The sequence below is a fragment of the Anomaloglossus baeobatrachus genome, chromosome 12, assembly GCF_048569485.1.
Source record: "Anomaloglossus baeobatrachus isolate aAnoBae1 chromosome 12, aAnoBae1.hap1, whole genome shotgun sequence".
NCBI classification, from domain to species: Eukaryota; Metazoa; Chordata; class Amphibia; order Anura; family Aromobatidae; genus Anomaloglossus; species Anomaloglossus baeobatrachus.
The window spans coordinates 90656949-90801127 of NC_134364.1; the positions used below are offsets into that span (position 1 = coordinate 90656949).

At 46.1% G+C, this 144179-nt stretch overlaps 1 protein-coding gene across 1 annotated transcript; it reads left to right on the forward strand.

The window, feature by feature from the left end:
* The first annotated feature begins 14967 nt into the window (after positions 1 to 14967).
* LOC142257568 (uncharacterized) lies at positions 14968 to 108873 on the forward strand. The gene is given in 18 exon segments (XM_075329711.1): positions 14968 to 15023; positions 19015 to 19178; positions 23125 to 23296; positions 24132 to 24197; positions 26134 to 26919; positions 42611 to 43514; positions 48571 to 48741; positions 51591 to 51761; positions 52499 to 52628; positions 68510 to 68561; positions 68886 to 69049; positions 72167 to 72332; positions 89450 to 89509; positions 96814 to 98578; positions 100038 to 100124; positions 102043 to 102213; positions 105443 to 105613; positions 108681 to 108873. Coding segments are annotated over 18 exon segments (5340 nt in total). The 5' UTR covers positions 14968 to 14974; the 3' UTR covers positions 108772 to 108873.
* The last annotated feature ends 35306 nt before the right edge of the window (positions 108874 to 144179 follow it).

The following is a 144179-nucleotide window of genomic DNA, read 5'->3' on the forward strand; positions in this document are numbered from 1 at the left end:
TGGAGAAAGGTATGGGACACACATCTTAATCTTTAAATTTCAGTTTCTCATTCAGTCCCATTGCCCCCGGTATATAACATGCAGCTCCTTGTTATGCCACCTGTCTTTACTAATGTGACAGAGTGGCCGGTAATGCAGAGCTCACTGATACCAGTACTGTCGTATAATAGGAGCTACCAGTGTAACAAGTCAGTTCGTGATACTATTGAAAAGTGGAGTTCGTCTACAAAGTGGTGACCACGTAACGTGACAGAGTGGGGGCTTAGCGCTGAGGAGCAGAGGGCATAAGAGTCATGAACGTTCTGCTGCCTCCATAACTGCAGAGTCCATACCTATGGTACTAACATCAGCACAAACACGCCCCTGCCGGAACCTTCATGGTTGAGCAGCTGCATAAACCCATACAGCACCAAGCACAATGCTGAGCGTTGGATGTAATAGCGTAAAGCCACCAGCACTAGACTCTGGACGAGACGTATTCTGTGTAGTGATGGATCACAGTACTCTGAAGGAGAAGCAAGGGCTGACATATCATTGGTGCAACCTGTGCAGCTGCACAGGGGTCCAGTAGTTAAGGGGGCTCATTTCCAGCTTCAAAACAGGTGGAATTGTGCATTATGATGAGCTTTTGGACTAGAAAGGGGCCCTGTATACAGTTCTTGCACAGGGGTCCTTTTCTGTTTGTGTCCGCCAGTGAGGACGAGTCTGGGTTTGGTGAATGCCAGTAGAAGGTTATCAGTCTACATTGTGCCTGCTGTACACTTTGGTGAAGGAGGGATAATACTATAGTCATGTTTATTAGGGTTTGATTTTAGCTCCTTAGTTCCTTTGAAGGGAATATTAATTTTTCAGTACAAGCCATGTTGGAAAATTGTGGGTTCCAGCTTTGTGGGAATAATGTGGAGAAGACTTTTCTGTTCTACATTACTGTACTGAGTGCACAAAGTCCATAAATACATAGAGGGGAGAACATGACTGGCCGTACAAGAGCCAGACTTCAGCTTCATCCAGCACTTTTGGGATGAACCAGAACAAGCATTGATAACCCAGCCTCTCCTCAACATAAAGGCCACTTCACACATAATGAGATCGCTAACGACATCGTTGCTACGTCACAGTTTCTTTGATGAAACAACGACTTCACCAGCGATCTCGCTATGTTTGACACGTACCAACGATCCGCCCCCTGCTGTGAGATCGTTGGTCGTTGCTGAATGTCCTGGGCCATTTTTGGCTCGTTGGAGTCCTGCTGGGCAGGATGGATCTGTATGTTTGACACCTACCAACGATCTCGTTAACAACGTAGATGAGAACTAATTATTAAAGTGTGACACGTAGGCGTGTAGTTGCGTCACCTTTTCCGCACCCCCCCCCGCTGCATCGTTACTAAAGTCGTTGGGAAAATGACTGTGTGACATCTCACCAACGATCTCACCAACGACTTAACAATGATCCGGAAACTGTGACGTAGTAACGATCTCGTTAACGATCTCGTTATGTGTGACTGGACCTTAAGGGTATGACCTCATGAATGGGCACAAAGTCCCACAGACCCCTCCAAAATCTTAGAGAAATCCTTCCCACAAGAGCGAGAGATGTTTTATCTGCAGAGAGATAGACCAGATTATTGTATATGGATGTAGGTTCGGAGGTTACCAAATCTCCTGGAGATGGTATTTGGAGGGCACACATACCGGTACTTTTTTCCATATAGTGTTAAACTAGATATACAAAGGGAGAATTTTTCACATGCTGTCAACGTCTCCTAATCTTCCTTATCTTTGTCCATGCATGCCCAAGAGTGGCATTTTCAGAATTTCTTCTAAAGATGGATATCTCTGTACCAGTACGAGTTCGATCTTGCACGGCTCTATAATGTATAATCATACTGTGAATTCAGTGCCATGAAAACAGTTTTAGTAAATCAGTGACATCTCCTCTAATTGGCGTTGCTTGTCTTTTCCTTCACCTACAACTCACTTTGCCTAGGTGTCTCCGGCTCTTTGTTTTCTAGTATTTTCATCAGTCTCTTCAAGAAGCTTCTCCTGCTTCTCCAAATATGTTTATTTTTACATATATCTTTATTTTTGGGGTCAATATGTGGTTTGAACCTGCTGCTCCAAAAATGTCAGACACTTTAGCATGCCACCATTGACTTAAAATAAAGGATCAAGCAGGTTGGAATCCTTCTCGAAAAGATGAAAACTTGCCACACGGGGTCTGATGCAGTTTTATCTCGTCCAAACCAGGGCTGTGGAGTCGGTAAGCCAAACCTTCGACTCCGACTCCTCAATTTCCCTTGCTCCGACTCCACGACTCCGACTCCTACATATATTGCTTATAGTTAAGTGAAAAATGTATTGTAGTACATGAACATGTGTATGTGAACATCAGAGATTTAATAATCAAGATATTTGGATAGAACATAAAATATATTTATTGGAATTCAACTTTAGAACACAAAAAACTGTAATAAATTGTAAATATGTAATACACTATGTAATATACAGTAGATTACATATATATCTTGTGTGTGTATGTATATATATATATATATATATATATATATTACATATTGTATTACATATTTACAATTTATTAGTTTTTTGTGTTCTAAAGTTGTATTCCAATAAATATATTTTATGTTCTATCTAAATATCTTGATTATTGTATCATAAAAATGATTAAATGTCTAATGTTCAGATTGTACTACAATACATTTTTCACTTAAATATAAGCAATATACTAAATGTTATTATTTAGTATGTTTTTGTTGAAAAATGTTTTTTGCCAATTACCGTATTTTTCGGACCATAAGACGCACTTTTTTCCTCCAAATTTGGGAGGAAAGTGTGGGGTGCGTCTTATGGTCTGAAGCTGCGGGGTAGGGAGCTGTGGGGAGTCAGCGCTATGCAGTGGGATCACAGGAGGCAGGGAGGGTCGCAGCTACAGGAAGCCGGCACTGGAGAAACCACGTGTGCCCGCTGCTTAAAGTAAGTAAATATTCATTAGCTGCTCCCCGCCCACCTCTCTCTGCAGACTGTGGGGGTGAGCAGCAGCAAATCAATAGTTTAATGTAAACAGCGGTCACACGTGGGAGCTCCAGACGCCGGCTTCCTGCAGTGGCTGGGGAGACTGTGTGTCCGCTGTTTAGGAGGCAGGAGCAGGGGGCCGCTGCAGTCATGTCTGGCCCGGAGGAACTGCACATCACTGCAGTGTCCGGGCCAGAGCACGGCATACCTTCACAGCACAGCCGCAGTCTCTGTGCTGAGGGCTCAAATTACTTTCACTTTGCTCCTGCTGCCTCTGCACTAGAAACGAAGTCTCCCGTAGCTGACAAGGACCTACAGTGATGTAATGAAGAGAGGTGGGCCAGAGCAGCACAGTGCCCTGCTTCTTCTTACATCACTGCAGGTCCTTGAGATATGGCAGACTTTGTTTGTAATGCCAGGATCAAACTGAAGCATGGTGAGCATCACATCAGTAAAAGTAAGGCAATAAATAATATAATATAGGCATTACTGTACACCTGGATGGGGTTGGACCATATATATATATTTACACACACACACTATATAACTATACACACACACACACACACACACACACACACACACACACGATGCTGAAGTTGGTTTCTTATTCGTCCAGTTTCTTATTCGGGGCTGAAGTTGGTTTCTTATTCGTCAGTTTCTTATTCGGCAATTTAGTTTTTTCAGTTTTTTATGCATTTATCAACAAAAATGACACATGACAATAATAAAATACAATGCACTGATGAGCCCTAATATACATACACTCAAAACCAGCTGCGAAAATGATAAAACTGGCAAAAAAATGGGCATCAAAGTGGGCACCAAAGTATGTTAGTGAAAGGGTTAAATGGCTTTGGGCCACTGATCTAACACCACAATTACCTATCTAGTGATGCCCCTAATCAAACTCAAGTGTCTCCAGCCTGGCCCAAAGGGGTTCTGGGCATCAAAACTGGCATCAAAGTGGGCACACAGCCAATTTTCACAGATTTGAATAAGTAACCAGTGTTTTTGAGGGGTTAAATGGCTTTGGGCCACTGATCTCACACCACATTTACATACCTAGGGATGCCCCACATCAAACTCAGATCACTCCAGCCTGGCCCAAACAGGTTCTGGGCATCAGAACTGGCATCAAAGTGGGCAAAACCCCAGTTTTCACAGATTTGAATAAGTAACCAGTGTTTTTGAGGGGTTAAATGGCTTTGGGCCACTGATCTGACACCACATTTACATACCTAGTGATGCCACACATCAAATTCAGATCACTCCAGCCTGGCCCAAACAGGTTCTGGGCATCAGAACTGGCATCAAAGTGGGCAAAACCCACTTTTCACAGATTTGAATAAGTAACCAGTGTTTTTGAGGCGTTAAATGGCTTTGGGCCACTGATCTGACACCACATTTACATACCTAGTGATGCCACACATCAAATTCAGATCACTTTAGCCTGGCCCAAACAGGTTCTGGGCATCAGAACTGGCATCAAAGTGGGCAAAACCCACTTTTCACAGATTTCAATAAGTAACCAGTGTTTTTGAGGGGTTAAATGGCTTTGGGCCACTGACCTCACACCACATTTACATACCTAGTGATGCCACACATCAAATTCAGATCACTCCAGCCTGGCCCAAACAGGTTCTGGGCATCAAAACTGGCATCAAAGTGGGCACACAGCCAATTTTCACAGATTTGAATAAGTAACCAGTGTTTTTGAGGGGTTAAATGGCTTTGGGCCACTGATCTCACACCACATTTACATACCTAGGGATGCCCCACATAAACTCAGATCACTCCAGCCTGGCCCAAACAGGTTCTGGGTATCAGAACTGGCATCAAAGTGGGCAAATGGCCAGTTTTCACAGATTTGAATAAGTAACCAGTGTTTTTGAGGGGTTAAATGGCTTTGGGCCACTGATCTCACACCACATTTACATACCTAGTGATGCCACACATCAAATTCAGATCACTCCAGCCTGGCCCAAACAGGTTCTGGGCATCAGAACTGGCATCAAAGTGGGCAAAACCCACTTTTCACAGATTTGAATAAGTAACCAGTGTTTTTGAGGGGTTAAATGGCTTTGGGCCACTGATCTGACACCACATTTACATACCTAGTGATGCCACACATCAAATTCAGATCACTCCAGCCTGGCCCAAACAGGTTCTGGGCATCAGAACTGGCATCAAAGTGGGCAAAACCCCAGTTTTCACAGATTTGAATAAGTAACCAGTGTTTTTGAGGGGTTAAATGGCTTTGGGCCACTGATTTCGCACCACATTTACATACCTAGGGATGTCCCACATCAAAATCAGATCACTCCAGCCTGGCCCAAACAGGTTCTGGGCATCAGAACTGGCATCAAAGTGGGCAAAACCCCAGTTTTCACAGATTTGAAAAAGTAACCAGTGTTTTTGAGGGGTTAAATGGCTTTGGGCCACTGATCTCACACCACATTTACATACCTAGTGATGCCACACATCAAATTCAGATCACTCCAGCCTGGCCCAAACAGGTTCTGGGCATCAGAACTGGCATCAACGTGGTAAAAATCCCAGTTTTCACAGATTTGAATAAGTAACTGGTGTTTTTGAAGGGTTAAATGGCTTTGGGCCACTGATCTGACACCACATTTACATACCTAGTAATGCCACACATCAAATTCAGATCACTTTAGCCTGGCCCAAACAGGTTCTGGGCATCAGAACTGGCATCAAAGTGGGCAAAACCCACTTTTCACAGATTTGAATAAGTAACCAGTGTTTTTGAGGGGTTAAATGGCTTTGGGCCACTGATTTGACACCACAATTACATACCTAGTGATGCCACACATCAAATTCAGATCACTCCAGCCTGGCTCAAACAGGTTCTGGGCATCAGAACTGGCATCAAAGTGGGCAAAACCCCAGTTTTCACAGATTTGAAAAAGTAACCAGTGTTTTTGAGGGGTTAAATGGCTTTGGGCCACTGATCTCACACCACATTTACATACCTAGTGATGCCACACATCAAATTCAGATCACTCCAGCCTGGCCCAAACAGGTTCTGGGCATCAGAACTGGCATCAAAGTGGGCAAAACCCACTTTTCACAGATTTGAATAAGTAACTGGTGTTTTTGAAAGGTTAAATGGCTTTGGGCCACTGATCTCACACAACATTTACATACCTAGTGATGCCACACATCAAATTCAGATCACTCCAGCCTGGCCCAAACAGGTTCTGGGCATCAGAACTGGCATCAAAGTGGGCAAAACCCACTTTTCACAGATTTGAATAAGTAACCAGTGTTATTAAGGGGTTAAATGGCTTTGGGCCACTGATCTGACACCACATTTACATACCTAGTGATGCCACACATCAAATTCAGATCACTCCAGCCTGGCCCAAACAGGTTCTGGGCATCAGAACTGGCATCAAAGTGGGCAAAACCCCAGTTTTCACAGATTTGAAAAAGTAACCAGTGTTTTTGAGGGGTTAAATGGCTTTGGGCCACTGATTTCACACCACATTTACATACCTAGTGATGACACACATCAAATTCAGATCACTCCAGCCTGTTTGGGCCAGGCTGGAGTGATCTGAATTTTATGTGTGTCATCACTAGGTATGTAAATGTGGTGTGAGATCAGTGGCCCAAAGCCATTTAACCCCTCAAAAACACTGGTTACTTATTCAAATCTGTGAAAACTGGGATTTTTACCACTTTGATGCCAGTTCTGATACCCAGAACCTGTTTGGGCCAGGCTAAAGTGATCTGAATTTGATGTGTGGCATCACTAAGTATGTAAATGTGGTGTGAGATCAGTGGCCCAAAGCCATTTAACCCCTCAAAAACACCAGTTACTTATTCAAATCTGTGAAAAGTGGGTTTTGCCCACTTTGATGCCAGTTCTGATGCCCAGAACCTGTTTGGGCCAGGCTAAAGTGATCTGAATTTGATGTGTGGCATCACTAGGTATGTAAATGTGGTGTGAGGTCAGTGGCCCAAAGCCATTTAACCCCTCAAAAACACTGGTTACTTATTCAAATCTGTGAAAAGTGGGTTTTGCCCACTTTGATGCCAGTTCTGATGCCCAGAACCTGTTTGGGCAAGGCTGGAGTGATCTGAATTTGATGTGTGGCATCACTAGGTATGTAAATGTGGTGTGAGGTCAGTGGCCCAAAGCCATTTAACCCCTCAAAAACACTGGTTACTTATTCAAATCTGTGAAAAGTGGGTTTTGCCCACTTTGATGCCAGTTCTGATGCCCAGAACCTGTTTGGGCAAGGCTGGAGTGATCTGAATTTGATGTGTGTCATCACTAGGTATGTAAATGTGGTGTGAGGTCAGTGGCCCAAAGCCATTTAACCCCTCAAAAACACTGGTTACTTATTCAAATCTGTGAAAACTGGGGTTTTGCCCATTTTGATGCCAGTTCTGATGCCCAGAACCTGTTTGGGCCAGGCTGGAGTGATCTGAATTTGATGTGTGGCATCACTAGGTATGTAAATGTGGTGTCAGATCAGTGGCCCAAAACCATTTAACCCCTCAAAAACACTGGTTACTTATTCAAATCTGTGAAAAGTGGGTTTTGCCCACTTTGATGCCAGTTCTGATGCCCAGAACCTGTTTGGGCCAGGCTGGAGTGATCTGAATTTGATGTGTGGCATCACTAGGTATGTAAATGTGGTGTGAGGTCAGTGGCCCAAAGCCATTTAACCCCTCAAAAACACTGGTTACTTATTCAAATCTGTGAAAAGTGGGTTTTGCCCACTTTGATGCCAGTTCTGATGCCCAGAACCTGTTTGGGCCAGGCTGGAGTGATCTGAATTTGATGTGTGGCATCACTAGGTATGTAAATGTGGTGTGAGATCAGTGGCCCAAAGCCATTTAACTCCTCAAAAACACTGGTTACTTATTCAAATCTGTGAAAACTGGGGTTTTGCCCACTTTGATGCCAGTTCTGATGCCCAGAACCTGTTTGGGCCAGGCTAAAGTGATCTGAATTTGATGTGTGGCATCACTAGGTATGTAAATGTGGTGTGAGATCAGTGGCCCAAAGCCATTTAACCCCTCAAAAACACTGGTTACTTATTCAAATCTGTGAAAACTGGGTTTTTGCCCACTTTGATGCCAGTTCTGTTGCCCAGAACCTGTTTGGGCCAGGCTGAAGTGATCTGAATTTGATGTGTGTCATCACTAGGTATGTAAATGTGGTGTGAGATCAGTGGCCCAAAGCCATTTAACCCCTCAAAAACACTGGTTACTTATTCAAATCTGTGAAAATTGGGGTTTTGCCCACTTTGATGCCAGTTCTGATGCCCAGAACCTGTTTGGGCCAGGCTAAAGTGATCTAAATTTTATGTGTGTCATCACTAGGTATGTAAATGTGGTGTGAGATCAGTGGTGCAAAGCCATTTAACCCCTCAAAAACACCAGTTACTTATTCAAATCTGTGAAAACTGGGGTTTTGCCCACTTTGATGCCAGTTCTGATGCCCAGAACCTGTTTGGGCCAGGCTAAAGTGATCTGAATTTGATGTGTGGCATCACTAGGTATGTAAATGTGGTGTGAGATCAGTGGCCCAAAGCCATTTAACCCCTCAAAAACACTGGTTACTTATTCAAATCTGTGAAAACTGGGTTTTTGCCCACTTTGATGCCAGTTCTGATGCCCAGAACCTGTTTGGGCCAGGCTGAAGTTATCTGAATTTGATGTGTGGCATCACTAGGTATGTAAATGTGGTGTGAGATCAGTGGCCCAAAGCCATTTAACCCTTCAAAAACACCAGTTACTTATTCAAATCTGTGAAAACTGGGATTTTTACCACTTTGATGCCAGTTCTGATGCCCAGATCCTGTTTGGGCCAGGCTGGAGTGATCTGAATTTTATGTGTGGCATCACTAGGTATGTAAATGTGGTGTGAGGTCAGTGGCCCAAAGCCATTTAACCCCTCAAAAACACTGGTTACTTATTCAAATCTGTGAAAACTGGGGTTTTGCCCATTTTGATGCCAGTTCTGATGCCCAGAACCTGTTTGGGCCAGGCTGGAGTGATCTGAATTTGATGTGTGGCATCACTAGGTATGTAAATGTGGTGTCAGATCAGTGGCCCAAAGCCATTTAACCCCTCAAAAACACTGGTTACTTATTCAAATCTGTGAAAAGTGGGTTTTGCCCACTTTGATGCCAGTTCTGATGCCCAGAACCTGTTTGGGCCAGGCTGGAGTGATCTGAATTTGATGTGTGGCATCACTAGGTATGTAAATGTGGTGTGAGGTCAGTGGCCCAAAGCCATTTAACCCCTCAAAAACACTGGTTACTTATTCAAATCTGTGAAAAGTGGGTTTTGCCCACTTTGATGCCAGTTCTGATGCCCAGAACCTGTTTGGGCCAGGCTGGAGTGATCTGAATTTGATGTGTGGCATCACTAGGTATGTAAATGTGGTGTGAGGTCAGTGGCCCAAAGCCATTTAACTCCTCAAAAACACTGGTTACTTATTCAAATCTGTGAAAACTGGGGTTTTGCCCACTTTGATGCCAGTTCTGATGCCCAGAACCTGTTTGGGCCAGGCTAAAGTGATCTGAATTTGATGTGTGGCATCACTACGTATGTAAATGTGGTGTGAGATTAGTGGCCCAAAGCCATTTAACCCCTCAAAAACACTGGTTACTTATTCAAATCTGTGAAAACTGGGTTTTTGCCCACTTTGATGCCAGTTCTGTTGCCCAGAACCTGTTTGGGCCAGGCTGAAGTGATCTGAATTTGATGTGTGTCATCACTAGGTATGTAAATGTGGTGTGAGATCAGTGGTGCAAAGCCATTTAACCCCTCAAAAACACCAGTTACTTATTCAAATCTGTTAAAACTGGGTTTTTGCCCACTTTGATGCCAGTTCTGATGTTCAGAACCTGTTTGGGCCAGGCTAAAGTGATCTGAATTTTATGTGTGTCATCACTAGGTATGTAAATGTGGTGTGAGATCAGTGGTGCAAAGCCATTTAACCCCTCAAAAATACCAGTTACTTATTCAAATCTGTGAAAACTGGGGTTTTGCCCACTTTGATGCCAGTTCTGATGCCCAGAACCTGTTTGGGCCAGGCTAAAGTGATCTGAATTTGATGTGTGGCATCACTAGGTATGTAAATGTGGTGTGAGATCAGTGGCCCAAAGCCATTTAACCCCTCAAAAACACTGGTTACTTATTCAAATCTGTGAAAACTGGGTTTTTGCCCACTTTGATGCCAGTTCTGATGCCCAGAACCTGTTTGGGCCAGGCTGAAGTGATCTGAATTTGATGTGTGGCATCACTAGGTATGTAAATGTGGTGTGAGATCAGTGGCCCAAAGCCATTTAACCCTTCAAAAACACCAGTTACTTATTCAAATCTGTGAAAACTGGGATTTTTACCACTTTGATGCCAGTTCTGATGCCCAGATCCTGTTTGGGCCAGGCTGGAGTGATCTGAATTTTATGTGTGGCATCACTAGGTATGTAAATGTGGTGTGAGGTCAGTGGCCCAAAGCCATTTAACCCCTCAAAAACACTGGTTACTTATTCAAATCTGTGAAAACTGGGGTTTTGCCCATTTTGATGCCAGTTCTGATGCCCAGAACCTGTTTGGGCCAGGCTGGAGTGATCTGAATTTGATGTGTGGCATCACTAGGTATGTAAATGTGGTGTCAGATCAGTGGCCCAAAGCCATTTAACCCCTCAAAAACACTGGTTACTTATTCAAATCTGTGAAAAGTGGGTTTTGCCCACTTTGATGCCAGTTCTGATGCCCAGAACCTGTTTGGGCCAGGCTGGAGTGATCTGAATTTGATGTGTGGCATCACTAGGTATGTAAATGTGGTGTGAGGTCAGTGGCCCAAAGCCATTTAACCCCTCAAAAACACTGGTTACTTATTCAAATCTGTGAAAAGTGGGTTTTGCCCACTTTGATGCCAGTTCTGATGCCCAGAACCTGTTTGGGCCAGGCTGGAGTGATCTGAATTTGATGTGTGGCATCACTAGGTATGTAAATGTGGTGTGAGGTCAGTGGCCCAAAGCCATTTAACCCCTCAAAAACACTGGTTACTTATTCAAATCTGTGAAAACTGGGATTTTTACCACTTTGATGCCAGTTCTGATGCCCAGAACCTGTTTGGGCCAGACTGGAGAGATCTGAATTTGATGTGTGGCATCACTAGGTATGTAAATGTGGTGTGAGGTCAGTGGTTTAAAGCCATTTAACCCCTCAAAAACACTGGTTACTTATTCAAATCTGTGAAAACTGGGATTTTTACCACTTTGATGCCAGTTCTGATGCCCAGAACCTGTTTGGGCCAGGCTGGAGTGATCTGAATTTGATGTGTGGCATCACTAGGTATGTAAATGTGGTGTGAGATCAGTGGCCCAAAGCCATTTAACCCTTCAAAAACACCAGTTACTTATTCAAATCTGTGAAAACTGGGATTTTTACCACTTTGATGCCAGTTCTGATGCCCAGAACCTGTTTGGGCCAGGCTGAAGTGATCTGAATTTGATGTGTGGCATCACTAGGTATGTAAATGTGGTGTGAGATCAGTGGCCCAAAGCCATTTAACCCCTCAAAAACACTGGTTACTTATACAAATCTGTGAAAACTGGGGTTTTGCCCACTTTGATGCCAGTTCTGATGCCCAGAACCTGTTTGGGCCAGGCTGTAGTGATCTGAATTTGATGTGTGGCATCACTAGATATGTAAATGCGGTGTGAGATCAGTGGCCCAAAGCCATTTAACCCCTCAAAAACACCAGTTACTTATTCAAATCTGTGAAAATTGGCTGTGTGCCCACTTTGATGCCAGTTTTGATGCCCAGAACCCCTTTGGGTCAGGCTGGAGACACTTGAGTTTGATTAGAGGCATCACTAGATATGCAATTTTGGTGTTAGATCAGTGGCCCAAAGCCATTTAACCCTTTCACTAACATACTTCGGTGCCCACTTTGATGCCCATTTTTTTGCCAGTTTTTTAATTTTCTCAGCTGGTTTTGAGTGTATGTATATTAGGGCTCATCAGTGCATTGTATTTTATTATTGTCATGTGTCATTTTTGTTGATAAATGCATAAAAAACTGAAAAAACTAAATTGCCGAATAAGAAACTGACGAATAAGAAACCAACTTCAGCCCCGAATAAGAAACTGGACGAATAAGAAACCAACTTCAGCATCGTCACACACACACACTATATAACTATACACACACACACACAGTATATAACTATATATACACACACAGTATATAACTATACACACACACACACACACATACACACACACAATATAACTATATACACACACTATATAACTCTATATATACACACACAGTATATAGCTCTATATACACACACACTATAACTATACACACACACACACACACACCAGATTGGAGGATCACACATATAATGATGGGGAACATACATATTTCACGATGGGGGCCATATATACCTGGAAGGTACCCAGAATGGGGGATATTATTACCTCAGTAACACTGTCAGCAGTAAAATAACAGTGTGTCATGACCACATTCTTTTACTTTAATTTTATTTTTTTTCTATTTTTTCCTCCTCTAAAACAAGGGTGCGTCTTATAGTCCGAAAAATACGGTACATAGTGTTATATATAACATTATGTAATGCACTATGTAATACACTATGTAAGTGGCAAAAAAAACAGTTTTCAACATAAACATACTAAATAACATTTGTGCAGTCCATGAATTTGTTTTACGAAATAGAATTGCTTCCATCAGATCCTCCTTCACAGATGACCTCAAATCTGACCAAATAATTTTAAGGCTACAGAACAACCTCTCTACAGTAACTTGGGTTGGAGGCAAAGCCGTAACCACATGGACAACATCTCTAACAATTTCCGGGTATAAAGGAATTTCCTTATGCACAGTCAGTTTTGATGAACGGTTGAATTTTTCAATTTCTTTCAGAGCAAGTGAAAAATTTTACTGAAATCTAGTCAATTTGCTTGCTATAGGAGACGGAGTGAAATCTTTTTCCTTGCGGCAACGCTTTGCCTGCTCCATGTTATCCAAATACTTGTCAAAGTTAAACTCCTCATCTGATGAGGATGAAGATATGGCAGCAGTAGCACTGTCAGGCCCCAAGTCCTCTTGCGCCTGGCAGTCCTGTAGCCGCTCATCCTAACTGCTCCCTCACTCAAGGCTTCTTTTCCTTTAATAAGCTGTTGATCATCAAGCAGTATGTGATGACTTGGGTCCACATAAACAGCTGCCAGAAGAATTTTATTTTCCAATAGCTGTGTCTCCATTTCATTGAAGCAGAAATGCCATCTGCGATTAAACTTCCTCTTTGAGACAGGCAAAATAGCAAGTTCTTCCACTCCCTTATGAAAATGCTAGGAGTTAAATCCTCAGCTTGTAATTTTTTAGTCACGGTAAATGGGTGATTAAGCAATTCCTTCAATTCAGCCACCTGTGTCCATTGACCTTCATTTAATGTTACTTGAGGGTTCACCATATCCATAAGAAACGATTTTAGTTCAAGCAATCGCTCAATCATTAAATAAGTGCTGCCTCACCGAGTGGCTTGATCAACAATTGCCCCTTTCCCAGCACGTCTCTTCAAGATGGAATCAATTTTAGGGGTTCTGGCGGCAATAACCAACTTCATCACTTTTCCAATTAGATTTCCAGCATGTCCACCCAGTTTCACACATCCGGCTTTTCGCCGGTTTGGCGGATGCAGCGCATGCCAGTACATTACGAGGCAGTACAGTGGCAGCGCCGCAACTTCCGGGTCACATGACAGCATGTGACTGGCGTTTGTCGCGCTGCCACTGTACTGTATACACTGTACTGGAGTGCGCCGCATCCGCCAAACCGGCGAAAAGCCGGATTTGTGAAACCAGGGTCCCTCATGCAGACTCTCTCTTATTGCCAGCTGCAGCGTGTGCACAACACAGCGCATGTGATTAATATGAAAGTGTTTTGAAGCAGCTTCAACAAGATCATCTAATTCTAAAGTATCATTTTGCTGTTCTTCTGTTGTAATATCTGTTTCTTCCTCAGTTACATGAGCAGCACTGTGGCTCCATCTCACACATACTAAATGTTAAATTTTCTCCTAACTGTTGTTCATTACTCTCATTCATCAGTGTAATTGTACTTATGTTTGAAGCATTGTCCGTTACAATAGCAAGAACCTGTTCTTTTTTGAGTTCGTACTCTTGCAGAACTTTTTCCCACTAAGGCCTGGAGAAACTGGATGATGAGCTTTACTATCTTTTACTGCCAGTGTCTTGCTAACAATTTCTTTCTTGTTACAAACATATCGAACATTGATGGCAAAATAATTCAGTGAAATGCATTGACTCCGGGCATCCCAGCAAAGGCAATGGGTGAAAAGATAGGACATTCAGTCACAGCGTTTTGTGAGGATCCTCACAAAGAATGAGCAGTCAGTTTGTGTGGCCTTTTTCTAATCTGCTTTTGCTATTGAAAGCATTATTTATGAGCTCAAAAACCTTTCAGGTGATGCGATTTTTTAAAAAGCTGATCTGCTTTTGCAGCTAACAAACGTATCCTCAAAAAACGCGACAAAAACGCTGTGTGTGAATGTAGCCTTAGATCAGAAATACAACAGCCATTAATAGGACATTTCATAACTTTTCCAAATTTCTATGAAAAAATATTCAGCACATTCTGCATTGCACTACTGTCCCCAATTTATTATATATTTTAGGAGTCGGAGTCGGTGCATTTTATACCGACTCCACCAAAATGAGCTCCGACTCCACAGCCCTGGTCCAAACTATTTGAGGACACATGCTCAGCCGAGCAAAGCGCTGTGTGTATGAGGGAGGGCACAACGGACAGCTAACATGTGGCAACCTATACTAAAAATTCTGTGTTTAGTCTGTGAATCAAACTAAAGTCTTTATTTTCCAGGAACGTTATCATGGACCACAGTATGTACCAGGAGCCAATGCAGGTTTCCCGTTTTGATGGTAAGGATATTATATTATTTTTTTGCAACATTTTGATCAACAAGCTTATAAAGCTTAAAGGGGTTGTCCACTACAATGAGATTGATGACCAATCCATTGGAGGATAGGTCATCAATATCACAAACATGGGGTCCGGTGCTCCCACTGAGTATCTGGAGGCGGCCAGATGTTCACAAAGTACAGAGCAGAACAGCACCTATCTATCACGCTGTTTATTGGTCGTTCATAGTGCCTATTCGAATCCAAGCTGGATATGGAGTGTGGTCTATGTCAAAGAAAAATGGAAAGGGTTCTCTCGTGATAGACATTGGATATGCCATAAATGCGTCATAGATGCTAGTTCACCTATGGAACTCACACCTATTTCCAGCAAGGAGTCCTCTGATCCTTCTGTTCTGGAAAGTAGTGATGAGCAAGCACTACCATGTTCGGGTGCTCGGTACTTCTTAAGAGCAGTTGGGCGTTTAGATGGGCACGACTCGAGCACCTTAGTTTAATGCAAGTCACAGGAGGACTCAAGCATTTTTCTGTAAGATTTCTCAGAAAAATGCTCAAGTCCCCCATTGACTTCCATTATACTCAGTACTCGAGTCGCGCCCATCCGAGCGTCCAACTGCTCTTTACAAGTATAGTAGTGCTTACTCATCAATACTGGAAAGCATTGAACATAGAGGGAGTGAAGCTGGTGGTGCATTGGATTTACCTGTAGAATCATGTTGCCAGGTCATTTTTACCGAACCCCCTTAAACAAATACAGTATAGTAATTGTTTTCTTTTTCCAGCATGGCACAGCACTTGCAATTTTCTTTTTACACCATTTTTCAGTACATAATATGATAAAGCGTCATTCAAACCTATAACTTATACAGCAAAATCCAAGCCCTTATACATCGTATGTTAACAAAAAAATAAAAAAGTTGCGACTGGTAATGTTTTAAAAAAAAGCTCAAACACTAAAATTGGCACAATCGAATGTGAAGACAGAAAATAATCCAGGTTAAAAAAAAGCTTTCTTGCAAACTTAAAAGAAATGTAGATAATCTGTCACTGTTGAAGGGTTAAGTTTTCAGGAAAAGCCTGTTGGATTAGCGATGCAAAATACATGTTGGTTTTTATTCAAACCTTTTGGTACACGTGTCCCTAAAAGAAAAATCCAATAAGCTTCTCTGGTGAAATATTGGCAACGGTGATCACTAGCTCCGAGTGGAGGGTTTTCGGTCTCGATACCCTGCCCGCTCAGATGAGAAACTATCAGATGGAAAATTATCAAGTTACGAACTTAATGCATTCCAGTAAGACAGGTGGAGTCGTGATCTGGTTTTCAAATTACCCGTGGTCCACCCCATGTACTTTAACAAGACAAATCTATGACTGACTAATGTTGGCTACATTTATATATTGCTTAATTTTAAAAAAATTCCTCTTCTTGGATGTGGGAAAAATAACTTGAGAGACATGACGTGATGTGACAGGCAAAGTGGTTGTGTCAAATGTTTGAGAAAAATGCAGCTGACAATGTTCCTGGTTGATACAGTATATTTCCTATCTCTGTGTAAGCAACAAGCGTTGCACCTGTGACTGGGTAGGAACTGCTAAGCGTTGTGTGGGAAGTTCATTGGGGAAAAAGTGATACTTCTAATACTCCCAGGAAAGTGTCACGGTGTGACTACAGGTATCAAGCCAGGAGCAAGGGGACTACAAGAGAGTGGAGTAACACAGCGGGAACATAATGGTAATGTCACACCGGGGAGGGAAGGACCCTTGGCGAGCAACGCAACAATACAACAGAAGGTCCTGGCGCTAGGGAAATGGGTGCAGGGTCACCTCGTAACACTCACCTGAGGCTGATCCCTGTACTCCCTAACATCTCTAGAGAGGTCATTTCCCTTATAAGATCATGTGCCTAGACCCTCACTGGTCCTGACTTCACCCTAATTAGTGAAGGCCAGCGAGATGCTATTCTCAGTATTCTACAACAAGACAAAACAAGGAAGGTAAGGCAAACGGGTGGGGAAAATCACCACAACATGCACTCCTTGGACTCTTCCGTAGGAACTTCGCGGCTGAAATGGCAACGACACCACTGCTAACTAGCAACAAACTCCTTCACGATGATCAGCATAGGAATGAGCTATAGCCGGCATAGGGAGGAGTGAGGAGCGGATATTTATAGCAAGAGGCATTGGCTGCAGCTGACGATACAACTACCTGTTAGATCACTGCAGGATAGAAATGCACCTTAAAGTGAACATGTCATAGGCAATATGCACCCAAAATCATGGGCAGTTCTGGGTGCATATTGCTAATCCCTGCCTAACTGTCCCTGCTCTTTCGATCTTCTATGATATGCTAATGAGTGCGGGGACTAGTCCCTAGGGCGTTGCTTCCCTTGCTAGTCTTCCCCATTAGCATGTAAGCACGCCCCTGTTGGCCCTTGTGGGTGTGCTAACATGCTAATGAATGTGCAGCGTCAGATGATGACCTCACTCACATCTCCGCTGCCATTGCTGCCCGACACTGGATTTCGACTCAGTGCGCACCCCTGAGTTTCGGTCATGTGCACTATTAAGCCAGGTGTATGCGTCCCAGGTTCAAACTGAAGTAATGCGAATGACCGGAAGTTCGAGCCGAAATCCAGCGTCAGGCGGCGATGGCAGCAGAGAGGTGAGTGAAATCATCCTCTGACACTGCACATTCATTAGCATGTTATCACGCCCACAGGGTGTACTAACATGCTAATGGGGCTGACTAGCAAGGGAAACAACGCCCTTGGGACTAGTCCCCGCTCTCATTAGCATACGATAAAAGATCTTTAGGAATACTTTTTCTAAATATCTCTATCTATACTATCAGATGCAGGGATGGTTAGGCAGGGATTAGCACTATGTACGCAGAACTGCTTGTGGTTCTGGGTGCACATTGGACCTGACAGGTTCCCTTTAACCCCTTTAGTATTGAGTGGAATTAAATACGCTCCAACTCAGGGTAAATTACGAGAAAGTACTAAAGCGGATCGGTGATCCACAATGTGCTGTGACCTTCAGATCCCAGATCGCCCCAAGATCACATCAGTCCTTGACACACTCGAGACAGAAAGTTAGCAACTCTCCAGGATGCACACAGAAGCCTCACAAAACATTCCTCAGAGTTTCTTGGGTATAATGCCGGGATGCTATTTTTTTTAGATGACATCTAATAGATTGTTCATTAAGTAGGAAATTGGGTGAAAAATCTTGCAAATTTTCACACTGGCCACCTGGGTTGTTCTAATCTAGACTCTAGCGTTCTATCCTTTCAGGAAGAGATTTCAGCTGGTTCCTTATGAGAAGTGTGATTGCACAAAAGGATTGACCATTCACAATAGGCTGATCCTACTACCCCTAACTTCACAACAACTTTTCCACAAGTTCATCAGATGACTCAATACAGATAGTATCAGACTCTGTTTATTGAGGCTAATGTACATGGGAATAGCCTAAAACAAAAGGTTAGAGTCTAAAAAAGCCCCATTGGCCGGTGTCAAAATTGCTAAATTTCTAATTGTTATTTTCAATAAATATTGTGATTTGTAAAAGAAAAAAAAAGTACACAAAAATTTGATTTAACCAATATGTAATAAGGGCCATGCAATAGGGGAGCTGGCTGGAAAGGACTGTTCAAGAAGCTGTGTCAGAACCAGGAAATCCAGAACAGAAACAGAATGGTAAGAGGGGTGGAAGGTCAGAAAACAGACCTAGGTCAACAGTAGACTACTGGGCAACCAGAAGCGGATATATACATGTGAACGAGATCTAGCAAAACAATAACCGGCAATAGGAACAGGCCTTCAGGATCCTAAAATGGCATCAGCTTATACCTTGAAGAAAAAAGGTTGCAGGCCACAGCCACAAGTCCCAGAATAACACAGAACCATCTCATATCACTTCATGTTGCCTGTGACAATGAAGATGGTCGCCATTACTATAGTAACTTGAGTTGTGTTTCTATCTAGATGATGAGGGCCGGCAGTTTCACCGGCAGCTTTGTCAGTATAAAGATCACGCAGTGAGGATGATTCATGAATATTTCCAGGACGATCTTCTGCACACTTTGGAGAATGTGAATATTCAATTGCTTCTGGATGAGCTGCATTACCAAAACGTCCCTGATGTTGAGGTGAGAGGCCATTATAGTATGGCAACCCTTCTCTGGTGCATGGGATTCAATTCAGTGACTATTTGGCCTGGAGACTTTAAACTTCTAAGACAGATTGGTTGCTATGGATTTTCTCCTTAGTAACACATTATAGAAGACTGGTTGTTAGGTAGGTATGTTCAGCGAGTGAATTAAGTATTGAACGCATCACTAATTTTCTAGGTAAATATAAATCTAAAGGTGCTACTGACATGAATTTCTCACCAGATTTCTTTAATAGCCCATCCACTCAACACAGGCAAAGAAATCAAACCATAGCTATAAAGAAATAATGAGAAATGAAAGAGGAAAAAGTATTGAAGACGCTTACTGACGTTTATTAAATACTTCATAAAAAAGACTTTTTGATGATGAGGCTGCAAGACGCATCCTGTAAGAAAACACTAGTCGACTGCATCACTCAGGTGTGATTTTGGCCCATTCTTCCAGACAAACACTCTTCACATCCTGCAGGACCCAGGCTCCATCTACGAACTCTGAGCTTAAGTTTCTTTTATACATTTTCTGCTGATTTCAGGTCCGGTGATCGGCTCGGCCATTCTAGCAGATTTATTTTCTTCTCTGAAAGCAGTTGAGAATTTCCTTAGCTGTGTGTTTAGGATCATTGTCTTGCTGAAATGTCCACCCTCGTTTCATCTTTATCATCCTGGCAGATGACAGCGGTTTTATCAAGAATGTCTCGGTACATTTGTTCATTCATCCTTCCTTCCATGATATGAGGTTTGCCAGTGCTGTATGCTGAAAAAGAGCCCCATACCATGATGATACCACCTCCACACGTCACTGTTGGTGTTTTTAGGATGATGCTTTTTGACCTCCAAACATGGTGTGTATTATGGCATCCAAAGAGTTCAATTTTAGTCTCCTTTGACAAGACTATATTATCCCAGGATTTCACAGGCTTCTCTAAATGTTGCTGAGCAAATTTAAATGCTTTTGAACCTGCTTTTTGTTCAGCAATGGAGTCTTGTGTGATTAGCGTGCATACAGGCCATTGAGGGTGAGTGCATTACTTATTGTTGTCTTTGAAACAATTGTACCGTACATGCTGATTGCGGGTCTTTCTGTAGCTCTCCACAGGTGTGTCTTGGCTCTTGGACAACTCTTCTGATAATTCTTTTCACACCTCTGTCTGAAATCTTGCAGGGATCACCTGATCAGGACCAGCTTATGGTGAAATTATGTTCTTTCCACTTCTGGCTTATGGCCATACTATGTAGACCCCTTTTCACATGTAAAGCGCCATGGAATAAATAATAATAATAATAATAATGGCCCCAACAGTGCTCATTGGAACTTTCATTAGTTTGGAAATTCTTCTGCAACTAATAAAATCAGTATGTTTTGCAAAAATAAGGTTGCAAAGGTCTTGAGACAGCTCACTGGTTTTACCTATTATGAGATGATTCTTGTGTGACACCTTGGTAATAAGACACCTTTTTATAGATTATCAGTTGAACCAGTTGATATTATTTTTCACTAAGTGGCAGAATAACTTTCTAAATACTGATATATTTCAGCTGGTGTCATGACTTCCATGGCTTTTTGAATCACTATTTCTGCATGCGTTCAATACTTTTCTCTGTGTCAGTTCTCATTATTATACATAACTTAATTTATGAATATCTATGGTTTGATTTTTTTGCCTGGGTAGATTGAATGGGTTGTTACCAACATCTTGTGAGAACTTTATGTCAATAGCACCTTAAGAAATACTGTATATCTACTTAGAAAATTGGACACATGTTCAATATTTATTTCATCTGCTGTACTGTATGTTTAGCAACGAGGTCTATGACTGTCCTTAGTTCAGTGACCATTCGGCCTCAAGCGTTGAAACTTCTAAGAAAGATTAGTTGCTATGCATGTGCTCCTTAGTCATACTATACTGAAGATTAGTTGTTAGGTAGTGTATGTCTAGCCACGAGGCCTGTGAATGTCCTCAGTTCATTGACCCTTTGGCTGTCACAGGGTGTGACAAGGTAACTTGGAATAGGTGCACCTACACTGACTTTAGAGCTATGGGGGCCATCCCTGTTCCCAAAGATAGGTCTCATGGTGCCGATGTTTAAGCCGCCTTCCTAATCATAGCTCCCGAATAGCCCTGGTCTATACCTGACTCGCCCCAGGGCTATGGGGTACTCGGTCCCAGGAGGTGTATCTCTGTGATGTCATTGGGTGTCCGTTGCCCGGTTCCGTGACCCTGGGGGTTGCTTGAAAGGGGTTATGTACAAGGAAATAATAATAAAGATTTTGTCATGATGCCACTTGCGGGTTGCGGCTATTTGGATGGAGCCACCACTGCACAGTCTCTCGCTGCTGGGGCTGGTGTTAATCGCAGCCTGGATGTTGGGCCCTCCGCAAGTATGGCCAGGCCCCAGGGAATAGATGATGGTGTTGAGCGCGGAAAGAAGGTGGACCACACAAGGGACTGCAGTGTAATTTACTCACAGTGTTGCCATGGCTTGGAACCCAAAGAAGGCTGGTCCTCACCACTGGTCCCCTTAGTCCCAGTGCCGGTTTGGCTTCTTTCCCCTGCACCTGTCTCTGGTTGGTTGGTCCCCGTGGCTTGGAGCGTCTGGGGGTCCCCTCCTGGTAGTCTTTTGGTTTTAGTCCGTACAGCGGGCATTTTGAACTCTGAAGTTCCAGTCCTTAGTTTTCCCGTCACTATTGGAGCCCCGGACTTTACGGTCGGTGAAGTCCTGGATGGTCCCCTCACTGTGCAGATTTTATCAGGTCTGCCTGGAGCGTTTGCCTGACCTAGGGCCCTGTACCCCGTTGATGCTATGGTTCCAAAAGTACTCTACTGTACTCCTTCGGCAACCACACGCCTGCGCCTGATAGGCCACTGTTGCACACTCTCGTCAGTACGGTTATGTCCGTCTCCTTTCACTTCCTCAGACTGACTGTCTGACCCCTCATCCCTGGTTGTCGTCTGGTGGACTGTATCGGCGCCACCCCTAGGTGGCCATCCATTGGGTCCAACCCTAGCCTGTCACCAGTCCTTGGAGAAGGGAAAAACAGGGATTATATATGTGTTTTGGTGTTACCGACACTGGTCTTCTGGGTCCCTGGGAGTAGGCCCTGCATCTTTGACAGGATGCAGTTCCTTGTAGCTCCTGAAGGCTTCAGGGGCGCTACATACCGCCTCTCCCCCACCCCCGGGGAGGGCCAGGACTAGAGTGGTTTATCCCACACAAATAGACAGTTTGAGAGAAACCAAAACTCAAACTCACTACACACACACACACACGACAATACGTGTTGAAGAAGAAATAAAGAATCAGGGAGGAAATAAACAGACGAGATTATTTCCACAACACTCAAAATAACGCACAGGAGATCACCAGAACTAGATCACCACAACACAAAGGCCAGTATTCGCAAATGAAGCTATAATTGGTGTGGAGGAACAGGCTCCACCATCTTTTAAATGGCGGAGGCAGCCATGATAGTCCTCCAGTCACCTGTGACCCTAGCAGCAATCCACAGGCCAGCAGAAATTAACTCCTGCTAGACTGATCACTAGTAAGCACACAACTGTCAACGCCCGAGTCTGACTGAGCAACTCAAAAGCAACAGGTTGTGTGTCAGACTCTGCCGTGTGAACAGGGTCAGAAGTCACCATGACACCTGATGAGTTTAGAGCTGAACACCGCGTGACAGTTGCCTCCAGGCTTGAAACATCTAAGAAAGATTGCTTGCTAGGTATTTGCTCGTTTCTAAATGGGCTTTATGGTACAGTAATATTAGGATAATCATACAGGTTTGACAGATTTTTGGGGGAACATCGACCCCAAATTTTTAATTTTTGAGTGAAATTATTTACGTTCAGTGTCCATGAATTAAAAAAATAACAAAATAAATAAAAATCTGCTGGATTCAGCCTCTTTCTTTTGTGTTCTAGAAATACGTATGTCTACAAAATGACAGAAAACAATTTTCCCAGACTTTGCTCCGCGATATTCATAACCTCGGGAAGAACTCTGTCATAGGACTGTGGGTCAGCCTTTTTACCTTACAGAAGAATCATCTACTTCCTACATTTCAGGCTGTACTGGATGAACTGTGTACAGAAGGTAACTGTGTAGGATATTAATTATTTGGCCATGGATTATGATAGGTACTCTTTAAACGGAACCAATCACCAGGATTTTCGTATATAACCAAAAGCCAGTGCTATACGGGCACTATCAGGATGGTTCAATACATACCTTTAGTGGTCAGCTCGGATGTTTAGGTTTTGAAATCCAAGAAAGTAAAGTTTATAAAATCAGCAGCTTCTTCAGTGACAGCAGCTGAGGATCAGATAATATCTGGGGGGGGGGTATTCATAATTATCCTCTCCCCCTGTTAGAATTATCATAAGTATTATACAATCAATTTTACTTTTCACTAGGCAGGACCTGTGTAAGGTCATACCCATGTGACCAAAATAGGCAAGGCCTCAACAAACAAAAAAATGTTGCTTCCTGGTATCAGCCTTGTTGGCTGATGCACCGCCCCTTCTGGTCACATGGGTATGACCTCACACAGGTCCTGCTAGTGAAAAGTTAAATCGATTGTATAATACTTATGCTAATTCTAACAGTGGAAGGGGATAAGTATGAATATTCCCCCCAAGATATTATCTGATTCTCAGCTGCTGTCACTCAAGAAGCTGCTGATTTTATAAACTTTACTTTCTTGGATTTCAAAATGTATACATCCGAGCTCACCACTAAAGGTATGTATAGAATCAGCCTGATAGTGCCAGTATAGCACTGGCTTTAGGTTATGTACGAAAATCCTGGTGATTGGTTCCTTTTAAATGCTCCCATTGTCCCAATGTTGTTCTTTTCAATATCGATTTTAGTGAAACGTGTCAAAAATTTACTGAATAATTTTGTGATTTATCTTTTAATATCTTTTTAGGAACAACTCTTGTGGAGAAGATTTTACTGGATGAAAATGGGCACATACTTCTGCAAGAACTGAAAGGTACAAATTTTATTCTTCAGATAAAATAGGTCAGAACAGTATAGTATAGCCAACCAAATCATATTTTCTGCTACAATTTCACCAAAAACAACCTGCCAGAATAGAGGCCGACTGTAAAGGCTGCTTTACACGGTACGACCGATTGTGCAATTTCACAATCGATCGTACCCGCCCCCGTCCTTTTTGCGTCACGGGCAAATCGCTGCCCGTGTCGCACAAAGTCAGTAACCCCCGTCACACATACTTACCTCTCGTGCGACCTCGCTGTGGGCGGCGAACGTCCACTTCCTGGAGTGGGAGGGACGTTCGGCGTCACATGGCCGCCGGCCAAAGGAAGCGGAGGGGCGGAGATGAGCGGGACGTAAACATCCCGCCCACATCTTTCCTTCACATAGCCGGTGGCGGCCGCGTGACGCAGGTGAGCTGCTGTTCATCGTTCTCGGGGTGTCACACGGAGCGACGTGTGCTACCCCGGAAACGATGAACAACTAAATTAAACGATATTATGGAACCTAGCGAGCAGTACACGACTCACGATTTGTGAGCGATACTGCATCGCTAGAAGGTGTCACAAAGGCCGGCATCGCCAGCGATGCCGGATGTGCGTCACAAAAACCGTGACCCCGACAATCTATCGCACGATAGATTGTCTGGTGTAAAGCAGCCTTAAGAGTATTTTCCATAAGGGCTTGTTACTTCCCTTTCTTTCTCCTTTTAAGTGTTTCCTTATGGTCTCTGGAAAGTATGATATGAGCAAAGGTTCTTCTGTAGCCCATCATTTCGGCAAACAATGTACATTCTAGAGGAAGAAGGAACATCCAGCTCTTCAGGCGAGGAAAGCCATGGTCTTTATTTTGGCATGCAGACAACGGATGACATGACTAGCACAGCGTGCTGTGCTGGTCATGTCATCCGTTGTCTGCATGCTAAAATAAAGACCATGGCTTTCCTCGCCTGAAGAGCTGGATGTTCCTTCTTTCTTCTATTTGCAATATCGGGCTGTGGCAGAGCCTGTCCGTGCTCCAGGGAGAGGCCAGGAGTGAGCTTGTACACGGTGAGCTGATATACATAAATTGGACATTTTAGAGAAATGACAGTTCAATATCCACATTGCTTTAGGGGTTCCACCACTTCACATTTCTTCTCTAAACTTGGCTCAAAGCTTCTTGACTGGAGAAAGGTATCAGCTTTATATCTCCACCAGTCCAAATCCGTTTCTCAGAATCGGCCTTCTTGACACTTATGCTCTGTGATCCTACACTCTAGTTCCTCCAAGATCCACCACCAGAGCTTTCTCTGATCATGTTCATTCTAAATTATCACACCAGTGTTGTCCAGTAGGTACCAAAGTGGAGAGAGGTACATGGACCAAAGTCTACCGGGAAATCTTAGAGATTGACCTGCTGATGACATCAAAGCTAAAGTATAAAGCCTTATAGGCCGTGTTCCTGAGGAAATCATGCAAGTCAACTCTTCTGACAAAAGAAGAAAATTATATCGTTAGTATCATCTGTAGGTAGCTACCCTGTTTGTCAACCTTAAAAAAACCTTAAAGATTTAATCCCAATTTAGCTTCTCATGGATTAGAAAGAAATAACAATGTCCCGGTACTGACCACTGATGATGTGGCTATGGAAACAGAAGTTGAGTTATTATCCTCCATGGCACCCACAGAAATTAAGCAGAAACAGAGTAATGAAAACAAGCCTTTAAAGCCAACTTTTCCAATCAATTAGTAGACTAACTTGTACAAATGAGGGGCGAGATTTAAAAAAAAAAAAAAAAAAAAAGCGGTCCAGAGATGGTTGTTCCTACTTTGGCTAATATCTGTCATGTTTCAGGGTCGTTAAAATGTCTTAGTGAGCATATAAAACAAATTGTGGGTATTGGTTTGTTGACAGATTCTACACTTACATTTGCTAATTTATTTCTTTAGATGTCCAGAACTGTCACAAGCAACATTTGCTGAAGAGAACGGAGAAACTTGTAGACAACAAACCTCCCGGATGTAACCAACAAAACAAAAGTTTTTCTTTCTGTACACGTTTTGTGAGCCTCATGATTGTCTCCACTGAGAACTTTAGGAAACGCTCTGAGAATGAGCTCATACAGACTGGGGTAAAACATGAAAAATATGTAAAGAGAAGACAAAATGAATTACAACGGATTTTCCCCAACAAGTTATTCCGCTGGTGTCACCGATCCAGACTTGTTCCCCAGATGGTAATGGTGAGCGGGGTGCCCGGTATAGGGAAGACCACCCTGATGCAGAAGTTTGTCTATGACTGGGCGAGGGGCGATCTCTATCAAAGATTCTCCTTTGTCTTTTTCTTTAAATTCCGGGAACTGAATAGACTGGATAATGTTAGTTTGGAGACCCTCATCCTTTATCAGTACCCATATCTGGATGAGCAGCTTGAAGACATCTTACAGGATCCAGAGAAACTTCTCTTTATATTTGATGGCTTAGATGAAAGTTTTCACACACTGGATTTCACATCCTGTCACTTGTGCTCTAATCCTAAACAACCCGAATCTTGTGGTCAGATTGTGGTCAGTTTGGTGGGAAAGTCTCTTCTCAAAGGTTGTTCTGTACTGATGACCAGTCGACAAAACAGTCTGACATCAATTGATTGTAATATTTTCCAGCGAATAGTGGAAATCATTGGATTTTTTGCAGAGGAACGACAGATGTACTTTGAAAATTTTTTTCCTGACTAGAGTTGAGCGCGGTTCGTGGTTCGTGGTTCTCCAGTTCGCGGCTCGAGTGATTTTGGGGCATGTTCTAGATCGAACTAGAACTCGAGCTTTTTGCAAAAGCTTGGTAGTTCTAGAAACGTTCGAGAACGGTTCTAGCAGCCAAAAAACAGCTAAATCATAGCTTGGTTTCTGCTGTAATAGTGTAAGTCACTCTGTGAATCAAACTATTATGACATTTCAGTGTATAGTGTGCGTGAACAGCGCCTTCAGATCACTGCTGTTTCTATAATGGCGATCGCCATTTTTTTTTTTTTTTTTCTTGTCTTCCTTCCCTAAGTGCGCGCGTCTTGTGGGGCGGGCCAGCATGTCAGCCAATCCCAGACACACACACAGCTAAGTGGACTTTGAGCCAGAGAAGCAACGGCATGTGTGATAGGATCTGCATGTCACATGTCCCTGCATTATAAAACCGGACATTTTCTTCACGGACGCCATTATCTGCCTTCTGCGTCTTTGGTGTCAGACATCACTGTCGCAGCTCCGTCTTCCTGAGTCCTATAGCCGATACAGCTGTATGCGCTGCATACACAGCGTTAGACAGCTTAGGGAGAGCACTTTATAGCAGTCCTTTTAAGGGCTCCAACCGGCAGGGTCAGAGAGCCATAGGTGACAGGTCCTGCAAACAGCAACAGCGTCTGTGTAGCCCAGGTCAGGGATTTCCTACCTGCATTTCACCATTAGGAGGGAATAGAAAGGCAGGCTTCCATTCCTCTACCCAGAGCACCACAATCCTGCCACTGTACCCTCTTGTCCTCTGCACACTCCAACTGATAACTAAGCCATTATACTAGCAAACACTCAGTGTACCTAGTGGCATCCTATACGTGGCTATTGGACTTTGCTATAGTCCCACTAGTGCAAAGACATTTGCAGAGCGCGTCTGCCTGCATTGCACACTACAACTCATTCTAAACAAGCCATTATACTAGCAAACACTCAGTGTACCTAGTGGCATCCTATACGTGGCTATTGGACTTTGCTATAGTCCCACTAGTGCAAAGACATTTGCAGAGCGCGTCTGCCTGCGTTGCACACTACAACTCATTCTAACCAAGCCATTATACTAGCAAACACTCAGTGTACCTAGTGGCATCCTATACGTGGCTATTGGACTTTGCTATAGTCCCACTAGTGCAAAGACATTTGCAGAGCGCGTCTGCCTGCATTGCACACTCCAACTCATTAAAACCAAGCCATTATACTAGCAAACACTCAGTGTACCTAGTGGCATCCTATACGTGGCTATTGGACTTTGCTATAGTCCCACTAGTGCAAAGACATTTGCATAGCGCGTCTGCCGGCATTGCACACTCAAACTCATTTTAACTAAGCCATTATACTAGCAAACACTCAGTGTACCTAGTGGCATCCTATACGTGGCTATTGGACTTTGCTATAGTCCCACTAGTGCAAAGACATTAGCAGAGCACATCTGCCTGCATTGCACACTACAACTCATTCTAACCAAGCCATTAGACTAGCAAACACTCAGTGTACCTAGTGGCATCCTATACGTGGCTATTGGACTTTGCTATAGTCCCACTAGTGCAAAGACATTTGCATAGCGCGTCTGCCTGCATTGCACACTCAAACTCATTTTAACTAAGCCATTATACTAGCAAACACTCAGTGTACCTAGTGGCATCCTATACGTGGCTATTGGACTTTGCTATAGTCCCACTAGTGCAAAGACATTAGCAGAGCACATCTGCCTGCATTGCACACTACAACTCATTCTAACCAAGCCATTAGACTAGCAAACACTCAGTGTACCTAGTGGCATCCTATACGTGGCTATTGGACTTTGCTATAGTCCCACTAGTGCAAAGACATTTGCATAGCGCGTCTGCCTGCATTGCACACTCAAACTCATTTTAACTAAGCCATTATACTAGCAAACACTCAGTGTACCTAGTGGCATCCTATACGTGGCTATTGGACTTTGCTATAGTCCCACTAGTGCAAAGACATTAGCAGAGCACATCTGCCTGCATTGCACACTACAACTCATTCTAACCAAGCCATTATACTAGCAAACACTCAGTGTACCTAGTGGCATCCTATACGTGGCTATTGGACTTTGCTATAGTCCCACTAGTGCAAAGACATTTGCAGAGCGCGTCTGCCTGCATTGCACACTCCAACTCATTAAAACCAAGCCATTATACTAGCAAACACTCAGTGTACCTAGTGGCATCCTATACGTGGCTATTGGACTTTGCTATAGTCCCACTAGTGCAAAGACATTTGCATAGCGCGTCTGCCTGCATTGCACACTCAAACTCATTTTAACTAAGCCATTATACTAGCAAACACTCACTGTACCTAGTTGTATCCTAAACGTGGCTATTGTACTTTTGTCAATTCACAGTATTGGAACGTTATTTGCAGCACGTCTGCCTGCATTGCACACTCAAACTTTTTTAAACTCAGCCATTTATAGTAGCAAACACTCAGTGTACCTAGTTGTATCCTAAACGTGGCTATTGTACTTTTGTCTATTCACAGTATTGGAACGATATTTGCAGCACGTCTGCCTGCATTGCACACTCAAACTTTTTTAAACTCAGCCATTTATAGTAGCAAACACTCAGTGTACCTAGTTGTATCCTAAACGTGGCTATTGTACTTTTGTCAATTCACAGTATTGGAACGTTATTTGCAGCACGTCTGCCTGCATTGCACACTCAAACTTTTTTAAACTCAGCCATTTATAGTAGCAAACACTCAGTGTACCTAGTTGTATCCTAAACGTGGCTATTGTACTTTTGTCTATTCACAGTATTGGAACGATATTTGCAGCACGTCTGCCTGCATTGCACACTCAAACTTTTTTAAACTCAGCCATTTATAGTAGCAAACACTCAGTGTACCTAGTTGTATCCTAAACGTGGCTATTGTACTTTTGTCAATTCACAGTATTGGAACGTTATTTGCAGCACGTCTGCCTGCATTGCACACTCAAACTTTTTTAAACTCAGCCATTTATAGTAGCAAACACTCAGTGTACCTAGTTGTATCCTAAACGTGGCTATTGTACTTTTGTCAATTCACAGTATTGGAACGTTATTTGCAGCACGTCTGCCTGCATTGCACACTCAAACTTTTTTAAACTCAGCCATTTATAGTAGCAAACACTCAGTGTACCTAGTTGTATCCTAAACGTGGCTATTGTACTTTTGTCAATTCACAGTATTGGAACGTTATTTGCAGCACGTCTGCCTGCATTGCACACTCAAACTTTTTTAAACTCAGCCATTTATAGTAGCAAACACTCAGTGTACCTAGTTGTATCCTAAACGTGGCTATTGTACTTTTGTCTATTCACAGTATTGGAACGATATTTGCAGCACGTCTGCCTGCATTGCACACTCTAACTTTTTTAAACTCAGCCATTTATAGTAGCAAACACTCAGTGTACCTAGTTGTATCCTAAACGTGGCTATTGTACTTTTGTCAATTCACAGTATTGGAACGTTATTTGCAGCACGTCTGCCTGCATTGCACACTCAAACTTTTTTAAACTCAGCCATTTATAGTAGCAAACACTCAGTGTACCTAGTTGTATCCTAAACGTGGCTATTGTACTTTTGTCAATTCACAGTATTGGAACGTTATTTGCAGCACGTCTGCCTGCATTGCACACTCAAACTTTTTTAAACTCAGCCATTTATAGTAGCAAACACTCAGTGTACCTAGTTGTATCCTAAACGTGGCTATTGTACTTTTGTCAATTCACAGTATTGGAACGTTATTTGCAGCACGTCTGCCTGCATTGCACACTCAAACTTTTTTAAACTCAGCCATTTATAGTAGCAAACACTCAGTGTACCTAGTTGTATCCTAAACGTGGCTATTGTACTTTTGTCTATTCACAGTATTGGAACGATATTTGCAGCACGTCTGCCTGCATTGCACACTCTAACTTTTTTAAACTCAGCCATTTATAGTAGCAAACACTCAGTGTACCTAGTTGTATCCTAAACGTGGCTATTGTACTTTTGTCAATTCACAGTATTGGAACGTTATTTGCAGCACGTCTGCCTGCATTGCACACTCAAACTTTTTTAAACTCAGCCATTTATAGTAGCAAACACTCAGTGTACCTAGTTGTATCCTAAACGTGGCTATTGTACTTTTGTCTATTCACAGTATTGGAACGATATTTGCAGCACGTCTGCCTGCATTGCACACTCAAACTTTTTTAAACTCAGCCATTATACTAGCAAACACTCACTGTACCTAGTTGTATCCTAAACGTGGCTATTGTACTTTTGTCAATTCACAGTATTGGAACGTTATTTGCAGCACGTCTGCCTGCATTGCACACTCAAACTTTTTTAAACTCAGCCATTTATAGTAGCAAACACTCAGTGTACCTAGTTGTATCCTAAACGTGGCTATTGTACTTTTGTCTATTCACAGTATTGGAACGATATTTGCAGCACGTCTGCCTGCATTGCACACTCTAACTTTTTTAAACTCAGCCATTTATAGTAGCAAACACTCAGTGTACCTAGTTGTATCCTAAACGTGGCTATTGTACTTTTGTCAATTCACAGTATTGGAACGTTATTTGCAGCACGTCTGCCTGCATTGCACACTCAAACTTTTTTAAACTCAGCCATTTATAGTAGCAAACACTCAGTGTACCTAGTTGTATCCTAAACGTGGCTATTGTACTTTTGTCTATTCACAGTATTGGAACGATATTTGCAGCACGTCTGCCTGCATTGCACACTCAAACTTTTTTAAACTCAGCCATTATACTAGCAAACACTCACTGTACCTAGTTGTATCCTAAACGTGGCTATTGTACTTTTGTCAATTCACAGTATTGGAACGTTATTTGCAGCACGTCTGCCTGCATTGCACACTCAAACTTTTTTAAACTCAGCCATTTATAGTAGCAAACACTCAGTGTACCTAGTTGTATCCTAAACGTGGCTATTGTACTTTTGTCTATTCACACTACTGCAAATCTATGTGCAGCACCTCTGCATGACAACCTCGTGCTCTGTTTTTAATAAGCTATAATGATAGCACAAAATACTGCCATTTTGTGGCATCATAGAACTGGCTGTTGTATTCCATTAGTGCCCCACTGGTGACAAGCTATTTCTAGCACCTCTACATCACACCCTCATGCACATTTAGCTACGCTAATGTTATAGCAAACTCATGGAATTCATTGCTGCATTTCATAATTCGGAGGGATAGAAAGTCAGGCTTCCTTTAGCTTTTCCTTCTGTTCATAGACAGCATCTCCAAGACAAATTTCCCCTCCACGTCTAAGTGTGGAGAGGCAGCTAGTGCGCATGCGTGTGCCGATGTACCCCAGCTGCAGCATAATTACAGTGTTTCGCCTAGTGAGTATGCTCAGCCTGACTGTGCCATTCCTGACGCTAAGTCTTCATTTCGGGATACAGCGCATGCTCCCACACTAAGTGTGAAAAGCCTCTTTGCACAGGTGCTTGCATTCTGTGCCGGGTCTAAGTCCTGTTTTGTGCCTAGACACCATGCTAAAGCTGATAGTCTTTTTTCAGAGACTGTATTTCATGCTACTGAGCATGCTCAGGCACTTCCTGCATCAGAGACTAGGTCCGGTAATGAACTCTTTGGCCCTGGCCCTGATGTGGGGGTCCCATATAGACCACAGGGCATCAGGTGTCCTCCCAAATGGCTTGCAGAGGCCCACACCTATGACTTGTCACCGCATTATTGATGGTCAGACGATGACTGGTGAGGTGTTTGGGTCATGGCAGCCATGAGGTCATCATTGAAGTTGCGTTTCCAAATAGGACGCTAGTTATGCCACTCATGACGTGTCACTCTGCTTTTGTCTCCAGGAGGTGCATTGTGGTTCACCCTGGTTTGGGGCGGACCCAGGTTATAAAAGGGGCTGGAGCCAACAAGGAGGTGCGCAGTCTTCTATTATGCTCCGAAAGAGCACACCTCCATGTGTTGAACCCATTGCGGCTTTAGGCCAGAGGTAGGCAGGGATAGGGTGGTGGATGCAGGCCACCACCACAGTTGGTAACGCAGAACGGTTAAGACCAGCTCCTGTCCTAACAGTCCTGCTTGTGCAGCCCAGTGGCATTAACAGGCCTGCTGCTGCTGATGCGCCTGCTGTCCACAGGTGTGGCCCCTACGCACACGGTCAGCGTACTCAATGGCCCCTGTGTTGTTAACAGGGAGTTCCTGGGCTGGGTGGGCATGTGGACCCTGTGACGCTAACAGGGCTCACAGTCTCCAGATCCGAATGGCGTCTAACTCGGTTCAGGCTACTATTAGTTTCATAGCCACACAGCTCTGTATCCTCCACCAAACCTTCAAGTTGCCAACCTCTCCTTTTCCAACTGGGAGCACGGTGGACACTGACTGCTGAAGGTGATATATACCTTTCTCTTTCTTTTCTTATTAATTTTTGTTATATAGCGGTCACAGATTATATACCACTTTATCCAAATCTGCCAGTCCCACTGTAACAGATGTTGTTTCTTCAGCAAATGTTACAGTTGTTTAACCACCAAATCCACGGACCCAAATTTTTTTCCCCTTTCCAACACACCTGTTCCCCTTTCCAACAGCATCTGTCCTTTTTCAACTCATTTTGGGATATGACCAAAAGTGCAACTGTGCAGGGACACCGTACTCAACGCCATCTCAGCACAGCAGCCATCCCTCGGTCCCTCCGATGTGGACAAGTAAAAGACCATTTCCTCCTATCCATGACAAAGTGTTGAGATTCACTCTGTGCAGCACTGGTGTTTAGTGGAAAAGTAGATCTAAGATTGCGTACCACATTCTGCAGATACTCCTGTATACGTGCGTCTATTTCTATGGCAGGAATTAGTTCGCCAAATTTTGTCTTGTACCGGGGATCTAACAGTGTGGCAACCCAGTATTCAGGATTACTTCAAATTCATACAATCCGAGGGTCATGTAGGTAGTGCAGCAAGAAGGCGCTCATGTGTCTTGTGCATCCAGGAGGACCAAGTCCTTGGTGTGTTGGTGGCAGAGAGGTGAGAATCGTGCATCCTTCCTCTGCCCTCTACCCACAACCTCGCACAACCGAAATGTGAGCAAGCTCTCACTCATCTGCTGAGTCTTCCATGCCCATCGCCAGTTCGTCCTCCATTTCTTCATGGGCTCCTGCACTTTCATCAACACTTTTTGCTGATACTATGCGCCCTTGTTAATCCCTCTCCCTCACCATGACTGCCGCATAGGTGCCGCTGACCATCTGGACCTCGTAGATCTTGTTATCCCTTCCGCATATGACTCCTCCTGTACTTCCTCCCCTTCCTCTTGTCCCAACACCTGACTCCGAATAATAATTACAGTGTGCTCCATCATGTAGATGACCAGAATTGTCACGCTGAGAATGACATTGCCAGTGCTAAACATCTTCGTCGACATTTCAAAACTGTGTAGCAGGGTGCATAGGTCCTTGATCTGACACCACTCCAGCAGCGTGATCTGCACCACCTCTGGATCAACTTATCCCAGGCTATATGTCTTACCGTATTTCAGCAGGGCTCTGCGGTGCTGCCACACACGCTGCAACATGTGCAGATTCCAATTCCTGCGTGTCGGAACATCGCATTTACGGCGTTTAACTGCCAGACCCTAAGACTTCCGGAGTGATGAAAGTTGTTGAGCTGCTGTGTGCGCACGATGGAAGTGAGCACATAGCGAGCGTGCCCGCTGCACAAGGACATGTAGGCCGTGATGGTGTTTTAAAAATTGCTGGAGAATTCGGATCAACACGGGAGCCATAAAAGGCACGTGTGTCACATTGCCCTGAGGATGGCCCGCAGCCAGGTTTGCATCATTGCCGCACACGGCTGTTAAGTCACCAACGGAGTCCGCTCCGTCAATTTGTACTCCGGTCGCCAGGTGACAACGTGTTCCTTTCATGAATAGTGCTGATGATGGGAGAGTAGTCGATGCCAGCGGCGCAGGTGGACGCAGGTTATGCTCACCCACTGGGCTGCATTACCTTGACAGATGCAGAATCTCTGGCTGAATGTAGCTGGTGGGTATCTCACAGATGAAATACCATCATTCAGCTACAACCAATGGGAAGACACCACACCCTTTTTTATGCCCATCCTGTCTGCAGACCACTGCCAGACATAGCTATGAACCTCTGGTTAATTTTACCCCCAGTTCAGTTTTATGATTTTGTGTGCTTGTTACCTGACTACTTTTCCTGCTTGCTGTTTATGTACCTTGTTGGCCGATACGCATTTCACCTCTGCTTGTTTTCTGATTAAGTCCTGGCCGTCCCATTCTGTTCCTGTTCCTCAATTAATGTTTTGACCCTGCCTGACTACTATTCTCTGTAATAGCGGTGTGACTCACATTTCCCATACATTTCAAAGTAAAACTTTGACCGCCTGATGGCATTGAGCTCTGCTGCCAGCATAGTAAGGAGGTGTGTGGTAGTCCTTGTGCGCAGTTGCAAGGAAGGGTGGCCTGACCACACAGGGTTTGCGCAAAGGTAGAGGACCCACACGAGGTTGAAGAGGCAGAAGCAGTGTATTAACTTCTACATACAGAACAAGGATTGAAACAACTCGTGGGGACGGCAAGACTTGTACAGCAGACCCTTCTCCATCTCTCACCATAGTTTGCCAGTGCCCAGTCAGTGACATGTAATGACCCTGTCTATGCTTACTGGTCCAAGTATCTGTGTTGAAATGCACCCTGTCGCACACAGATTTTCTCAAGGAAGTGGTGATGTTGTGTGCGACATGCCGGTGTAGCGCGGGCATGCTTTTCTTGGAGAAGCAGTGGTGATTGGGCATCTGGTACTGGGGCACAGCGACAGACATAAGGTCTGTAAAATCCTGTGTGTCCACTACGCGTAAAGGCAGCATTTCGGTAGCCAACAGCTTACAGAGGGATAGAGTCAACCACTTAGCTTTGTCATGGGTCGCAGTAAGTGGCCTTTTATTTGACCACATCTGAGGGACAGAGATCTGGCTGCTGTCTGTAGACGGTGTTGAGTAGGGTGTCCCTGGAAAAATGCAGGTTTGTGAGAAAAGTGCAGGCGGAGACATGATGTTGGCTTCATCTTGCCTTCAGATCTGTTCATCTTGTATCATTTTTAAAAAACACAGCAAGCAAGGGTTACTCCAAGCGGAGTCTCCCTTTTTTTCCAAAAATTGGGCCCCACACAGACACCTTATCAGTGGCAGCACTTGTGCCCTAGTTGCAAACAGGATGTTTTGATTTGCATCAAGCACATTCCAAATCCACAAGCATTTACTCTCCCCAGGATGACACAGGGGTAGTAAATTCCTTCTGGATCCATGACTTGTTCATTTTGATGAACGTCAGTCTGTCCACATTGTCACTGGACAGACGCGTGCGCTTATCTGTCAGCACACACCCAGCAGCACTGAAGACACGTTCAGAGACAACGCTGGCAGCTGGACACGACAAAATCTTCGAGGCGTAACTGGAGAGCTCTTGACATTTTTCTAGATTTGAAGCACAAAAGGAGCAAGGCTCCATTTGCAAAGTCATTGCATCGATGTTCATTTGGAGATACTCCTGTATCATCCTCTCCATCCGTTGACTATGTGTCAGACTTGTTGTCTCTGGTGGCCTTGCAAAGGAGGGTCTAAAAAAATTATGAAAAGATTCCATAAAATTGCTGTTACCAGCACCAGATACGGTCCTACTGGTACGGGTAGACTGTTGAAGATGACGAGGCCGTCCCATGTTTGTCAAGTTACAACTGGGAGAATCACTCCCTTCACCTGCACGGTTGTTTGGTGGAAAAGCCGAGCTAAGATCGAGTAACAGCTTCTGCTGATACTCCTGCATACGTGCGTCCCTTTCTATGGGTGGAATTATGTCACAAAATTTGGACTTGTCCCGGGGATCTAATAGTGTGGCAAGCCAGTAGTCATCATCACTTCTAATTTTGACAATACGAGGGTCATGTTGGAGGTAGTGCAACAAGAAGGCACTCATGTGTCTTGCGCAGCCATGCGCACCAAGTCCACGCTGTGTTTGTGGCATAGAGGTGCTAACCGTTCTTTCTTCCTCTGTCATCTCCCCCCAACCTCTTTCAACTGAAATTTGACCAAGGTCCCCCTCATCTGCTGAGTCTTCCATGTCCATGGACAGTTCGTCCTCCATATCTTCATGTCCTCCTGCACCTTCCTCAACATCTCACCTGCTACCATGCGCCCTTGTTGATCCCTGTCCCCCATGGTCCCATGCCTGCCGCGTTGGTGATGATGAACGTCTGGACCTTGGTGATGTTGTTGTGTCTTGCGCATATGAATCCTCCTGTAGTTCCTCCCCTTCCTGTTGTCCCACCCCCTGACTACGAATAGTGTTTAGCGTGTGCTCCAGCATGTAAATGACTGTAATCGTCATGCTGATAATGGCATTGTCAGCGCTAAACATATTCGTCGCCATGTCGAAACTGTGCAGAAGGGTGCATAGGTCCTTGATCTGAGATCACTCCATCAGGGTGATCTGCCCCACTTCTGCATCTCGTTGGCCCAGGCTATACATCATGACGTATTGCACCAGGGCTCGCCGGTGCTGCCACAGTCGCTGTAACATGTGGAGAGTTGAATTCCAGCGTGTCGCCACATCGCATTTCAGGCGATGAACCGGCAGGCCGAAAGACTTCTGTAGCGATGCAAGTCGCTCAGGTGCGGCGGTTGAACGGCAGAAGTGAGCACTGCAGACAGTTTCCGTGCCCTGGTCAGAAGGCCATCTAGGCCGGGATAGTGTGTTAAAAATTGCTGGACAACAAGGTTAAACACGTGAGCCATACAAGGCACGTGTGTCACCTTGCCCAGGCGAAGGGCCGCACCCAGGTTTGCAGCATTGTCGCACACGGCCTTACCAGGCTGCAGGTTGAGTGGAGACAACCATTTATCAAAATCAGTCTCCAGAGCTGCCCACAACTCAGTCGCTGTGTGACTCCTATTTCAAAGACATGTCAAGCTAAAGACCGCCTGATGCCGTTGCGCTCTGCTACCAGCATAGTAATGAGGGGTGCGTGATTCCTTCTGCGCAGTGAGAACGCTGGTGGCCTGACCAGGCAGGCTTGGGGCGGAGGTGGAGGACCCAGATGAGGTGGAGGATGCAGAAGCAGTGGCGGAACTTGGACAGACAGAGGATTGACACACAAGTCGTGGGGACGGCAAGACTTGTGCAGCAGACCCTTCACCATCTATCACCATAGTTACCCAGTGGCCAGTCAGCGACATGTAACGTCCCTGTCCATGCTTACTGGTCCAAGTATCGGTGGTGAAATGCACCCGTTCACACACAGAGTTTCTCAAGGAAGCGGTGATGTTGTGTGCGACATGCTGGTGTAGCGCGGGCACACCTTTCTTAGAGAAGTAGTGGCGACTAGGCATCTGGTACTGGGGCACAGCGACAGACATAAGGTCTCTAAAATCCTGTGTGTCCACTAGGCGGAAAGGCAGCATTTCTGTAGTCAACAGCTTACAGAGGGATAGAGTCAACCTCTTCGCTTTGTCATGGGTCGCAGGAAGTGGCCTTTTATTTGACCACATCTGAGGGACAGAGATCTGGCTGCTGTGTGTAGACGGTGTTGAGTCGGGTGTCCCTGGAAAAATGCAGCTTTGTGAGGAAAGTGCAGGCGGAGACATGATGTTGCCTTCATCCAAAGTTGGTGCTATCGATGTCTGAGAGAGCTGTACACACTCACTTGTTTCCCCTTCCAAACCAACTGACGACCTACCAAGCAAACTGCCTGTTGCGGTTACAGTGGTGGAAGTTGTGGGTGGAAAAACAGGTGTGACAGCTGTCCCCACAGTCCTAGAAGATGACGAGCGCGCGGATGCACTGGAAGGGGCAGGCGGTGGATGGTTCGCTCCGCTAGGCCGCATTGCAGCACGGTGAGCTTCCCATCGGGCCATATGATATTTATTCATGTGACGATTCATGGAAGAAGTTGTCAAACTGCTGAGGTTTTGACCTCTACTAAGAGAACCATGACAAATTTTACAGATCACATAATTTGGGCGATCTTTTTCTATGTCAAAAAAGGACCTGGCTAGGCAAGGCTTAGAGGCCATGCGACCTGTTGATCCACCCCGAATAATGCTCAGAGGCAGAGTGGTGGCTGAGGATGCAGTTGTAGACGTGCTACCAGTGCTCCGACTGTGTCCAGGAAGGCGCCAGGTTACTTCGACGTCGGTTGCATCCTCCTCCACCGCCTCTGTTGACCTCCTCGAGTGTCTGACTGTGGGTTGACAGTAGGTGTGATCTAGAACTTAATCATCAATTGTTGTGTTTGCACTCCCCTACCCCTCAGACCGAGTTTCTTCTTGCCCTGACCGAATATTTAAGTTGTCATCCCAATCGGGTATCTGCGTCTCATCTTCATCAGTATGTTCCTCATTGCCTATAACCACAGTTGTTGGAAAGGCAGCATTTTGGTAGCCAACAGTTTGCATATGATGAAAGTCAACCTCCAAGCCATTTCATGCCCTTCTAAAAGCATGTAAAACACAGCGAGGGGACTCCAACCACAGTCTCCCTCGTTGCCACTAACTGGGCCACACACACCCCACTTGACTGGCATCGGTTGAGCCCCCCTTTTGACAAAGAAAAAGATGCTTTGCATGAAGCACTCTCAAAAATACGCGTGCCTTTCCCGTCCCCTGGCTGACCCAGGGGAAGAAAAGTCCTCTGAGAGCCATGACTTGTTCATCTTGGTTCTTTTAGAGACACAGCGAGGGGACTCCAACCACAGTCTCCCTCGTTGCCACTAACTGGGCCACACACACCCCACTTGACTGGCATCGGTTGAGCCCCCCTTTTGACAAAGAAAAAGATGCTTTGCATGAAGCACTCTCAAAAATACGCGTGCCTTTCCCGTCCCCTGGCTGACCCAGGGGAAGAAAAGTCCTCTGAGAGCCATGACTTGTTCATCTTGGTTCTTTTAGAGACACAGCGAGGGGACTCCAACCACAGTCTCCCTCGTTGCCACTAACTGGGCCACACACACCCCACTTGACTGGCATCGGTTGAGCCCCCTTTTGAAAAAGAAAAAGATGCTTTGCATGAAGCACTCTCAAAAATACGCGTGCCTTTCCCGTCCCCTGGCTGACCCAGGGGAAGAAAAGTCCTCTGAGAGCCATGACTTGTTCATCTTGGTTCTTTTAGAGACACAGCGAGGGGACTCCAACCACAGTCTCCCTCGTTGCCACTAACTGGGCCACACACACCCCACTTGACTGGCATCGGTTGAGCACCCTTTTGACAAAGAAAAAGATGCTTTGCATGAAGCACTCTCAAAAATACGCGTGCCTTTCCCGTCCCCTGGCTGACCCAGGGGAAGAAAAGTCCTCTGAGAGCCATGACTTGTTCATCTTGGTTCTTTTAGAGACACAGCGAGGGGACTCCAACCACAGTCTCCCTCGTTGCCACTAACTGGGCCACACACACCCCACTTGACTGGCATCGGTTGAGCCCCCCTTTTGACAAAGAAAAAGATGCTTTGCATGAAGCACTCTCAAAAATACGCGTGCCTTTCCCGTCCCCTGGCTGACCCAGGGGAAGAAAAGTCCTCTGAGAGCCATGACTTGTTCATCTTGGTTCTTTTAGAGACACAGCGAGGGGACTCCAACCACAGTCTCCCTCGTTGCCACTAACTGGGCCACACACACCCCACTTGACTGGCATCGGTTGAGCCCCCCTTTTGACAAAGAAAAAGATGCTTTGCATGAAGCACTCTCAAAAATACGCGTGCCTTTCCCGTCCCCTGGCTGACCCAGGGGAAGAAAAGTCCTCTGAGAGCCATGACTTGTTCATCTTGGTTCTTTTAGAGACACAGCGAGGGGACTCCAACCACAGTCTCCCTCGTTGCCACTAACTGGGCCACACACACCCCACTTGACTGGCATCGGTTGAGCCCCCTTTTGAAAAAGAAAAAGATGCTTTGCATGAAGCACTCTCAAAAATACGCGTGCCTTTCCCGTCCCCTGGCTGACCCAGGGGAAGAAAAGTCCTCTGAGAGCCATGACTTGTTCATCTTGGTTCTTTTAGAGACACAGCGAGGGGACTCCAACCACAGTCTCCCTCGTTGCCACTAACTGGGCCACACACACCCCACTTGACTGGCATCGGTTGAGCACCCTTTTGACAAAGAAAAAGATGCTTTGCATGAAGCACTCTCAAAAATACGCGTGCCTTTCCCGTCCCCTGGCTGACCCAGGGGAAGAAAAGTCCTCTGAGAGCCATGACTTGTTCATCTTGGTTCTTTTAGAGACACAGCGAGGGGACTCCAACCACAGTCTCCCTCGTTGCCACTAACTGGGCCACACACACCCCACTTGACTGGCATCGGTTGAGCACCCTTTTGAAAAAGAAAAAGATGCTTTGCATGAAGCACTCTCAAAAATACGCGTGCCTTTCCCGTCCCCTGGCTGACCCAGGGGAAGAAAAGTCCTCTGAGAGCCATGACTTGTTCATCTTGGTTCTTTTAGAGACACAGCGAGGGGACTCCAACCACAGTCTCCCTCGTTGCCACTAACTGGGCCACACACACCCCACTTGACTGGCATCGGTTGAGCACCCTTTTGACAAAGAAAAAGATGCTTTGCATGAAGCACTCTCAAAAATACGCGTGCCTTTCCCGTCCCCTGGCTGACCCAGGGGAAGAAAAGTCCTCTGAGAGCCATGACTTGTTCATCTTGGTTCTTTTAGAGACACAGCGAGGGGACTCCAACCACAGTCTCCCTCGTTGCCACTAACTGGGCCACACACACCCCACTTGACTGGCATCGATTGAGCACCCTTTTGAAAAAGAAAAAGATGCTTTGCATGAAGCACTCTCAAAAATACGCGTGCCTTTCCCGTCCCCTGGCTGACCCAGGGGAAGAAAAGTCCTCTGAGAGCCATGACTTGTTCATCTTGGTTCTTTTAGAGACACAGCGAGGGGACTCCAACCACAGTCTCCCTCGTTGCCACTAACTGGGCCACACACACCCCACTTGACTGGCATCGGTTGAGCCCCCCTTTTGACAAAGAAAAAGATGCTTTGCATGAAGCACTCTCAAAAATACGCGTGCCTTTCGCCTCCCCTGGCTGACCCAGGGGAAGAAAAGTCCTCTGAGAGCCAGGTCCACATTGTCAGTGGACAGACACGTGTGCTTATCTGCCAGCAGACCCCCAGCAGCACTGAAGACAGGTTCCGAGAGAACGCTGGCTGCAGGACACGACAAGATCCTCAAGGCGTACGTGGCGAGCTCAGGCAATTTATCCAGATTGGAAGCCTAAAATGAGCAGGGCTCAAGTTGCACAATAATGGAATCGATGTTTCTTTGCATATACTCATATATCTGTGTGTCTCCCTCTTTTTCCTTGTCCAGCTGTTTTGTTTTCACATGAGTATATGTCCTTGTCACTTTCCCATGTGTTTGTGTTATGTTGTGAGTTGTTTGTCACCTTTTGGACACCTTTCAGGGTGTTTTCTAGGTGTTTTACTGTGTTTGTGATTGCCTGCCATTGTTTCCTATGGGCTCGAGTTCGGTTCGTCGAACGTTCGACGAGCCGAACTCGAGCCAGACCCCCCGTTCGGCGAACCGCCTCGAGCCGAACCGGGACCGGTTCGCTCATCTCTATTCCTGACCATGAACTGGCGGAAAAAGCTTTTAATTTTGTGAAGCAGAATGAGACATTGTACACTTTCTGTTACCTCCCGTCCTACTGCTGGATCATCTGCACTGTGTTATCCAGAAGCTTCCAGCCCACAATTAGTGATCAGCCAGTGTCATTATTACCCAAAACTGTGACACAACTCTTTGCGATATTTATAGCCAATATCCTGTCCAATCACAGTCTGTACAATAGTGACGCTCAGGAGCTTCTGCGCTCCATCGGGTGGATGGCAGAACATGGAGTAATGAATCACTTGATTATGTTTGATGACCGAGACTTGGAATCTTTTCAAGTGGACAATAAGTCAAAACTTTTATCAAGTTTTGTGATGGAGTCAGAAGAACCTGTGACCTATTCTTTCTTACATCTCACTGTGCAGGAATTCTTCTCTGCCTTGGTGCATTATGTGGATTATTCTCCTGAGAAGTTACAGAAATCACTAATTAAAGCCAAATCCTTCTCTGATGGACGTGGTGAAATTTTCTTCCGGTTCCTGTGTGGTCTATCAGATGGCTCCACCAGGTCAATACTATCAGGGTATCTGGACACACGAGCAGCTCAGGCCTCCAGAGTTGTCATCACTTGGGTGAAGAACTTCTTTTTAGAAAAAACTATGGTGGGAGAAGACATACAATGTCTTCTCAATGCATTCTTCTCTCTATATGAATCCCGGAATAAGGCTCTTGTGCGCGAATCATTAAAATCACACAGAAGTTTTGACTTTTCTAAAGTTCACTTGTCATCTCTAGACTGCACGGTGCTAGCATTTATTCTAGAGACATGCACAAATATAGTTTCCCTCAATCTAACTGCATGTTCCTTGGACACTGAAGGACTAGAAAAACTAACACCAGCTCTACGTAACCTACAGAACCTAAGGTAAAATACTAAATTTATTATATCATTCTGTGGTTTTAAGACTCCGAAAAACATCCGATACACGTATTGCACATATTCTTCTTGACATGGGTCTTAGTATTTATGGAGAACCTACTAAGTATGAGTAGTATAGAACATTATCTTAGAAGCAATGTGGCACATTCAGGTGGTCTTGTGGAAACAGACAGGCCATAACCTTCTATTAACCCCATTCTTGATTAGTGTTTTTTAATAGTGGGCACATGAAAAGCCATTTTTGCGGTTTGTTGAGCATTCAAGTCTATTGCTGTTATGCTTCGTTTTCACCTCTTTCTGGATTGTCATCACGTTATTCAAATCATCAAAATAAAACGTTCTCCAATTGTACACAACTTTTCTAACCATGATTTGATGAACACTCTGATCTTTAGAAATGTTTTTGTCACCTTTTCTAGCTCCGTGTCTTAATACTTGCTCTGAGGTCTTCTAAAAATTAAGTATAGTTGAAGTTTTCCAATATTTATTGAGATGAACAGAATTATAAGTAACCAGGATTTATGTGCCTTTATTTAATGGGTAAAACACTTGTTAAACCCAAATTTCACCTCTTAAAAAGGTCACTAACACAGGTTCACTTGCTGTTCCTATATTTTGTGTTCTCAGTTTAGGTAGATTGTGTTTATCTATAATTGTGACTTGGATAGCAAATAGACCTTATTTTATTAGTAATGAATGAGAAAATCAAGGTAATTACAAAGGTTTCACGCATGTTTTTTTTCTGTATTTATACATAGCTGACCTTTATTTTCTTTTTTTTGTGAGATGAGTTGTGTTTTTCAATGGTAGAGAGAGCACCAAAAAAGAAGGGGGGAAAAAGAAAAACAACTAAAAATAAGTTCAATAAAACCTTAAAAATCTTAACCAAATGAACAAAAATTATTGATATGAATGTATTGACATAGGAAACAAAAAAAAACATTTATAATGATAACAATTTTCAAGCTATGTATGGACTTGCATTATCAATGGCTAAACTAGTACATCATCTTATTCTTGGTCTGTCTAACGAGGCCTCAGGACAAAACATTTGAGAAGTCCTGTAGTAGCGGACCGGTCCCTGTATTGTGACAATGTAAAAGAGACAAGAAGGTCTGTAAAAAATGGGATCACCAGATAATAAATCAAATATATACATTTTTATAAGAAAAAAAACACCAACACTGTTAAAACCATTTAACATACACAAAGAGTGCTCAAACAAGCAAAAAGGGTTTGCATATAATAAAGCAAAACCCAACAAGTCACCCCCTCCATATAGATAAGTTTCATGTAAAAAACACACTGTAGGCCAATAAATAAAGGCAAAGCCTCAACACTGATGGATAGAGATTCAGGTATCAAAAGATAAACAAAGTACATCCAGTACATATGTAAAGTACATAGAATTTCATAAATGCCAGTCAGGGTTCAGAGTGGAAATATCAGCAATCAGGGAAAAGTCCTATAAATGCAGATGAGGCAACCATAATGGAGGGAAGGCAACAGAGAGAACCGCCACAACGTGTGTCGCCACCCCTAGAGTGGCTTCATCAGGGAAAAATGGGGCATGAACACATAAGTCAAGGCTGGTGCTTTTTATATTAAACAAATGTTTGTTAAATAGATAATTATCTACAACACCTGTTTGGCACGTAAGGAGAATCAGCTGGGGTGTAAATACCAGAAATCTGCATCCTGCGGTATTCCTCCAGTAATCAGGAGTCTCAAATCTTCCGTAACCAGAAGTGTGCAGTTCACTAAAGGAACCGATGAATAAATGCCTCGCATAGATGGTTCCCACACAAACAAAGGTTCCGCGCATGCGCAGAATGATTCACCCGGCATATAATCAATGCTCAGCCATCTGGCTATAGCTATGTTTCCCGGCGGCGTATTGCGCATGTGCGAAAACTTAGAAAAAATACATACGGAACTTACGCTGAAGGGAAGTAAATTGGACACATGTATACATGTTATGAGTATATGAAATATTCCCAGAGTAGATTTAAATGTCTAGGACAACTATAAACCCTTCCAAAATGGAGCTGCTAATAAAAAGAATAATTAAATAATAATTCATATTAATCCCGGAAAAATCCAGGTAAATTATATGCAGCGATAAGGGTAAGAGTCACTTGTTAGATATAAATACAAAGACATCCTACAAAGTATACATATAACTTCTGATATAAAGTATACAGGATATATAGTCCAAAACAATGGGTTAGTCCTCTAGACACATCTAAAGGAATATGCTCCGTGCCAGACCCATACATACAATCAATTGAATAAAGTACATATTGCATATACAGGTGTTATGTGAAGCAAGAACCAATAAATAACGGTTCCTGCCTAAAGCTTGAAAAAGTCCCCAGAAGTTGGTTATATAGTGCACTATATAGACCCCAAGTATGGTAAGCGAGCAGACATATTTATGGTACCTGGAGAAAGAGATCATATACATATAGACGAGGTAAGTTGTTACACCTAGATCTCACCCCACAGTCTCAGGGCGACACTTGTAGCTTTTCCATATCCCATAAAAGATAATTAAATAATTATAAAGCCAGCTTTACACCTTACAATTTGGTATGCGATCTCGTATGCGATGTGACACGCCCAGGTTGCATATGGGATCTTATGAGATTGCACGTAGGTCGTTCATTTGCTGTCACACGTGCGTTAGTAGTCTATGTTAAATTGATCAATTTTGTGTGCGATCCTTTAGATCATGTGTTCTGTGACGTATGCATTGGGCACCCTTTTTTTTTTTTATTTTATTTATTGACTTGCCAAGCGTGTGTAATGTGTAGGGATGCGTTTTTACTATGTCATCTGCCATTCAGCTCTGCTACATGGCCGCTAACAGCAGACACAGACAGCCATGTAGCAGAGCTGAATGGCAGATGACAGCAGACACAGAAAGAGCCGGAGCCGCACGATCAGAATGAACTCGGGTTAACTTCACCCGACTTCATTGTCATGCTGCGGCTCTGTCTGTGTCGCGTCCTGATTAGCGGTCACCAGTGAAGGACTCACCGGTGACCGCTAAACTCCTGAGTAACTGAATTGAGCAGCCCTCTCTCATATACTCACCGATCCCCGGTCACCGGTGCGGCGCTGCACGGCTTTCTCACTGCTCCAGCGGCTTTTACTATTTTGAAAAAGCCAGCCGCTCAATAAACAATCTCGTATTCCCTGCTTTCCCCGCCCACCGGTGTCTATGATTGGTTGCAGTGAGACACGCCCTCACGCTGAGTGACAGGTGTCTCACTGCACCCAATCACAGCCGCCGGTGGGCGTGTCTATACTGTGCAGTGAAATAAATAATTAAATAATTAAAAAAACGGCGTGCGGTCCCCCCCAATTTTAAAACCAGCCAGATAAAGCCATACGGCTGAAGGCTGGTATTCTCAGGATGGGGAGCTCCACGTTATGGGGAGCCCCCCAGCCTAACAATATCAGTCAGCAGCCGCCCAGAATTGCTGCATACATTATATGCGACAGTTCTGGGACTGTACCCGGCTCTTCCCGATTTGCCCTGGTGCGTTGGCAAATCGGGGTAATAAGGAGTTATTGGCAGCCCATAGCTGCCAATAAGTCCTAGATTAATCATGTCAGGCGTCTCCCCGAGATGCCTTCCATGATTAATCTGTCAGTGACAGTAAATAAACACACCCACCCGAAAAAATCCTTTATTAGAAATAAAAAACACAAACATATACCCTGGTTCACCACTTTAATAAGCCCGAAAAAGCCCTCCATGTCCGGCGTAATCCAGGATGCTACAGCGTCGCTTCCAGCTCTGCTGCATGGAGGTGACCGGAGCTGTAGCACACACCGCCGCTCCTGTCAGCTCCACGCAGCAAATGAAGACAGCCGCGCGATCAGCTGAGCTGTCACTGAGGTTACCCGCGGCCACCGCTGGATCCAGTGACAGCGAGTAACCTCAGTGACAGCTCAGCTGATCGCGCTATTGCCTTCATTAGCTGCGTGGAGGTGACAGGAGCGGCGGTGTCTTCTCCGTACGTGTATACCGTATTTTCGTTCAATCTTGATTGCACGTAGGTGTCACACGCAAATACGTCACGAACGATGCAGGATGTGCGTCACTTACAACTTGACCCCGACGACGGATTGAAAGATTTATTGAAGCGTGTAAAGCAGGCATAAGAGGAGGTAAATTGATGTATCCATAACTCATATATTGTCCCAAAAATAACCCCTGCAGGGTATCCGTTTTTCATGGATGGTATAAAAAAAATACATATCAACAAAAGAATTTTATTAGTAATGAATGAGAAAATCGAGGTAATTACAAAGTTTTCACTCATGTTTTTTTTTCTGTATTTATAGAGGATACATAGCTGACCTTTTTTTTCCCCTTTTTTTGTGGGATGAGTTGTGTTTTTCAATGATAGAGAGAGCACCAAAAAAGAAGGGGTAAAAAAGAAAAACAACTAACAAGAAGTTCAATAAAACCTTAAAAATCTTAACCAAATGAACAAAAATTATTGATATGAATGTATTGACATAGGAAACCAAAAAAACATTTATAATGATAACAATTTACAAGCTATGTATGGACTTGCATTATCAATGGCTAAACTAGTACATCATCTTATTCTTGGTCTGTCTAACGAGGCCTCAGGACAAAACATTTGAGAAGTCCTGTAGTAGTGGACCGGTCCCTGTATTGTGAAGTTCTTTAATGATGTGACACAACTGTTTCGGTAATATGCTACCTTTACGTAATGTAGCGCACCCGTGCCGGTATTATATTCACTTTAGATAGGGTAAATGTTAAGTTTGGGTTTTTTTTTGTTTAAGCTTGGTATGATCCACAGCGATCAGGAACTTGATTTGTAAACGACTTGTGCTGCAAAAATCACTGATTTATGACATGCAATAAATTAAGCACGTTAGTCAGGGATTAGGTTAATTCAGCCGGCATTTTCTCTCCAAATTCACAATCTACATATTTTATATTAATGCTTTGTGAATGTGTCATTCACATCTCACCTTTTTATTCTCACAGTTTGTATAATAATAATCTACCAAGTGCGTCCTGCATCCATTTGGCTTCTGTAATAAGGAATAACCAGTCCCTGAAGTTACTTGGCCTGTCCGGTAATGATCTGTATGGTCCTCACTTCAGTGACTTGATGGAGGCTCTGTCCAGCCTAGACTGCAGGATAGAGATAATAGAGTAAGTATAAAATGTGTACATGTGGGGGAACAAATTATACGTGGTTTTATTATTTTTCACACTCCGCACCATTTTTACGGCAACGGAGAGACTAATCAATGATAACTAAGGTCCATCAGACTCCATCAGAGTCCAAAATTTGTACAAGCTGGCTCACGCCAATCTAGATCAACAATGGCTTAGAAACACAAACACGTGAAATACCAGATGATTATTCATTGTTATTATAATTGTTAGAACACCATTGATTCCATGGTGCTGTACTTGAGAGGAGGTTACATACAAAATATAAATAACATGGACAAACTAACAATGGCAGACTGGTATAGTGGGGAAAGGGTTCAGCCATCGAGGGCTGACAGTCTATAGAATGAGGCTAAAGGAGACAGTAGGTTGGGGAGATTTGCGGCAGCCCCGGTGGTGGTGAGGTGGCACTGGGATTATTGCAGACTGTAGCTTTCTTGAAGACATAGGTTTTCAAGTTCCTCCTGAAAATACTGAATGTGATGGAATCGAGCTTGTTAGGGCACAGAATTCTAGGGGTTGGGGACTACTCGGGAGAAGTCTTGAAGTCCATTTGGTGAGGAACGTACAAGTGTGGAAGAGAGAATGAGTCTTGGGAGAACCTGAGATTGCGTGTGGGAAGATGTTGAGAGATTATTTCTGAGATATATGGAGGAGATATGGATGGCTATGTAGGTCACTGTCAGTAGTTTGAATTGGATACATTGAGGAACTGGGAGCCAATAGAGGAATTTGCAGAGGGGAAAAGTGGAGGAGCAGCGGGTAGAGAGGTGGATTAATTGAGCAGCAGAGGTTTGGATGGACTGGAGAAGTGTGAGACTGTTAGCAGGAAGGCCACAAAATAGGATGTTACAGTAGTCGAGGCGGGAGAAGATGAGGGCATGCACAAGCATTTTAGTAGATTTAGGGTTGAGTAAAAGACGGATTCTGGAAATATTTTTTAGTTGAAGGCAGCAGGAGGGGTAAAAGCTTGGATGTGTAGAGTGAAAGACAGGGCAGAGTCCAGGGTTATTACAAGGCAGCAGACTTCCGGTACTGCAAAATGCGGGGTATCGATTAGGTAGGAAAATTAAGTGGGATGGAGGTGAAGATGATGAGTTTGTATTTGTCCACATTTGAGCTTTAGGAAGCGAGAGGAGAAGTAAGAAAATATGGCTAATAGAACTCTATAATTCTGGGCAACAGGAAGGTGACGTCTGTGCCAGGAAGGTAGATCTGAGTGTCCTCCGTGAAGAGGTGGTACTGGAAGATATGGGACTTATGAATTGCCCTAGGCAATAGGTATAGATGGAGAAGAATAGGAGTCCCAGGACAAAGCCTTGAGAGACACCAAAAGAGAGAGGGTGGGATGAGCAGGTAGTATGGGAATGGGAGAAGATAAATGTGTGGTTATAAAGTTAACAGGAGATCCAGGAGAGGGCAAGGTCTTTGATGTGAAAGGAAGAGAGGATTTGTAATAGGAAGGAATGGTCAACTGTGTCAAGGAGCACAAAATAATGCTTAAGGCAGAGGAGATGTCTAAAAAGAGTAGTATAAAGGATTGTCCAGTACCTTTGGCAATAAGTAAATCATTAGTAATTTTGGTTAAGGCAATTTCAGTGAAGTGGTGGGGATGGAAGCTGCATTGTAGGTTGTCAAAGCGTGAGTTAAAAGAAAGGTAGGAAGAAAGTTCAGTTTAAACAAGCTGGACACAGAGGTTGAGTCGAGGGATGGCTCCTTCAGGATAGGTGTGATTGTGGCATGTTTCAAAGCAGAATGTATCAGAAGTTAGTGACAGGTTGAAAAGATGTGTTAGGGCTGCGATAAGTTTGGTGGGGAAGTGGGGGAAGTTGGATGGGATGAGGTCAATCAAGTGCCAAAGTAATGATGTGCGATTTAGAGAGAAGGTAAGTAAGTTTTCCTTCAGTGATGTTGGGGAGGAAAGTTTTGGGGGAAGGGCAGTGGTCTGTTAACATAGGGGTTGTGGTGGTTGAGTAGTAAAGACAACTTGCCTGATTTAGTCAATCTTTGTTTTTTAAAATGTACACCAAATTCTTCTGGAGAGATGAGAGCGGTCAGAGCGGCAGTGGTGGACGGAAGAGGGAGTTAAAAGTGTTGAATAACTCTTTGGGGTTGCGGGATAAGGAAGATAACGAAAGACAATTACCAAAGAAAACCTTTCTTTTCGGAATCAACCAGCAAGGAAAAAACAAAAACAGCACATAAACATTCAATATAACCTAAAAGCCTGGTTAAAGTAATTGAAAACTTAGGGTCAATACAGTATGTCATATTCATTGCCCAATTAAAATTAATACAAAGGACCGGCACTCCAAATCTTCTGAAATATTTTTGTACAAAAATATTTCAGAAGATTTGGAGTGCCGGTCCTTTGTATTAATTATACTGTGGATGCCTTCCTTGGACACGTGCACCTTGAAGGATTGTGTGCCGCCTGGAACTTCTGTTTCTGCATATTCATTGCCCAAGAGATACAATGTAGTAACTAGACTGTTTGTCTTCTCTTCAAATAAAAGAACACCAAACTGTCTCATAAAATAATAAAAATAAACAATCAATATGTTCTATAGAAAACATTGAGGCTCACTAACATTAAGAAAAAGTTAGTAATGGGAAGAGGATGATGAGCTACTGGCCTGAGCATTCAAGATGGTGGTAGGTGCAGGATTGACGGGGTATGTCATGAATCAACACCACCAAACAATTGGTCAGGTACACTCTAGTAATGCCTTCTTCATACAAGGCCTCATGTGTTTTGTTCACAATATGTTCTGTTAATATTGATAGTCCTCTCTGTGGACATGCCACCCACATCTCATCTACAGATTGGCTGATAATAGTCTACCAGACACTTCCTGCGTCCAGCTGGCATCAGTATTAAGGAATAACCAGTCCCTGAAGATACTTCGCCTATCAAGTAACAAGCTCTCTGGTCCTCACTTTCGTGTCTTGCTGGAGGCTCTGTCCAGTGCAGTCTGCAGGCTAGAGACTTTATAGTGAGTATAGGAGATTGCTCAAAAATCATCTCACAACATCGAACAAGCATTTTTCTTATTTGTAAGGCAATAGTCTGCCCTTTTAGACATGCCAATAATCGAGAAACATGCATTCCTAGTAGCACTCATTCCTGATATCGGTGTGTCTAAATTGGCCCTCAGCTGCATGGCATCTTTGTGAAACTCTGTTTATTCTGCACACCTGAGATTTTTAGAAAAGATCGACATGCAGATTTTATTTAAGGGGTTATTGCATTCTGTGGAAAATTTATGATTGAAATACATAAAAAAGACATAAACTGGCGCAAGTTCTGGGCGAACCTGGAGTGCCTACTCTTCCCAGGTTTCTATTTTCCATAACTATCGATCATGTACGGTGGATGTGCGGGTTCAGCTTCCGTCCCCAATTTATACAGCACAGGTACCAGCTGTGTTAAACAGTCAGCATCTGAATCTACCTGCTGCCATCAAAGCCAGCTAGCGTGTGCATAGGCTGCCATTCTTCTTGGCAGCACAAGTCCTGTTTCCTGCCATAACAATATCAATTACATTTTTCATCCGCCTAAATGCCACTGTCACAACAGACAGCAGCAGGTAAAGGGTTTGAGTGCTATGGCACTTGTTCAGATACGCTGGGAGCTAGCGCTAGCTGTGTTGCTGATAATTAACTGCTCAGGTCACTAACTAAACCTATGAGAAAATCCTTAAAATCTGAAGTCTGTTTTTTTTTACCCTAGCCTGTTGGACAATAAATTGTCTGAAGAGGAGAAAGAAGCCATGAAAAATCTGGAAATACACAAACCAAATATGAGAATACACTGTGAGGAGCATACTTCAGGACTTTTGATGGTCAACTCTATTTCTGAGGTCAAACATTAAACTGGACATATCAGATGTGAGAAAAACATAGCAAAAGTCAGCAGAGTACATTTTAAGACTTCTCTCAATGAGAGGTAATTAGTAAATCTGATGATTTACCTAAGTATTACTACCACACAGGACTTACTTTCACTTTACCACAGAGAGATCAAAATCTGGTGAAACTCTTATGTGGGAGATACCAACTGTGAGGGGTGGGGGGGGGGAGCTGAAGCATCAGGATACATGAGGGTCAAGGTGAGGATGATATTTTGTTTTTTTACCCCTTTGCGACATGACGTATATTTACGACATATGTCATGTCTCTACTTTTGATGCGTGCGCACACGTCGAGCCTACATCTTTCCCCGCATATGACGGCTGATTTATTCAGCTGTTATCTGCCTCTAACAGACATGGGTGGATCAGAGATCCACCCGCGGCTGTTAACCATTTACATGCTGCTGTAAATCTCTGACAGCAGAATGTAACACGTGTCGGCAGGGAAGCGCATCATTTCCCTATCATGGGGTGCCAATGGTTTGTCATGACAGCTGATGACCTTTGTGCCTGTCATTAAGATCCTCCTGTGAACTCCGGCATAGGAGATTGTGATTTCTGCTATACACAGCAGTGCTGATGCACTGCTGTGTATAGCACAAGCGATCGGACAATCACAGCTTCAAGTCCCCTAAGGAGATTAGTAAATACAGTAAAAGTACAGTAAAAGTAAAAATAAGTAAAACAAAAAAGTAAAAAGTTTTGAAAAATGTGAAAAAGCCCTAACAAAAGTTCAAATCACACCCCTTTTGCCCCAATGAAAACAAAACAATAACAAAAAACACATATTTGGTATCGCTACGTTCAGAAATGTGAAAATATAAAATAAATTAATCTGATTGGTAAACAGCGTAAAGAAAAAAAAAACAAAATATCAGAATTATGGTTTCTTGGCCACCACAACATTGCAACAAAATATTATAAGAGCCAATCAAACCATTGCATCTAACCCAAAATGGTATCTGTAAAAAGGTTAGCTCAGGGCTCAAAAAATGAGCCATCACACAGCCCCAGATTCGAAAAAATAAAAAAAATTACAGTTATCGGAAAATGATGCCAAAAGCAATTTTTTATTTACTTTTTTATTTTTTCACCACTTAAATAAATAAAAAAGCAATACATGTTAGGTATCTACATACTCGTACTGACCATTAGAATCATACTGCCATGTTAGTTTTACTATAGAGTCCATGGTAAGTAAAAAAATAATTGCGGAATTACACTTTTTTGAAAAGTCATGGAGATAAAAGTGTGAGGTTCTGATTAAGAAGACTGTAAGGGGTACTTTACACGCTGCGATATCGCTAGCAATTGCTAGCGATGTCGCGCGCGATAGCACCCGCCCCCGTTGTTGTAACGATATGTGGTGATCGCTGCCGTAGCGAACATTATTGCTACAACAGCGTCACACACACATACCTGTTCAGCGACGTTGCTGTGACTGCCGAACAATCCCTCCCTCAAGGGGGAGGTGCGTTTTGCGTCACTAAGCGGCCGGCCAATAGAAGCAGAGGGGCGGAGATGAGCGGGACGTAACATCCCGCCCACCTTCTTCCCTCCGCATTGCCGGTGGACGCAGGTAAGGAGCTATTTGTCGTTCCTGCAGCGTCACAAATAGCAATGTGTGCTGCCGCAGGAACGACAAACAACATCGTACCTGCAGCAGCAACGATATTAAGGAAATGAACGACGTGTCAACGAGCAATGATTTTACACGTTTTTGTGCTCGTTGATCGTCGCTCATTTCTGTCACGCGCTGTGATGTCGCTACCGGTGCCGGATGTGCGTCACTAATGACGTGACCCCCGACGATATATCGGTAGTGATGTCGCAGCGTGTAAAGTACCCCTTAGTCTTAGATCATAACCATGCAGAACATAGGGAGGGGCTTTAATTGGTCACTAGAACAATGATTTTGCTGATTTTATTGAGTCATGCTGTTTATGGTGTAAAGGTTTATTATTTACGGGAATGAGTCTGTTTGTATATGAGGTGTGTCAATGACAATGCGTGAAGGCTGAACTCTGAGCTACGGATAGCTCATTCCATCAAAGAACCTTGATTCCTGCACAACTATAGTATCCACAACATTTTCTGAAGTACGGGAGTTACTCTTAAAGGACATCTATTTCTTTAAACCTTCAACTTACTGTATACAGCGCCTATGCACACCCATCTGTCTACATGTTACAGTCTGATTCTGCAATCGTGTGTTACTCATTTGTGTCTGCCTCCCTCTTCTCCATGATGAGCTACAGATAGTAGAAGTGGACAGAAGGTGCTGAACATATACAAGGTTTGTTTGGAGACCGAGACTCGTAAGTCTACGTGATATGCAGGAGCTGTGTACTTAATGCGGTACTCTACGTACTCATTTGGCTTTTGTAGATAAGTCTTTAACTTTTCTTAAATTACCCTAAAATATACTGTACTATATATTTCATGATATGTCAGGTTTTAGATACTGTGCAATTATTAATGATACCAATCCATTAAATGTACAATAATTTTTCATGTTTCGCATCCCCCATCACATATCTCATTATATGTTGGGTTTTAGATACTGTACAAATTTTCATGATACCAGTCCATTAAATGTACATAAATTTTTTGTGTTTGGCATCCCTTGTCACATATCTAGTTATATGTTGGGTTTTAGATACTGAACAGATTTTAAATATATTAATCCATCGAATGTACAGAAATTTTGTCATGTTTGGCATCACCTGTTACATATTTCATTATATGTCTGGTTTTAGATATTGTACAATTTTTTATTTTTATTTCAAATCTGTTTTATTATTATTATTAAGTTTATAAATCAAGCATACATCTTGAACATTTATAAAGATTATAAAACAAACAGTGATCTCTCAGTTTCGGAATGACAAAAATAACATCACATTGTAGATTTCATTGGAACTCTATAAGCTATCCTTATGCTAACACTCCATGACAAACCATACACTAGAAATCAGAGTTCCAGCTAAACATGTCTTCCTGATAATTGACAAGACCACTCTCAGCATAAAACAATCCCCTTTTAAGTTATTGAATAAACATTTAAGAAAAAGTAGAAAACTAGAAAAAAAAAAGAACAGATATAAGCTTACAAAAGAAGGAATCAAATAGAGTGAAGAAAGTAGGGTAAAGAGGGGGTGGGGGAAAAAAGTGTGTGGGGAGAGGGGAAGACAAGGTATGTCACCATTTCTCATCCCAAATAACCTGCCAGACTCATCGTGAACTCAGGAGACTCCATGAACGTAATCCACGGTCCCCACACTGTGATAAATTTTTCCGTGAGCCCATTTAGTTCAGCTGTGAGTTCCTCCATTCTCTGGAGGTTTGCCATCTCCTCTACCCAGTCAGCTAACGTGGGGCATTTAGTCTGTTTCCTGTATCTGGGAATAATTATACGGGCTGCTGCTAAACAAAATCGCAGCAGGTCCCTCTTTTGTGACTTGAATGAACCTGGGAGGATAGAGAGGAGGGCCACCTGGGGAGATCTCTCCACCTCACCCCCACTCATCTTTTTATACAGAGAAAACACTGAGTCCCAGAATGGTTGCAATTTAGCACAGCTCCACCATATATGTAACATAGACCCTTTTTCTGTATCACATCTCCAGCACATGTCGGACACTGAGGGAAAGATAGCATGCAATTTGGTCGGGTATTGGTACCACCTTGTGAGAATTTTATAGTTTTTCTCTTGGGCGGCACAAGCCAGAGAAAGTTTGTGGGTCCACAGAAACGCCCTGCTCCATCTGTCCTCCGAAATGTCCTCTCCCAGTTCCTCTCCCCATCTATAGACAAATTTGGGTTTGTCAGACATGTCTCTCTGGTTCAGCATTTTATAAATAAGAGAGATGACATGCCCAGGTGACGAACCCTGCAAGAACAATTTCTCAAATGGAGTAGGGGGGGTCCTCAACTTCCTCTCCCTGTCCTGGTTGGATAGAAACGATTTCAGCTGCATATATTCTATCCAGGAAACCTCTCTTCCTGTGGCCCGTAGAGATGCATAAGGGGGCAGGGTATTTCCCTGGAGCACATGAAAAAAACGAGTTTCCTCCACCCGAGCATATCCCAGAAATTTATTGGAATGAAGCCCCGGAGGGAACTCCTGGTTGCCAAAGAGGGGGGTAAGTGGACCCCTCCCCTGTGAGAGAGAACCCCTCTTAACCTCACCGTCCCACGTCCCCATCACTGTCCAAATAAACTCCATTCCCTTCTCTATCTGTGACCTACTCTCCTTTCCCATCCATGAGAGGAAGTGCAAAGGGACTCCCAATCCGTCCTGTTCGATCGCGACCCATTGTTTCGAGTTCCTATGGAAGTGCCAATCCATTATCCTCGTTAGAATAGTTGCCCTGTAGTATAACTGGAAATTTGGGAGCCCTGCCCCTCCATTATTTTTGTGTCTGGTAAGAGTTTTTATGCTTGTCCGAGGTCTCCCATTCCCCCAAACGAACCTTGACAAAGCCGTCCGAATTTTGGAAAAGTAACTCCCCGGCAGCTGAATAGGTACCGTTAAAGAAGGCAGGAATCCAGCATCAAGGAGAATGTAGAAGAGTAAAAAATTTTTTCTTTTATTGGAATTTTCTTAAAATTTAATATTCAATCCAGTAAGCACAGAGTCACAAGTATGTTAGCGGATTATCCAACGCGTTTCGACCAGAAGGTCTTACTCATGGCATGTATTTTACCCCAAAATGATCACATATAAAGGGTGCACATAAACGTCATTGGCGAAGCTGGGTGCTTAATTACAATTAAAAACAGAGAGGTGCAAATTCTCATGCAGTAAAGAAATGCATAGGATGGGAATAAAAACATATATAAAAGAAACCGCAATTTGAGAGAAAGTGTATGAATATATACATATACACACAGATCATACAGCACTATATAGGAATAAATTCATTCTGGGAAAATGTATATTTATAGAGATGTGCAAGTGTAACAATAACTATTGGATTGGTGAAATGGGAATATAGTTGTTTGCAAATAATACTGACATCTTGTCCCAGTAAATATACCAGCTCTGCAATGTCTAAGTATCCCATCTGAAAGAAAAATAATTGTAAATGGGACTCACTATTAAAAGATTCTTTTTTCTATTATTTTTTGTTTCCTTGTTGTTATTTTTGCTCCCATTGGTTACTTCTCTAGCCGTTTTAATGATTCGATATAAGGTATCTATATATGTCAAAGGGTCCCTGTATGCTATAGAAGAGCCAGAACGGCTATGATATTAAGGACAAAGACTAGGAGCCAATATAAGAAAAACATTTTTTTGGAAATATATAGAGTAAATTCAAGAGCTATTATAATTATAGGAGGGAAAACATTATTTTAAGAGTATTGTAGGATCAAGTCCTGTCGGGTGTTCAGACCATGCGGTACCCTGGTACCAAGTCTGAAAATCCAAAAGGACTCTCTGTTAGGCCCCCTTCACACGTCCGTGAAAAACACGCACGTGTGTTACGGGCCGTTTTTCGGGTCCGTGTCCCGTTTTTGTGTCCGTTTTCATGGTCCGTGTGGCACCTGTGTGAATTGCGTATGCTAGCCGTGTTTGTGTGCAGAACGTCCGTGTGTGCGTGTGGAATTAACGTGTATGTGTACGTGTAATGTCCGTGTGTAATGTCCGTGTGTGTGATGCACAATGTCGTTTATAAATGTCGGCTGACAGCAGACAGAGTTGCGCGATGAGAATGAACTCGGGTGAACTTCACCCGACTTCATCCTCATACCGCGGCTCTGTCTGTGTCGAGTACTGATTAGCGGTCACCTGTGAAGGATTCACCGTTGACCGCTAATCCCCCGATTGACTGAAGTGTCCCCCCCTCTCTCATACTCACCGATCCCCGATCACCGGCGCTGCACGGCATTCACACGGCTGCGGCGGCTTTTACTATTTTGAAAAAGCCGGCCGCTCATTAAACAATCTCGTATTCCCTGCTTTCCCCGCCCACCGGCGCCTATGATTGGTTACAGTGAGACACGCCCCCACGCTGAGTGACAGGTGTCACACTGCACCCAATCACAGCAGCCGGTGGGCGTGTCTATACTGTGCAGTAAAATAAATAAATAAATAATTAAAAAAAAACGGCATGCGGTTCCCCCCAATTTTAATGCCAGCCAGATAAAGCCATACGGCTGAAGGCTGGTATTCTCAGGATGGGGAGCTCCACGTTATGGGGAGCCCCCCACCCTAACAATATCAGTCAGCAGCCGCCCAGAATTGCCGCATACATTATATGCGACAGTTCTGGGGCTGTACCCGGCTCTTCCCGATTTGCCCTGGTGCCGTTGGCAAATCGGGGTAATAAGGAGTTATTGGCAGCCCATAGCTGCCAATAAGTCCTAGATTAATCATGTCAGGCGTCTATGAGACACCCTCCATGATTAATCTGTAAGTTACAGTAAAAAAACACACACACCCGAAAAAATCCTTTATTTGAAATAAAAAACACACACAAATTCCCTCATTACCAATTTATTAACCCCGACAAACCCTCCATGTCCGGCGTACTCCACAGTCCTCCAGCGTCGCGTCCAGCTCTGCTGCATGGAGGTGACAGGAGCAGCAGAAGACACCGCCGCTCCGGTCACCTCCACACAGCAAATGAGATGAGTAGCGCGATCAGCTGCTGTCACTGAGGTTACCCGCGGCCACCGCTGGATCCAGCGGTGGCCGCGAGTTACCTGACTGACAGCAGCTGATCGCGCTACTCACCTCATTTGCTGTGTGGAGGTGACCGGAGCGGCGGTGTCTTCTGCTGCTCCTGTCACCTCCATGCAGCAGAGCTGGACGCGACGCTGGAGGACTGTGGAGTACGCCGGACATGGAGGGTTTGTCGGGGTTAATAAATTGGTAATGAGGGAATTTGTGTGTGTTTTTTATTTCAAATAAAGGATTTTTTCGGGTGTGTGTGTTTTTTTACTGTAACTTACAGATTAATCATGGAGGGTGTCTCATAGACGCCTGACATGATTAATCTAGGACTTATTGGCAGCTATGGGCTGCCAATAACTCCTTATTACCCCGATTTGCCAACGGCACCAGGGCAAATCGGGAAGAGCCGGGTACAGCCCCAGAACTGTCGCATATAATGTATGCGGCAATTCTGGGCGGCTGCTGACTGATATTGTTAGGGTGGGGGGCTCCCCATAACGTGGAGCTCCCCATCCTGAGAATACCAGCCTTCAGCCGTATGGCTTTATCTGGCTGGCATTAAAATTGGGGGGAACCGCACGCCGTTTTTTTTTAATTATTTATTTATTTATTTTACTGCACAGTATAGACACGCCCACCGGCTGCTGTGATTGGGTGCAGTGTGACACCTGTCACTCAGCGTGGGGGCGTGTCTCACTGTAACCAATCATAGGCGCCGGTGGGCGGGGAAAGCAGGGAATACGAGATTGTTTAATGGGCGGCCGGCTTTTTCAAAATAGTAAAAGCCGCCGCAGCAGTGTGAATGCCGTGCAGCGCTGCGCCGAAGATCGGGGAACGGTAAGTATGAGAGAGGGGGGGAAACTGACCGACAGACTGTGAGAGAGGGACAGACAGACAGAGAGACCGACAGAGAGACAGAGAGACTGACCGACGGACTCAGGGAGATTGACCGACATACACAGAAATAGAAAGAATAGCCGACATCACTAGAAATAAAAACACCAAACGGACACGGACTATAGGTATATGCATACGTGTTTACTAACGTGTGTGCACATACCCATAGACTTTCATTGTGTCCACGTGTGCGTGCTCCGTGCAGATAACGGACATGCATCCGTGCCAAACGCAAAGACATACGGATCACGGACACGCACACACGGACATAATGAAATAACGGACGTGTGACCACAATCATAGATTAACATTGGTGCACGTTTGGCCGTGTCTCCGGTATATACGGAAACGGACCAAACACGCACGTGTATCACGGACGTGTGAAGGGGGCCTTAAGGAGTTTTCTCCTGTGGTTACCTCCTCTGTTCAGCTTGGTAACCCTTTCAATACCCATGAAGGTCAGAGAATCCATACACCTGTCGTGGACATTGACAAAATGACGTGAGACCGCAGAAATATTGGAGGCATTAACATTTAAGGTATCCGAGAGATGGCGCCTAATTCTTACTTTTAATGGGCTCCCTGTACAACCTATGTATTGGATCCTGCAAAGGGTACATTCGATTAGATAAACTACAAAAGATGTATTACAATTAATATAATTGTTAATATCATAAGAATGACCTGTATGTGTAGACATGAAGGTTTTGCTGATTTTGGCATGTTTGCAGGCGGTGCACTGGTTATGGCCGCAGCGAAAAAATCCTTTGCAAGAAAGCCAATTTTTTTGTTGCACCGTAGAGCCCATAACCACACTGGGAGAGAGGATATTTGCTAAGCTGGCCGCACGTTTAGCAACGAAGTTGATATTATGTTGCTCTAAGATGTTAAAAAGAATTTTATCCTGGTGGAGTAAAGGTATATGTTTTTTGATGATTTTAATTATATCATTATATTGAGGAGAATAGATGGTACTGAAAGTGATTGTATCAGACTCACCACTTCTTGCTAGCTTTTTTTTGTTTTTTTTATTTTTCAACAAATCAGCTCTATCAATGTTTTGTACTATATTACAAGCTCTTTTGAGACACCAATTGGGATAGCCCCGATTTTTTAATTTGTTTATAGTTATTTTGCTTTCCTGTGGGAAGACATCAGCAACCGAACAATTCCTTTTGGTTCTGATTAATTCTCCCACAGGGATGTTTTTTATTATGTGTGCCGGATGGCAAGATTTAGCCAGCAGCACTGAATTGCAGTCAGTGTCCTTGCAGTATGGAATAACGTCAATACGGCTTCGATTCCCCACCAACGTGACATCAAGATAATGTATTCTTTGTGGATCAGTATTATACGTGAATTTCAAATTAAAAGGATTGCTGTTAATGTAATCAATAAATTCTGGGATTTTTTGAATGTCACCCTTCCAAATTAACAGTAGATCGTCTATATATCTAGTATAGAAGATAATCTGGTCTGAAAAATGATTATGGGAAAAGTCAAAGATGTACATTTCCTCAAAAACTGCCACAACTATATTTGCTAAAGAGGGGGAAATTTTCCCCCCCATACTGACTCCACACTTTTGTAGATAAAATTCTTTATTAAAAGAAAAATAGTTGTGTGTTAAAAGGAAATTGACTGCTGTTACAATATAATCCTGTATTTTGGAAGGATAAGAGCTATGTTTGGAAAGAAAATATTCTAGACATTCTAGTGCCACATGGTGGGGAATAGAAGGGTATAGACTCACTATGTCACAAGTGATCCAATTGTAGTCAGACTGCCAGGTGTGTGAGTATGCCTCCAATATTTCTGCGGTCTCACGTCATTTTGTCAATGTCCACGACAGGTGTATGGATTCTCTGACCTTCATGGGTATTGAAAGGGTTACCAAGCCGAACAGAGGAGGTAACCACAGGAGAAAACTCCTTAACAGAGAGTCCTTTTGGATTTTCAGACTTGGTACCAGGGTACCGCATGGTCTGAACACCCGACAGGACTTGATCCTACAATACTCTTAAAATAATGTTTTCCCTCCTATAATTATAATAGCTCTTGAATTTACTCTATATATTTCCAAAAAAATGTTTTTCTTATATTGGCTCCTAGTCTTTGTCCTTAATATCATAGCCGTTCTGGCTCTTCTATAGCATACAGGGACCCTTTGACATATATAGATACCTTATATCGAATCATTAAAACGGCTAGAGAAGTAACCAATGGGAGCAAAAATAACAACAAGGAAACAAAAAATAATAGAAAAAAGAATCTTTTAATAGTGAGTCCCATTTACAATTATTTTTCTTTCAGATGGGATACTTAGACATTGCAGAGCTGGTATATTTACTGGGACAAGATGTCAGTATTATTTGCAAACAACTATATTCCCATTTCACCAATCCAATAGTTATTGTTACACTTGCACATCTCTATAAATATACATTTTCCCAGAATGAATTTATTCCTATATAGTGCTGTATGATCTGTGTGTATATGTATATATTCATACACTTTCTCTCAAATTGCGGTTTCTTTTATATATGTTTTTATTCCCATCCTATGCATTTCTTTACTGCATGAGAATTTGCACCTGTCTGTTTTTAATTGTAATTAAGCACCCAGCTTCGCCAATGACGTTTATGTGCACCCTTTATATGTGATCATTTTGGGGTAAAATACATGCCATGAGTAAGACCTTCTGGTCGAAACGCGTTGGATAATCCGCTAACATACTTGTGCCTCTGTGCTTACTGGATTGAATATTCAATTTTAAGAAAATTCCAATAAAAGAAAAATTTTTTACTCTTCTACATTCTCCTTGATGCTGGATTCCTGCCTTCTTTGATGTTGCCTTCCGCCCGGGCCAGGGCGTTCCTTGCATCGGTGTGGAGTCCGGGAGTGAGGAGGGGTGAGCTGACATACATTCTCTTGTTTAATAGGTACCGTTTGGAACAAGAAAAGAAACCTAGGAAGAACATCCATTTTAATAGCGTTGATACGCCCAAACCACGATAGTCTTTTTTTGTCGTACTTCTTTAAATCCCTAATTGTCCTCTCTAACAGGGGTAGAAAATTATGATGCATAATTTTTGTTGGATCCTGAGGTACAACTACCCCCAGATATTTTATAGCTGACGGTTGCCACTTAAAGGGAAAATTTTGGGTTGTACGGGCTAGATCTTCCGCTGACAGGGTCACATTCATAGCCTCTGATTTAGAGAAGTTCACTTTAAAATTACTTAAGTTACCAAACTCCTCGAACTCTTTGAGCAAAGACGGGAAGGATATGTGTGGCTGGGAAATAAACATGAGAAGGTCGTCAGCAAATAAAGCTAACTTGCGATTCCCTCCCCCGGCCTCTATCCCATGGATACTAGCATTATTTCTTATGGCGACTGCGAGATGCTCCATGACAATGACGTAGAGCAGAGGTGACAATGGACATCCTTGCCTTGTTCCATTGTGGACCTGAAACGATGACGACAGAAACCCATCTGTCCTAAATTTTGCTGAGGGTCTCGAATAAAGGGACGCAATCCTATCTAAACATTTTTTGCCCAAACCCACCTGCTTTAGAGCGGCCATCATGAAATTTCAACTGACCCGGTCAAAGGCCTTCTCCGCATCCACTGAGAGTAAACACATGGGAAGAGAATGAGCCCTCGACCGGGTCATCAGGAGGAACAGTTTGTTGGTATTGTCACGCGCCTCCCGACCTTGTACGAACCCCACTTGATCTGTGTGTATTATCCCGGGCAAGGAAGGAGCAAGTCTGTTGGCTAAGGCTTTGGAAAAAAGTTTTAGGTCTAGATTGATCAGTGAAATGAGTCTGTAATTTGTAACTAACATGTGATCCTTCCCCGGTTTGGGGATAACACATATATGGAATTTTCTGAGATGGAATTAAATACTTTAGTCAAGAACGGGGATAGCTGAGTTTGGAATATTTTATAAAATTTAGGGGTGAACCCATCTGGACCCGGACTTTTGCCTGAGGGAGATTCTTTAATGATAGATGCCACTTCAGAGTCGAAGAGCCGTCTGCTTGTTTAATCATGGGAATGTGGCTGGGGTCTCCCCTAGGGTGTAGAATCCTAGCTAGTGGTCTACCACATTTATCTGCATACTCATAGAGGAATCTTTTTATTCTAGTCCTATGTCGCTCATACTGTCGGTCGAGAATCGATTTAAGCTCAATTTTTTATTTTTAACAATTCATCAAACGTACATAACAATTTTCATATTTGGCATCCTACCTCACATATCTCATTATATCTTGGGTTTTAGATACTGTACATTTTTTCATGATACCAATCCATCGAATGTACACAATTTTTTGTCATGTTTGGCATCCTCGATCAAACATCTCATGATATGTCAGGTTTAGATACATGTTGTAAGAGGGTTGCCCAACTTGATATGTAGAGATAAGCAAATTAATCCAAATTTAAGCAAATCTGGCAAATCAAATTTAGTCACATTTATGGATCACTGGGATTCTGACCAACGGGACCCCACTAATCCCAAGAATTTGGTGTATATGTAAAAGGTGTCCACAGAGCTCCATATCCATTGAGTGCCTTTTTTTTGTAGTCCATCAGGCTAGTTGATTTTCCATTTATAGGCATTACAGAGTAATAGACAACTTATCCATTCAAATAAGAAGATTGAGGGCCCTGCTCACAAGAACCTACAATCAATGGGATCAAAAGGGATGACACCAAAGGAAACTGTTGAAAGAAGGGAACGGACTCTGAGGAAAATTTGTGATGAAAACATAGCAGCCAATTTATGGAACATGATAGGCCTGCCTAAAAAAAATAAATTTTTTTGCACACCTAATTCTGTGGATGTTGGGAATCAACTTGATTGTCTGGGGTAGCACACTCCAGAGAACTGGAGCAGCACAAGAAAAGTCATGGAAATAGGAATTTGAGGATCTAATTATGGAGATTGTTAGTCTTAGGTCATAAGCAGCATGAAGAGCATAGGTAGAGTGGTAAACAGAGATGAGGAGGAGATGTAGGGCGGTGCAGGACTGTGCAGAGTAAGGGTAGGGTGGTGGGCAGAAATTAGAAAGAGATGTAGGGTGGTACAGCACTGTTTAGAGCACAGGTATGGTGGTAGAAAGAGATGAGGAGGAGAAGTACGGCTGTGTTGCACTGTGGAGAGAATGGTTAGTGGTAGACACCGATGTGGGTAGAGTATAAATAGATGGGGAAGAGAGTTAGGGTGGTGCAGCTCTGTGAAGAGCACAAGTAGGTTGGTAGACAGAGATGAGCCATCAGCACTGTGCACTAAATGGGTAGAGTAGTAAACAGGAATAAGGAGGAAATGTAGGGTGGGGCAGCACTGTGGAGAGGACTAGTATGGTGGTAGACAGATGAGCGAAAAGATATGACATTGCAGCACTGTAGAGAACTCTGTGGATCCATATGGTAAGTTTATAATGTATTATATGTCAGACGGTCAAAAAGTTGAAGGCGTTTGTTTAACAACTGGGCAGAAATATCTTGCTAGATTAGAGAGTCAATGACCGCTTAGTAATGGATCAGATAAGTACAAGAAAGAGTGAGTCAGAGACACAAAAGCAGTTTTTGCTGTTTCCATATGAGAAAAGGTCGGACTCTGGAGATGTTCTTCAGGTGTAAATGATATGAGTGGGTAAATGATTTGACAAGGGGAGTGAAGAAAAGATCAGAGTGAACCAAAATGCCAATTAATAAAATATGTCACGACTCACAAGGAAAAGAGTATAATTGGGTGACATCAACATATAGGAGGTGGGACTGAAAACCAAATCTGCTGGGGCAGGGTAAACAGGAGGAAATCTAAGGGGTACTTTACACGCTGCAACATCGCTAGCAATTGCTAGCGATGTCGAGCGCGATAGCACCCGCCCCCGTCGTACGTGCGATATGTGGTGATCGCTGCCGTAGCGAACATTATTGCTACGGCAGCGTCACACGCACATACCTGGTCAGCGACGTCGCTGTGACCGCCGAACAATCCCTCCCTCAAGGGGTAGGTGCGTTTGGCGTCATAGCGACGTCACTGCGGCGTCACTAAGCGGCCGGCCAATAGAAGCGGAGGGGCGGAGATGAGCGGGACTTAACATCCCGCCCGCCTCCTTCCTTCCGCATTGCCAGTGGAGGCAGGTAAGGAGATGTTTGACGCTCCCGCGGTGTCACACATAGCGATGTGTGCTGCCGCAGGAACGACGAACAACATCGTACCGGTGGCAGCAGCGATATTAAGGAAATGATCACCGTTTTGGAACGATTGTGCAATCGCTGATCGTCGCTCATTAGTGTTACATGCTGCGATGTCGCTACCAGCGCCGGATGTGCGTCACTAACGACGTGACCCCGACGATATATCGGTAGCGATGTTGCAGCGTGTAAAGTACCCCTAAGACCATACCCTGAGGTACCATAACAGTAAGGATAAGAGGAGAAGATGAAGAGTAAGCAAATGAGACACCAAAATGGCAGTTACTGAGGTAGGAAATTAACCTTAAGAGAGTGGTATCCTCAGGGACAATAGCGCGGTAAACGTGAGGAGAAATTGGTAATCTATGGTGTCAAATACTGTTGACACATTCAAAAGAATCAGAAGAGAGTAACTGTGGTTAGATTTTGCCACAGGAGATTATTTGAGACTTCATTAATGTCAGTTTCTGTAAAGTCTGGAAACCATAGGGGTCGAGTAATATTAATTATAAAAGGCGATAGTAGACCAAGCAATAAAGGGAAAAATGAAGAAAGGTCTGTATATAGGAGAACAATATTGGTCAATATGTAGTTGTTTGCTTGATTTTTAGTAATATGATTATGATGGCGTAATTGAAAGAAAAGAGATAGACACAGAAGAAAAAAGTTAAATATTAGGTACAGAGAGATAACAGAGGGAAACCATGGACAAAGAATTTCTAAAGGAAAAGGGTCACTAATGCAGATCTGGTTTTCAGCCTCTAAATATAAACAAGGATGGTTTCATTCATGGACAGAAAGCAGAGATCTTGTTAAGAGGAAGTAAAAAAAAAAAAAAAAATAGTAATGTGGTTTGTAGCCATATGGTCATACGCGGAATCTTTTTATTACCGCAAAGATGCAGCGTTTTTGTCCCAAAAAACGCACCAAAAACGGATTGTGGCAAAAACGCAATAAGACATGCAATGCATTTTTGACACGTTTTACTGCGTTTTGCCCAATGCGTTAAGTCAAATCTATTGTCTGGAAGGGGTCAAAAACGCTGGAAAAACAAAAAGAATTGACATGCTGCATCTTGGGTGCATCTTCAGCCAACAAACGATGCCCAGTGTGTACAGCAAAATCAAAATCTCATAGACTTTGCTGGGAGAAGGAAATGCATGCATTTTGGTGCATCTTTTTGACCTCAAAAATGCACCAAAAACAGCAAAATATGCCCTGTGTGAACATAGCCTAAAGCGGGCTTTACACGCTACGACATCGCTAATGCGAAGTCGTTGCGGTCACGGAATTTGTGACGCACAACCGGCCGCATTAGCGATGCCGTTGCGTGTGACACCTATGAGCGATTTTGCATTGTCGCAAAAACGTGCAAAATCGCTCATCGGTGACATGGGGGTCCATTCTTGAATATCGTTGGAGCTGTAGGTATGAAGTAGTTCGTCGCTCCTGCGGCAGCACACACCGCTCCATGTGACGCCGCAGGAACGAGGAACCTCTCCTTACCTGCCGCCGGCCACACTGCGGAAGGAAGGAGGTGGGCGGGATGTTACGTCCCGCTCATCTCCGCCCCTCCGCTTCTATTGGGCGGCCGCTCAGTGACGTCGCACAGACCGCCCCCTTTGAAAGGAGGCGGTTCGCCTGTCACAGCGACGTCACAGGGAAGGTAAGTATGTGTGATGGGTCCGGGCGATGCTGTGCGACACGGGCAGCGATTTGCCCGTGTCGCACAACCGATGGGGGCGGGAACGCACGCTAGCGATATCGGTACTGATATCGCAGCGTGTAAAGCGGCCTTTACGGGTCTGTAGACTTGCGAATCAAAGTAAAGATTTTTTTTTTTTAAAACATTAAATTTTTAGTAGAATATAAAATCATATATTACATCATATATGTTTGAACAGTGATGATACTTCTTATCAGAACAACAAATTATTTGGAAAGAATGGGGAAGGGGGAGGGGTGATAACCTAAGATTGTACCCATGTGTTACTAGTAATGTTACAAAAGATCTTTATTTTTCAGAGATGTGATTTTTTTACCCAAGTATGTACCAAGAGCCAATGCATTTGACTGGTCCTCATGAAGGTAGGAATGTTATCTTTTTATTCCAACTTTCTAATTATTTACTAAATTATCTTATTTTACCACTAACAACATGTTTGGCTTTATAGGGATTGTCTTTTAAAAACCATAACAAGTAATGGAGGTCTCGATTTAGAAACCTCACCCTTATCCAAAGTAGAGAGAGCAATCACGTCTCATTCTGGAGGACCCACCTGGTCCGGAAAAAAAGGGGTTATTCCCCTTTTAGCAAATTACCAATTCCATGAGATAGGTGGCTTGTGGTGGAATGACTATGACGTGTTTGTTAATGTGAATGCTTATCTTGAGTTGTGCGTTTTCTCCTAGATGATGACACCCAAAAGTTTTACCGGCAGCTTTGTCGGTACAAGGATCATGAGCTGAGGTTGACATATGAATATTTCCAGGACGATCTGCTCCACATTTTAGAGAACCTGAATTTACAATTTCTTCTGAGTGAACTTAAGTCTCGAAATATTCTTGATACTGAGGTGAGAGGTCGTAGGGTTTGTCAATCTTATTTAATTTATGCCGGCCAACGTCTGACAGGTATTACATAAGAGACAGGTGAGCAGGTGAGAGTGTGTGAGTTAGGAAGCTTCAAAAGATTGAAACCAATATAACGAAATTCAGTACTCATGTATAGTGACACTCTGCTCTTAACCTCAGCACCCAGCTTTCCCATATTCCGATATCCCAATATAATATCCAATATTATTTTGCACCTCCATAGTCCTTCATATATAACGCACCCCCATAGTTATCCATATATTATAATGCACCCCTCTTTATCCTCCATATATAATAATACACTCCCCATAGGCCTCCATATATTATAATACACTTCCCATAGTCTTCCATATATTATAATAGACCCCCATAGTCCTCCATATATTATAATACACTCCTCATAGTCCTCCATGTATTATAATGCACTCCCCATAGTCCTCCATATATTATAATACACTCCCCATAGTCCTCCATATAGTATAATGCACCCCATAGTCCTTCGTATATTATAATACATTCCCCATGGTCCTCCATATATAATAATGCAGACCCCATAAATCTCCATGTATTAAAATGCACCCCATAGTCCTCCATATATTATAATGCACCCATAGTCCTCCATATATTATAATACACTCCTCATAGTCCTCCATGTATTATAATACACTCCCCATAGTCCTCCATGTATTATAATACACTCCCCATAGTCCTCCATGTATTATAATGCACCCCCATAGTCCTCCAAATAGTATTATCTAGTCGCCATATAGTATTATGTAGTAGCCCCCATATAGTATTATGTAGCCCCCATATACAATTATACAGCTCCCATATACAATTATGCAGCCCCATATACAATTATGCAGCCCCCATATAGTAGCATACAACCCCCATATCATTTAATGCACCCCCAGAGTCCACTGCCTACCATAATTAAATACATACTTCTCATTGTTCCCCCGCTGCTCCAGTCTCCTCAGTGTGTCCACTGTTCAGCCGCTCTGCAATCTCAGCACAGCAAGTGCACAGTAGTGATGTCATCGCACTCCACTGTGCTAACAGGGCAAAGCACAGACACAACGGGAGACTGATGAGAGAGGGAGCGCGATGCTCACTCTCTCATCATTGCTTTCAATTGTATTGGCATCGCAGATGCCGATACACTTGAAAGTGCGGTCCTTGGCGAGGGCCCGCGGGGGGCGGTGCCAGCACTGGCACGGGGCCCCATAGCTGTCGCATGGCCTGCCGCCATTCCGCCCCTGTTCATGTCAACTACTATATCTATATCCACAAATAATCAAATGTGTCAAAGTAATAAGAAGAAACCCAACACTTGAATATGCATAATCAATATAACAATTTAACCATACAGATAAATAAAAACAAATAGCCAAATAGAAAAATGTATATAAATTAATAATATAAAAATAATTAATCCAGAAGAATAAATCTCCATGGGGTCTTTGTGGAGACATAATTAAAAATGGCCACTCAAACTTGAGCATACACACAATACTTTGCCCAGATAGAACACGTAGTTCAAGTGTATTGCATAATTAGTATACAACCAGTAATTTATTGAACATTGATACCCTCTGATGAAGCTTGATGCAAAACGTGCGTCGGGAACATTTAGTGTATTTCATGCCACTGTGCATTATCATTATGTAAACTTTCATGTGATATTATTCTTTCCTTGTTTACCTGTATGTTCTTTAAAGGGCTTTAACCTACACAGCACTTGCTATTTTGATTTGTATCTTTTCAGTATCTGTCCTCAATACTATGATTGCACACAATATAACCCGGTATTAATTTGTAGCAGTCACACAAGGGAATTTTATTATTATCACTTACTTACCTTTAGTATTTTACAAGTCTGATTTTTGTATGTCTATTTTTATGTTTTTAACTATTATGTTATCCAATAAAGAACATTTTTTTTATTGATTTTGACCCTTCCACATTTCTACATAGGTATTATAGCACAATGAGGGCATAAAGGAAAACCTGATCTTTATAATATCACCGCAGTGATAATCCAGCAGTGTAGTAATAGAGCGATCGGTCGTCACACTAAATCTCCCGAGTCTCTTTTTCAATAGTGATTACTAACTTTATGTGGTTTTCCTCCTAAAAAACGTAGTAGTGCTCTTCCTAAACTCTGGATTGAATTGCTTCAATATAAAACACATAATTTGAAAAACCTTGTATAGATTCTCACATATATGAAGGACGTTGTCACAGGGAGGTTTTTACAAACATTGCGAACTGTCATGGCAGTGTTGGGATCTATTCAGACTATTGATTCTGACACTTCGCCTGATAACTTCTCTGAGGTTTGTAATCAGCGCAGGCAGACTGGGGTGCTTGTGAGTTATATTTGATCACATTTTCTGGGGAGCCAATCACATCTGCTCCCCTTCTATATATGCTGGCTAGACACTTCCATTAGTGCCAGCTATAGTTTATGTTAGCTGGTCTGGTGACGTTTTGTGTGATCCAGACTTACTGGTGGTTGTAGCACATGTTGTGTGCAGTTGTGGAGTTAACCCTTGTTGTCTTTTGTCACTATCTTCCTACTCTTGCTCTTCTCCTGAGTTTCTCATGGTTTGTTCCTGTGAATTTACAGTGTATCAGATTTTTTGTTTTCCCCTGTCTGTCATTATCTGTGTTTCCATCTCTCCTGCCCCTTCCTTCACTGGTGGGAGAGTGGGAATTCAGATCAGTTCCGGTCAGGAGCTTAGCCAAGCATGGGACTCAGGCATCTCCACCATTAGGGATAACCCTGAGGTTAGGGGTAGCCTAGGGACCCCAAGCATGAGGAACAGCATAGGAGCCACTTTCCCTTGCTTTCCTACAGGCACATCGTAACAGAAATAAATAACAAAATAAACATACAAAATATACATACCAAAAAGAAAATATAAAGTACAAACGCACAATAAAACATGCACATCCACAAACACATAAACAAGTATTGTTAGACACAGATACAATATAAACTGAATTGTCGATTTATCCTTAGCTCAGGGATCAACATGTTATAGACAAGAACAAGAATCTGTTAGATTTAACCTCTTTCTTTTGTGTTATAGAAATACTTATGTCTGCGAGAAAACAGAAAACTACTTTCCCACACTTTACTCAGCGATATTCATAAGCTCGGAAGAGAAGCTGTGACAGAACTATGGGTTAGTCTCTATGTCTTACAAAGGAATCATCCCACCATACAGGCTGTACTGGATGAACTCTGTGAGGAAGGTAACTGTGTACGACCTTTTTCTATTCTGGAAATTCAAAGTTCAATTTTAGTTTTTGCTTTAAGTGAGCGAATCTGAGAACACTCACTTATCATATACATCGTATTATGGATATCAAACCATTTTCTTTACACTTATCGCCACAAAGTACCCAAAATTTAAAAAGTTTTTATTTAAAATAAAATGCAGAGCAATGTGTCCCCTTGGATGCTGACTACAATTAACCGCCCTTTGTAGTCTGATCCTGCAGTCATGTGTTTTCTCAAGAAAATGGAATAGAGTAACACAGGCACCTGGCAATGGAGTCACTTCCAGAAAATGAAGTAGTTCTCCCAGAAAATAATTTAAATTACACATGTTCTGTTATAGACATTTTGATTTTGTGTATTGCAACAACAACAAAGAAGGCAAATTGGACATAATTTCATAGGTGGGCAATATGAAAATCCCCCCTGAAACCAGATAAAAATGGGAGAAGCTTACTCATTCTTTGTAGGAATTAATGCCACTAACACTCCGTTGGATGATGCTTGGATATAAGGGCATAGCACCATTCAAACAGGAGGAGATGTCCACAGACACAGATCTGTATCTTATTATATGTACCTTACATATAATTTTTTTTCGTCTAAACCACTTATGCATAGTCTTTATATTTTTTTTTTTTTGGGGGGGGGGATTTGATACACTCAAATTTATTTCAGGAAAAGTGCTTTATTATTATATGTTACTTACCTGGTCTAGGACTATTCAATGTCTTCCAGTTGTTATATGCAGCCACCTAGTGTACAATCTTTGTTTTCTGCCCTACTACTGTTTTAATTTTAAATAACAAAGGTTACATTTTTATGTACTACTTTGCAAAGGCTTAATATTTGTGTGACTAGGTTCTACTAACATGATCAAGAAGTGTACAACCCATGTCACTGTAGCTAATCTCCCTGGACGTAGATGTCGCGGGCGGAGGGGACGCCGCTGCGCTCGCTAACGCTCGGGTCCGGCTATGCGGCTGCTCGGTGGCTCGAGCGGTGGGCCGGATCCGGGGACTCGCGCGGTGCTCCTCGCCCGTGAGTGAAAAGGGGGTAGTTTGGTTTGGGGGTTTGGTCCGTGACGCCACCCACGGGTTGTGGTGAGGTTGGGCACCACCGCTGCTATTGACGGGGATCCTGGGAGCGATGGCAGGGAGCAGCTGGGATGTTATTTTCCCCCTCCATGGGTAGGGGTCAGTGGTCCCGGGGCCCGGTGAGGTGACGGGGAGGCAGGTTTGGCAAGGTGCAGGGTCGCTTGGACTACGTAGCGCGGTGCCGGACGGCACGGTAGTACTCACTCAGCCACAAATGTACGCAAAGTCTCTGGTAAACCAAACGGCTGGATGGACGGGTACCGCAGCCGGCTGCCGTGGCTTCTCCCGGACGATTGGTGGTGGCTGCCTTTCCCTGCACCTGTGTGTATGTTCGGTCCCGATGGATTCCCACCGGTAACCCGCTCCCCAGCGTGTATATGTGCCGGAGGAGCCCTTTTGCCCGCAGGCTCTGACCCTTGGAACTCTAGCTGTGGCGGTAGCGGTATTTCCTTTTGCTGGTCGGACGGTTGCCTTCAATCGGGTCTTGGCTGTTAGGAAACCCCTGGGGTTCCGGTCACTGACGGATTTGACCTCTAATGGCGACTCCAAGCCTGGTTGGGGTCCGTAGGCCCTGCCTGTGTGTGCTGGCTTCACTTCGCTCCCCGGTTCGGTACCGGCGGGCCACCGCCCGTCCCCGCTCCTACGGTTCCGCGTTGATCTGCTTCTCCTGCAGACGGCCACCACCATCTGCCAACCTTGCTCTTAGTGCCCGGGCCACACACCCGGACATGGTCAGTTTGCTCCTTGCTCCTCTCACTCCTCAACTGAACTCCCTTTTCCCGCCTCCAGGACTGTGAACTCCTCAGTGGGTGGGGCCAACCACCTGGCTCCACCCCACCTGGTGTGGACATCAGCCCCTGGAGGGAGGCAACAAAGATTTTGTGTCTGGCTGATGTGCCTGTCTCGAGGTGGGGGTGTGTGTTGTAGTACCTGTGACGACCTGGCTAGTCCAGGGCGCCATATTCCCCCTTGGTTAAATGCAGACCATCCGCGGGCTGCCCATCCATCACCGGTTTTATTTTGCAAACTGTAGAAAGAATAAATAACATGTAACGGTAAACATTAAGCATACTTCAGGTCATCTTGAACGTTGCAAAACACATAACCATTTTAATAACAAAGGACGGCTTCCGATCTCCCACCCAAACAACCTGGCCTTGATGCTGCCCCTAAGAAGTGGGCAGCACCGCTTGACCCCAGTCCAGATCCAGGCTGCCCGAGCGGGAACAGGTACGGTGCCTCACACCCGACTCTCACTTCAGGGGACCCCACGTCTATGGGGGACCCCTGACCCCCGGAGGATTGCCACCGGTTGCGGTAGTGGCGGGCCTGGGCAATCTCTTTCCTCCAGGCCCATCCTCCAAATCAGCCTCTCCGGAGGCGATAACGGAAACATGCCCCAACCTATTTACAATCCCACGAGTTCATGGGTGCCCTGCAAGTTCTCAGGCATGTCCATGAAGAGTTCCTCATGCAACGGTAGCAAAGGGTCCCTACGGGGACTACTTGCCGGCAACGGCCAGATCAATCATGGTGCCAATCAGGTTAAACTTCGGTTGGATTATTTTTCATTCACTTGTAACGGTACTGGTGGTCCCAACGGGGACAACAGTGCAACGGAGGAACCGCTGCCTTACTCAACAGTCCATTCTCAACTGTGGGGCTCCAGTGCCACCTTCACATGGTGCACTGCTCTGGACCCCGATGGTAGCTCGCTGCAGGTGATCTTTCTCCACATGCATGCGGGCATGCACATCCACTTTACACCTTTTTCGGGCAGCGATCTCCCGGACCAGCTGGCGCTGCTGCCGCTCCCAGTATGGAGCATCTGCCCGCTCCGTCTCCCTCTGTGCGGGGGTCGGGCCCAGCCGGAGCTCCCCCGGGCCGGCTATGACCGGCACCTTCTGCACTGGGGAACCCCGCTGTGTCGTGGCCTGCTCGGCTGCCTTGCAGCGGCAACCCCGCGATGCCTCAGCCGAGGCCTGGATTCTGGGGGCGGCCAGCTTTACCTGCTGGGCTGGCTTCTGGTCGACGGCCACCTCCATCTTGGCCGGGCGGACTGCCGGGGCCGTTGTCATCTGGAGCACGGCTTCCTCTGGAATCGCTGGTGCGTCCAAGTCGGGATGAGGTACTTTCTGGACGCAGGCACGACGTGGGGATGGTACGGGTGTCGGAGCGATGACGGGCTGACTGCTCGCGTCTTCCGCAGGCGGGTCTTTGCAGGCTGGTAGAACGGACTCCGCTGCCGGTGTTGGTGGCAGTAGACCGAGCAGGGGAGCAGCGGCAACCAGTACGGGCGGTGGGGGAGGCGATATAGAGGGCAGGGGCAGACCGGGTCCCTCAGCCGCAGTGGTCGGTCCCTGGGGGACATAGGGGTGTGGGTCGCTTACCCGCTCCTCCACGGTTGCTTCCACTTCGCGTGCTCGCACAGCCGCAGCCGGTTCCTCCACCTCTACTATCCACAGCTCCATCAGGGAATCAACCTGGGCCTGGATCTTCCGACACATACTTCCATGTTGGCTTCCAGAAACGTGTTTCGGCAGAGTCCTGGCGTCCCTGCACTCTGCAGCGCTAGTTACATGCCGCCGCGGCTGCGACCGCCGCTCCTCCAGCGGCTTCATCGGGCGCAGACATCTTGTTACCGCCCCCCCTTGGTCTTCTCTCGGCACCTCCTCTTCAGGGGCGGGGCTTCGGCTTTCGCGCCTCCACTGCTCAAGAAGACGCTCGAGCGGGAAAATCTTCGCGCCCAAGATGGCGGATTCTGAAATTTTTCGGCCGGATGCCATCGGCGGGTCACAAGGCGCACTTCTACCAGCTGGCAGAACGGTAAGATCCTGCTCGTGACGCCAAGTTGTCGCGGGCGGAGGGGACGCCGCTGCACTTGCTAACGCTCGGGTCGAGCGCTGCAGCTGCTTGGTGGCTCGAGCGGTGTGCCGGATCCGGGGACTCGAGCGGCGCTCCTCGCCCGTGAGTGAAAGGGGGGTAGTTTGGTTTGGGGGTTTGGTCCGTGACGCCACCCACGGGTTGTGGTGAGGTTGGGCACCACTGCTGCTATTGACAGGGATCCCGGGAGCGATGGCAGGGAGCAGCTGGGATGTTATTCTCCCCCTCCGTAGGTAGGGGTCGGTGGTCCCGGGGCCCGGTGAGGTGACGGGGAGGCAGGGTTGGCAAGGTGCAGGGTCGCTTGGACTACACAGCGCGGTGCCGGACGGCACGGTAGTACTCACTAAGCCACAAATGTACGCAAAGTCTCTGGTAAACCAAACAGCTGGATGGACGGGTCCCGCAGCCAGCTGCCGTGGCTTCTCCCGGACGGTTGGTGGTGGCTGCCTTTCCCTGCACCTGTGTGTATGTTCGGTCCCGATGGATTCCCACCGGTAACCCGCTCCCCAGCGTGTATATATGCTGGAGGAGCCCTTTTGCCCGCAGGCTCTGGCCCTTGGAACTCTAGCTGTGGCGGTAGTTGTATTTCCTTTTGCTGGTCGGACGGTTGCCTTCAATCGGGTCTTGGCTGTTAGGAAACCCCTGGGGTTCCGGTCACTGACGGATTTCACCTCTAATGGCGACTCCAAGCCTGGTCGGGGTCCGTAGGCCCTGCCTGTGTGTGCTGGCTTCACTTCGCTCACTGGTTCGGTAACGGCGGGCCACCGCCCGTCCCCGGTCCTACGGTTCCGCGTTTATCTGCCTCTCCTGCAGACGGCCACCACCATCTGCCAACCTTGCTCTTAGTGCCCGGGCCACACACCCGGACACGGTCAGTTTGCTCCTCGCTCCTCTCTCTCCTCAACTGAACTCCCTTTTCCCGCCTCCAAGACTGTGAACTCCTCAGTGGGTGGGGCCAACCGCCTGGCTCCACCCCACCTGGTGTGGACATGAGCCCCTGGAGGGAGGCAACAAGGATTTTGTGTCTGGCTGATGTGCCTGTCTCGGGGTGGGGGTGTGTGTTGTAGTACCTGTGACGACCTGGCTAGTCCAGGGCGCCACATAGACAGCAGAGGAACATTGATGAAAGGTTACAACGAAGGATAGTCCGGATGATGGATAAGCAGCCCAAACAAGTTCCAAAGAAATTAAAGTTGTCCTGCAGCAGGTCTGCCACTAGGAATTTCAGGGCCCCATACTGGCAAAAGTTCGGGGCCCCCTTGAGGCTCCACCCCAGCTCCGCCTCCATTCCAGCTCCGCCTCCACCCCGCGAATCTTCCACAGTCCCACCGCCACTCTTGGAAAACTTCACTTCTGCCCTACAACCTCACCAATCACACATTAACCCTTCACATTGAACACCGTATCACACACGCAGCCATCAGATTTTGTTTTGGCCAAAAGATTTTTTTAAGCCTGCCACCATGACAAGGTGGACTCTTTTGACGGGGCCCTACTTTACTCTAACTTCTTTTTTTTTTCTTTTTAAATCTAACTTCTTTGGTATATATTTATTTTTGGTATATCTATTTTTTTTCTTTAAGGGAATGTGTCACATACAGTTTTTAAAGTAATTGAAACCAAATTGTGATAATGCAGACTTGTAGATTTAGACCTGACAACCCCTTCAAAGGGAATCTGTCACCAGGTTTTTAACACCTAATCTGAGCGCAGCATAACATAGGGGAAGAGATCCTGATTCCAGCAATTGTCACTTATTGGGCTGCTTAGTATAGTTTTGATAACATCACTGGTTAATCAGCAGGCGATCATTACAGGGCTACTTGTCATGCTGCAGGTAGTCCAGAATATTCATGAGCTCTGTATAATTGCTAGATCTGCAGCAGAGAAAACATTGATTTTATCACAATAAAAGCAAACAGCTCAGTAAGTGACACCACTGGAAACAGGATATCTGTTTCTACTTTATGCTGCTCTCAGATGGGGAGCAAAACCTGCTGACAGATTCACTTTAAAGCTCTTTCAGCAGATAGATAGAATCATAGATAGATGGCTACATAGATAGAATAATAGATAGATAGATGGATATGTGGTGCCCTGAGGCTTCAGTCACCACAGGGTACTGCACCTCACTTAAGGTGCAGTACTCATCCTGGATCCAGAGGAGGTCGGTCCCAGTTCCACAACACAAACTCATATACACAACCAGGTTGCCCTCCCCATTGGGGACCAGGCTAGGGTCGGGTCTTAAGGTAGTCACCAAACATGGGGGGCAGCCACCCTCTAGTGACAGGGAACCGGGGGAAGAGCAGCCACCAGGGGGAGTTAGGAGCTTACACAACAGTTAGAGTGTTCTCCAGCAGGAGAGAACAGGAGTGGGACCGGTGCGGTTCAGGATGCAGAGCCTAATGCGGGCGTCACACGGTACGATCTATCGTGCGATTGCACGAGCGATCTTACCCGCCTCCGTCGTTTGTGCGTCATGGGCAATTAGTTGCCCCTGTCACACGTACTTACCTCCCTGACGACCTCGCTGTGGGCGGCGAACATCCACTTCCTGAAGGGGGAGGGACGTTCGGCGTCACAGCGACGTCACACAACGGCCGGCCAATAGAAGCGGAGGGACGGAGATGAGCGGGACGTAAACATTCCGCCCACCTTCTTCCTTCCGCATTGCCGACGAGACACAGGTAAGCTGCAGTTCATCGTTTCCGGGGTGTCACGCGGAGCGATGTGTGTTGCCCGGTACAATGAACAACCAGCGCACAGAAGAAGAAACAACTTTTTGAAACTGAGCGACGTGTCAACGAGCAACGATAAGGTGAGTATTTTTGCTCGTTCACCATCGCTCGTAGCTGTCACACGCTACGATATATCAAACGATTCCCGATGTGACCCCGCCGACATATCGCCCGATATATCGTACCGTATAACGCCCGCATTAGGGTGGAACAGACTTCACCTTTTATCACCAGAATCTGCAGGACAGGGGGATTGCATGTCCCTCGGACCACCACGAGATCCCGGAGCACAGTGCCACATAGGGTCCGGAGTCGTGATTACAGTCAAGCCCCACAGCGGCCCCGTGTCACCTACACACGGGACAGGAGCTAACACTACACAAACCGGGGTCCCCAAGCAGCATCAGGCCACGGGGATCCATCTGTAAAGGCGCAAGAAGGAAGGGCCCATCGACCACCATACCGGTTCTAACCTCCAACGGATCTGGGATCGGCTGGAGCCCATCACGGCTGGAACCACAGCAGCTGATTCAGCCTTTTGATTGCCGTCGCCCCAACAGCCACTACTCTCCTCATCATCCTCCCTGGGGCCCCGCTCCACCTGTGGGGAGCAGAACCATCCTTGCTGCAACACAATCCGCCCCAGAGGACAGCGACAGCATAGGCGGCTAATCCTTGGCCACATACCACAGGTGGCGTCACAAGACTATCATCCTCATCATTCCCCCACCATCATCCAAATCCCCTTTTATTGTAGACCTCGGGGCCACGAAGCCAGGCAGGGCCATCTGTGACATCCCCCTGACCCGACATCACCGGCCCGGCGACGAGTAACATTTAACCCCTGCCCCATGGGTGCTACATATAGATGAGAGACGGATAGCCAGAGGGACGGATGGACAGAGGGACGGATGGACAGAGCGAATGGACAGAGGGACGGATAGACAGAGGGACTGATAGACAGAGGGACGGATAGACAGAGGGACGGATAGACAGAGGGACGGAAAGGTGGTGGGGGAATTACAGCAGGTGGGGGGGATCACAGCAGGTGGGGGGAGGATCACAGCAGGTGGGGGGATCACAGCAGGTGGGGGGGGTCACAGCAGGTGGGGGGGTCACAGCAGGTGGGCGGTCACAGCAGGTGGGGAGATCACAGCCGATGGAGGAAGGTGAGAGGTGGGAGAGGGGGCAGCAGATGAAGGGGGGCAGCAGATGATGGAAGGGGGGCAGCGGCTGATGGGGGAGGCGGTGGCAGATGGAGGGGACGCAGCAGATGGGTTCAGTGACGCTGGATCAGGGGCAGTGACTGTTGCAGCCGGCGGCTGAAGGGTGGGGGCTGGGGCAATGACGGCAGCTGAAAGGAGACAGTGTCTATAAACTTACCGATCACTCCCCTCACCTTCCACAGACGCTGGAGTGAAGCTGTAGGGAGCGGTTACCGGCCCCAGATCCACAGTGATTGGAGAGATCGGTCACATGGCCAGTCTCTCCAATCAGAGCTGGGGGCGGGTGAAACTGAGGTCACCCAGCTCCAGCCAATGACTGGTGCTACAGCTGCACTGAACATGGCTGGATTTTAATGTTTCAACCATTTTCAATGGCTGAAACATTACAGTGGCTGTGATTGGCTGAGCATCGTTCATCAGCCAATCACAGCCTCCGTAGGTCCGGGGAGGAGACACCACCCTTCCTGAGGTCAGGCAGAGGGCCCCTCCTCCCCGAATCTAAGATATTTGCAGCGATCGCAGCCACCGGGGCCGCGATCTCGCCATGACGTACTGGGTACATCATGGGTCTTTAAGTACCAGGGAGCTATGACGTACCCAGTACGTCATAGGTCACTAAGGGGCTAACATGTTTTCAGGCTCTAGGGGCCCACTCCCGCTTGGGGCCCCTGTGCGATTGCAGGTGCTGTCAGTGCAACGTCCCCGCCCCCTGCCCATGGGGCCCAGTGAGCAGAGAAATGAAAGGGGAGGGTCCCGGGCTGTCAGCGTGTCCGGGTCCCGCCTCCTGCTCACTGCATGACCAGCCCACCCTGCGAAATGTACTGTCAACGCCCATTGCCCTGGGGCCCGGTCAGCAGAGGAATGAAAGGGGAGGGGCCCGGGCTGTCAGCGTGTCTGGGCCCCTCCTCCTGCCTCCTGCTCACTGCACGGCCAGCCCTGCAAAATGTACTGTCAACGCCCCCTGCCACTGGGGTCCGGTGAGCAGAGGAATGAAAGGGGAGGGGCCTGTCAGCATGTCCGGGCCCCCCTCCTGCCTGCAGCGCACCAGGCCCAGTACAGGAGTCCCAGTAGTAATGCCCTGATGGCGGCCCTGTCCTGCAGTCTCAAGGGCATCAGTTTCAGCGCAAATTATCTGTCTACATAACAATCAAATGAAATACTATGGAGGAGACACAGGAGGACCCCACTGCTGACACAGGGACATAATCTAGATTGCAGTTTGCCAAAATACACGTGCGTAGCCAAAATCCTTCTGGGAAAGCCTCTAGCATACAGATGAGACCAAGATAGAGCTCGTTTGGTAAAGCACATCATTCTACTGTTTACCAAAAACGGAAGAGACCTACAAAGACAAGAACACAGGACCTCACAGGGATGTTTTGGGGTTGTTTTGCTGCCTCTGGCACTGAGGGCTTTGACTGTGTTCAAGTAATCATGAGGATTCTGGGTGGCAATGTAGTGCCCAGTATCAGCAAGCTGGGTTGGTGTCCTATGTCATAGATTGCATTGCATCCTATGTTTTCCAGCAAGACAGTGACCCCAAACATACCTCAAGGAGCCCCCAGAAATGGATGGAAACAAAGTGCTGGAAAGTTCTGAAATGGCAGCAATCATACGGGATTAGTGATGGGTGAACCCGAACTGTAAAGTTCTGGACTTGTACCGAACACATAGTGTTCATGCACAAGGTCCCGAACATGGGTTTTCCTGGGAAACCCGTGGGACAGTTCGGGTCCAGGAGCTGTAAAAAAAAGCACATTATTAAAAAACATTATGATTATACTTACCGTTCCAGCGACGCGCCCTGCAGACCTGCTATCTCCCGTCCGCTTCTGCTTCCGGGTCCGATCATTAACTTCCAGTGATATTCACTGCACTGCTCGTCACTCGGGAGTCTTCGGCTTTTTTCGACTGTGTTCTTGGTGACGTCAGGGTTCACCGGAGTCCATGGCTTAGGCATGGACTCGATTGCACTTTGACTATCACGGTCAGCCTGCTTTTAGCTCTATATACACGCTTGTTAGCACAGAGTGATGAAGCAGAGTTGACATTGCTCTTCCTGTGGACTACGTCGGACTAAGGATGTTTTTATAATAAAGATGGAGTCTCTACATTTTTTTTGTTTTATTTCTAATAAAAAAAAATTATGTGTTTTTTTACTGTTTGCTAGAAATTCATGGTGGTTATGTTTAATTTGGCGTGACACCATGCATTTCAGGCTTAGTACCAGCTGATAATACAAAGCTGGCCCTAACCCCATTATTACCCAGTGTGGCATCGCCATCAGGGCCGCTGGTAAAGACAGGTAAAGTGCCAGAAAATAGCGCTTCTATGAATGCGCCATTTTCTGGGGCAGCTGGGGGCTGCAATTTGCAGCGGGGTAGGTCCAGACAGCTTGGGCCACCCTGCGCTGAGGGGTCCAGCCCCCCCCTGCTGCCTGATTTTACCTGGATGGCCATCAAAATATGGCGGGAGCCCACACAATTTTTTTTTTAAATATCTATTTAAATAATTAAAAAAATATTGGGCGTCTCTGAATTTTGATTGCCAGCCAAGGTAAAGCCAGGCAGCGGGGGGTGGCAGCCCGTAGCTGTCCGCTTTATCTGCGCTGAGAATCAAAAATACTGTGGAGCGCTATGTAATTTTTTTTAATGATTTATTTATTTTTAGAGTACTGTGATGTCAGGCAATCACAGACACCGGAACAGAGAATGGACGTCTGTGATTACCTGTTGGAGTAACCTGAAACCAGACCATACATTCATAAGTGGCAGGAACTGCACACAGCTGTAAGGCTTATAGAGGAGGGGACAGCCATATAGTCTTGCTCAGCTGGTCACACCCACTAACCCAGAGGCAGATCATACACTTTGGTGTTATGATTCAGGGAGTGAGGACGATCAAAAAATGCGGAAACCCAAAATGTAACAGAGTGGCTGGAACCTTAACGGACTGCAGACCTAATCCTGACACAACTAGACGAGCCTACGATGACCTAGTCGTCTCGACACAGCCGGAGAACTAAATATTCTTACACTAAAACACTAATATAGATGAGGGACTAAATTAATACCAAGCATGACAAAACACATTGCAGAATCATGGAGCTAAGTATACAGACACTCCCAGCAGGGAATGATCCAATTCCACCAAGAACTCCACACAGACAAAATAGGACTCAAGCATAGTATCAAAGCAGAAAAAACAACAAGAAAGTGCAAACAATAAGCAGAAGCACAAGACCACTTATCTGAGAGGAGTTCTTGTAGTGAGCAGGGCTGGCTTCAGAATGTCCCTAACACACAGGATATCCATTGAGCACCAGCAAGTAACAGGAGGAAACTGCTCAGTTATATAGTCTAAGCTGAAATGCCTGATTGCCAGTCCTCTACAGGTGGGTGGCTTTCATTCCACAAATCAACTGCACCGCCAGCACTGACCACAAGAGGGAGCCCCAAACTGGAAATTGTATTCACAACACTCTGGGTTTGAACAAAAGAAGATGCCAGAATGTATGGTCTCTTTCCAGGTATGATGTAATTTCCCTCATGTGATAGGAGAATGTGCAAAATGCTGCCTGATATTTCCATACTGAATTAACTTTATTTTATAAAGTCCACATATAGATAGAGATATAAGAAAGTTAATCTGCCTCGGAGCAATCCCCAAAGATATAGATAGCCCCCAACATGTAAAGACTATGGTGATATAGGAAAACACAATTCAAAGCTAGAAAAACAGATTCCGCAAAGGTGAGGCCCAAACTATCTTTATAGGAAAGGATAGGAAGGAGCACTGTCTACAGCCATAAAAACCCTAATAAATATCAGCTCGCCTGGTATGGAAAAACCCTTGAGGCCACACGGCCTCTCCCCCACTAGATCAGCACTCAGATGTTACTGTGATCCAAAAACACTAATATAGATGAGGGACTAAATTAATACCAAGCATGACAAAACATATTGCAGAATCATGGAGCTAAGTATACAGACACTCCCAGCAGGGAATGATCCAATTCCACCAAGAACTCCACACAGACAAAATAGGACTCAAGCATAGTATCAATGCAGAAAAAACAACAAGAAAGTGCAAACAATAAGCAGAAGCACAAGACCACTTATCTGAGAGGAGTTCTGGTAGTGAGCAGGGCTGGCTTCAGAATGTCCCTAACACACAGGATATCCATTGAGCACCAGCAAGTAACAGGAGGAAACTGCTCAGTTATATAGTCTAAGCTGAAATGCCTGATTGCCAGTCCTCTACAGGTGGGTGGCTTTCATTCCACAAATCAACTGCACCGCCAGCACTGACCACAAGAGGGAGCCCCAAACTGGAAATTGTATTCACAACACTCTGGGTTTGAACAAAAGAAGATGCCAGAATGTATGGTCTCTTTCCAGGTATGATGTAATTTCCCTCATGTGATAGGAGAATGTGCAAAATGCTGCCTGATATTTCCAGACTGAATTAACTTTATTTTATGAAGTCCACATTGACAAAGAGTTTTTTATACTATAAGTGAGGGTCTGTGGGCACCACTCCATTGATTTTATAATTACAGTGGATGGGTGATAACGTAGCCATGCCCACCAAGCAAGCCAGTCATGTTTACTAACCTGGAAGCAGACTACACATTACACTCTATGCTCCACCCTGTGAAGACATCACACCCAAGCTGCCTGCTTTCTTTGTGCCACACACCTGCGGGCCATAGGCATCTGTCTTTCTCACCAACTTGCAAATCAGCCAAGCTGTCTGGGGCTAGGCCACAAGGCATTTAGCAGACTCTAATGCTTTTTGATGACTCTGCTGCCTGGGGTTTCATTTCCCATCCACCTGACCCTGTCCCAGAAGTGGAAGAGGCTGAGTGCCCTGATGCCCCATCATTTTTTCTGTTGGAGGATGCCCATGGGAGGGCCAATGCACACGGTCAGCAGAGCACCACACCACGGCTCCGATGATGATGAAACACAGGTGACAACTTCTGCGGATGTCCTTTATGTGCATACCAGGCAAAGAGTGCAAGAGTGAGGAGTGTCTGGACGATTGTGAGGGCTTAGACCCCACATGGACTGAAGGACCTCATAGTGACATGCCCAGTTTGGACGATGAGGTGACAGTCACGCTGCACCAGCAACACAACCACAGAGGGAGTAGGGTGGAAAAAGACAGTGGCCGAACTCAAACCAGTACATCAGCTGCTACTGCCCACCGCAACGATGTACTGAGCACACCTAAACTTGCTACAAAGACCTCCCTGGGGTGGCATTTTTTAAACAATGTCCTAACAACAGGATACAGGTGATTTGCAACCTGTGCCATCAGAGCTTGACATGAGGACAAAATGTTCTAAACCTGAGCACCACCGTGAAGACGAGGCATTAGCAAGCAAAGCACTCGATTCAGTTGAATGCATACTTGACAAGGCAAAAAAGATCAGAGCCTCATCCTGCTCCCGCTTCAGCAGGGTTCTCAGCCTCTTCCTCACAAGCAACAACATTGCCACTGAACTCCCCACAAACAGAGGATGTGACAGCACGACCACAAACACCATTGTCACCAACCATGTACACAGTCTCACATGGAAGCGTTCAGCTCTCCATCCAACAAACCCTCGACAGAAAGAGGAAGTACCCCCCTACCCACCCACAAGCCATGGTCCTGACTGACAGAATTACAAAATTGCTCACCTTACAAATGCTGCAGTTCCAGCTTGTGGAAACAGAAGGTTTATAAAATCAGATGGTGGCTGCTGTACCACAGTACGTTGTTCCGAACCGCTACTATTTTTACAGGCAAGCCATCCCTGCCTTGCACACAAATGTTGTGGACCACATCAAGTGTGCACTGGGCAACGCCATGAGTGTAAAGGTTCACATTACCACTGATGCATTGACCAGTAAGCACGGGCAGGGACGTTACATTTCACTAACTGCCCATTGGGTAAATCTAGTAGCTGCTGGCCCACAGGCGGAAGAAGGTGTAATGCATGTTCTACCACCACCTAGAATTGCTGGACGTTTGTCGGTCCAAGTTGTCTCCTCCGCTTCCTCATGCAGTTACAGTGACACCTGCACCAGCAACTTCAGCATAGCCATGGGGAAACGACAGCAGTCTGTTCTTAAACTCATCTACCTGGGGGACAAATCTCACACTGCAGTAGCTGTGAAAGGGAGTCAAACAGCAGACAGACGAGTGGTTGTTGCCAGATAACCTGAAGCCCGGACAGGTGGTGAGTGAAATCTAATAGCACTTCTGGGTGTAGGTGGTTTGACACATATCTTTTGCCTGGTGCATGTCCTTAATTTGGTGGTGCAGACCTTCCTAAAAAATGACCCAGGTATGTCCAACTTGCTGGTGAAAGTACGAGCAGTGTGTGCTTCCTTTTGTTGTTCTCAATCTGGAACTACCTGCCTGTCTACGCTGTAGCGTGACTTCGAACTTTATGCTCACCGTCTGATATGTGACGTACCAACAAGATGGAACTCCGCCTTGCATATGATGGAGAGACAGTGCGAGCAGCAGCAGGCAATAGTTGATTTTCAAATGCAGCATGCACGGCAGAATCTTTCGGAACAATCCCACTTCACTATCAATCAGTGGGCCTCCATGCTTGGGTACTGTGTTGCACTGCTTTGAGATCACCATCAACATGGTCAGCGCAGATGATGCCACAATCAGCGTCATTATACCAATTGTATGCCTGCTGCAAGCAACTATTGAGCCCATGATGCTGGAGAAGGAGGAGCAGGAGGAACATATAACATTAACACAAATATCAGGCCTGGAAGGTGGTACAGTTTTGGAAGATGAGGATGGTTATGGTTGATGAGGAGAACAAAGACGAACCGTATTCCCAGCAGGATGGTATTCTAAGCAGGTCGCGGGCATCACTCAAGCGTGGCTTGGAAGATACAGAGGACATAGACATTACACCTCCCACCAAGGACAGTTTGCTGACTCTGGGCAGCCTGGCACACATGAGCCAATTTATGCTGCTGTGCCTGAAGAATGACCGACGAGTTGCCAGGATTGTAAACAATGATGATTACTGGATGGCCAACCTGCTGGATCCCCGCTACAAGGACAACATAGCATCAATAATTCCATCCGTGGAACAGGACAGCAAGATGCAGGAATACAAGGTTGCATTGGTGCAGGCACTAAGCACAGCATTTCCATCTGACACTGAAGAGTCAGCGGAAGAATGAGAAAGGCACCAAAACAGCTTGGGAACCTACACCATGTCTCCAGGCAGGGCTGGCCTGACCGAATTTTGGCAAACGTTCATGAAGACACCAAAATATCGGGCACCAACATGTAGTACAACGCCAACCAGCAGAGGGCAAAGTTTTCAGAACATGCAAGACTATAAGTCCACGCATCTTGAGGTGCAATCTAATTGGTCTGCCCCTTTTAACGTCTGGGTCTTGAAATTGGATACCTGGCCCCAGCTTGCCATTTATGCCTTGGAGGTGCTGGCCTGTCTGTCTGCAAGTATTATATCTGAACGTGTGTTCAGCACGGCAGGGGGGTCATAACAAACAAGCGCACACGTCTGTCTACAGCCAACGTGAGATATATAGTAGTCTAAAAATAAATAATTTAAAAAAAATGACATAGCACGCCGCAGTATTTTTGATTCTCAGCACAGATAAAGTGGATGGTTACGAGCTGCCACCCATCTCCCTGGCTTTACCTTGGCTGACAAAATACAAGGAAGCCCATTAATTTTTGTTTAAATTATTTTAAAAAAATGTGTGGGCTCCCACCATATTTTGATCGCCAGTCAGGTAAAACCAGGCAGCTGGGGGCTGGGATTCTCAGCGTGGTAAGGCCCAAGCGTTCTGGGCCCCCCACGCTATTAACCACAGCCCGCAGCCACAGTTGTAAATGGCGCAATGTCTCTTAGCGCCATTTCCAGGCGCTTTACCCAGCTCGTTCAGCGGCCCTGATGGCGGTGGCACGCTGGGTAACATAGGGGTTAATACCAGCTTTGTATTCTCAGCTGGTACAAGCCCAAGATCCATGGTGTCATGCCAAATTAGACATGGCTACCATGAATTTCTATTAAACAATAAAAAAAACACAACACATAGAATTTTTTTTTTATTAGAAATAAAACAAAAAAAACATTTAGAGACTCCATCTTTACTATAAAAAAAATCCTTAGTCCAACATAGTCCACAGGGAGAGCAATGTCAGCTCTGCTTCATCGCGCTGTACAGACATGCGTCTCTACAGAGCGAGAAGCAGATTGTCACTGATAGTGACAGTCTATGGCTAAACCGTGGACTCGGATGAACTCTGACGTCACCGTGTACATGGCTGAAAAAAGCCGAAGACTGCCGAGTGACGAGCAGTGCAGTGAATACCACCGAAAGTTAATGATCGGGCCCGGAAGCAGAAGCGACCCGGAGACAGCGGGTCTGCAGGACGTGTTGCGAGACCGGTAAGTATAATGACAATGTTCATTATTAACTATATTCTTTAGTTTACAGCCCCCCCCCCCCGCCCCATCCCATAACTGTAAAGTCCAATCTCAGGGTTTGGCCGCAGGTTCGCGTTATCGAACTCGGACTTTACAAAAAGCTTGGGCGAGTCTCCCGATCCCGAGCATCGTGGGGTTCACCCATCACTAATCGGGATCTAAATCCCATTGACACATGTGGAGAGATCTCAAAGTTGCTGGTGGGACAAGATGCCTTCAAATATGAGAGACCTGGAGCAGTTTGTAAAGAAGACTCCAAAATTCCAGTTGAGAGGAGGAAGAAACTTGTTGATGGTTATAGGAAGGAATTAATTGCAGTTGTTTATTCCACGGGGTGTGCAACCAAATATTAAATTGAGGGTGCCAACAATTTTCTCTGTCTCATTTTTGGAGTTGTATGTGAAATTACATCCAATTTGCTTTTTTCACCCATTTTTTTAAATTTTTTTTATTTTTTTTTTTACTTAATTTACTGCAACAAATTCAAGGGTGCCAACATTATCGGCCATGACTGTATATGCATAACGATGAATTAGAAAATTTTGACACCAAACACCACGACTATAAAGACCCATATAATAGATATTAAACATTATTGCCAATAACATTAGTATTATTTTACAATAATTCATCAGAATGTTTTCTATTTGGCAGATCTGGTGCACAAAATTGTACTGGATGAAGATGGGCACTCACTTCCTCCTAAACTGAAAGGTACAAATCAATTATTTGAAGTATTAAAATAGTACAGGATGCCAATAGACAAAACAACTTGGTTGTCTATGGCAAAACAGTAATGTAAAAAATAAATGAGTCAAGAAAAACTAAGACACCTACAGATCTCTACCACTCTGATAGCCATGAAAAAAGATCTCCATTCTCATGTTCAGTCGGTGTATCGTTGGCAAGATCCCAAACAATTAGACATTTATTACTTTTTATGTCAAAAGACAATAGGTGGTGATCCTTGGAACAGCTCTTTATGCCCCACTAGCAGGTACGAACACTGCTGCAAAGAGATTCCATCAACAACAGACCAAAACAAAACAGACAGTTATAAACTAGGACAAGACGGGAGCAGAGTCAGGAAAACACAAGAGTATATTAGTGAATATGACAAAACAGGTCCGGAACCAGGATAAGAGAGGAGAAAAACAAGGCACAGAGCTAGGAGAAGACTGGAGCAGTAACTGAAACAGACCCAGGACAAGACACAAGGAGGAGCCAGGAGAAGACAGAAGCAGGACAAAAAGCAAAGCCAGGAGAAGACAGGAGCAAGTTGAGAAACATAGCCAGGAAAAGAAAGGAATAGGGCCAGAAATAAAGCAAGGATGGTTGGGAGCAGGACCAGGAACATTGCCAGGATGAGTTAGGACCAGAAACATAGGTAGATCAAGACAGACGCAGGACAACAAACAGGTCCAGTACAGTACAGGAGCAGGACTGTGAGCAAATCCAGGACAAGACAAGAGCTGGTCCTGGAATAGAGTTTGGACAAGACAGTAGCAGGAGCAAGAGCGGAGCCAGAACCTGACAGGTGCAGGACCAAGAACAGAGCCAAGACAAGTCAGGATCATGACCAGGACAAGACAGGAGAAAAACAGGGAACAGAGCCAGGACAATACAGGTGCAGGATAGTGAGCAGAGCAAGGACAAGACAAGAGCTGGACAAAGAGCATAATAAGCACAAGTAAGGAACATGATGAGAACAAAGACAGAAAAAGACAAGATCAGGACCTAGAATAGAGACTGGACAAGATAGGAGCAGGGCCCGAAGCACAGTCAACAAGACAGAAGCAGGAACAGCAACAGAGCCCTGACAAAACAGAAGCATGACTATACAGGAGCAGAGCAAGAAACAGAGCCAGGATAAGACAGGAGCAGGACAAGAAAAAGAGCCAGGACAAGAAATAGAGCAAAGACTAGACAAGAGGCGCACAAGGAACATAGTGAGGATAAGACAGGAGCAAGACTAGTTAATAGAGCCAGGACAAGACAAGTGCAGGAAGTGGACAAGAGAAAGAACGACACAGGATCAGGACCAGAAACAGAGCCAGGACAAGAGCAGGTAAAGGCAGAAGCATGATCAGGATATCGCCATGACAAGATACGAGCATGACCAGAAATAGAGCCCGGACAGGTGTAGGACCAGGAACAGCATCAGGACCAAACAGGAGGACAAACAAAAGAGTAGAAAGCAGGACAGGAGTTAGATTGTTGCCAGAAACAGGTGATCGCTGGTTGCATAGCAATGTGCCTCATCGCAAAAAGGATATGTGACGCCCTGGCAAAACGACGTAGTCACAGTTAGGCCCCTGCATTACACCGTTCCCTCACTAAAAAAACATGCAGCCAACCAGAAATCCTAGTCACCCCCCCTTAGGGAAAGATAGACATACCAGTGGGCGTGACCAGGTGGTTGGGACACGCCCACCCAGGGGTTTAGACAGCCCGGGGCGGGAAAAGCAGTAGATCAGTCTAGATGAGTCTGAAGTTCAGTTTGGAGAGGAGTGTGGGCTGGAGCTAAGTGTAGCTCCAGCAGGAAGTTCATGTTGAACGGTGCCAGGGTAGGAGCCCTGGTGCCACTGGCTAGGAGACAGACGGTGGTCTCCGTCAGCAGGAGACGGGAAGACAGCTCGGTGGAACCGAGGTGGACTGGGACAGGGTTGTAGCCCGCCGGTACCGACATGGGGAACCGACCCGGAAACCGTAGCACAAAGGGGGGTACTCGGACCCTGAAGCCAGGACCAGAACCAACTGGAGCTGGTTAATTAACCAATTGAGGCCAGGACTAGAGGTCCTGTCCCACCCAAAGTCCCTCATAGAAGACAACAGCCCACCGATTAGGGATAAGAGGTCACTGCCAGGGCCCATAGATCCCACGGGCCAGCTTCTGCGGGCACGGCTCCTTAGGCCACATCCAGCCGGGAACGGACTCCTGAGTTTCACACTAGGAAAGTCCACCTTACACAAAGCAGTGCAGGAAAAGGATAGAGACCACCAGCCAGGTGGGGGACCCGAACGCAACCGGTCGTGGCACCGGCCACCATCACCTTGGTTTACCAGAGACTTGTTTTTTTTACTAACAGTGAGTACACCAGCACCCCCTGCGGTCGCCATCCCCCGGAACTTGGCACTGTGAACAGGATTTGAACCTGTGCGGGGAAACCCCGAGAATTACAGCTCTTTCAAGTTGGAGTTCTTGACACTCGTCTGGGCGATAACGGACAGGTTTAAGCATTACCTGGCATCGGCGAAGTTCACCGCCTATACGGACAACAACCCTTTGACATACCTGGACACGGCGAAATTGGGGGCCCTGGAGCAACGATGGGTAGCCCAGCTAGCCAACTATGAGTTCACCATTAAGTACAGGGCCGGCCGCAAGAACACCAACACGGATGCATTGTCCCGGATGCCGCACCTATCCGATGCAGGGGTGGATGGAAGATAGTTCACCGCCTATACGGACAACAACCCTTTGACATACCTGGACACGGCAAAATTGGGGGCCCTGGAGCAACGATGGGTAGCCCAGCTAGCCAACTATGAGTTCACCATTAAGTACAGGGCCGGCCGCAAGAACACCAACACGGATGCATTGTCCCGGATGCCGCACCTATCCGATGCAGGGGTGGAGGAAGATGGTTTGGAGGAAATCGAGCTGCCCGCGTTCCATCAGCCTAGGGCCGAAAAGCCCTATGTCGGCCAGCAGCAAGTGAACTTTGACCCGTTACCCCGCCATGGGTGGTGAGAAGCCCAAGATCAGAACCCCCGGTCCGGCTAGTCAAAATGATGATTGCTCAAGATGCTTCCAAGTTAGAGCCTACAGCCCCCTCCGAAGCTCAGCAGTTGTGGAAAGAGAGGGACCGCCTTTACTTGCAACAGGGTAAGCTGTACAGGGGATTAATCAACCCGAAGACGCACGAGAAGGTCCGCCAGCTGGTGGTGCCGCAGGCATACGTACCCAAGGTCCTGAAGGCTTATCATGACGGGGCCGGACATTTTGGCTGGAAGAAGTTGGAGATGCTGCTGAGGGAGCGCTTCTACTAGAGCGGGATGCGAGAGTCCGTAGAGGCCTGGTGCAGAGAATGTGGTCCCTGTGCGCTAAGAAGACTGGACAAAACCAGTCAGAAGGCTCCGCTGCAGCCGATTGTCACCCGCCAGCTGTTGGAGTTGGTCACCCTGGACCATGTCAAGCTCACGCCTAGCCAAAGCGGATATACGTACGCCCTGACCATCGTAGACCACTACTCCAGGTTCATGGTGGTGGTCTCCGTCAAGGACTTAACAGGCCGCACTGCAGCAAGGGTCTTCCGGGCGTACTTCTGCCGGCTGCATGGCTACCCGGAGAAGGTGCTTATGGACCAGGGCCCGGCCTTCGAGGCAGAGGTTTTTGAAGAATTCTGCAACTTGTATGGGTGCAAGAAGATCCGAACCACGGCCTACCATGCCCAGACTAACGGGATGTGTGAGAAAATGAATCACTTGGTTCTTAACCTCCTCAAAACCCTGCCTCTGGAACAACGAAACTTGTGGCCAGAGAAGCTGCCAGAATTGGTGGACATGTACAATAATATCCCCTGCAGCTCCACTAAGTGCACGCCTGCGTACCTGATGAAGGCCCGGCCTGGAAAGTTGTCGGTGGATCTAGAATTAGATGTCGAGGTACCTGAAACCATTCCCCCTACTGCCAATTGGGACGTCAAGCGACAGAAGCAGTACTGGCAGATCCAAGAATATGTGGAAAGGAACCTGCGCCAGAGCCGGGAGAGGCAATAGCAACGCTTCAACAAGCGAGCTCGGGCTGCCCCTTTTGGGCCTGGAGATGTAGTATTGAAGAGGAAGAGAAGGACGCACAAGCTGGGGAGAGGACCCCTTATGTTATCCAACCCACTGGATAGGAAGACCAGAAAACATACCTTGTTAGTCGCGATCAGGGGACGACTATGGCCACTGTTTCCAAAGACCAGTTGAAGAAGTGCCCAGAACCCCTGAAGATGGTGGAAGAGGTTTCCCCTCCTGCGCCGAATGTGGAACAGAAGAAGTAGGTGATCCACACTGTGATGGGTGACTTTCCGGCTGATTGGCCTATGCAGAATGGAGCGGTGATTGCTCCCGTTATCATGTTCCCACAACCCGTGGAAGATGTAGAGCCAGAAGAGCCTATCAGCAACACACCAGCACCTGCGCCCAGGGATACACCCCGCCCCCGCAGGTCTCTGCCAGCCATACCCGACGTTGGGGAAGAGGGGGCTGTACCTCCCTCTCCGCCACCAGTCCCATGTGAACCTAGAGTGCTTAGAAGGTCCACACGCCCTAACTTGGGTCAGCCACCACTTAGGTACAGAGAGACCGCAATCTAGTGGTGGTGTCTGTTCATTGTGTAAATATGAGTGTGAATGAATGGCAATCAAATGAGGTCATCACCAGATTAAGAAAGTTAGGTAGCGGTTCCCAGCTACCAAAAACTTGAAGTCCCCCGTTGGGATTGTCTGATGTTGTTTCACAGTCCCGTTTTAAAGTTCAAAAAGACAATGGCTTAGAACTTGCGAGCCAGCCCATAAACTTTTGAGTCTTGTAAATACTCCCTGACCAACCTTCTTACCAAGCCGCAGTCTCTGGAGAGGCTGATTGAAGGACGGGCCTGCGGTAGCGTCGTCCGAGGCCCTGTCACCAGCAAAATCGGTGACTACCCTCCGGGTCAGGGGTCCCCTGGACGTGGGGCCCTTGAAAGGACTGCCGGGTAAGGAACTTTTTACCTGGCCCATTTGGGCAACACCCAGACCTACCCTGGACTTGGGCAAGGGGTGCCAACCTGTGTTTTAGTGGTGGCATCAGGGATAGGTTGTTTTGGGTGGGTGAAGTGAGAAGGACCCAGGCCGTCCCGTCCCGGTTGTTTTATATGTGCAACGTTTAAGAAAAATGCCTCCCGTAAGGGATGAAAACACAATCTACCTAAATGTAAATATGTTATTATAATTGTAAGATGTTTTACCCGTTTTATCTCCTTTTTTTAGTTCAATAAACGGTGGTGGTCCCACGGACGGTCTGTGTTTAACTAAGGGGGAGTGTGACACCCTGGCAAAACCAGGTAGTCAAAGTTAGGCCCCTACATTACACCGTTCCCTCACTAGGAAACATACAGCCAACCAGAAACCCTAGTCACCGCCCCTTAGGGAAAGATAGACACACCAGTGGGCGTGACCAGGCGGTTGGGACACGCCCACCCAGGGGTCTAGACAGCCTGGGGCGGGAAAAGCAGTAGATCAGTCTAGATGAGTCTGAAGTTCAGTTTGGAGAGGAGAGTGGGCTGGAGCTAAGTGTAGCTCCAGGAGGAAGTTCAAGTTGAACGGTGCCAGGGTAGGAGCCCTGGTGCCACTGGCTAGGAGGTAGACGGTAGTCTCCGTCAGCAGGAGACGGGAAGATGGCTTGCTGGAACCGAGGTGGACCGGGACAGGGTTGTAGCCCGCCGGTACCGACATGGGGAACCGACCCGGAAACCGTAGCAAAAAGGGGGGTACTCGGACCCTGAAGCCAGGACCAGAACCAACTGGAGCTGGTTAATTAACCGATTGAGGCCAGGACTAGAGGTCCTGTCCCACCCAAAGTCCCTCATAGAAGACAACAGCCCACCGATTAGGGATAAGAGGTCACCGCCAGGGCCCATAGATCAAACGGGCCAGCGTCTACGGGCACGGCTCCTTAGGCCACATCCAGCCGGGAGCGGACTCCTGAGTTTCACACTAGGAAAGTCCACCTTACACAAAGCAGTGCAGGAAAAGGATAGAGACCACCAGCCGGGTGGGGGACTCGAACGCAACCGGCCGCGGCACCGGCCACCATCACCTTGGTTTACCAGAGACTTGTGTGTTTTACTAACAGTGAGTACACCAGCACCCCCTGCGGTTGCCATCCCCCACACCGAGCCACTGGGTCCTGGAGCCACCATCCCTACCCACGGAGGTGTTAACAACTTGCTGTGCAATATCTCCCCCAGGTGCTCCGTAACAGCAGCGGTGGTGTCCCACCTCACCACACACCGTGGGCGGTGTCACGAACTTACTACGGTCTAGCCCGTACATCTACGTCCCCCCCCATTTTATTCGGCGTGTCCGCGAGACCCCCGGGTCCGGAGACCCTCGAGCCACCACCCCTGAAGGCCCGGATTCGAGCAGCGCCGGCTGCTGGCACGGGGGCGGCACACCCACAGAAGGATGACCGTAGTCAAATAACAATTGTGCAATAAGAAAAAAACTAGTACAAGTACTAGTAATTCATCCGCGCAAACAGGTTTATACTTTGGGAAAATGTATTCAAGTAATACATTTTCCCAAAGTATAAACCTATTTGCGCGGATGAATTACTAGTACTTGTACTAGTTTTTTTCTTATTGTTTAATTAATCGGGCAATAGAGGAGGTTTGCCCTCATTCCAGCAGTAACAGATAGTTAGAGACTCTAGCGCTGGTTGTATCTGTATATCTTATACAGATTTTTGAATTCGTGGATAAAATAACAATTGTGCTTTTTAGCAGTCTAAATTTTTTAATTTCTTTTGTGTTGTTCAAAGTGTGCAACCATTTTACAATGCAAGCATCTAAAAATCCTTGTATTGTCCAGGTTCTGTTCCTTGTCTGGTTCCTCTCTTGTACTAGTTCCGTTCCTGCTCATGTCTTGTCCTGGTTCTGTTTATGCATCTGTCTTGTCTTGGTGTGTTTAAGTTCCTATTCCTGTTTTGTGCTGGCTCTGTTCCTGGTCCTGCATCTGTCTTGTCGTAGTGTGTTCATGATCCTACTCCTGTTTTATGCTAGCTCTGTCCCTGGTTCTGCATCTGTCTTGTCCTAGTGTGTTTAATATCATACTCCTGTTTTGTGCTGGCTCTCTTCCTGGTCCGGCTTCTGTCTTGTTATGTCTCTGATTTTGGTTCTGGCGTGTCCTGGCTTTGTGTTTTGTCCTTCTCCTGTCTAGTTTTATGTTTACATTTATTTTTTATTTATTTATTTTTTTTACCTGTAGATGCTCAGAGCTCTCACAAGACACATCTGCTGGAAAAAACGGAGAAACTTGTAGAAAACAAACCTCCAGGATATCATCAACAAGAGGAAAGTTTTTCATTGCGTACACGTTATGTGAACCTCATTATTGCATCCACACAACAATTTAGGCAATGTTTTGAAAATGAACTTATTGAGACCGGGGTAAAACATGAGGAATATTTAAAAAAAGCTAAACATAAACTACTACACATTTCCTCTAACAAACTGTTTCGCTGGTGCCACCGATCCAGACTTGTGCCACAAATGGTAATGGTGAGCGGAGTCCCCGGTATAGGGAAGACCACACTGATGCAGAAGTTTGTCCATGACTGGACGAGGGGAGTTCTCTATCAAAGATTCTCCTTTGTCTTTTTCTTCAAATTCCGGGAACTGAATAGACTGGATAATATTAGTCTCGAGACCCTGATCCTTCACCAGTACCCACATCTGGAGGAGCAGCTCGCAAACATTTTACAGGATCCAGAGAAACTTCTCTTTATATTTGATGGTTTAGATGAAAGTCTTCATACACTAGATTTCACATCCCGTCACTTGTGCTCTCATCCTAAACAGCCCGAACCTTGCGGTCAGATTGTCGTCAGTTTGGTGAGAAAGTCTCTTCTGAATGGTTGTTCTGTTCTGATGACCAGTCGCCCAACCAGACTGGCATCTATAGATTGTAGTGTTTTCCAGCGAATAGTAGAAATCATTGGATTTTTTCCAGAGGAACGACAGATGTACTTTGAAAATTTCTTCCCCAATCATGAACTGGCAGAAAAGGCTTTTCATTACGTGAAGCAGAACGAGACATTATACACATTCTGTTACCTACCGTCCTACTGCTGGATCATCTGCACTGTGTTATCCAGGAGCTTCCAGCCAAGAAGTAGAAATCAGCCGATATCATTATTACCCAAAACTGTGACACAACTCTTTGCCATATTTATCGCCAACATCCTGTCCAATCACAGCCTGTACAAAAGTGACGCTCAGCAACTCCTGCGCTCCATCGGGTGGATGGCAGAACATGGAGTAATGAATCACAGGATTATTTTTGAATACCGAGATCTGGATTCTTTCCATGTTGACAATAAGTCAAAGCTTTTATCCAGTTTTCTGATGGAATCTGGAGATCCTGTGTACTATTCTTTCCTACATCTCACTGTGCAGGAATTCTTCTCCGCCTTGGTGCATTATGTGGATTATTCTCCTGAGAAGCTACAGAAATCACTAAAAGACGCCAATTCCTATTCTGATGGACGTGGTGAAATATTCCTCCGGTTCATGTTTGGTCTATCAGATGGCTCCACCAGGTCCATACTAGATGCATATGTGGACACACGAGCAGCTCAGGCCTCCAGAGATGTCATCACTTGGGTAAGGGACTATATTTTAGAAAGAAATCAGCTGGAGGAAAGTGAAGACAAGAAGCAACGTCTACAGTCTCCACCTATCTTTCCAAAACAACAGAGGCAACCGCAATATCTACTCCAGAGGCGACATCTTCTTATTGCATTTAGCTATCTTTTCGAAACCCGTAATAAGCAACTTGTACAGGAGTCTTTTACAATCTACAAAAGTTTTGACCTTTCTAGTGTTCACATGTCGGCTCTAGATTGTACAGTGTTAACATTCATTCTGGAAACCTGCAGAAATATAGAAAACCTAACTCTAGATGAGTGTTTTTTAACTACTGAAGGCTTAGAAAGACTTGCACCTGTTTTGCATAACCTGAAGAACCTAAGGTAAACATTTTTTTAGAATGTATCTCTTTTTATTCTTAAGGGGTGCACTCACACAATGACAGTCATGTATTAGTAGTTTAAAATGGACTCGATAAAAAAAAAATGAGTTAAAAACCTTGTAATATTTCCTGAGCTCTGTGAGATTCTGACGCTGTTTTCCGTTTCGGAGGGTGAAACACCCAATTGGTCTTTAAGCAAAGATTTCTCATATTGTGCACAAAAATAAATAAATGTGAATATCTCTGGAGTAACGCAGCCCCAAAAAAGAAGAGAGTCAAAATGATAGGAGCTCCTGGATATTTACCTCAATTTGTTTTTCAATCTCTTTTATGATGGAGCCTAATTAATTCATATAAAAACTGTGTTTCCCTGAATATAAGACAGGTTCTTATATTATTTTTTTGCTCCAAACGATGTCTTATGGATTATTTTTAGGGGATGCTTTATATTTTGCCATGAATAACAATCCACATTTATTCTTGAACAAAAAATTAACATTTATTCAAATATAATCATGTCATCACATTTTCCTATCTGATCTTCTATTCTCATGGTGCAAAACCAGTCCTATAATGGTGGGTGCATGCCATATTTACAATGGTTTAAATTACCTACTTAAATGTATTATTCTCTATGTACGGCTAAGTTTACCACCGAAAGAAAGCATACACCCCCTAAAAGAATAGCATTTACTAGACCCCAAACAATTAGAGTGAGCAAGTAAATGGGCTCTCACATACAAATCTCCGTCACTGTCAGGTTCCCCTGCATTCTACAGCGGTTGACTTCTTCCGGAGATTGGAAGCAGTAATACTCACGCGGAGTGATACTGGTATCCGATCTGTTTGTGAGAGCTGCAATGCTATGCATCTAGAACGGCGAGGAGCCTGACAGCGACACAGATTTCTGTGTGAGACCCCATCCACTATCGGCACTTCCCAATTGTAATTGTTTTGGTCTAGTGAGTACATTTCTTCTTCTTCTTTTTTTTTTTTTTACAGTGGCATGTCTACTTTCTTATGGGGCTGTCTGCTTTCTATTGAGGATTTTTCCTATCTTTTAGAGATGTCTGCTTTCTTTTGGACGCGTCTGCTTTCTTTGATAAACAGTCATGCTCTATTCTTTTAACTTTTTTAGCTGCGTGGAGACTTCTTTATGGTAACCACAACTAGGGTTTATTTTTGGACTAGGGCTTATATTTTAAGCATACTTAAAAATGCCCCAAAAATCATACCAGGGCTTATTTTGAGGTAAGATTATGCAGTAAACCTTAAAGCCAGTTTTACATGTATCCTGCTAAAATAGTAATACACAGCCTGACTGTCGGGGCTCCTGATCAGAGTTCACCACCTCATATGGGCCTATGATAAAGCCCTGATATTGCTAAATTGGCAAAGACTCCAAAAATGTGAAAAACATGAACTGCTGAATTTCAATTGTTGATATTCTTACTTTGCAGTTTTCTTTCTAATAATCTGGATGATGAAGCCATGAAGTCCCTGGTCTCTGTATTAACTAACCCTTCTAGCAAAATCGTTTCCTTGAGGTATGCGGTTTGTACATAATATTTAAAGGTACATTTGATGCCAAATCCATCAATTTCGGTGGAAATGGTTGACTCTCACCTTTAGAATGTCGGGGGGAATATAAGGATCATGCAGATGGATTTCAATCCACTTCTCCCTGCAGGAGGTAAGCCCCTTACCCATACACCTTAGGGCTGTTTCACATGTCAGTGATTCTGGTACATATGTGCTAGTTTTTACACGTACCAGGATCACTGACATACGCAGACCCATTATAATCAACGGGTCTGCGCACACATCAGTGATTTTTCACTGACCGTGTCTCCGTGCAGCGTACACGCGTGTCCGTGATTGCCGCATGGAGACATGTCCATTTTTTTTCGGCATCACTGATGTCCCACGGACCACACTATGGTGTGGTCCATGAAACATGTACCAGAAAAACACGTACATTGAAAAAAAAAAAGCATTTTCAACTCATCTTCTCCAGCGATGCTGTGTTTGGCAGCTGCTCTTTGCTTCTTCCTGGCTGGCACACTATGGCATGCATATTCATGTATGCAGCCAGAGCCGACCCCCCGGAAGTAGCTGCAGAGGTGAGAGACAGCGGCAGCCGGATGCAGCAGAGCTGGAGATTCAGCACCACGGACAGCAGGAGCGGGGACAGGTGAGTATACCTCCATGTGTAATCACGGAGTACGGATCACGTATCATGGATTGCACATGGACAACCCACATGTGCCATGAATCACGGCACACAGAAGGACATATGCGTTTTTTACACATCAGTGAAAAACATCTGCGTTTTTCACTGACGTGTGAAACGGGCCTTAGAAAGCAGGAGAACAAACCCTCACTCAGCCTAGAGCTATCTGTCTTGACTCTCTGTCATCTCCACCAGTGAGATGCTTGACTCAGTAGAGTGTTCTTGTGCGCTTTAAGGGAAAAGTAGAGCAAAACGCATTGAGCATGCATGTATATGGGGGCCTGGGAGCGATACCTGTCAGTTGAAGGCTAATTGATATATACAGCCAGTGTATGATGTATCTACGAAAGATACTCCCTTTTTGCCAATGCCCTGCATTTTCTTTTGATAAGATTTATCATTTCTTGTCCTAATGCCATTACTTCCAAAAACTTCATTACGTTATACAAAGGATTGTATTGTTCAAAATTAATAAAAAAATAAAAATTCTTGCAGTATTACTCTTGACCACTAGGTGCGCTGTAAGATAAGCCCTCAGCATGATGAAACACAAATCAATGGCAGTTAAAGGAAATATATCATTAGAAAAAAATTGTCTCATTTAATCATTATTTCTTTGTTTAAATCCGGTTATTATGTTACTCTTTTTTATTGCAATTTTTCAATATTCCCACCCAACACTTTGACCATTTTAAACTTCTGCTTCCTGTCCTTTTAGCTGGATTTTTATCAGCAGATGAAATAGGTAAGCACAGCACTCCAAAATCAATTTAGGTGCATAGATAGGGTCCAACCCCGTAGCAATTTCAGAAAATACTCTGGCACTCACAATAAATAACCACCTTTGCTTTATTTTTGTGAGTGCTGGAGTATTTTCTGAAATTTTTATCCGCAGAGGTAAAACTAAAATGACAGGTGAACATTATGCGATATCACCCCTTCCCCATATAATGACCTTTGCACTCGCCCATTAGATGCTTCAATACAAAAGATAAGGGTGGAGTCTGTTTAATGCTGCTAATGTACGTGTGAATTGCTCTAAACTGCTCTAGAAATATTAGCAAGATTAGAATTCTAGTTTTTACAAAAATGCTCTCGAAATATGTAGAGCAACATTTTATAATTTTTGCTATAGAAACGCAAACGGATGTCCTCCAGTAGTTGGAACCCTGGGTATATTTTTGTTAAGGTGGGTACAAGCAATGCTTATGCCGTGTTTTTTTCTGTTGTAGCTTGGCTTACAATGAACTAACGGATTGTTCCTGCATCCAGTTGGCATCTGTAATAAGGAAAAACCGATCACTAAAGATACTGAACCTGTCTAATAACCGTCTGTCCGGTCCTCACTTCCATGACTTGAAAGAAGCTCTGTCCAGTCCAGATTGCAGGATCAAGGAACTAGTGTGAGTTTTGTGTGTACAGTTCTGTAATCGAGAAATGGGCATTATGCCAAAGATAGGGCCTGGTAGAATGAACAGAGAAGTCCTGAGAGTTTTTCTGTTTGTTTTTCACACTTTCATTCTTTCTTCTCCTTTAAGTGCCATAACTTTTTTTATTTTTCTGCCTATATGGCCATACGGGAGCAGGTGGGACGAGTCGTAGTTTTTAAGGTTGCCATTCAATTCACCATATAACTTTCTGAAACCAGTGTTACGAAATGGTGAAACAAAATGTATTTCCAACATTGTTGTTTGGATTTTCTTTTTTGATGCATTTTTTTGTCTGTTCAATTCAACTAAAAATGTACGCTAAAATTATACCAGTAAAAATCACTGCTCGTCCTCCAAAAAGCTGTCTATAAAACAGCTTTGTTCATGACAAAATAAACATGTTTTGGCTCTCAGGACATGGTGACAATCTAACCAAATGTCTTAGATTTTTTTTACACCAAAATGGTGCAATTAAAACATATTACTTGTCTGGCAAAAAGAAAAACTAAGATCTTATAGGCTTACCTAGTGAGTTGGATTCTCTAAGCCATTAGTCTGAGTGAGCAGAATGGACCACAGGAGATTATGCCGTGGATCTGGATTTCCTGGACAGCATGTGACTCAGTAGGGACCAAGAAAACAGAGTATGACTGATGGCAGATGGGTAAGCGGAGCTGGAAAAGTAGATACAGTTGGAGGGCAGTTAAACATAGGAACTAATATGTCTTGCAGAAGGGAAACAGTTAATCACTGGAGTAGCAAAGATGTACATGCAATCAGGCTCCTTGCAGAAATAGGGTTAACCACAGAAATAGCAGTGATATATATGCAATCAGATATCTTGCAGCAGGGATATGTTTAATGCCAAGTATAGCCGAGATATATATGCAATCAGGTATTTTGTAGCAAGGATACGGTTAACTACAGAAGCAGCAGAGTTGTAGCATGCAATAACACCAAAAAAGCAGTAAAAAATAATGAAAAGGTTAGGTATCTTGATAACTTAAATGAGTTTTAACTTGTAGCTTCTTGACTCAGCAGAATGTATTAGCAGAAACAAGGTAGTCACTATACTGTAGGATGTCCTAACAATAGGAATCACTGGACTGAGCTACCAAGTAGTAGTTGGATGCTGGAAAGTAGACCGACGTTGCAGGGAGAATAATTAGCCACTTGGCTGGAACAGAGTCTAGAGGAAGATGAGGCTAAATCCTGCAAAAGAAAATGATAGCTGCCTTTAGATGTCCTCAAAAAATTCTGGGTGATGATATCATAGATTCTTGCTGGGTTACCTACAATAACCCGAAATGGATTAGTACAGAGGGAGTTGGCCATAAGAGAAGGGCGATCACTGAACATCAGACCTGGGACTCCTAATACGGACCGGAGGAGATACCTACTGCGGTGGATTCCTACACAGTCATCTCACTGTGGGACTGCAATCAGGACTATGAGTACGTTGGTCACTGTCTGGCAATATTGAGGACAGTACTAAATCAATATATGACACCCGGGGGATCGCCATTCTGGAGGCATTGTTCTTTCTGAACACAGGCAAGGTTACTCTTTACGGTTGGCAAGCCTAGTGTGATAAATTACATCTAAGAGACAAAGATAGTATGGAGCTATAGAATTATGCTAGACAAATGCAGATCAACAAAGCGGAACGCCCAAGACCAAAGTTTAACCATATTCCGGACACATCAGTACTAAACCTTGCACAAAAGAATTATCCATAGGAGGATATGTCCTTAATCTGATACAACTTCGGGACATAACTCCAGTGAGTCAATACTCCCATACATCACAACCATTCTTTCGTTAAAAGTGAAAAGAGGAGTCCACTATAACGGAATTGCCAAAATAAAATCTTCAAGACCCAATCACAAAGCCCCTGATGAGCCCTCAACTGTCTAAAGGGCGAAACGCGTCGGGCAGTTTTTTGATACGGCCAGAAATAATCTTGGGCATTCCTTTAATATATGATTATTAACATCTAACTCTCTATATCTAATACTGAGCACACAGACTTAATGACAGCTTCTGACCCTACACCCTAATCCCCAGTGGTCATATTGGTGATACAGACAAATTAGCCATTATTGACTGAGCACCCCTTTCCTCACTGTGGTGTTACTACTGCTGGGGTATTTCAATCTCAAGGGGATGACACCTTGAATACGCAGGAAGGGATTACCTAGGGTCAGTCGTCGTGGAACGGGGGCGTCTCTCTACTTAGGAAGCCGACCCCTGTTGTAAGGTAGGAAAAGGGTAGGGTCAATTATCCTGTCTTTCCTCCCTGATTTTAAACTATCTATGTATGTATGTGCATTTGTTATAATAAAGTACATGGTTTTTATATAAAAAGTAGTATAAATATTTGGTTGAAAAGCAATATCTACTTTTAGTATTGATATTGGTATACAACATAAGAGAAGGGAGCAAGGACCGGTGCTGGAGCCAAGACAGGTGAGTAAAACAAAAACTTACATAGTTATAGCAATGAAACTATATGTCTCTTGGAAAGCGATAATAAAACCATCCCTTCTGTAACTGTTCCAATGCTTCCGCCCCCCATACCCTCCCACCCGTTATGCTCTATAGAGACATGTAACCGCTGCAGCCAATCATTAGCTGCAGCATTAAACCAATACTTCAGCACTAAAGCCAGAGTGTGGGAAGCAGTAGAACAGGCTCAGAGGGGATTAAGCGAGGTAAGTAACACTTACCCTTTTTATGGGTTTGCTAAATTGATAATTTGGTTTCTATGTCCTGTAAAGGCCCCGTCACACACAACGAGATCACTAAATCATTGCTGAGTCACAGATTCTGTGACGCAGCAACGATCTCACCAGCGAGCTCGTTATGTGTGACACCTACCAGCGATCAGGCCCCTGCTGTGAGATCTCTAGTCGTTGCCGAATGGTTCAGACCATTTTGTTCAAAGGCGATGTCCTGCTGGGCAGGACACATTGCTGTGTTTGACACCTACCAACGACCCCCTCACACAGTCCCAATGCCGGCCGAGATCGTTATTCAGGTAGCTGATCGCTACTGCGTCGTTGGTAAGGTCTAACTGTGTGACATCTCACCAGCAACTGACCAGCGATTCTTATCAGGTTGTATTGTTGTCGGGATTGTTGGTAAGTCGTTGTGTGTGACTGGGCCTTAACTCTCAATGACTTGTTTTTCTATTCTACAGATTGAGTTGTAATAATCTTAATCAAGATGATTGCATCCATTTGGCTTCAGTGATAAAACAGAATCAGTCCCTTGAGAAACTTGTCCTTTCTGGTAATGATCTGTCCAGTCTTAACTTCAGTGACCTGATGGAGGCTCTGTCCCGTCCAGACCATAAAATTAAGGAATTACAGTGAGTATAAGGATGTGCACCTAAGTAGTTGACAATGTTTCTCTTGTGGCAATAGGGATTATTAAATTCCTCTTTCTCCTCCTCACCCCTTCAGAATGCAAACTTTGGAACATCTCAAAATGGTCAGAAATGTGTCTCAAAATTCAGGACAATCCTAGCAATGTCAGGGAAATTGGCAGGTATTTGTGCACAGGACTGATCTGATTACGAGGAACTGCTGTTTTTAGGCTCAACTGGAGAGGTGGATCCTACAAGCCCAAAGTCCAGGTGGGCACATGGGCCACAGGTATTGGTTCAGTAGATGAGTGAGACATGCAGGACATAGATAGCTTAAGGATTGGAAATCACAGGCAGACAAGAGACCATTAGCAGAAGTCTTGGAAACCACAGGTGAGAGGAAGCTGATATACTGGAAACCGAAGACAGGATAAGTCCTATAGACAGCAGATAGATAGCTGAGATACTGGAAACCACAGGCAGCCAGGTGGTGTCCTGGAGAGCTCCGACATGTAGCCAAGACACTGGAAATCGCAGGCAAGATGTCCTGGAGACCACAGACAGGTAGCTGAAGTACTCAAATCTGCAGGCAGGCAAGCAGGAGACGTCCTAGAAACCACAGGCAAGCAGTAGACTTCCTGGAGGCCACAGACAGGTAACTGAGGTACTAGAATCTGCAGGCAGGCAAGAGATGTCCTGAAGACTGCAGACAGTTAGCTGAAGTACTAGAATCTGCAGACAGGCAGGAGATGTCTTGAAGACCACACACAGGTAGCTGAGATACTGGAAGCTGAAGGAAGGCAGGAGACATCCTCAAGACTGCAGACAGCTACTAAGCGGGTCAAGGTGCCAAGGAAATTAAGTCTTAGAAACACTGAAGTTATAATACTAAGACACAGGAGTAATTCTTGGTGAGTCTTATATAGGCCCCGGTGGATGATCACAAGGGATCATGCCGGGCCATCTACAAAGCCTGATGTGGAGCACAACAAAGTTTAACGAACCCGGATAAGGGAAGCAAAGCAAGGATCCGGGACAATTGCGTAACGGCTGTATATATACTGACAGATGTAATGATGACAGTGCTAAAAAAAACTCCTGAATGTCGTACAGCCAATTAGAACCTTCTCTACAGATGAGGAGCAAAAATATTAACACAGTTTTGTCTATACATGAGTGCCCCTGGTTTGGCTAATTTACCAAGTCATGTTTTAAGGTATTGCAACAGATGGCCTATCGGGAAATGGAAAAAAAAAAAAGAAAGTGCCAGTAGATGAAATGATAAGACTGTTTCCAAATACATGTCATTAGCAAATTAGAAAATGTATCTCAATATTACAATGATGCAAATTTTATTTTAATTTTATTACCACAGAAAGCTCAAAATTTGGTAACGCTTCATTGGGTGACATCAATTGGGAGGGAGCTTATTCTGTACAACAAATGAATGGTAGAGGATTGAGCTCATGCTACTGCATGGAGAGTTAAAAAGTGAACGATAGGTTTTCAATGGGACCTGCTACACTGAGTGGCTTAAGGCTGCTTTACACGTGTCGATATGTCATGCGATCGTATTTGCGATCGCACCCGCCTCCATCGTTTGTGCGGCACAGGCAATTTGTTGCCCGTGTCGCACAAAGTCGTAAACCCCCGTCACACGTACTTACCTTCCAAATGACCTCGCTGTGGGCGGCGAACATCCTCTTCCTGAAGGGGGATGGACGTTCGGCGTCACAGCGACGTCACACAGTGGCCGGCCAATAGAAGCGGAGGGGCGGAGATGAGTGTGACGTAAACATCCCGCCCACCTCCTTATTCCGCATTGCCGGCGGTCCTTCCTTCCACATTGCCGGCGGGACGCAGGTAAGCTGCAGTTCATCGTTCCCTGGGTGTCACACGGAGCGATGTGTGCTGCCTCGGGAACGATGAACAAGCGGAGCACAGAAGGACGTTCGATTTTTAGAAAATGAGCGACGTGTCAACGAGCAACGATAAGGTGAGTATTTTTGCTCGTTCACAGTCGCTCGTAGCTGTCACACACTACGATCTGTCAAACGATGCCGGATGTGTGTCAATAATGACGTGACTCCAACGACATATCGTTAGATTTATCGTAGCGTGTAAAGCGGCCTTTAAGCATGGTTTGGCCGTGGATACCATTGCAAGAGCGGTCAGCCTTCAACTGACAATGTCTCACTTTTTTATCTAGTCTTTTTCAGAGACATGGGTGAATTGATTCACCTATTTTTCTCATAAATTCACCAAAAGGGAAATAAAAATGTTGAGAATTCTCCATGCTTTTCAATGGGAAAAACACATATAAATCGACATTTTTCCTCACGTTCTCCTAGGAGTCTGAACTTTACCTCATAGAATATTGGTTTGTTTCTTTAATCAACCATGTAATAAGATGTCTCTGTGTTTTCAGCAGCCTAGATAAAAGGAGGAGGATACAGCTGCTTCTAAAGGGTTGCTTTGCAGGAAGAGGACATAGCTGCTTTTAAACAGCTGAAAAGGACATGCAGCTTGTAAAGTGTTAATCTGAGTCTCCCATATAAATACATATAAAACGAAAAACATGCACAATGAAGAGAAGACAGCCACGTTTTACCCCTGCTGCAGCTCCTATCCTCCTTCCCTTGCTGTCACAATATAACATACAGAAACCTACTTTACATTTATTATTACCCAACTACATCCAAAATTAAGTAGTCATTCAGGATACATACCTATAGGTGGCAATGGAGAGACAACTTTCTTCCTTTTGGAGAATAGCTAATTTGTATACCTTTATCCAAGGATCATTGCCTTTAGCTGTGAAATGTGTACATCTGCCTCTAGTTCTGCCCTTCTTCATAGAATGTTATAAGCACCAATTGTTATCTCCTATCTTGTAGTGGGAACATTTTTCCGCATTTAATACAGATTTTACCTATAAATTAAAAATGGCAGATCACTCCAGTAGAAAAAAAGCAAATTTCTCTGATATGACATATTACGAAAGAAAATGTAAAACAACAGTGACTTTTAATAGTGTGTCATTTAATAGAATGTCAATTTTCATTCTCAGCATTCAGGACTGTAACATTTCTGAAGACCACAAGGAAGCTTTAAGAAATCTGAGAAGGCAGTATCACAATTTGAATATTTTATTTGACTGAAAAGTAAAGAGGTTGGAATTCTGCGACGAGCCGTCCATGGGATTATTTGTTGTTGATACTTCTTAGATTTTTTTATGAATGTGAAACTAACCAATGAGGAAATAAAACCATATTTTAATTATATTTGTATGAAGATCTTTGGATGGCTAGGATGAGTGAATCTGCTGAGATTTGAATTTGGTAGTTTACTTAAATTTGGCCAAGATAAGCCCCTTTTTTGGTCCTCCGCATGTCCTCTTGGAATTTTCCATTATTATTACTTGGCACCGGGGCTTCCCTCACCAAGTAGGCCTCTGATGTCAGGACGTGCATCTAGCCTCTAGCGACTCACTGCATGATGACTTGGCCTACTTGGCCGTGAGGGAAGATAACAGAAGAACCGTGGTAATCATGCAAAGGACCAGACAGAAGGCTGCCATAACAGTCTACTACGTCTGGGTGTCCGCTTCCAGTAAGCGTATACTCTCGAAAATGGTGCACGACAGAGCACACGGTGACTCCATCTGCACCATTATAGTCAAGTTGGCACATACGTCGGTAACCAGTTTTGCGGGGCGTTCGGATGGAAGCCCTGATGGGACCACTGAACGGTGATCGGAACACAATGTCAAAGCAGTCTAAGTCCCGCTCACCGGCACGGCCTGCTATGGAGTCTCAGGCCTGTACAGTGAGTGCCAGAAATATAAGAACCTACTAAGGAGCTGGTGTCCTTTACTCCTGCACCGCCATAGCTCTGTAGTTGGAACTAGCAGAGGGGGAGGCTCCAGAGGACACAATGTGACCTGATGTGAGTACTGGAGCTCCCTGAATGATGTCTGTAGCCCCACTACCATTTTTTTCCTCCTCCTATGTGGCCCCTCAAACCTGCACCTTGCTGTCAGAGATCTAACTTTCTTATTTCTTAAGGGTGCTTTGCACACTGCGACATCGCTAGCGATCTCATTAGCAATGTGACACGCCAGATCGCAGATGCGATCTGCTGAGATTGCACATGTGACCGGCACTACAAAAACGACCTGTGTGAGATTTCGGCAGATTGCATCTGCAATCTAGCATGTCACATCGCTAATGAGATCGCTAGCGATGTCTCAGTGTCCCTTAAGTGTATCCAGTGTGTACAAAAATACAGGCATATACAGTATGTAAAAATAAATCTAGTGTATATGTCTGCATTTGTGTGAATAAGTGAATGTGTACGTGTGATATTTTAGCAATACAATTCAAACATTCAAAAGCATAATTAATACAAAAAGGGCCAAAACAAATCTTAAAAATGCCAAAACTCCTGTACCATTAAAAAAACAACTACCATTTTACACTGTGTGCAGAATTATTAGGCAAATGAGTATTTTGATCACATGATACTTTTTATACATGTTGTCCTACTCCAAGCTGTATAGGCTTGAGAGCCAACTACCAATAAGTAAATTAGGTGATGTGCATCTCTGTAATGAGGAGGGGTGCGGTGTAATGACATCAACACCCTATATAAGGGGTGCTTAATTATTAGGAAACTTCCTTTCCTTTGGCAAAATGGGTCAGAATAGAGCTTTGACGGGCTCTGAAAACTCCAAAATTGTGAGATGTCTTGTAGAAGGATGCAGCAGTCTTGAAATTGCCAAACTTTTTTTTTTTCTCCAATAATTTTTTATTAAATTTCCAAACAACGAGTTGAACAAAAAGAACACATTAGATAATACATAATACAAGACCAGAGGCAACAGCGCCCTGAAGGGTGTGCCAGGCCTACAGTAGATGCAGATCAGGAGCACGGGGGAAGGTGAAGAAACAAGGGAGGGGGTCAGGAAAAGTTGCCAAACTTTTGAAGTGTGATCACTGAACAATCAAGCGTTTCATGACAAATAGCCAACAGGGTCGCAAGAAGCGTGTTGGGCAAAAAAGGCGCAAAATAACTGCCCATGAATTGAGGAAAATCAAGCGTGAAAGCTGCCAAAATGCCATTTGCCACCAGTTTGACCATATTTCAGAGCTGCAACGTTACTGGAGTATCAAAAAGCAAAAGGTGTGCCATACTCAGGGACATGGCCAAGGTAAGGAAGGCTGAAAAACCACCACCTTTGAACAAGAAACATAAGATAAAACATCAAAATTGGGCCAAGAAATATCTTAAGACTGATTTTTCAAAGGTTTTATGGACTGATGAAATGAGAATGACACTTGATGGGCCAGAAGCTGGATCAGTAAAGGGCAGAGAGCTCCACTCAGACTCAGGCACCAGCAAGGTGGAGGTGGGTACTGGTATGGGCTGGTATCATCAAAGATGAACTTGTGGGACCTCTTCGGGTTGAGGATGTAGTGAAGGTCTACTCCCAGACCTACTGCCAGTTTCTGGAAGACAACTTCTTCAAGCAGTGGTACAGGAAGAAGTCAGTATCGTTCAAGAAAAACATGATTTTCATGCAGGACAATGCTCCATCACATCCATCCAACTACTCCATAGCGTGGCAGACCAGTAAAGGTCTAAAAGATGAAAAAATAATGACATGGCCCCCTTGTTCATCTGATCTGAACCCCATAGAGAACCTGTGGTCCCTCATAAAATGTCAGATCTACAGGGAGGGAAAACAGTACACCTCTCGGACCAGTGTCTTGGGGCCTGTGGTGGCTGCTGCACGCAATGTTGATCGTAAACAGATCAAGCAACTGACAGAATCTATGGATGGTAGGCTGTTGAGTGTCATCATGAAGAAAGGTGGCTATATTGGTCACTAATTTTTTGGGGTTTTGTTTTTGAAGGTCAGAAATGTTTATTTCTAAATTTTGTGCAGTTACAGTGGAACTTCGGTTATCGAGTAACCCGAGTATTTCACTTAACGAGCAAAGCTTGCTGTAAATTTGTAACTCAGTTTACGAGCAAGCTTTGCCGTACGAGCAAAATACTCACCGCACACATGTCCGGTTCCGTACATCCACTGCGCTCTAACCCCCTCTTGCAGTCCGCACAAACACACAGAAGCACGCACACACACATATTATGCTCACCTTACCATCTGTTCCATCGCCGGCCTCATGGTTCTTGTAGTTCACCGCTACAGGATGTGTATCAGTAACCATCACGACGAGGGAGGAACTTCCGTTGTCAGCCGCTACTCAAAGGCAGCGCGCTGACCAATCAGAGGCAAGCGGCTCCTGCCTTTGACGTCAGCGCTCTGGCAGCGGAAGTGTCGGCATCTGTTGCGATGGTTACCGATACACATCCTGTACCGGCGAACTGCAAGAACCATGAGGCCGGCGATGGAACGGAAGATAATGTGAGCATAATATGTGTGTGTGCGGGTGTGTTTGTGCATGTATATGCATGTGTGGAATGGCACAATAGGGGACCAGGATGGGACATTTAACAAGTTGTGGAATGAGTTGTCTGCATTGCAATGATTTCCTATGGGAAATTTTGCTTTGCTAGACGAGTAACTTGCTTAACAAGCACACTCCCAGAATGGATTGTTCTCGTTAACCAAGGTTCCACTGTATATTGGTTTACCTGGTGAAAATAAACAAGTGAGATGGGAATATATTTGGTTTTAATTAAGTTGCCTAATAATTCTGCACAGTAATAGTTACCTGCACAAACAGATATCCTCCTAAGATAGCCAAATCTAAAAAAAAACCACTCCAACTTCCAAAAATATTAAGCTTTGATATTTATGAGTCTTTTGGGTTGCTTGAGAAAATAGTTGTTGATCAATAATAAAAAAAATCCTCCAAAATACAACTTGCCTAATAATTCTGCACACGGTGTATATGCACAATGAATAAATCTGTATAATGCTATTTATAGCACAAATATAATGTACAGAAAAAAAATGTTTTGGGCTATATACCAGTATGGGGACAAAGATACAGCATGGGATGGGAACATTGCGTGCTGAGGGAGAACGTTATTTTTCCCTCAGCACCCAGCTTGCCAGGCTCTGCTATACATCTTTCCCTCAGCAACTAGCATTCCCATGCTCTGATAGGGCAAGCTGGGTGCTGAGGACAAGATATATATCAGAACATAGGAAAGATAGGTGCTGAGGGAAATAGGGATATCAGAGCATGGGAAAGTTGGGTGCTGAGGGAAAGAGCTGAGTGTCAGCATAATTATATGATACTCTTGAGATGTCGGGGGAGGGATTCCAGGTCCAAATTTTGCACTGGAACCCATCGAACCTTTGTGTATGCATGCTGTGTGACAGAGTTTTATTTTTTCTATTGTCTGTCTTTATCTATAAGTTTTTACACACTCCTGTTCCATCCCTCCCTGGGGAGAGGTGAAGGGGAAATCAGATCAGGACTGTTCAGGAGCAGGACCAGGAGGGAAACTCAGGCCTCTCCACCATTAGGAGTATCCCTGAGGTTAGGGACAGCTTAGGAGCACCGGTTCCCAACTATCCCAAAGTCATTGTGATAAATGCGCTGGGAGCTGATAATTAAGTGCTCAGGCCAATCCGATCACTGACTAAACTAAGGTAATGAGAAAACCCTCACAATCTGAAGACTTTTTTTTTTTACCTTAACCTGTTGGACAATAAATTGTCTGGAGAGGAGAAGGAAATCTTGAAAAATCTGGAAATATACAAACCAATTATGAGAATACACTGTGAAGAGCATACGTAAACACTATTTCTGAGGTAAAATATTAAAGTGGACCTATCAGATATGAGAAAAACATTAAACAAAAGTAAGAAGGTCAATTTAAAGACTTTTCTCAATTACATGTCATTAGTGAATCTGCTGATTTCTCTCAGCCAAGTCATTCGATGTGCCTGGGTATAAAGATGCCTTCTAAGGGTGAGCCTATCTTCATCTCCCATTTCCAAGATCTAAGGGTACTTTCACAACACTTTCACACTTGCGTTAATTACCTTCAGTCACAATCCGCCCTTTTGGAAAACAGCAGAATCCGTTAACAGATTCCGCTGTTTCCCATAGACTTGTATGGATGACGGATTGTGCCAAAAAAACCTGTATTGTTTCCGCTGGCCGACGCTGCGTTGCTTCCGCCGGGCGGAAGGAACACAGCACGCAACCTTTTTTGAGCGGCGGAATTCTCTATTTTTCACTGCGCATGCTCATTTGTTTTTGCTCTGCTTTTTTTTCTTTTAATCACAGAAACGTTATTTGTCTCTCGGTGGCCAAACGTTCAGCTGATTGCCCGGCCGCCGGCATGTGAGAGCGCTCAGCTGAGCGCCCGGCCGCCGGCATGTGAGAGCGCTCAGCTGATCGCCCGGCCGCCGGGTGATCAGCTGATCGTTCACAATAGTCTGCTGCCGGTAAAACTGTAAAGAAGAAAAAAAAAAAAAAAAGCTTTACGTTGTTTTGTACAATCCGTTGCATCCGTTGTCCCATTATATGCAATGCATCCGTTGCATCCGTCACACAACGCAATGCAACGGATGCCATTCAACGCAAGTGTGAAACTAGCCTTATCCCAATATGTAGTGGGTATAATAATATTATCAAATACCTCCAATTAGAATGTAGTATTGTTCTCCGGATTAGCTATATCGTTTACCTCAAGTGCAGGGCATTATACTAGCTTAAGCATACATGGTTAAGTCCACCAGCAACTAAGGGGTACTTTACACACTGTGACATCGCATCCAGAATATCGTCGGGGTCACGCTGTTAGTGACGCACATCCGGCGCCGGTAACGACATCACAATGTGTAAATCCTAGATGCGCCGATAAACGATCGCAAAAGCGTCGAAAATCGGTGATCTGTGTAGCGTCGGTCATTTTCATAATGTCGGGTCGACCGCAGGTACAATGTTGTATGTCGTTCTTGCAGGTCCACACATCACTGTGTGTAAACCCGCAGGAGTGACAAACATCTCCTTACCTGCGTCCACCGGCAATGCGGAAGGGAGAAGGTGGGCGGGATGTTATGTCCCGCTCATCTCCGTCCCTCCGTTTCTATTGGCCGGCCGATTAGTGACGTCGCAGTGACGCCGAACGCACCTCCCCCTTGAAGGAGGGATTGTTCGGCAGTCATAGCGACATCGCCAAGCAGGTATGTGCATGTGACGCTGCCATAGCGATAATGTTCACTACGGCAGCAATCACCACATATTGTATGTGCGACGGGGGCGGGTACTATCTCGCTCGGCATCGCTAGCCGATGCTAGCAATGTCGCAACGTGCAAAGTAGCCCTAACTGTGTCACTATGAGTGGTCGTAACCATGGCTACCTAAGCTACTGTAATGCCCTGCGCATGAGGTAAAAGACATAGCTAATCAGAACTATACTTCAATTATAATAGGAGGTATTTTATAATATTATTATTATTATTACACCTACTACATATTGGGATAGGATCTTGAAGATTGGACTATCCCTTTAAGGCTGTGTTCACATAATATTTTATCCACTTGTCCGTGGCTCTATTGGAGGCCTTTATCTGATGCCCTGACAAAACTGTATTCGGACATTTGCGCTGTCGGGGCCATTGACTGTAATGGTGCAGACTGAGTCATTATGTGCCTTCTCGGACATCATTTTCGACCATTATTTGCCTTTCTAAGGTGGGCACCAAAGCGCAGTCTGTCACATCTTAGTACCAACCTCAAATAGGCGAATAGTGCCAAAATAATGTTTGACTGAGCACAAAGTGACTTTGCATCATTCAAGTCAGCACAAACGTCCAAATCCTTTTTTTCACAACTTCAACGGTAAGTTCCTGAAAAAGCCACTGACGAATGAATAAAACATGAAGTGAACAGAGCCCTAGATAACAAACGCAGAACGAGTGGTGAGCTGAGGCAGCAAGATAGGAGACGGGGAAGGCGAATATGATATTTTATTTTGTACCTCCTGCCCAGGATCATATGAAATCAGTAAAATGGCAGCCAACTGGCCACTATTCCATTTTCTCATTATATTTTATGGATCAGCAAATCGACAAAATGGCGAAACTGGCCAAATCCTGCCAGTTTATTTCGCATTGGTGGATAACTGATAGAATCCAGGGGCATACAAATTACTCTGGCCAGTGATGGGCATTCACATACTGGGGACAGTGAGGGGCATACACATTACTGGGGCTGCTGAGGGGCATACACATAGCTGAGGCCACAGGGGGGCATACACTTACTGGGGCCAGTGGGGGGCATACACATTACTGGGGCTGCTGAGGGGCATACACATAGCTGAGGCCACAGGGGGGCATACACGTACTGGGGCCAGTAGAGGGCATACACATACTGGGGCCAGTAGAGGGCATACACATTACTGGGGCTGCTGAGGGGCATACACATTACTGGGGCTGCTGAGAGGCATACACATTACTGGGGCCAGTTTGGGTCATACAGATAACAGAGGCTGCTAAGCGGCATACACATTACAGGGGGACGCTAGGGGGCATACACATACCGGGACCAGTAGGAGGTATACACATTACTGGAACCAGTGGGTGCATACACATACTGGGGCCAGTGGTGAAAATAAATATACTGGGGGCGTTGAGGGGCATACACATTACTGGGGCCACACATATTATTGGGGGACATACTCATACTGGGGCCAATGGTGGGCATAAACATACTGGGGATGCTTAGGGGCATACACATTACTGGGACCAGTGGGGGGCATACACATAACTGGGGCCACTGAGGAGCATACACATTACTGGGGGGCATACACATACTGGTGCCTGGGGGGCATAAACATACTGGGGGACACTGGGCCCTGGGGGGGCATACACATACTGCAGGATGCTGGACCCTTTGTAGTATACATATAATGGGGAACGCTGGGGCTCAAGGGGCATACACATACTGGGGGATGCTGGGGCCTGGGGGGGCATACACATAATGGGGGATACAGGTGGGAATACACATATTGTGGGGCGATGGGGGCACATGCATGCAGCAATGGGGGACACGGGGGCCGGCAGCCGCTCCTGTTCGTTATGGGATGGATGAACCCTGGCCTGCAATGCATATACACTTAGCGTTCATTAGTGACTGAACGCTGAGGACACATGCTTGGCGGGTTTAAAGGACCCGCAGTCATCAAAGTATGGCTGACCGGAGCACTGTCTGCTGTCCCCAGAAATCTGCCAGGGGGCTGCAGTAAAGATGGTGACCTGATCCTGCCGACTGCGAGTGGGTCCCCCAATACTCGCCCAGGTACTGACACCGATCTGGCACTACCGGTACCAGAGTAGACAATCCAGGTTTACATCCCGAAGGACAACCACCTCTGGGATACACACCGGCCATTGGCAATGTAGCCGGTCGCCATATTACAACTTGTTCAGATGACAGTTTTAGTCACTGACTAAACTGAGGTAATGAGAAAACCCTTACAGTCTAAAGTCTGTTTTTTTACCCTAGCCTGTTGGACAACAAATTGTCTGAAGAGGAGAAAAATCTGGAAATACACAAATGAAATATAAGAATACACTGTGAGGAGCATACTGCAGGACTTTTGATGCTCAACACGATTTCTGAGGTAAAATATTAAAGTGGACACATCAGATATGAGGAAAAACATAGGAAAAAGTCAGAAGATTCAATGTAAAGCCTTTTCTCCATTACATGTCATTGGTGAATCTGCTGATTCCCCTCAGTACAGCCGCCTCACAGGATTTACTTTCACTTTACCTCAGAGATCGAAATCTGGTGATTCTCTTCTCTGGGACATACCAACTGTGAGGAGAGGGGGGAGCCGACTCTATACAGCAACTAAATGCTAAAGATGTTGCCTGTTTCGATGTCCATAGAATATGATGGGAGAATTAATTCACCTTTTTTCAAAACTTCACCACATGTAAATTAGACAAACACAAATCAGGCAAAAATATATCTCCCCTCTAATCAGAGCACTTAGACTTTACCTTAGACTCAATATAGTCACTTTTCAGCCATGTAATTCGATGTGCCAGGGTAATGAATCAATCGATTTTATATTTCCCAAAAAAAAACACCGATTCTAGCTAATACAATTTTGGGGGGACTTGATGAATGTGAAAAAATACAAAATGGCGTTCATTTTGCTTGATTCATATGGCCTAGGAACAGGGCTGTATTTTGCCTTCGTGCTGCCCTAGGCACTTTAAGTGGTCGCGCCCCTTAGTGACAACGTAACACTGAGTTTTCGCACACGACATCTGTTTAAGGCAGATCTACTCTGTAAAACACTTGAAAAAGTATCAATGAGAAACGAAGGGCACTAACCCCCCCCCAATGGAGATCACCACGGGCACATCAAAACATAGCATGAGTATAAAATATTCCCACCACATCGTCCCCACTTATATACTGTGACTGTGACACTGCCCCTAATAAACTACACACTGCCCTCCCTTATAAATTATACCCACCACACCTTCCTCAATTATGAAATATGATCTGCACATTGACCTCACATCATGCTGCCCCCTCCTCACAATGTCCCATGCATGCTGCCCCCTCCTCACAATGTCCCATGCATGCTGCCCCCTCCTCACAATGTCCCATGCATGCTGCCCCCTCCTCACAATGTCCCATGCATGCTGCCCCCTCCTCACAGTGTCCCATGCATGCTGCCCCCTCCTCGCAATGTCCCATGCATGCTGCCCCCTCCTCGCAATGTCCCATGCATGCTGCCCCCTCCTCACAATGTCCCATGCATGCTGCCCCCTCCTCACAATGTCCCATGCATGCTGCCCCCTCCTCACAATGTCCCATGCATGCTGCTCCCTCCTCACAATGTCCCATGCATGCTGCCCCCTCCTCACAATGTCCCATGCATGCTGCTCCCTCCTCACAGTTTCCCATGCATGCTGCCCCCTCCTCACAATGTCCCATGCTTGCTGCCCCCTCCTCGCAATGTCCCATGCATGCTGCCCCCTCCTCACAATGTCCCATGCATGCTGCCCCCTCCTCACAATGTCCCATGCATGCTGCCCCCTCCTCCCAATGTCCCATGCATGCTGCCCCCTCCTCCCAATGTCCCATGCATGCTGCCCCTTCCTCACAGTGTCCCATGCATGCTGCCCCCTCCTCACAATGTCCCATGGATGCTGCCCCCTCCTCACAATGTCCCATGCATGCTGCCCCCTCCTCACAATGTCCCATGCATGCTGCCCCCTCCTCACAATGTCCCATGCATGCTGCCCCCTCCTCCCAATGTCCCATGCATGCTGCCCCCTCCTCCCAATGTCCCATGCATGCTGCCCCTTCCTCACAGTGTCCCATGCATGCTGCCCCCTCCTCACAATGTCCCATGCATGCTGCCCCTCCTCACAATGTCCCATGCATGCTGCCCCCTCCTCACAATGTCCCATGCATGCTGCCCCCTCCTCACAATGTCCCATGCATGCTGCCCCCTCCTCACAATGTCCCATGCATGCTGCCCCCTCCTTACAATGTCCCATGCATTCTGCCCCCTCCTCCCAATGTCCCATGCATGCTGCCCCCTCCTCACAGTGTCCCATGCATGCTGCTCCCTCCTCACAATATCCCATGCATGCTGCCCCCTCCTCACAGTGTCCCATGCATGCTGCTCCCTCCTCACAATGTCCCATGCATGCTGTCCCCCCTCACAATGTCCCATGCATGTTGCCCCTCCTCCCAATGTCCCATGCATGCTGCCCCTCTCCATGAGCTCCTAATGCTGCCTTCCTCTTTTCCATAATGACACCTCCATGCTGCCCCATTCATCATACTAAGACCACCACACTAACGCTTATGCTGAGACACCCCCCCACACACACACACTACCCCACTCTTGATATTGACTCCCCTACATTGCTCCACTCCATACTGAGCCCACACATGCTGCCCCTTCTCCATAATGTGCTCCCAATGCTGCCCCCCCTCATTCTGAGTCCTTACACTCCCCCCCCATCGATTTTGTCATTGCACTATCCCTCAACCCTTGTCCTCTGTCTCTAGGATTGGCCCCTCTCTCCCATTCCCCCAGCAGCAGCCGCTCTCCCCCGCCTTCACCAGCAGCCTCTCCCCCAGCATCAGCCTCTCTCCCCCCAGCCCCCCCAGCATCAACCTCTCTCCCCCCAGCATCCCCCAGCTTCAGCCTCTCCCCCCAGCCTCCCCCAGCTTCAGCCTCTCTCCCCCAGCTTCCCCCAGCATCAGCCTCTCTCCCCCAGCTTCCCCCAGCATCAGCCTCTCTCCCCCAGCTTCCCTAAGCATCACAGCATCAGCCTCTCTCCCCCAGCTTCCCCCAGCATCAGCCTCTCTGCCCCCAGCATCAGCCTCTCTGCCCCCAGCATCAGCCTCTCTGCCCCCAGCATCAGCCTCTCTTCTCCCAGCCTCCCCCAGCATCAGCCTCACTCCTCCCAGCCTCCCCTAGCATCAGCCCCCCCCCAGCATCAGCCTCCCCCAGCATCAGCCTCCCCCAGCATCAGCATCCCCCCTCACAGCCTCCCCCCTCACAGCCTCCCCCCTCACAGCCTCTCCCCTCACAGCCTCTCCCAGTATCAGCCTCCCCCAGCATCAGCCTCTCTCCTCCCAGCCTCCCCCAGCATCAGCCTCTCTTCTCCCAGCCTCCCCCAGCATCAGCCTCTCTCCTCCCAGCCTCCCCCAGCATCAGCCTCCCCCTCCCAGCCTCCCCCAGCATCAGCCTTTCTCCTCCCAGCCTCCCCCAGCATCAGCCTCCCTCAGCATCAGCCTCCCTCCTCCCAGCCTCCCCCAGCATCAGCCTCCCCCTCCCAGCCTCCCCCAGCAAAAGCCTCCCCCCTCCTAGCCTCCCCCAGCATCAGCCTTTCTCCTCCCAGCCTCCCTCAGCATCAGCCTCCCTCAGCATCAGCCTCTCTCCTCCGAGCCTCCCGCAGCATCAGCCTCTCCCAGCATCAGCCTCTCTCCTCCGAACCCGCAGCATCAGCCTCTTGCAGCATCAGCCTCCCTCAACATCAGCCTCTTTCCTCCCAGCCTCCCCCAGCATCAGCCTCTCTCCTCCCAGCCTCCCCCAGCATCAGCCTCCCTCAGCATCAGCCTCCCTCCTCCCAGCCTCCCCCAGCATCAGCCTCTCTCCTCCCAGCCTCCCCCCTCCCAGCCTCTCTCAGCATCAGCCTCCCTCCTCCCAGCCTCCCCCAGCATCATCCTCCCCCAGCACCAGCCTCCCCCAGCATCAGCCTCTCTCCTCCCAGCCTCCCCCAGCATCAGCCTCCCTCAGCATCAGACTCTCTCCTCCGAGCCTCCCGCAGCATCAGCCTCTCCCAGCATCAGCCTCCCTCAGCATCAGCCTCTTGCCTCCCAGCCTCCCCCAGCATCAGCCTCCCTCCTCCCAGCCTCCCCCAGCATCAGCCTCTCTCCTCCCAGCCTCCCCCCTCCCAGCCTCCCTCAGCATCAGCCTCCCTCCTCCCAGCCTCCCCCAGCACCAGCCTCTCTCCTCCCAGCCTCCCCCAGCATCAGCCTCTCTCCTCCCAAACTCTCCCAGCACAGCCTCCCCCAGTATCAGCCTCTCTCCTCCCAGCCTCCCCCTCTCTCCTCCTAGCCTCCCCCAGCATCAGCCTCTCTCCTCCCAGCCTCCCTCAGCATCAGCCTCCCTCAGCATCAGCCTCTCTCCTCCGAGCCTCCTGCAGCATCAGCCTCTCCCAGCATCAGCCTCTCTCCTCCGAACTCGCAGCATCAGCCTCTTGCAGCATCAGCCTCCCTCAACATCAGCCTCTTTCCTCCCAGCCTCCCCCAGCATCAGCCTCCCTCAGCATCAGCCTCCCTCTTCCCAGCCTCCCCCAGCATCAGCCTCTCTCCTCCCAGCCTCCCCCCTCCCAGCCTCCCTCAGCATCAGCCTCCCTCCCCCAGCATCAGCCTCCCTCCTCCCAGCCTCCCCCAGCATCATCCTCCCCCAGCACCAGCCTCCCCCAGCATCAGCCTCTCTCCTCCCAGCCTCCCCCAGCATCAGCCTCCCTCAGCATCAGCCTCCCCCCTCCCAGCCTCCCCCAGCATCAGCCTCTCTCCTCCCAGCCTCCCCCAGCATCAGCCTCCCTCAGCATCAGCCTCTCTCCTCCGAGCCTCCCACAGCATCAGCCTCTCCCAGCATCAGCCTCCCTCAGCATCAGCCTCTTGCCTCCCAGCCTCCCCCAGCATCAGCCTCCCTCAGCATCAGCCTCCCTCCTCCCAGCCTCCCCCAGCATCAGCCTCTCTCCTCCCAGCCTCCCCCCTCCCAGCCTCCCTCAGCATCAGCCTCCCTCCTCCCAGCCTCCCCCAGCACCAGCCTCTCTCCTCCCAGCCTCCCCCAGCATCAGCCTCTCTCCTCCCAAACTCTCCCAGCAAAGCCTCTCCCAGTATCAGCCTCTCTCCTCCCAGTCTCCCCCTCTCTCCTCCCAGCCTCCCCCAGCATCAGCCTCCCTCAGCATCAGCCTCCCCCCCTCCAAGCCTCCCCCAGCATCAGCCTCTCTCACCCCAGCCTCCCCCAGCATCAGCCTCCCTCAGCATCAGCCTCCCTCCTCCCAGCCTCCCCCAGCATCAGCCTCCCCTTCCTAGCCTCCCCCAGCATCAGCCTCTCTCCTCCCAGTCTCCCCCAGCATCAGCCTTCCTCAGCATCAGCCTCTCTCCTCCGAGCCTCCCTCAGCATCAGCCTCTTTCCTCCCAGCCTTCCCCAGCATCAGCCTCTCTCCTCCCAGCCTCTCCCAGCATCAGCCTCTCTCCTCCCAGCCTCCCCCAGCATCAGCCTCCCTCAGCATCAGCCTCCCTCCTCCCAGCCTCCCCCAGCATCAGCCTCTCTCCTCCCAGCCTCTCTCAGCATCAGCCTCCCTCCTCCCAGCCTTCCCCAGCATCAGCCTCCCTCCTCCCAGCCTCCCCCAGCATCATCCTCCCCCAGCACCAGCCTCCCCAGCATCAGCCTCCCCCAGCATCAGCCTCCCCCAGCATCAGCCTCCCTCAGCATCAGCCTCACCCAGCATCAGCCTCACCCAGCATCAGCCTCTCTCCTCCCAGCCTCCCCCACTATCAGCCTCCCTCAGCATCAGCCTCCCTCCTCCCAGCCTCCCCCAGCATCAGCCTCCCTCAGCATCAGCCTCTCTCCTCCCAGCCTCCCCCAGCATCAGCCTCCCTCAGCATCAGCCTCCCCCCTCCCAGCCTCCCCCAGCATCAGCCTCCCTCCTCCCAGCCTTCCCCAGCATCAGCCTCCCTCCTCCCAGCCTCCCCCAGCACCATCCTCCCCCATCACCAGCCTCCCCAGCATCAGCCTCCCCCAGCATCAGCCTCCCCCAGCATCAGCCTCCCTCAGCATCAGCCTCACCCAGCATCAGCCTCACCCAGCACCAGCCTCCCCCAGCATCAGCCTCTCTCCTCCCAGCCTCCCCCACTATCAGCCTCCCTCAACATCAGCCTCCCTCCTCCCAGCCTCCCCCAGCATCAGCCTCCCTCAGCATCAGCCTCTCTCCTCCCAGCCTCCCCCAGCATCAGCCTCCCTCAGCATCAGCCTCCCCCCTCCCAGCCTCCCCCAGCATCAGCCTCTCTCCTCCCAGCCTCCCCCAGCATCAGCCTCCCTCAGCATCAGCCTCCCTCCTCCCAGCTCCCCCAGCATCAGCCTCCCCCAGCATCAGCCTCCCCCCTCCTAGCCTCCCCCAGCATCAGCCTCTCTCCTCCCAGTCTCCCCCAGCATCAGTCTCCCTCAGCATCAGCCTCTCTCCTCCGAGCCTCCCGAAGCATCAGCCTCTCCCAGCATCAGCCTCCCTCAGCATCAGCCTCTTTCCTCCCAGCCTCCCCCAGCATCAGCCTCTCTGCTCCCAGCCTCTCCCAGCATCAGCCTCTCTCCTCCCAGCCTCCCCCAGCATCAGCCTCTCTCCTCCCAGCCTCCCCCAGCATCAGCCTCTCTCAGCATCAGCCTCTCTCCTCCGAGCCTCCCGAAGCATCAGCCTCTCCCAGCATCAGCCTCCCTCCTCCCAGCCTCCCCCAGCATCAGCCTCTCTCCTCCCAGCCTCCCCCCTCCCAGCCTCCCTCAGCATCAGCCTCCCTCCTCCCAGCCTCCCCCAGCATCAGCCTCCCTCCTCCCAGCCTCCACAAGCACCAGCCTCTCTTCTCCCAGCCTCCCCAGCATCAGCCTCTCTCCTCCCAAACTCTCCCAGCAACAGCCTCTCCCAGTATCAACTTCTCTCCTCCCAGCCTCCCCCTCTCTCCTCCCAGCCTCCCCTAGCATCAGCCTCCCTCAGCATCAGCCTCTCTCCTCCAAGCCTCCCGCAGCATCAGCCTCTCTCCTCCCAGCCTCTCCCAGCATCAGCCTCTTTCCTCCCAGCCTCCCCCAGCATCAGCCTCCCTCAGCATCAGCCTCCCTCCTCCCAGCCTTCCCCAGCATCAGCCCCTCTCCTCCCAGCCTCCCCCCTCCCAGCCTCCCTCAGCATCAGCCTCCCTCCTCCCAGCCTCCCCCAGCATCAGCCTCCCTCCTCCCAGCCTCCCCCAGCATCAGCCTCCCCCAGCACCAGCCTCTCTCCTGCCAGCCTCCCCCAGCATCAGCCTCTCTCCTCCCAAACTCTCCCAGCATCAGCCTCTTCCAGCATCAGCTTCTCTCCTCCCAGCCTCCCCCTGTCTCCTCCCAGCCTCCCCCAGCATCAGCCTCCCTCAGCATCAGCCTCTCTCCTCCCAGCCTCCCCCAGCATCAGCCTCCCTCAGCATCAGCCTCCCTCCTCCCAGCCTCCCCAGCATCAGCCTCCCCCAGCATCAGCCTCTCTCCTCCCAGCCTCCCCCAGCATCAGCCTCTCTCCTCCCAGCCTCACCCAGCATCAGCCTCCCTCCTCCCAGCCTCCCCCAGCATCAGCCTCCCTCAGCATCAGCCTCCCTCCTCCCAGCTTCCCCCAGCGTCAGCCTCCCCCCATCCCAGCCTTCCGCAACATCAGTCTCCCCCCTCCCAGCCTCCCCCAGCATCAGACTCTCTCCTCCCAGCCTCCCCCAGTATCAGCTTCTCTTCCCCCAAGTCTCCCCCAGTATCAGCCTCTCTCCTCCCACCCCATACGCAGATCTCCAGTCTGCATTAGAGACACCCCCACGCTCCTTATGAATCTTCAGCTCTGCGAGCACTTACCTGCTCCAGGGCCCGCCGTCATCTTCCTGGCTCACGTGAGTATCCTCTTCTGACACCGGCTTCCATCGCGGCGTCCTGCTGTGAGCTCTGCATGTGAAATCCACACAGCATTGGACGCAGCACAGAGGAAGGAGCTGATTGGCGCGCCTGTGACCCCGGAAGTGCAGGCGCCGGCAGTTCCGGGGTCAATCAGCTCTCTGTGCCCGGCCGCCGCAGTTTGTCTGCATTCACGTCTTATTTGACGCGGATACAAATAACAAATAAATAAAGGTGCGCCTCTCCCCCCCTCCCCCCTCCGAAAATACCGCGGATTTAATGAATGTGTAAAAAAAAAATTTTTTTTTTTTTTTTTACTGCTAGAAGGTGCCGGCCCCTGCATCCTGCCGCCCTAGGCACGGGACCACGGGTGCCTAATGGTAAATACGGCCCTGCCTAGGAATCATGATCACTTTGCCCCTTACCCGTCTCTGCCGCTATGGCTCCCAGTCCTCTACTTGCTTCTTCAGGCACCAGCTCTGACTCCAGTCTTCACTCTTCACCCGCACTTCCAGCAATGACTGGTCCTCAATGCACATTGTAATGGTTGTCACTCCTTGTGGTCACTAAGGCTACTTTCACACATCAGGTTTTTCCAATCAGGCACAATCCGGAAAAAAACGGTTAAAACGGATCCGGTACCGCATCCGTTTTATCCCCATTGATTTGTATCGTCGCCGGATTGTGCCTGATGACCTTGCGTTGCATCCGGCTTTTTCCGGATGCGGCTTAGGCTGCTTTCACACCTCCGGTTTTAGCAGAGCCGGCCAATCCAGCTCTAAAACCTATGCAACGGATGCGGCGACAAAACCGCATCCTTTGCATAAGGTTTTGACATGCAGCCCGTCCAGTTTTTGCCGCTTGTGGCAGGCTACTGAGCATGCGCAGTGGAAAAAACTGCATGCGGCGGCCGGATGCGGTGTTTGCCGCAGGACGCCACATACAGCGTCCATAGGCATGCATTGCAAATCGCGCCGCATCGGCCGGATGCGGCGCGATGCGGTATTTTTTACTGGACAAAAAACGTGCCAGGCAACGTTCCATCCGGCCACCGCATCGGCTAAATCTGCCGCATGCGGCAAAAAACGGACAGAACGCCAGCCCATGCGGCACAATACGGCACTAATGTAAGTGTATGAAAAAAAAACGCAACCGGCGGCAAAAAAAAAAACGGTTGCAGTTTTTCTGCAAAGCGCCGGATTGTGCCGCACAGGAAAAACCGGATGTGTGAAAGCAGCCTTAATTAATGAATGCGGTGGCCGCATGGAACGTTTCATGCAACGTTTTTTGTCGCATAAAAAAAAAACGCACAGCGCCGGGTGCGGCGCTGTGCGGCATGGTGCATAATGAAAGTCTATGCACGCCGAATCCGGTGGCATGCATCAAACGCTGGAAGCATGTACCGGATTCGGTTTTTACTTCTGAGCATGCCCAGAAGTGATTCTCTGGCCTAAGCGCGGCTTCTCACTTGCGAGTTTCTCACAGTAGAGCAATGCGAGAAAATCTCGCATTGGAATCGGACACGTTAGTGAATGATTAAGCTCACATTTGCATTTTTTTTCTCAGTCCAAATCGGACTGAGAAAAAAAATCGCAGCATGCTACTTTTTAGCAAGTTTCTCACACCATTTTTCTCAATGATTTCCTATGGAAGCGTGTTTAAAGAAGGATCACACACGCACACCAGCGTTCCAATTTGCGAGTGTGGCAGTAACTTCGCTTATTCATTATTCAACAGATGAATGTGACATCACATTTCCAAAGGTTAATTATCTGACACGTGTAATCGAATTAATTTTGTTAATATGTTGCAGGAAACATGCATCTCAATCGGATCACATACGCGAGTCAAATCATTAAATTATTCAAAACAAGCATCGCACTTGTGTTGCACTCTGACCTAACGTGAACTAAAATCAGCCGAGTTTTTTTCAGCCAGTCGGACCGATTTTACTCGCATAGATGTGTTTCCAGCCTAAGAAAATCGGTGCGAGTGGAGTGCGATAAAACATCGCATTCCACTCGGACCAATTCTAGCCTGTGTGTCAGCACACACGAGCGATTATTTTCTCAGCCCTAATCGGACCGAGAAAACAATCGCATCATGCTGCAACTGTAATACGAGACTCTTTTCTCTCGCACCCATTCAAATGAATGAGGCGAGAGAAAAATCGCACTGCACTCGCGGTACACCGGTGTACCGCGCGTGCAGAGTGAGAATCACAATAGCCGGCTACGGAGGAGAGAGAGAGATAAATCCCACCTTCCCCTCCTCCGTGCCAGCCCGCCCCTCCTGAAAGCCTGCCCGCCCCCCGCAGCTGTGGTCCACTCGCACAGGCTGACCGCAGACGCAGGGACACTAGCATGACACTCGGCTCCTGCTGTGTGCTGCCAGCGCGAGCCGAGTGTCATGCGAGCATCGCAGTAGTGCCCCGTGTGGCCCCAGCCTCTCTCTCTCTCTCTCACACTCACTGACTGACTCATTCACTCACTCTCACCCACTCACCGATCACCGTCGCGGCGCTGCACGGCGTTCACACTGCTCTGGCGGCTTCTCCTGATTTGAAAATGCCGGCCGCCCAATTATTCAATCTTGTATTCACTGCTTTCTCCGCCCACCGGCGCCTATGATTGGTTGCAGTTACACACGCCCCCACGTTGAGTGACAGCTGTCTCAGTGCACCCAATCACAGCCGCCGGTGGGCGGGTATATACTGTGCAGTGAAATAAATAAATAATTTAAAAAAAATGGGGTGCGGTCCCCCCCAATTTTGATACCAGCCAAGGTAAAGCCACACGGCTGAAGGCTGATATTCTCAGGATGGGGAGCTCCACGTTTTGGGGAGCCCCCCAGCCTAACAATATTAGCCAGCAGCCGCCCGGAATTGCCGCATGCATTAGATGCGACAGTCCCGGGACTCTACCCGGCTCATCCCGAATTTCTCTGGTGCGGTGGCAATCGGGGTAATAAGGGGTTAATCATGGGAGGCGTCTATGAGACACCCCCAATGATTAACCTGTAAGTGAAAGTAAATAAACACACCCAAAAAAATACTTTATTTGGAATAAAGGACAAAAAAACACCCTCTTTCACCATTTTATTCAAATCCCCAAATACCCCTCTAGGTCCGACGTAATCCACAGAGGTCCCGCGACACTTTCAGCTCGGCTACATTCAGCTGACAGGAGCGGCGGTGGAACACCGCCGCTCTCTATCAGCTCCACGCAGCAACTGAGGGGGTCGCGCTGTCAGCGGGGACGTCACTGAGGTAGTGTCGGGGTGTGCGGTGATGATGATGCGTGCGGGAGTGCCGGGGTGTGTGCGTAGATGATGCGTGCGGGAGTGCCGGGGTGTGTGCGTAGATGATGCGTGCGGGAGTGCCGGGGTGTGTGCGGGGATGATACGTGCGGGAGTGTCGGGGTGTGTGCGGGGATGATGCGTGCGGGAGTGCCGGGGTGTGTGCGGGGATGATGCGTGCGGGAGTGCCGGGGTGTGTGCGTAGATGATGCGTGCGGGAGTGCCGGGGTGTGTGCGGGGATGATGCGTGCAGGAGTGCCGGGGTGTGTGCGGTGATGATGCGTGCAGGAGTGCCGGGGTGTGTGCGGGGATGATGCGTGCAGGAGTGCCGGGGTGTGTGCGGGGATGATACGTGCGGGAGTGTCGGGGTGTGTGTGGGGATGATGCGTGCGGGAGTGTCGGGGTGTGTGCGGGAGAGCCGGGGTGTGTGCGGGGATGATGCGTGCGGGAGTGTCGGGGTGTGTGCGGGATGATGCGTGCGGGAGTGGCGGGGTGTGTGCGGGGATGATGCATGCGGGAGTGTCGGGGGGTGTGCGGGGATGATGCGTGCGGGAGTGCCGCAGGGTGTGCGGTGATGGTGCGTGCGGGAGTGCCGGTGTATGTGCAGTGATGGTGCGTGCGGGAGTGCCGGTGTATGTGCAGTGATGGTGTGTGCGGGAGTGCCACTGTATGTGCAGTGATGGTGCGTGCGGGAGTGCTGGTGTATGTGCAGTGATGGTGCGTGCGGGAGTGCCGGTGTATGTGCAGTGATGGTGCGTGCGGGAGTGCCGGTGTATGTGCAGTGATGGTGCGTGCGGAAGTGCCGGTGTATGTGCAGTGATGGTGCGTGCGGGAGTGGCGGTGTATGTGCAGTGATGATGTGTGCAGGAGTGCTGGTGTATGTGCAGTGATGATGCGTGCGGGAGTGCCGGTGTATGTGCGGTGATGGTGCGTGCGGGAGTGCCGGTGTATGTGCAGTGATGGTGCGTGCGGGAGTGCCGGTGTATGTGCAGTGATGGTGCGTTCGGGAGTGTCGGTGTATGTGCAGTGATGGTGCGTGCGGGAGTGCCGGGGTATGTGCGGGGATGATGCATGTGGGAGTGCCTGCGTGTGCGGTGATGGCGGGGTCTCTCCCTCTCTCTCAGCTTTAAAAAAAAAAAACGGATCCGTTGTTTACTGGATCCGTCGCATCAGTTTTTACACACTCTGACACAGATCCATTGCATCAGGCACAAACCAGATTGTACCTGATTGCAAAAAACTGATGTGTGAAAGTAGCGCTAAGTTCACACACTGCGTCTTTTTGACGCTGCGTTTTTGTGTGTTTTTTACCGCGATTTGGTGCGTTTTTTGCTGCGTTTTTGCTCACTGCGTTTTTATGCATTTTTTTATCAGTTAACAATGCCATTAAAGATTGTTGAAGAAAAAAAAAAAAAAAAGGTCTGATTTCATTTCCTTCTTCAATATGTTCTTCATTCTCCACTAGTGTATGCAGGAGAGCAGACAGCTGCAGAACTACAAGGCTCAGCATGCTCCATACAGGACTGTAAGCTGGAGGGAGAGGCAGGGGGAGCAGAACTACAAGGCTCAGCATACTCCATCCAATAGTGTATGCAGGAGAGCAGACAGCAGCTGCAGAACTACAAGGCTCAGCATCCTACATCCAATAGTGTATGCAGGAGAGCAGACAGCAGCTGCAGAACTACAAGGTTCAGCATCCTACATCCAATAGTGTATGCAGGAGAGCAGACAGATGCAGAACTACAAGGCTCAGCATCCTCCATCCAGGACGGTATGCAGGAGTTTTTTGCCCCCCAAAAAAATGACGTGGGCTTTGCCATATTTTTGTATGCTAGCCAGGTACAGCAGGCAGGTACGGGGTGCCGCCAACCCCCAGCTGCCTATTTGTACCCAGCTGGGAACCAAAAATATAGGGAAGCCATTTTTTTTAATTATTTCATGAATTTCATGAAATAATTAAAAAAGAAAATGACATGGGCTTCGCCCAATTTTTGAGTCCGGCCAGGTACAACTAGGCAGCTGTGGATTGGAATCCACAGTGCAGGGTGCCCATGCTTTCTGGGCACCACCGCTGCGAATTGCAGTCCACAGCCACCCCAGAAAATGGCGCTTCCATAGAAGCGCCATCTTCTGGCGCTGTATCCAACTCTTCCAGCTGCTCTGTAGACGGGTGGCTCGCTGGGTAATAATGGGGTTAGGGATAGCTGTATATTATCAGCTGGCCCTAAGCCCGAAATTCATGGTGTCACGCCAATATTAGGCATAGCCACCATGAATTTCTAGTAAAGATAAAAAAAAACACAACACATAAAAAAATATTTTTATTAGAAATAAAACACAACACAATTAGTGACTCCATCTTTATTGAAATAAAGAACCCCCCTCCACAGTAATCCTGGGTCAAGGTTCCCGTGCCGTCCAATCCGGATCCAATATCATCTGATCGGTTTGCTGGAAGGCAAAGCGATCAGATGATGTCAGGTTAAAGGACGTGAATCACATGACACTGCAGCTGATTGTATAAAAGCCGGTGATGCATCAGTGCAAAAAAAAATAAAAATACTCACTTATGTGCTGATTACCGGCAGCTCCTGGAGCGGAGTCTGATCCAGTCCGATCGCTGCAGGAGCTGCCGGTAATCAGCTGATGAAGTCTCCTGACGGCAGGATCAGCTGATAGGTGAAACCGGCCGGGTGCCGGCGTCACCGCGAGACTTACGATCAGCTGATGCGTCAGGTGACCGCATCAGGTGATCCACCACCAGGTCCTACAGCCATCGGACGTGCCCGGGGAGACTGCACACAGCCGGAGCAGGGGGTATCGGGAGAGGAGCTGGGAGCGGACATGTCGGGAGTCTGCAGACAGGTGAGCATGACATTTTTTTTTCTACTGTTCACTTTTGTTTTCGCAGCTGCTTCCACCTTCCGCCCGGCCATGGCGCCACACGAGAGCTGACATGGCGCCGCACGGGAGATGGAGGCAGTGGTGGCGGTACCGGGAGGATTCACGCTTCTGTGTTTACTGACCGAAGGAATCCGCTTCCTGTACATGTCACTTTACTACCAACCCCTTGCGTTTATAGCTGCGTTTTTAGTCATAGAAACGCACTAAAACGCAGCTTTATTATTGCAATTTGCGTTTTTCATTGCATTTTTGAACATCTCATTGAACTCAATGGGTGGAAAACGCAGTTAAAAACGCAAAAATAATTGACATGCTGCGTTTTTGTGTGCAGCACAAAAACGCAGCTAAAAAAACGCTGTGTGCAGACAGCAAAAATGAAAACTCATAGACTTTGCTGGGGAAGCAAAGTCATGCAGTTTTCTGGGCAAAAACGCACCCGGAAAACGCGCAAAAACGCCACGAAAAACGCACTGTGTGAACTTACCCTTAGGGTGAGGTATGTCACAATGTGCATTAAGGCCAGGAATCCAGAAAAACTGGATTTGGACATTTGCGCAGTCGGGGCCATTGACTGTAATAGTGCAGACTGTGTGCCCTGTCTGACATAATGTTCGACCTTTATCTGCCTATTTAAGGTGGGCGCCAAAATGCACTAGACCATATCTTAGTACCAATCTCAAATAGGCGAATACTGCCAAAAATGATGTGCGACGAAGAACAAAGTGACTCAATTTGCATAACTAAAGACAGCGCAAAAGTCTGAATCCTGTTTTTCACGGCTTCAGACTTAAAGGGGTATTCCTATCTCCCAAGATCCTAACCCAATATGTAGTATATCTATTTATCTATCTAGCTGCTTCCATGTTTTGCGGTCCGCAAAAAAAACGGAAGGCACACGGATGACACACGGCCCGTATATGGAACAGAACGGATGCCACACGGATGCATCCGTAAAAAACGGAATGTGTTTTGTGGACCGCAAAAACGGAGCAGTCATGTGAATGTAGCCTAATACAGTGATCACCGATGACATTAATTACTGACATTATACACAAGAGCTCTGTATACAGTGTATAGTGTGTGTACATGTAATACACTGACTTACTAGTGACATTCTCTAGTTGAAGTTATTAATCTCCACTTTTCCTCTTCATCTGGCGCTGACCGTCATCACTTCTTCCTGCCCTGACACAACTCTGCAGAAAATAACACACAGTCACCTATAGCCGATCACTCCCATAGCACATTCCTCACTTTTACCCCAATTTCTACACTACATCAGACTTTTGTTCCCCCATGGAAGACAATATCCTCAAAATTAACCTATATTTCATCAGTAATAATGTGTCCTAATTTGCCCCTACAGTAATTATCTCCACTTGCCACTATAAACTAATAATGTATGTCCCTCATCCTGGCCCCTTTTCTTTAAAGGGGTTATCCGGCTTCTTTGACTTTTTTTTTTAATTTCCCTATTGGGCTACATTGGGGCAGGTAAGTAGATAGAGACCACTTACCTGCCCTGCTGTCAGCCCCTCTCCCCCGGCTCAAAGCGGTCATGTGACCGCTCCTGCCGCGATTTTGCTGCTTCCGGTCATTTCATGTCAACATGGGTAGGACCATGTTGACATGCAAATGTGGAAACAGCATGTCGCCTCCCTGCTGGGTGTCTACAGTGTGATGAGCCCCGCCCCCTTCCCTGCACCCTCCCACACATTCCCCCGCACCTCTTTTACTCTCCAGTAACCTCCCCCTGCACTGCTGTGGGGTTCGTGACCGTGCTGTGGGGTCCGTGATCAGGATCACACATTCAAATGTACCGGCATCACAGATCACAGATCACAGATCACAGATGCCGGTACATTTGAAAGTGCTGATGAGAAGCAGCGCAGCGCTGCTTCTCATCACTGTCCCTCCGGCTGTCTGTGCTCTCTTCAGCACAGCGGTGACGTCAGAGCACAGACAGCGCGCGAACGTGCAGGAGCGGCGGGGACCGAGGACAGGTGAGTATGTATTCCTTACATGTGTTCCCGATGGGGATGGGGATGGGGGGCGGGCGGTGCAGAGCCATATGTGTGCGTGTGCAGAGCCATATGTGTGCGTGTGCAGAGCCATATGTGTGCGTGTGCAGAGCCATATGTGTGCATAGCCATATGTGTGCGTGTGCAGAGCCATATGTGTGCGTGTGCAGAGCCATATGTGTGCGTGTGCAGAGCCATGTGTGTGCAGAGCCATATGTGTGCGTGTGCAGAGCCATATGTGTGCTGTACAGAGCCATATGTGTGCGGTGCAGAGCCATATGTGTGCGTGTGCGGTACAGAGCCATATGTGTGCGTGTGCGGTACATAGCCATATGTGTGCGGTGCAGAGCCATATGTGTGCATGTGCGGTGCAGAGCCATATGTGTGCGTGTGCGGTGCAGAGCCATATGTGTGCGTGTGCGGTGCAGAGCCATATGTGTGCATGTGCGGTACAGAGCCATATGTGTGCGGTGCAGAGCCATATGTGTGCATGTGCGGTACAGAGCCATATGTGTGCGTGTGCGGTACAGAGCCATATGTATGCATGTGCGGTACAGAGCCATATGTGTGCGGTGCAGAGCCATATGTGTGCGTGTGCGGTGCAGAGCCATATGTGTGCGTGTGCGGTGCAGAGCCATATGTGTGCGTGTGCGGTGCAGAGCCATATGTGTGCATGTGCGGTACAGAGCCATATGTGTGCGTGTGCGGTACAGAGCCATATGTGTGCGGTGCAGAGCCATATGTGTGCGTGTGCGGTACAGAGCCATATGTGTGCGGTGCAGAGCCATATGTGTGCGTGTGCGGTGCAGAGCCATATGTGTGCGGTGCAGAGCCATATGTGTGCGTGTGCGGTGCAGAGCCATATGTGTGCGGTGCAGAGCCATATGTGTGCGTGTGCGGTGCAGAGCCCGATGTGGGGCTGTTATTTGCAATGCTGTAGTGATGAGAGGTCAGGTGCTGGGGCAGAATATACTGACAGGGAATGTGTGTGCAGGGGGCGAGGCTGGACACTGGGGTGGGTGGTGACAGCTCTGACTGAGGTTCAGTACAGGAAGTGGTCATGTTTGCTGGAGCTGAATGTAAACAAGAAGCTGCAGAGAATAAAGGGATAATTCAAGAGGAACAAAAGTTAGAAAACAAAAAATAACAATGTAGGTGTGATTTATATGACAATACAGCACAGATTAGCTTAACAAAAATTTTTGAGTTTATGTCGGACAACTCCTTTAATAATATCTGGGGGAACAAGTGGAATCAGAAGGGTGGTTAATTGCTTCCTGCACAAAATATCCCAGTACACACTGCTCCTCTCTAAAATAGGGCCACAAAGTGCCTCTTTCCATAATGTACCCCCAAAACTTGCCCTTTCTATATCTCTCTGCATAAATTCCCTCCGCTCCTCATTATACTATGCTGCCTTTCACAATTCCCTTCCTAATTGCCTCATAATGATCCTCATTTCCCTATAAAGTCCCCACTGCACCATAAAGACACTTTTATAGTAATACCGCTCCTCGTCCACCAAGGCCCCCTCATCTCAGTTTACTGTATATACTCAAGCATAAGCCGACCTGAGTATAAGCAGAGGCCCCTAATTTAACCACAAAAAGCTGAAAACGTATTGGCTCGAGCATAAGCCTAGGGTGGGAAATGCAGTACCCACAGGTAAATTTCAAAAATAAAAATAGACCCCAATAAAATGTAATGCCCCCATCCTTGTGCCATGTAGCAACGCCCCCCCCCATCCTTGTGCCCTGTAGCAACTGCCCCTCATCCTTGTGCCCTGTAGCAACTGCCCCCCATCCTTGTGCCCTGTAGCAACTGCCCCTCATCCTTGTGCCCTGTAGCAACTGCCCCCCATCCTTGTGCCCTGTAGCAACGGGGCCCCCCCATCCTTGTGCCCTGTAGCAACGGGGCTCCCCCCATCCTTGTGCCCTGTAGCAACGGGGCTCCCCCCATTCTTGTGCCCTGTAGCAACGGGGCACCCCCCATCCTTTAGTAATGTCCTCATTATACCGTTTATTATACCGTCCATATAATGTCCTTATACCGATGTTTACACACACACAAAAGTTATTCTCACCTGTCTTCCATTCCTACGGTGTCCTTACCTTACCAGTCCGCATGCTCATAGACCCCTCCATGATCTCGTCCGGTGCACGGAGCCGCCGCCGCAGGATGCCATCATGGCTTTACTGCAGTTGAATGCTTTATGGCTCTGCAAAGCATTCAACTGCAGTAAAGCCGTGAAGGTACCCTGCGGCGGCGGCGGCTCCGTGCACAGGACAGGATTACCGAGAGGTCTACCGCCTATGTGTCTTGTGGTCTGCAAGAAGAAAGTAGAGACACCGTGGGAACGGAGAGCAGGTGAGAATATTTTTTTTTTTCTGGGGTGTGACTCGAGTATAAGCCGAGGGGGAGTTTTCTGCATAAAAAGGCTGGAAAAACTCTGCTTCCACTCGAGTGTTGTAAATGTCATCTTCGGCTCCTTCTGAGCGCTTATCTCTTCTCTGCAGCCCTGCGCGTCCTCTTCTCTGCGGCCCCGGCGGTAGTGTAATGTCGGCCGCTGTGTAGGTGCGGGGCTGAGGAGCTTCTCCGCCTCAGTCCTGTCACCGGCTGCACTGTTCAAATGTACGCGTGTCTGAAGATGTGAATACATACATTTGAATAGCGGTACGGTGTCCGGGACCTGTACACCAGATATGTACAGGCTTGTGACCTTTGGTGAGTCACATGACTGTGATGTCAACACAGGTCATTCTGCAACCGTGGAAACTGCAGCGATAGTACGGAACTTGGCCTATCGCTGCAGTTTGTGACTGAAAGGCTGGGGGGCCCTAAGGGCGTGGGGCCCTGCCCAGTCTGCCCGCACATAACGCCGGCCCTGAGAAACCGGCGGCCCCGCAGCACTGTGCAACAGTCCCGCACTATATAAGGCACGGGAGCCCACTGCGGGCCCGGGACCTACCATGGGATTCCCCGGTACCCCGGTGGGACAGACCGACCCTGTTCATAAGTAAGCCCCTGAAAAACACTGACATTGACAAAGGGTTATGTGAACACAGCCTTATGCAGTAAACGCAGCATGAGTGGTGAGCTGATAGGATAAATGTGAGGGGCGAGGCGAATATAAAATTTTGTTTACCTCTTGCCCAGGACCATATGAGCAGCAAAATGGCAGCCGACTGGTGCCATTCCATTCTCCCATTATATTCTATGGATCAATGGGTCGACAAAATGGCGAAACAGGCCAAATCCTGAAACTTTATTTCACCATTGGCAGAGAACTGCTAGAATCTAGTGGCCAGTTGTAGATAATGTACTAGGGAGTAGTAACTGGAAAGCCCCAAACAGAAAACAAAATGGCTTCCACAGGATCAACATTGGCAATCTTATTAAAGAGGAAGTCCAGGTATAAAATAGTGGCCTCCTGTGGCAAGTAGTGGAACTTAAGAAAAAAATCTTAAAGGGGTTATCCGGCTTATTTTGACTTTTTTTTATTATTTCCTTATTGGGCTACAGGGGGGGCAGGTAAGTAGATAGTGACCACTTACCTGCCCTGCTGTCAGCCCCTCTCCCCCGGCTCAGAGCAGTCATGTGACCGCTCCTGCCGCGATTTTGCTGCTTCCGGTCATTTCATGTCAACATGGGCAGGACCATGTTGACATGCAAATCTGGGAACAGCATGTTGCTGCCCTGCTGGGCAGGTACAGTGCGTGGAGTCCCCGCCCCCCTTCCCTGTACCCTCCCTTACATTCCCCCGCACCCGTACTCTCCCCGCAACCTCCTCCGGCACTGCTGTGGGACCCGTGAGCTGAGGGGAGGGGCCTGGAGGCGGCTGTCACCGCCAGCACCGGCCCCCTGCTCAGGATAGCAGGAGTGCCTGTGCAGTCTGTGTCCTGCTGCAGCCCCGCGGCTGCCCGCACTGCATTATCAGCAGTGCGGGCAGCCGCGGGGATGACAATCGCTGCTGTCAGGAGGTTAGAAGAGATCATTACCTGCTGTGACGATCTCCTGCACTCCTGACGTCAGCGCTATAACTGCCTTCTATGCCCGATTTCTCACATCACGTCTCGCGATGCCCGAGACTGTCACTAGCAGTGACATCACGGTCTCCCGCGTATCGCTGAGAATGCGGCGGGCATAGAAGTCAGTGACAGCGCTGACGTCAGGAGAGCAGGAGATCGTCACAACAGGTAATGATCTCTTCTAACCTCCTGATGACAGCGCTCGTCATCAGAAGACTGCTTAACAGCTCAATACCCCGGATACAGATCCCTAAGAACCCTGTAACTTCTCTTGTAATCTGCCTAGCAACAAGCCTTGTGCACTAGTCTGCCTGCACAGTGCATGCCTGGACAAGCCTAAGGGGAAGCTCTCCCATCTGCCACATTCTGTATCACCTCTGCTTGCATTGTAAAAGGACAGTTTATGCACCTGCTGTTTCCCTCTTGCCATACCCCTTCTATAGACTTGCAGTACATTATACCTCATTACTGCACATTGCTGGACTGCGAACCCCACGTTTTGCTAAAGACACCTTGGGAATTTCATCAGGGAGTCCTTGCGGAGCTGCACGACAATTTTCGGACCCCAATTCAAAAGTCAAGTCTCTTAAAGAGACAGTATGCCTTAAATCAAAATGGCTGAAAAGACCTCGGACAGTTCTCCACTGCTGAAACAGAGCAAATACAACCGGATACTGTCCATTATGAAGCCCAGGAGGCAGATCCCATGCTTCTAGCAGACCAAGTGTAAAAACATTAAAATTAATACATCTAGTTATCAAATAGTTTATAGTAGGACATATAAGTTCACAGTTCTGTTTATGTTGGAGGGCATAGTTTATTAATAAAGTTTTTATAAGGAATAAGTATTAAAATGTCCATATTGAATATACTTGAGTACTGACATGGAAGGATATATATAAATCTTCTGGTAGCTTCTAGAAGATTATGTCATGGAACTGTGTTCAGTTAAAACACCCTATATGGACTGGACAGTTGCCATATAACACACGATGGAGGGGGCTATGGCTCGCTTCTGCTCGTGTCAGCTGCCCAGAAGACTCCGCGCACTGTAAGATGAACACATGCTGTCCAGCCTACGGTATATCCCCTGCCTTGCCATTCAGAACCCAAGGAGAGATGGATGAAGAATTCCCATTGATCAGTATGAACTAAATGAACTCTTTTTTCCGTAAGCTAACAAAGTATATTATTTTTCCTTTCTGTAACTGAACTCTGGCAACCATTTTTAAATAGATAAAATACATTTATTTTTTACATTTTTGAAGTCCTTTCTTTCATGCCCTTTTACGTATTTGAAGAAAAATATATTTAAGAGTATATTTTTAACATTTGGTGAGCCAGCCATTCGTGATTTTTTTTTTTTTACATTTTCTGTTGTTCCTTCATTTTGCATAAGGGGGGTCGAAGTAATAAGTATCTTAAGTATCTCCTGCAAAGGATCAGGAATCGACAATTTATAAAAATCACGCAGAACCTAGGAAATACGTATAAGTCAAGTAGCATGAATGTTTTTTTTTAAATGAACTTTAAAGACTTTATAAAGCCACAGAAGTTAACTTTTGACGTATTTTTGAGCAAGAAAGATAAAGTCAGTCCATAAGAAGTATTGGACGTGTTGAATAAGGTGAATCAAGTCTTAGAGGATCATCCATCAGATCATCTGATCAGTTCAGGTAAGAAAATGGATTTTATCTCTTCATATGTTAAGCAAAGTAAACTTCAGTTCACTTATTCAGATATTTCTAATGTGGAAGAGCTTTGGTTACGCTTTTATGAGGAGTGTGAACTTGAGAATTCACGTATAGAATGTGCAAGGTCTTTTAATAGAGAGAAACAGAAAATCAGAAATGTCTGTCATTTAGTCTATGATTTTCACAAGTTAATCGTAGAAAAATGTAAAAATGGTGGAAATAGACAACCTGAATTGTCAGGAGAGTCAGTGATAGAGAAATCCAAAGACTGCTTAGAACCTGGAATGTCAGTCAGTGATATTGTGAATTCTGACTGTAATGTTGCAAATGATAAGTCAGATGATTTAGACTGTAATTCAAATCAGAATCTTGATAATGGCGACAGACACGTGTTACCTAATCAAGGTGACTTTCAGCATGCTGAGAAAGAAGCAGGAAATGACGTAGAGAAGCCAGAAGGGGGAGGAGCCAGAGTGGGACATGTGCAGAAAGTTGTCAGAGAAGGACACGTGCAGAGAGAAAATGGCGACGATCAGTTTCTAAAAATAGAACAGACGAATTTAGGAATTAAACTTAGAAAGAGTCTATTGGACATATGCAAATTAATTCCCGCATATAATCCTAAAATACATGTTTGCAGAAATTCAGAGATATTTGAAAGTTCCATCGAGAAGTTAAATTTAACCAATAGTGAGACGAATCAGTTATTCCGCATGTGGATACCTCAGCATTTCTTTAGACAATTGGCATTAAAAAAGTCTTCTGACAATGAGACATTTGATTGTTCAAATGATAACGATATCATAAGGCTGAAAAATCTCATCTTCTGTGCAAGGAATGAATCTGATCCAAATTATGAGATGTTGAAGGAATTACAAATTGAACAGAGTGAGAGTACGTTCTCATTTATGTCCGTTTTTGAACGTTTGTATAGGGCGGTCATTCCAAATGTCAGATTGGATGGAATGATACATTTATTCATCAAGAAATTTAATTTCCTTGATAATGCAGCTTGTGCGGTGGCAGGAAATAAAAAGTCCCTATTCGAATGTACGACATTTATTGATTTTGTTAGAAAAAGTCAATCAAAACAGAAATTAATTAATTCTGAAAAACCAACACGAAAAAGGGGGAGTTTCTGTGAAAAACCAACAGTGTCTCCCAGATCCAGATATTTCTGTGACAGGATATATGAAATTCGGAGGAAGATGCATACGTGTTATAAACCATACAATCATAATTGGGATGGATTGGTCACTGGGATTGAGGATCCCAGACAAATGATGAGTAAAAGCTTTGAAAGACAGAAACAGGTGTCTTGTGCAGATTCTTTCCCTGGGTTAGAATTTGATAGCCAGCGGCAGCTGGGAGACGTTCTTTCTCATTTAAGAGAAAGACTTGAATTACATAAGTTCAGAGATTCCTATAAGTTTAAAATGAATCTAATAAATCGAATCTTTGAAGAAAAATTTAGGTTTGGTCTTCAGCTAAATAGAGTGGATTTTTGGGTAAATTAATTTTATTGTTTGATAAATATGTTTATTCATATACAGTGAATCTATGCATATATATATATATATATATATATATATATATATATATATATATATATATATATATATATATATATATATAAAGGTAGTGATAGTAAATCAAGGTCATATTTTCATTTAGTCAAATTATAGTTTAATGTTATAAATTAATAATTTGATCTCTGTATATGAATAATAATATTTAAAATAAAATAATAAGAGAAAGTAACAGATTTTAAGTGTTTCATTTTTATCATAAATATGATAATAATTTTATTCTTTTATTTCCCTCAGAATTTATCAGTAAAGCAGATTGATGAAGTATTAACTTTTTATTTATACATTTGTTCTTGTCCTCAATCAGGTAACATATATTTTATTGGGTAAGGTTAATCGCGAAAGCACGATTAATAATAATTATTATTTTCTCAGGTACCAATTGCCAGAGTATTATTGCTTTAACGTTTCTTTTATGAATATATATCTTCTTTAGAGTTATTAGAAATGTAATCTGAGCTTTGAGTGTAGTAAAACTGCTTGCTGTTTTGGAATGGTGTTCTTTGCACGTAACCAGAGCATGTGACTTGGTACTAAAGCTAATAATAATTGTTTGTTCTATGGTTAAATGTACAGTATGTAATACATTGGAATTTGTATTTTTTCGAGAAGTACTTCAAATTAGTAACATAATTTTTGAAATGCGCATAGAATAATTGGAAAAAAAGGGATATGTGTCTGTCAGTTTCTATGTAGAAGTATATGTTAAAGAACCATGACAGTCTTGTGTGCATAGATGTGTCTATGAATGATTGATTGTTTGAGCAGCTGCCGATGTCAAGTACTTTGGATCCAGAAAAAAAAAAAAAGGGAGTTTTTGTTTTAACTTCGAGGTTATAATATATGTATGTATACTATTAGAATAAATAGGTTATAGTGCATAAGTATAAATGGAGGAATTTATACCGAATATATATTATTCTTTGATATATTTCTTTAATATAGGGATGTTAGGATCTTTTGTGTTAGTCACTTCTTTTACTGATACATAGATTGGTAATCATTTTTCTTTTCAAATATGGAAGTGATATTTATAATATGGTCTGGAAGATATACAACACATTTTAATTTAATTGAATCTAAACATATTAATTTTTATAATATCATATTTCATGATATTGAAAGGGAGAGGTTTGGTCTCAATTACACATTTATATTTGATAAATATATGTGTTTACAGGATACTTTAATAATTAATATTTCAAGTATAAGGGAAGAATTGGGAAAAAAAAAATATTTGAAGTATATCATAATGCATTTATATACTAAGAGAAGAGTATTATTTGCAAGGTTACACGACTTAATTATTAAAGACATAGGTGATAGATATATATAGAAGGCCTTAGTTTTTATTTCAATTTTTATTCCGATTTACATTTTTCTTTTTATTTAAGAGTATATTTTTAACACCAAGTTGTCCAACCGAAATGCTCTTCCAAACCCATGATAAAGGCCACTGAAAACTATCACACTATGAAAGATGAGCTATTTGAACACCTGGAAGAACTGTGGGAACGAGTCACCTATTACATGTCAAGACTTGAATCCTCATCAGGCGATGCCGCATGCTTACAAGCCGCTATGGAACGGCTGAACACAGCTCATGAAAGATACAAGAGACTGTCAACAAGGTACATTACCTTTCTAAAAGACTCTAAAATTGATGAAGCTCTTTGAGACTTGAGCAAGGCAGAAGAGGTGGACAAGGAAAGAGATGCCAAGGTGCAAGATGCCATAGACAAGGCCGAACACCGTATTTCTCACCAGCAAGAAACTAGATCACACCGATCAACCTCATCTAGACGTTCCTCTCGGTCATCCGGGTCATCATCCTCAAGAAGCTCAGCCCTGAGCGACAGGATACTAGAGGCCCGCATAAGAGCGGAAGAATCCAAGGTGAGACGTTCCTTCACAGAAAGAGAAGTAGAGGAAGAAGCCAAAAGGGCAGAAGCAGAAGCCAAAAGGGCAGAAAGAGAAGCCCTTGCAAAAGCAGAAGCCGCTAAAGCAGAAGCCAAAAGGGCAGAAGCGGAGGCTCGGATAAAGATTCTTCGGTCACAGATGGAAGAGGAAGTTGCGCTAGCCAAAGTGAGACTACTTGAGCAAGCATTGAGCCAAGGTCCTGATCCAGCTCACTCGCCACCACTGGAAACAGACAATCCAGTTGATCGTACAAGAGACTATGTGCTGAATCAGTTCCATGTAGCAACCCCGGTTTGCAGTACCGTCCAAGCCGACAACACCGAAACCTCCAACTTACCTCTACCAGTGCCAGTACCACCTAAAGCACCCGAGCAAATTAATAACAGTCACCAAGAGGTGCCCTCTCAAACACAGTCACCACGGCAAGATGGCAACCAAGTGCTTCCTGACCCACTTCCACAGCTCAAGCAGCGGTCATCAGAATCTACAGAGGCTAAACCGCAGCTGAACCCTGCAGCAACGTCATTCTACCCGGGATCATCTCATCCATTCACGCCAGGCAGCCCATACGCCCCAGTGGCATTACGAGTCATCATGGCAACAAGTGGTGAGAAATCAGATATGTCTGAGTTTGCCAGGTTCATGGTGAGCAGAGAGCTAATCAACATTAGTCTCACGAAATTTGATGATCGTGCAGAAAGCTACAGGGCCTGGAAAGCAACTTTCAAGGCAGCCATTGCCCATCTCAACTTAACTGCAGAACAGGAGCTCGACCTCATGATCAAGTGGTTGGGCCCAGGCTCTACAAACCATATCAAGAGCCTCATAACCGTCTATGTGGGACAAGCAGAAGCAGGTCTCACTACTGCATGGCAAAGACTGGAATGCACCTTTGGCAGCGCAGAAGCAATAGAGAAAGCCCTATTCAAGAGACTGCAGGACATCCCAAAGATCAACCTTAAAGAAGTCCACAAGCTTCAAGACCTAAGTGATCTGCTCATGGAGCTGGAGCTCGCCAAAAGAGACCCTCGTCTGTCTGGGCTGTGCTACCTGGATACAGCCCATGGAGTGAATCCAATTGTGGTGAAGCTGCCATACAGTCTGCAGGAGAAATGGGAAACGTCAGTCTCAAGGTACAAAAGAGTGCAAGATGTCACCTTTCCCCCATTTATTCACTTCTGCAGGTTCATCGGCGAGCAGGCCCAGATGAGGAACGACCCCAGCCTCGACTTCCTAGAGTTCAACACTTCAGCAGCTGCAACAACATCATCATCAAGGTATGAAGGTGCCATGCACAAATGCAGAGACATTATGAACACTGTGAGTGTTAGGCAGACTGAGTTACCATCACCTGCAGCACCTACAGATAAACAGTACACCATCTCATCACGAACTAAGTCTTTCAACCAAGAATGTCCCATCCATAAAAAAACGCACTCACTGAGCAAGTGCAGAGGGTTTAGATCCAAAACCCTACAGGAGCGCAAGAAATTCCTCACAGAGCTTGGGATCTGTTTCAAATGCTGCGCATCACTTGAGCACATGGCCAAGGACTGTAAATCCATCGTCAAGTGTGAGGAGTGTCATAGTGAAAAACATGTTTCAGCCATGCACCCAACCCAGCTAGCTAGAGACACACCGGCTACAGTCACCACTGCTCCCACTCCAAGTCATGGCAGGGAGTCCAAGAATCAGACTGACACCACCACAGCCGTCTCCTGCTCATGCTCAGAGGTATGTGGAGAGGGCCAAATGGAGAAATGTTGTGCCCGAATATGCCTCATCAAGGTTTATCCTGAGGGACATCCAGAAAAGGCAATGAAGGTGTATGCCATCATAGACGACCAAAGCAACCGGTTCCTGGCAGTAACCAAATTTTTTGAAGCCTTCGGAATTAATGGACCATCAGAACCCTACACCTTGAACACCTGCTCGGGTCGCATAGAGACTA